Source organism: Dama dama, chromosome 6 (genome assembly GCF_033118175.1).
Source record: "Dama dama isolate Ldn47 chromosome 6, ASM3311817v1, whole genome shotgun sequence".
In the NCBI taxonomy this organism is placed as follows: Eukaryota; Metazoa; Chordata; class Mammalia; order Artiodactyla; family Cervidae; genus Dama; species Dama dama.
Genome location: NC_083686.1, coordinates 8,450,627 through 8,594,037, shown reverse-complemented (window position 1 = coordinate 8,594,037; position 143,411 = coordinate 8,450,627). Strand labels below are relative to the sequence as shown.

Sequence of the window (143,411 nt, the reverse complement as noted above, 5' to 3'; positions counted from 1 at the left end):
GTAAAATCTTTTGACAAAAGATTCTATGAACGTGGCAAATAATATTTATATTCTGTAAATGCTAAAGCCCCCTATGGGGGCTCCCCCCCCACCATTAGTGAAGAACCTCCTGCCAATGCAGAAGATGCAGACTGGACCCCTGGGTGGGGAAGATCCCCAGGAGGAGGAAATGGCAACCCACTCCAGTATTCTTGCCTGGAGAATCCCATGGACAGAGGAGCCTGGTGGGCTACAGTCCTACGAGGTTGCAGAGTCTGACACGACTGAGCGACTAGACAACAACAAATCCCTCTAATCCGTACACTTGCGCTGCTGAAATTCGTCCTTAACTACTTTGATAATGCACAGAACATTGTAATACTCTCCAGAAATTTACACAAAGAAGGATGACTGCCTACTCTCTTTCTGCCAGAATGAGAATGTTTAGGGGCAAAGCCTCCTTAAAGTGAAGAAAAGGGTCAGACCCAATTAAAACTGCAAAGGCAACTTCGAAAGGACGAATGCCATTAGCTCAAACTGGAATGTGGCCAAAACACAGGGTAATACTTCAACTCTTACAAAAAGTGCCAGGGGGATATTTAACAACCACAGGTGGCCAAATGCTTTCTCCTAGGTCTCATCAGAAAAGTCATTTATAGCAATAATATTCACTAAGGTAAAGTAATATTACTTAACAAACTGCATATTCAATTACTGTGTTTAAATTCTGATATTGGTCAGGTATCAGTTGAGACTACTTCTCTATAGGACAATAAACAGAAATGAAATGCTCCTGTCATTAAGTTTAGAAGATAGCAAACAATTGTTATTTAAATCTAGCTTTAGGCTTTCCTTAAGTGAAACACCAGTTATCATTTTGTCCAATAAAGTGAGCCTTGATATATGTGTGTTTTTTCATTTTCTTTCTAGGTTTTAGAAATCTTTAGGAAATCTTATCCAAGATTTTATTCCCCATTATATTGTCTCACTATATGCTTACTTTACATGAAAGTTTATATTTTCCATTATCTCCGTGAGAATGAGCTTGACCAGTTCAATTCATATTATTTGATACACTTTCTTATTTTTTTTAATTTATGTTTCTGTTTTTAATTTGTTTTTAATTGGAGGATAGTTGCTTTAATGTTTTCTTTTAAATCTCTGTGACTTATTTCTTTCAAAATGTGCCACTCTCTCTCCTCTTGGGTTGTAAGAGAAACATTTTGTGAACTGTGATATAAAGGAGATGGAAAATGTGGGCCTGTTAGTGACATAACACATCCATTCTTGAATCCTGCAAAGGATATTATGTGAGCAAATGCACACAGTGAAACCTAAAAAAGGTCCAAAATGCTGAATGCTTGAGAACTCTGCTTTTACCTGCTGTGATTTAAAAGGCTAGAGGCCTCATTTTGAGCCACTAAAATTCAAAGTGACAGAAACCTACAAATTTTTATTGCTGTGCATTTAATAAAATTTACATTTACAAGCTGTCAGTTTGAAATGTTGAATAACTGGTACTTTAGCATTGAGACAAGCAGATTTGGTTGTATTGGGGGTTCATTACTACCTACTTACACGTTCCTTAAATACTCAGAATAATCCTTCAATCTATGACTTTTGATATCTCTTAATTCAACACTGCACAAAAACACCATTGAGTGTGCAGTAAGGTCAACAAAAGGAATTTATTGTGCTCCCATAAAGCAAGGCGTAATTAAGAGCCCCCTTTCTGCTTGTTCAATGTGCTAATACAAGAACATTAGAACCGAGGAACAGGCAGTCGCTAGGTGTCTGCAGCAGCTGCCTAGGTTTTTGGTAATTTACTTACTCAATTATGTCGACTCTCTTAAATCCACAAGGCTGGTGGGTGGTAAGGGAGAGGGATAATAAAAAAACATAGAGTAGGAAACGCCTTTAATGCATGTTTTATGTGCATCTTGGGTAACATTTTTTTGTTTGTTTGCTTTTGAGAACAAGAATTAAAGATTGTAACTTTAGGAAATTCAGCATTGGAATAAAGGTGCATGAGTTTAAGACAACCTCTAAAAATTATGAGATGCCTAATAATCCTATGATTATGTGGTCTGTTCTGAAAAAAAGAATACTAAACCAAATGTTTGACTCAGTATTACAAAAACAGATTATCTAATGGCTTCCAGGGGGGAAATATGAGAAAGGCCATTCATAAAGTTTCTTAATAGTAATAAATTATATACACTTCCTTATTCTCCACATAAATGGAAAGACAAAGGGTAACTCAGAGAGAGAGAAGGACATTCTAATAAAATCTCTTCAAAGTGTTTGTATCAATATGACTCCAATATTCTTTTCAAATGAACACCAGAAAAGTGCTCATTACACTCATAAAATATCTCATTTTTCTTAATATTCAAAGAAGCTTTGAATGACAACCACAAGTCTTAATTTTTGGAATGCATTTGTTTTGTAGGCAAGTCAAAATACAAACTAGAAGAAAAAAGGCCCAATGTGGAAAATTCATCATTAGTCAATGTGAAAAATTAAATTATTGAACAAAATGCAAATTACTGACTTAACCCTGAAAATTAAATTACCTCATTTTAAATTTCGTTTACATTATCTCTATAATTGCAGCATTCATATAAAAGGGCACATTGTCACAAATCTATATAAACGGAGACTTGGAGAAAGAGGTTAAGTAATTTTCTCCAAATACCAAAATTTATGTAGCATTCATCATTCATCATATTCTTTTTAATTTAAGTCCCACAAAATGTCACTGATAAATGATCTCCATTTCACAACTCAAAACTTACAAAAGAATTTATAAATATCAACCTACTAGTTTTGATTGCAAATTAGGCATTTAGACAAGCTGACATAATTAAAAAATAAGAGAGAACATAAGTACCTTATTTATATAATTACCTTTTAGTTGCATTTAAAATCATTTTTATCTTTTGTCCTTTAGAGAAGATGTTTTGTTTTTGGTCTCAAGGGAATTTAAGGAATAAAATATTATATTATACCCAATTAAGTCCTATGCAAGATTATGTTCAATCCTAGAGGTACCTTTCTAAGTTTTCAAAAGCAACTTATTTCTTTTTAGTTGCCAGAAGTAAATTAAATACTTTAGATGGGAGCCTATAAAATTTTGTTTTTAAAATGAAAAGTGAAACCTGAAAATGACTGAGAGGCTACAAAATGACAGAAGACTGTGTAAAAGTCATTTTTTCTCTTTTATTTTCCTTATAATGAAGTCACCCAGTTCCTGGATTTTCACTGTGCTAAGATCACTGAACTAGCCTCAGTCTGAATGATGTACGTTAACAACATTCAACTCAAGCCGATCCCAAGTTAATAAATCCATCCAGAAAGAGCACATCCTGCTCAGAAAAAGGCGGACAGAAGTAATATCTATAACAGAGTAAAATAATTTTACCTCTCAAATGCACTGACAACAGAAAATTTTGTGGCAAGCGTAGCAGTGACATAGCTGAGATAACACAGGCCAGTGACTCATCTAATGCAGTTCAGAGTTTTAAAAGAGAAGCTTTCGCCGTCACTTATCAGCTCAGAGCAAGCTCAGGCCGAATGTAAATACTTACACACCCTTTCTCACACACTGAATTTCAACGTCCGTTTCAATGCGAGACTTATTAGTATAATGAATGCACTGAATATATCAGGTCTGTGTTCATTGACTGGGTGCCTTCAAGATAACTGAGCTCTAAGTAACTAAAATAAGACCAGTATTAATACAATTGTATTTACTAACCCCACGCTACACCCTCCTGTCTGGCATAAGTTTTGGAATTAGAAGTCAGACAGGGCTGAGCAGCAATCTTCAAGAAAATTGCTTTAAATTGGCCTTCATTAGCACTCACAGCACTGAAAAACAAGTCCAAGTATATGCCTCATGGAGGAGAAGCCAGTAGCAATAGCTCCCTATTAAAAAGGCAGCACATTAACCTGCTCAACCAGTGTTCACCACATTCTATAAATATTATTAAATAAAGAATATTCAACCGCAAAATAATTCTGCTGTTTCTAAGTATCGAGACTATTAAAACCAAATTTAAAATTCCAACCTTCAATGGCATGTATGTTCATTCCAGTTTACTTTTTTTTCAATTTAGAGAGTTGGAGTTTGTAATGGAACTTTTCATTTTTCCTTATATAATATTGCTCCTGGGCTATTAAAAAAAAAAAAGCAGTACCACAAGGTAACAAAGAATAAAGAAACTAAAATGTACATAAGAAACTCAAACTTACATAGATACCGAGAGCAAGAAGAAAATATATTTCAAAGAAGAAAAAAAATTCTTCTGTTTCATAATTTTGCTCTGAAAAGTATGCTCTTTCTTGACATCTGCATAGTCAAAGGGAGTTTAATTTCCTTGGTCAACTATCCTTTCTGAAAATCCGGCATTGGCAGACTTGGAAATGGAAGGAATTTTTCCCGGGGATTAATTCGTAGCTCTTCTTAACACTCAAAACGCTGAATATCTTCAGTACACAAGCCAGGGAATTTGGCCCTTGGAGTTGCACTTTTCAGCAAACAAATGTTAAATAAAAATGTTTTCAGCAGAAAGAGGCCACATGAAATCTACCAGACATATGAAACTGTCTGATATGAAAACTGATATACATATTAACTCCCCCAATTCAGCTCCCTCCAGTTTACAGCTTGAAAAAGCTCCAGCATTTCATCCTTTATATCGGCATCTCCATTTCTGAACCTTAGCACTGGTTTTGTTCCAAGACATAACATTTCAAAACAGAACTGTAAAGTAAAACATTTTAGGCCTAGCAAATAAGACCACCTTCTTGAAAGCCAGGTAATTTTTCTCAAAGGCTAAGTTCATAGCCAAATCCACCATTTCAAGTTGAACCATTTAATTTAGTAAACACTTTTTTTTTTTTTAAGTACAAGGTTCTGTGAATTCAAGACTGTTCAGTGAAACATGGTTATTCATGTCAATGGAGGGATGCAGCTTAAAGTAGTGACTAAAATTTGAATCTTACAGTTAGTTGATCCCAGTTCCACCGTTATCTATATAACGATAAAGAAGTTCCTTACACTCGCAAAGGCTCAATCTTCTTATCTCTTAAGTGGGGGTAGTATCATAGATTTTTGTAAGGAGGAAATGAAATAATATTTATAAGATATGAAGCGTGGTGTCTAGTACATGAGAAGCTTTCAAATGATAACAGTTACCTCCACGTTTGATTTGACCCTTTAAAAAATTATATGGAGTAGTTTTAGACAAAAATGACAATGTGTTTTAAAACTATCTATATTCAGTTCAGACCCCAATCATCCTTTATAAACTGCCAATACCCAGCAGATAAAATATGAAAACCTGGACTGTTCATAAAACACTTTCTCACACACACCAAAAAAATACCATATTTTCCCCATCAAAATATCTGACTATCTGTTCCTGTAAATAGGATATAAAAATGACAAACGACATTTTTCACTTTTCTTCAAAGCCATTTGCCATCTTTAAAACAATTGTGGTATTTTCCTTCATGTGACATTTACATGTAAGCCAAATCATATTTTAAATATTTATTTCAAGATTTATCTTGAAGCTGACTTTAAATTTTATTTACATAAGACACAGTCAAGTAGAATCTAAAGTCTTGGTCTTTATCCTAATTCCAGATTCAAACAAGCTACATTTTTGCTAGATTTTTATTTCTTAAAAAAACTAAGAAACAAATGGAGGGAAGGAGATCAAAAAAAAAGAGTGAAGTTATGTATATATTTAACTGATTCATTTTGCAGTACAGCAGAAATGAATGCAACACTATAAAGCAACTATACTCCAATAAAAAATTAAATATATATATGCAATACAGAGATATGTAGTTTTTTCCACAGTTCTGAATACATAAGCAGTGCTTCTCAACAGAGATAATGTAAATTAATTCCATTTATTGCAATACCCAAGACTATTTCTATGCCAATCTACCTTACTAAATAACCCATTTCTAGGAATCTAATGGGCTTCCCCGGTGGCTCAGATGGTAAAGAATCCGCCTGCAATGCGGGAGACCTGGGTTTGATCCCTGGGTTGGGAAGATTCCCTGGACGAGGGCATGGCAAACCCACTCCAGTGTTCTTGCCGGGAGAATCTCCATGGACAGAGGAGCCTGCCGGGCTACAGTCCACGGGGTCGTAAAGACTTGCACATGACTGAGCAACTAAGCACACAGCACAATTATCCTATTAACATTAATTTTCAATTTTATGATTGAGAATAAAGGCATATAGAAGCTCAGCTGAGAGTGACAGGTGGCTCACTGTGCGGAGAGAAGGGGTGAGAATTATTTCAAACTTATTTGCACAAAGGAAGAGGACGGGTACTCTGCTACAGGAGCAGGGCAGCTTCATTTCAGGTTTCATATTTGACAGGTAAACTTGGGAAGACAGCCTAGGTGAACCAATGGCAAAAACCTAAAAACCTCCAATGGACTTATCATGTGGTCTCAGAAAGACAGTGGGTTGAACAAAGGCCCCCAGGCCCAGTTTCATAAGGAGTCAAGGGCTTCCTTCTGTCCTGGGCCAGACACACTATGGAATGAGTCATACAGGCATAGAAATAACAACAAAGCTTACACTTAACCATGCCGTGTTCGCCATTTTTTCTTGTCTCCCTCTATCCATGAAGGTGGGACTCTAGAAGTCAATGTGAGTTCAGGGCATGTGAGCATGTGCAAAGCAAGCCCATACAGCCCAACCAGGCCCATAAAAGCCAGGAAATGAACAAGTTCAAGTTCTCATAGTGTGTTAATGTGCCCACAAATGTACCTACTTTATGCATTTAACAGCTCATGTAGTAATGAAAAACTCCATGTAGAACATAAGCTGCCTGTGCGAGGTGGGGTAATTAATATGCCTATATGTGCTCCTTAATTGTTTCGTTCCCTGTATTTTTGGTTACTGTAACACTCTGCAAACTTTCATATAAATAGTTTATGTTTTATATGGAATTCCATGTAAAAGAACCAAGGGGGGAATGATGAATAAGGAAAAATTCTAATGGTATTCTTGCTAAATTTCATTAGTTCGATAGCCTACATTTTTAAAATTTTCTATAAACTGCCAATATATTGACAAAACTTTCAGTTCTAGCACGGCCACTCAGCCAGCTGATAGTGGGATTAACCAGACAAAAAGAAGGGTTCCAAATCTGTTGGAATGACCATTTTACATTTTCAGTCATGTCTCAGGCAAGCCATCTTTGCAAAAGAGCCAGATATCAAGCTTGACATTTTGAAGTCCAAACATGTTTGAGTTGTCAGTTTGGAAACTGGGGAAGCCTGGGATAAAGAGCTGAATTTTGCAGTTTTCACTATTACTAGTGAGGTCTGGGTTTGGGTTGTTTTTCTAGGAGAACCCAAAGGCCACTGAAGATGTTTTTCCATCAATTTTTCATAAGCATTTAAGCTTAAAGGGAAAAAAAAAAAAAGGTGGCGAGGTGGGAAGACATGGTTTTCTTTGGGGGAAGGAAATTAGAAGTCACCGCAAATAATTCACCTGGATAGGTAAAGGGGAGGAAACACTGTTTGCTTATGAATCTCTGACAACTTCATTGCCTTCGACCCCAGGGAGGCGCAGAGCCTCTCGCTTCATTTCAGACCAGCAAGCAAAGGGCTTTGAGGAGGGAACTGCGGAGGCGGACGTTCGGGGTGTGGGTTCAGCTCAACTCTTCGCCCGCGGCCTCTGCAGGTGGCTCGCCTTGGCTGCAAGGCCGGGCGCAAACCCGACTGCCTGGAAAGCCTGATGTGACCCTCGCCGAAGCGGGCAGGAAGCGACGCCCCTGTTCTCATCGAGTCGGCTACTGCAGGGGCCCAGTTTGCTCCTGTTCCCCAGGTTAGAAAGAAAGAAAGTGAAGTCGCTCAGTCCCGTCCGCCTCTTTGCGACCCCGTGAACTGGAGCCCACCAGGCTCCTCCCTCCATGGATTCTCCAGGCAAGAATACTGGAGTGGGTTGCCATTTCCTTCTCCAGGGGATCTTCCCGACCCAGGGATCGAACCCGAATCTCCCGCATGGCGGGCAGATGCTTTACCCTCTGAGCCTAAACCGGCGCCAAGACCCAAGGTAAGGAAAATTCGACCCCCAACAAGTTCCCCAGCCGCTTGATCACCCTCCCAGTTGGCAAAGGCCACGTCGGTCGCCAGACTGGGTCTGCAAAGATGCTCGTCGAATCGCTTTGAGTTGCCCCCACCCCGCAAAGTCTCAGTGGGGTCCCCAGCCCCGCAGACTCAACCGCACCAAGGCGGCCTGGAGGTACCGAGGATTCCGGGCAGAGGCGGAGCTGCACGCGCACCGCAGCGGGGAGGCCTTGCTGGAGGAACAGGCTTAAACGCAGAGTTCTGGTCCCAGGCCTGACTTCACTGCTGCGCTGTCCCTTCCTCGAGCGCAGGTCTTTGACCGAGGTTCCGAGAACAGGCCGATCCCGCCGAAGCCAGACTTCATCTCCCTCGCCTCTCCGCCCCACAGGGCTGGCGTCTCCCGGTGAGGTCCCTGAACCGCCTATACTGGGGCCACCAAAGGGGTAAAAATACAGATCCTGTCTCCCTCCCCCGCACCCAGTACCCCCCGCCCAGGGTAATGCACTCTCCCCACTGAAGGTTTACGGCTGCTGAAGTTGGAGGCGGGTTGGGCCCGGACACCGATTGCAGCTTTTTTGTTGTATCTTTCTCCAGCTTCTCGACGAGGGGACATCCTCAGGTTTGTTTTAAGACAAGGATCCGCAGCACCAAGAGGCCTGTTGGTACCCAAGGCCCCAGGCGGAAGCCACGGCGGGGCGGGGGGCTCTCTCCGCATCCGGGCGGCGTCGGGTCGGCTCTGCGCTGCTGAGAATTGGGAGACTAAGCCCTCGAGCTCCGAGTCCTGAACCGATTTTCCCCTCCACCTGCAGCCCCCGCCCGGGCCTGGACCGCCCGCGGTCGTGCGAACGCGGCTGTTGCCGGGGTGGGGGAGGAGGGTTGGGGAAGGAGGGACACTGCAGAGAGGACAGAGGCCGGTTACAGCCAGCTTCGCCCTGCAGAGACCCCCGCCAAGGGGGAGGTAGCCCTGGGGAGAGGGGGCCACTGGCTGGCCCGTACCTGAGCCTCTGGGCCAGATGACCTCCGCGAAGGGTCAGCGGCACCTCTCGACCTGACTCCTCCCAAACCACAGCCAGCCGCGCCTGCGGCCCCGACCCCCATTGCATGCCACCCGCGTCCAGCCTCCGCCCCCAGCCCGGTTCCACTGCACTCATGCCCGTCACCCAGGCTCGCCACTCCAGCCGGTTGCCCAGGATCCGATTCTCGGCCTGATTCTTTCTGTCCGCGGCGCCCGGGGAAACGATGGGATTATCGCATCCCCGCTCCAATCTCCCGACCTGAGCGCGCCGCTGGCCTCCAGCACCCCGGACCCGCCCAGGGTTTGGGGGTGGCGGAGTGTGGAAACTGAGTCCGCGGTGAGTCCCGGGGGTAGCCTTTGGATGGGAGTTCTCAAAAAATACTACTAACTCAGCGTTCTCTGCCCTCCAGGCCGAGAGACCTGCCTCACAGACCCTCATGCTCCTCTTGGGAAGGAAGGACTCGGGTAATTGAAGGATGCATCAGGCTAGTAGCCCTCTGACCATCGCCGAGGCCACCTGAACCGCAGGGGAGAAGATCACGACAAAGCGGCCTGGGCTCTGTTCCGGGCCGGGTTTGACTCTGCAATTCTATTTGCATCAACGGTCAGAGGAGAATAACAATGCCTCCTCTTCCCACCAATATTCAGAGAAGCCTACCAACGTCGGCCTCCATTCTGGCCCCCGGCGACGCAGGAAAACGTAGAGAGGCGGCGTGGTTAGGGACCTGAGTCGTCAAGGTTCAAAATCCGAGTTCCATCACTTGGTTAAGTGTTGGACCACAAAGAAACGCAGTACTTTGTACCTCAGTCTTCTTCACTGTAAAATCGAAATGATGACCATTACATCCATCCTTCAAAGAACAGATGTGACATGTTTTAAAGGGCAGAAATAGATAGCTTGTCATGGTGACTAGTCCCCAAGGAAAGCTCAACAAATCATGAGCCGTCCCTCTCATTACCCTTTCAAAATGCAACGTGACGTCCACCGGTCTTGCCAACAACCTTTCCGTAAGGATCAGGGCAAAGGGATGCAGAAGTGAAAAAAAAAAAAAAAAAAAACGCACCGAGGAACGCGCTGCAAGCTGGGCGCTGAGCGGATGCCAACCCTCAGCCCCTGCCTACAGGACCAGAAAGCCCAAAGTGCAGAGGCCTTGCTCGCTCTCCTAGGCCTCGCGGTTCTGCCTATGAGTCAAGGCGATCCCGTAGGGCGCCGAGCACACGGCGCGGACAAGATGCCCCAGAGCTAACCGCCGGCACAGAGGCAGAGCGCACGAGTGGAGCCTTCCCCCGGCGCTTGGCACTGGGGAGCCGGAGCAAGCGCCAAGAGACCCACGTTGCGTCTCTTCTGAAATCTACCCCTAGGACGGCCTTCTACCTGACGGAGACTCCAATAGGAAAGGTCTCCAAGCTTCAGGATGTCCTTAGTGAAATGCACAGAAGTCGCATGACGGGCGGGAGGGCTTTAAAATGCATAGAATAGATCCCAGAAGGTCCTACTTAGGCCGTTTTATTTCAGGCATTTATGATCTGACTTAATAAGGGGTTCCCATTTTTCCAGTACTGCTCGCTAGGCACATCGCCAAGCATTTTACATGCTTTAATTCTAAATCTGCAAAATAGGCGCTGAAGCCTCTGGGCCTTTTAGCATCTTGTTGTAAGTGGTCCACGCGCACACGCGTGCGTGTGTGTGTGTGTGTGTGTGCATGTGTATGTGTTAGTGTGGACTGTTTGCAATCCTGTGAACTGTACCCACCAGGCTCCTCCACCTACGGCATTTCTCAGACAAGAATATTGGAGTGGGTTGCTATCCCCTTCTCCAGAAGTGGTCCATAAGATCTAGTAAGTGATCAGGATTTCGGATCAAGATTGTCTTCTGGAAGAAGAGTTTGTGAACCCCAAGTGAATTCTGCCCTTCTCCTGGCATTTTAGGAAGGACTAAGCAGCAAGTCCCTCTGCTTAATCTGACTTTAATCCGCCCTACCTGCCCGACCCATGGACCTGAGATGAGAACACTAGCTTAGCATTCTGTTCTCTTTGAATGGGCTGAGCAGCAAAGGGCATTTGGTCTCTCTTCCAGCGCATCACAAGTACACATCCAGTCTAAGTCAGAAGCCTGCCCGTTCTGCCAGAACAGCTGTAAGGCAATCTTCCAAAGCCCCTGGACCCTAGAATCCTTCCTATTAGAAAATTCTCTGCTGCTAAGTGAAAATCGCTATCCTCCTTGCAGAGGCGACAGCTTGCTCAATGAGGCTGTGACTGGGGCAAGACCACCCACCTGTGAGTGGTCTTGTCAGCCTGGAGTTCAGATCACCCCTAAACTCCTTGGCCCTGAGCTGAGGGGTCACACCCAGGTACCAGGGTATTCACTAATTACACTGTCTCCCTCTATGCTGGCAGTGTCTGTAAGGCAGTTTATATATCAACAAGGAATAAGAGCTGACAACAATGAATTCTTATTGAGTGTCAGGCAGTGAGATAAATATTTTATACCTATCTTTTAAAACTTATTTTATAAAGAAGAAACTGAGGCACAAATAGATTAAGGCCACCTGCCTAAGTGGCAGAGCTGAAATTGACATCCATCAGTTACCACCATCCAAACTGCCATTCTAGGCAATACTTGAAGCATCTCTTTGCAGATGTCTTTAGGCCCTATTGGTCTGTGATAGCTCTATATATGTTAGTTTGCATGCATGCTAAGTTACTTCCATCATGTCTGACTTTTTGCAATCTCATGGACTGCAGTCTGCTAGGCTCCTCTGTCCATGGGATTCTCCAGGCAAGAATACTGGAGTGGGTTGCCGTGATCTCCTCCAGGGGATCTTCCCAAGCCACGGATCCAGCCCATGTCTCTTATACCTCCTGCATTGCAGGCAGGTTCTTTACCACTAGCGCCACCTGGGAAGTCCATTTATTTGTTTAAATCCAGGCAAAGACCTGAGAATCCTTCCCATGTGAGCCCTGGTGTCTTTGAAAACAGTTAACATATACTGGTAGCTTATTATACACCAGACACCAGAGACTGAGCACTTATGATTGAGTACCAGGCACTATTCTAAGCCATTTACAAGTTTTAACTCATTTAATGCTCAGCAAAACACTATGAGGTAGATTCCACTGCTCCTTCCAATTTACAATTGACCATGCTGATGGGCTTCCCTGATGCCTCAGTGGGTCAAGAATCTGCCTGCAATGCAGGAGATGTGAGTTTGATCCCTAGGTCAGGAAGATCCCTTGGAGGAGGGCATGGCAACCCACTCCAGTATTCTTGCCTGGAAAATCCCATGAACTGGTGGGATACAATCCATAGGATCACAGAGTCAGACACGACTGAAGTGACTAAGCACACACTTACTGATGTGGGGCTTTCCAGGTGGCACTAGTGGTAAAGAACCCACCTGCCAATTCAGGAGACTTAACAGACACGGGTTTGATCCCTTGGTCGGGAAGATTCCCTGGAGTAGGAAATGGAAACCCACTCCAGTGTTCTTGCCTGGAGAATCCCATGGACAGAGGACCCTGGAGGCTACAGTCCATATGGTCGCAGGTCGCAAAGAGTCAGAAGCGACTTAGCATGCACGAATACTGATGTCAGTGTTTTACAGTCAGGAAAATGAAGAGTTGAGTTTGACTCCCAGGTAGTCTGGCCTGTAAATGATTCTGCACTGGATTGGAAAATGGAAGATCCCTTTGCTCAGAGGCATTCGGCTCTCTGCTATCTCTTCCTCCCAGTGAGAGGGGCGTCCTCTCTGAAGGAGTTTCCCTGCTGAGCTAAACCTTTAAGCTGTCCAAGGAAAAGAGGCGCACCACTCCCTTCAGGTTTGGCCTCAGTCTCCAAGTTGGTAAAATGAGCAGGATATGCACCTCCTGTAGGTCTGAGTCTTGCAGATTGTGCCTGGAGCCAGAATGACAGGAAGGCCAAGGTGGTTCTCCTTCGGCCTCTGGGCAGCCACTAGAGGTGAACTGCATCCACAGGCTCTTTGCATACCCTTCCACTTACCAAAAACAAAACAACAAAAAAAGGCAAGATGGCAACTGTGAAAAACTGCGTTGGCCAACCAGACCAGTCTGAATCAGTGCTAATAACACATGATCCACCCTCAGGAGGTTGCTACCAATGGAAAGAATGGGAGAAGAAGTGCCTATAAATAAATAGAATAAACATATGCCCTGAAGGAGGGTGGGATTTTAGTAGCTCAGTTCCGGCAGACTCCTGTCTGTGGAACTTTCCAGATAAGTACACTGGCTTGGGTAGATGGAAGCTGAGTCTCCTGCATAGCAGGCAGATTCTTTACCATCTGAGCCACCAGGGCATCCTGAGACCCTTTCACAAATATCCTTTCGTTTGCACTCTCCGTTGAGAAGCGGGGTGGAGGAGGAATCTGTTGCTCTTTCATGTTTACCAAGGAAGGGAAACTCAGAATTTCTATGGAGGTGACCACTCAGGCTTCCAGCTGACCAAGGGCATGAGCAAGGCTTCCTAGTTTATCCTGATAGCTAACTGCCTTTGACTTCCTTCCGTGGAAGCCTCCAACTTACCTGTATCTTAGAAAAACCTATTCTCAAGACATTTCTTTTTAATCAACAAAGGCGGACATCGAGGTAGGGTGGGTTAGGTGTTGCAGAGAAGACAGTTGCTTTAACATTTACACCCCCACGGCTTCCCTGGGCATCTCCAAAGACGCTGAGATGGAGACATCAATGGACGCTTTGGTAGGGACAGAGCATGGTCCCAACAGACCTTGGATGTGGAGAAAGGGGCCCTGAGGGGTGCAATCCGGGGTGACCCCCCGGAGCGGGGCAGACGCCAGTGGGATGCGCCGCGCTGAGCCGGATGCGCCAGGGCTGGCTCTCTGTCTCCTGGATGACAGGGACCCACACCCAGCGTTCAGACCTCGGTGAGTGATTGCTCTTCTCCAGCTCTCAGTTCCCCGGCTGGGTGCCTGGCCTGGTTGACCCCGCTGGGTCGTGGCTGCTTCTGCGCAAGGAGGTATGCGTTTGGATGTGCAAACCCACGTGGTCGCTGGCCAAGCAGACTTCCCCGGGAGGGTGCCCGGGACTCTCAGCGCTGACACCAACCTCGGCTCAGGGCCCCATAGGGACGACAGAAAACCCTCAGGGGTTCACCGACAGAAAGCCTTCAGGGATTCACCGCTCTCTTGAGGGAAGCTCGCAGCCTCCTTGACTGATCAGGGTGCATGTGCCCCTTGGCACTGGCTGCATTCCCCCACCCGCCACCGTAGGAGTTGGCACCGGGGCTTCTCGGGGCGAGTGGGGCAGGGTCCCTGCGAGGGTCCCCCGTGCCTAGACAGGGGGCCTCCCCTAGCCCCTCAGCCATTTCCAGAGGTAGACATTTTCACCCTCTTCTTATGGAGGATGGGGAATCTGAGGATCTGTGATGAATTTCCAAGGCAGGATTAGTAAATTCTGAGCAGACGCTCCTTGTGCCCCGTGGACCACGGTACTCCTCTAGAACAAAGCGCACAGGCAGCTATTAGACCCCTTAGGCGTGTGTGACTGACAGTCGTCACTGTGAAGCCCTGAGGGGGTTCTCCCTGTTCCCTTCTCTAGCCTCAGGCTGGCACCAGAGTGGGGATTGTGGAAGGCGAAGAGGAAGTGACTCCTGAAGCAGGCTGGAGAGTGCTGGCTCATACGGGGGTTCCCTGCCAGGGCTCCCAGCCTTAAAAGTAAGCAAGACCTGCGCGAGGACATGGGAGTCTTGGCCTCAGCTTTTTGCCGGCTGGCCTCAATTTCGTCACACCTATGGCAGGTGACTGGTCCAGGTGAATTGTGGCACCTTGGTAAGAAGTTCAGAGCAGGGACATTGGGCCTGATTCCATCTCCACCAGCACTGCGATCTTGAGCAACTTACTTAACGTCTCTGTGCCTCAACTGTTTCCTCTGCCCCAGCTCTCATCAATTTCACCTCCCAAGTTTCGCCTCGCCCATGGTTTTGAGGCTTGTAAGTAAAGGGACCAGCCAGGTCTCCCTTTCCATGGCTGCGAAACTCCAGGAATGGTTCTGAGCAAAGCTGAGCCTCCCACGATCAGTCGTGAGATCTTGAGACAACCCTGCCCTCCCCTCTGCCCCCTCTGTGTTCCCGTCTGCAAAATGGGTCCCCGAAAATGCATCAGTCTCCCAGGTCCCTTCCAAGTTCCGGCTTTGTCATTGGCGATTGAGCGTCTCCTGTTGGCGGGAGGGACCAGAAGGCCAAGCCGCCAGCAGAGACCCATCCATCCACCCCTAGGACGACTCCTGCTCCCCCCAACTTTGGGTGCGGCTGAGGGGGTGGGGTGGAAGCACCAACCGCAAGATCTCTGCCACAGCAGGGAGGACTGAGGGGCCCAGAGTTCCCGCTGCCACATATGGTCTGTGGATTTAGGTGTCAAAAACCGGAGAATTAGAAATGGTAATTTTCCGTCATTATGGCTGAAATGCGATCTGTCACAACAACTGGAACATGTCTCCCGGCTAGCGAAAATAATGTTCGTGATTAGGAATCATTACGCATGTCAAGCCGAGTCCATTAAGTTGTAGGGAGAAATTAGCCTTGACGGGCGGAATCGAACTACAAATATACAGGCCTCGCCTTCGGGAGGCTGAGCGAAGGCCCCTGGGAAGAAGCCGGCCAGAGAGAGGTGTTTTCTTAATAGGAAACTGCCCAGAGAATTAAAACCCCTTTCTTCATTCCCTGTGGGACTCCAGCCTCCTCTGCACACCGCCAAGACCCCACCCTAACTGGGATTGGGGCATGTGGATGTCCCAGGCAGTAGCTGGAAGCTTTGAAGTCCTATAGGTCCCCTGGGTGAGTGCCCTGCAAGCTGTGTGACCCTGCCCTAGTCACTTGACCCTCCTGAACTTTGCTCCCTCATCTGTTAAGAAGAGATAATCCCACCCACTTCATGGGATTCTCCTGAGGATGAAATGAGATCAAATACGGCCAGAGCTGAGCAGCAGAAGCCCTTTGGACCTATGTGACCCCTTTTCTCTTTCTGGAGTGCCCTGTCTCTGTTGCTGGGGACCCTGCTCATGGGGGCTGCCATTGTGTGTTCAGAGGGGTTGGGGATCAGGGTTGAGTGACTGGTACTGAGTTCTGGTACTGGTACTGGTTCTTGCCAATCAGGCCCTGAGAAAGGAAGAGAGGGAGGGCTGAACTCACAGCAACTGCTGTGCTTTCTGTACATCTTATCCACCTCTCCCCCCTCACAATATCTAGGAAAAGGGGTGCGGAGTCTTCCACCCTGCTTACAGGGCCTGAGCCAGCCGTCAGCCCACAAGGACCTATGATGTGTCAGGAACCGCACTGTCACCAAGGAGAGGAGCAAAGTGAACGGAGCCTGGATTAAGAAGGCTTCCTCCTCTACAGGCTGTGTCTCAGACCCCTCTGGAGTCAAAAAGGCAATTTACCAACCCCTGATGCTTCCTTTAGGGATTTCCCAGGTGGCTTCTCGGTAAAGAATCTGCCTATCAATGCAGAAGTTGCAGGTTCGATCCCTTGGAAGATACCCCGGAGGCGGAAATGGCAATCCACTCCAGTATTCTTGCCTGGAAAAATCTCATGGACAGAGGAGCCTGGTGGGCTACAGTCCATGCAATCATGAAGAGGTCAAACAGGACTGAGCACAAGCACCTATGTTCGATGTTTCCTTAATAAGGAGTTTGGGGGAAATTATTCCCTTTCTGTGGATGGAAAGGAAAAGGGGAAAGACCAGGGAGAGTCTAGGAAAGCTGGTTCCTGTTCAGCCTCCACCCTCATCACCACTGAGAACTTGCTCTGTGCCAGCACCAACTCCAAGGGCTTTGACTACATTATCTTCTTTTTCTCCCAGCAAACCCAAGTCCCATTGTTCCGATGGGGAAAATGAGAGCCAGAGGTTAGGGGACTCGTCCAAAGGTCTTGCATGAAGTGGGGAAAAAGCAAAAGCCACAGCCAAGGCTGGCCGGGCCGCCAAAACCTTAACACCAGGCTATTTCGACCTGCACAGCCAAGGCCTGCCAACCACCCCGTATCTAGTTCTTTCCTCCTCCGCTACCGAGTGCATAAATTCCGCCTCTCAGAAAGTGAAAGGAGCTAAGCAGCATCAACCATCCAGCCCGGCGACGGACACCGCTTACCCTCCCCCGGCCTCATTTTCCTCCTCTGTCAGTGGGATCCTCATCACCGCGGCTCTGCGGTGGGGAAGGGAACGGAAATGTGGCCAGCGCTGAGTGGTTTTGGAGCCAGACAGTCTAGTTCGAACCCCAGCTCCGCCAGCGAGAGCCGCAGCGTAGGGGTCGATCTCCATCGTCGGGGGAGCAGCCATCGAGCTGCGGGGAGGGATGAATGAAATAATTCACGGAAAGCACTTGAGGACACCGATTAAACGCAAACTGACGCTAAATAAAGCGCAGGTTACCAGCCTGGTGAATGCCCACGCAGGCTTGGAGGGCTCCTGTCGAGGAAAGAGAAGCGGCACGCCACCCCCACCCCCGCCCCAGCTCCTCCGGAAACTTCTTGGCGTCTCCAGCGGGTGATGGGGACCCCGAAGGCGCCCCGGGCTGCGCCTCCCAGGCCCTCCCGAAGGCCTCCCGGGAAGGAGCGTGTGTTTAAAGGAGCGCTCAGAGCTCTCGGCCTGGTGGCCGCACCCGCAAAAAGTCTCAGAGAAGGACTGAAAAGAAGGGCCGAGAATAGAGACCCTCTGATGGAGTCACAAAGGCAGCGACCCGGCCCGACGTCGGGCCGCGCCGAGACCGCGCTTCCAAACACTTGACACGCCAGTGACCTCCCCGGACTAGCCTCCCAAATAACACCCGGCACTCGCCCACACGAAGCCACAGCCCGCTGTATGGTCCTCTTGGCACTTCCATCCCTGTCTCCCACTAGATGGTCAACTCCACCAGGGCGGGGCCTTTTTGCTCGGTTATGCCAGCGCAGAGCAGGCACCTAACAAATACAGCTGAGTATCTGAACAAAGGAATGAACGAGGGGAGGAACAAAACGGAGGGGAAAAAGAAGGTCAGACAGCCGTTCCACAGCAAAGATTTTCCTCATCACCACCACCCCCTCAAAACTCTGTGTTTAGGGCTTCCCTGGAGCTTTCTTTTGAGGTCCTTCCCTGGCTGAGCACCTGGGAAGGTAGGACCCCAGCTGGCCTTCCTGTGTATCTTGCCCCGTCTCCCCCACCTGTTCTGGGGGTGTATTCCCAGGACTGAACCACTGGAAGGCACAACCCTGGCCTCCCACAAACATGGGGTACCAGCATGGTGTGGAAAACAAATTGCCACTAATCAAATAAACAGTACACTATCTTAGGAAAGAATTATTTCTAAAGAAATGCTTCTGTAGGTAAGTTCTTTCACAGAAGGAATCTGCTGGAAAGCAGATTGCTTTTCTGAACCTTAAAAGTCTCCGTGTTGAATTTATTGACAAGCCATAGCTGCAATTTTAAAGGATGCAGGGAACCCCTTATCTCAAAGATTTCCAGTTGGGGTTGACTGTGCCCACTCATTTGGGGATTTTTACAAGCTCTCAACATTCTCTGACTGCCCCTTACCATTGTCATAATTTTTTTTAACGCCAAATGTCCTTTTTTTAACTTTGCAAAACATATTATCAGCTGGGCTATGAACTCTTCCTAGCACCTACTGCCTAGGAAGTACAGGGTTCTTAGATTATTCCATGGCTGCCAAGGGTGGGGTTGGGGGGGCAGTGATGATTCATATTTTCAGCACTGAAGCTTAAGCCGGATCTTCATGAAGGGCCAGGTTCCAAACCCACACTCTGTTCCTGCAGGATTTTTCAGGCGGAAGCTCTCACTGCTTTCCCTTCTTGTTGTTCAGTCGCTAAGTCGTGTCGACTTTTTGCAACCCCCGTGGACTGCAGCAGGCCAGGCTTCCCTGTCCTTCACTATCTCCCAAAGTTTGCTCCCAGGCTTGAAAGTCTGGATTCGGCCTTCTAGCTGAGCGCTTCTAGACTCACCACCGTCTCCGGCTCCTGCGCCTTCTCATGGAACCAGAACAGTCTTGAGACTCAACAGAAGTGGCCCAGAGAATCCGTTCTGGAAACATAAGGTGCAGGACAGCAGGAATCTAAATGCACTGGCTGCTTACCATGTGCCAGGCCCTGAGTTGGGAGGCCAAAGACCTAGGGCAGTCGCTGGAAAGGGCGATCCCAACTAGGAGACTGCCAGCCGTGCAGGAGGCCTGTCACCCCTCTGAGTCTGGAGAAGCCCCTCTGCCGAGTCGCTGAGGGCTCAGTCCTGCCACCTGACTCACCGCAGCCCAAGGGTGTTCGCAGGCGCCCCGCCCAGGTCTCAGTACCCTGCCGGCCAGTGGCCCCTCTCCATTCACAGCGTCTGTCCAATTCCAAAATTGGACCTCCAGCAGCCCTCCCATTTAAAATCGGAGACGGAGAACCATTCAGGGCCATGATTCTCTCGGCCCTTAACTGGTCAGATTGTATGTGCACTTGATGGGCTTTTAAAGAGGATCAAATCTGAGGTTGATGCGCTTTGCGGAGTTTGCTGTCGGCCACGCGGGTTGCCGAAGCGCCGGGAAGAACCTTGAGCCTGAGGCGAAATAACTTGACCCCGGAGGCACGCCGGACTCTCACACTCAGCCTTTCCCCAGGGCCTGCGCCCCCGACCAGCCGGGAGAAAAGAATTGGGCGAAGCTCGGGAAAGCTCCGCTGACTCTATTGATCTGCACGCGCGCGCGCTCCTGTGACCACGCACTCAGAGCCCAAGGTGCGAGTACGATGTGGGCGGGGCAGGGAAGGACTAAACCCGGGATCTCCGTCCTCACTCACGGGTCCTGCCAGTTCGTCCGTCTTGAACGACAGAGAGCGAAAGACTCCGCCCTGGGAGCTTAGCGCCACTGCGGGCCCTTCTTCCTTGGGGTCACGACACCACGGGCCCAAAGTCACTTATCCTCGGGGCCAGGGATACGGCAGGGGGCAGGGGGACGGACTTGGGATTTTTTTAACCGAAACGTGGCGGGGAGCGTTGCTGGGGAAAGGCCTGAAATCGCTTAAGTTGAGACCTAGAAGGACAGCGCTTCACCGCCGGGGGAGGTGTTCCATGAACCCACCTTATCGCTCACCTGCCCTGTGTCCGCGCGCGTCTCTTCTCTACTCTTTCTCACCACCTGTCTCTGCGATTATAGTTTCGTTTCCCACGGTCTGCAGGGGCCAAAGACACGTCGCTCAGCTTCTCCCGGAAAGAGGAGGGACAGCGTCCCGGGGCTCCTTAAGGAGGAGGGATTCCCGGAAGTCAGTCACCCTGGGGACACCGGCAGACCGAGTCCAGGATGCGCCGGCCCGGCTAGCGGGGATACCAGCAGCACCCGAGCAGGGAGGAAGGCCAATCCCCTCAGCACCCTTTGCAAAAACACAGCAGAGACGTGCGAAAGCAGGACCAACCCTCAGACCTGCCGGTCCTTCTAAGCTGTGGGCACAATTCAGGGTCAGCGCTCGGGTCGCTCGAGCTCCCTTGCGCCCTCTGACCCTAGGCAACCCCTGTACCCTCCGATAGGCGCGGTCTCGCTAAGGGCGCTAAGGACCAGTTAGGGACGCCCAAGTCCAGAGTTGGCACTGTGGGCGCCATCCGGCCACCCCCCCCCCCCCCCCCATCAGACCTCAGGTACCCAGAGCGGCAGCACCGGTGCGTAAAAATCCCGACCGCCCAGCTCCGCCACGCCACCGAGGGAGAGGCCTCGGAGCATACAAGGGAAACCATTCAAAAATGTTAATAAGCTTATTAAAATAAGCCGCTTTACTGGCTCTTGTTTTACGGCGTGCCGCCCACCCTTGCTTTTTGGTGGACCACGGCAGAGAAAACACTTGTGCCATTAATTTTTTTTTTCTTAACACGTTGCGTTTTCCATCCAAGGATACGGGACTCGCTGGAGCTCAGCGCGGCCACAGAAGCGGAATGGCCTCAGATCTCCTCCCGCCCAAGCTTGGTGGGTGGGGAGAAGTCCTTGCAGCAGAAAAGGTTGGACTTTTCAAAACAGCTGACCACCCAGACTGGGAGAGCAGATAAAGGAGGCCCAAAGATAATGACCTTGGGGAGGCCTGTAGCCAGCATCTTGAAAGACCCAGAATCTTCAAACCCCCTCCCCGAGGGGGAAAAAACCTTGCTCCCAAAGGGGATGGCAATTATTTACAGTAAAATATAGAAAGACTTTGTCCTTCCTTCTACTTCTAGCTGGGGATGAGTGTAGACCCTAAAGGCTATCCAGAAGCCTGATGGAGCATCTCACAACTTTCTTTTATTTAATTTTTGAAATAGAGATTCAGAGAAAAGAAATAATTTCCTAAGACTCAAGGGAGTGGCAGAGCGGCTTCTCACCTGTGGACTCCAGGCGGGGAGAATCACTTTACGCACCTATGAGGCCACTGAGCACTTCCACCCTCGAGTGAGCAGGCTGGAGAGAGAAGCCCTCACTTTGTGCATCCCACACCTCCAGGACCCGGGTTTCCCTAGGTGCCGGGGCGCGGGTCCAAGTCCTAGGAAGCGCGGCTCAGCCCCAGGCCCCAAACTGTGGCGGCGGGAGGCAGCCGGCCTGGGATGGAGAGGACTCACCGAGAAGCCCCGAGGCCTGGAAATGCCCCTAGGCTGGATCCTCACGCCAGAAACTAGAGCTGCAGTTGCAGAACCAGCAGGGAGGGCTGCAGGCGCTCGCTGGAGACGTGAGGCCTGTGCAGAGACCACGAGCGTTTGGCTCCGAGGGCGCGCTGACGGCCGGGCTGCGGGCCGCGCCCGGCACTGCGGGCGGGGGCGCGGAACTAGAGAACCCCGGCGCCGGTAGGGGGGCGCTTGGGGCAGATCGCCGGCCCCGCGCGGGGGAGTGTATCACGCTCACTCACTCAGACTTGGAGGGAACGTGGAGCCCAGCCCCGAGCTTACCTCTCCAGAGGCTCCGGGGCGACGCCCCTGTTCCCTCAGCTACCGAATGTTCCCTTTGAACTTGACATTCCAGAAGGAACAGAGAGGTGCTGTTCGCCAGTGCCGAGGTGCCGGGTCAGCTCCGGGCCGGTCCGAAGCCACGCTCCTGCCTTTCCCTGCCCGACTCCAAGCCAGAAAACTGCAACGGGAGCTGCCGCGCTTCGGGAGGGGTGCGGGGCCGCGGGATCAGCTGCCCAGTTCTTACGAATTGCTCGAAAATTGGACTTTTTGATGCCTCCTTCCTTCCTAGGAGGCACGACTTCAGATACATCCAACAGGTTCGAAATAAGTTCATCGTTCTCCTTAACCTGGACCCCACACCAGACCACCCGAATTGTAATTTTACGAAAATAAATAATAATTTGAACAATCCAATTTGTGTTGAATAACTTAAATGTGTGACTACAGGAGAAAAAAACTCCTAATTTATTACATGATGTAACCATTTACAGTATAACACATTTTTTTTTTGAAATCCTGTTTTGGCGTTTCTTCATTTCAAAAACATATTTATCAGGAGACTCCAAAACTGGAGGAGGTCCAGGGTCTCTACCCCTCTGTGGGCCCCTTCGCTGAACACACCGCAGAATTCTTGGAACCCTGGGGAGGGTGCAGGAGTTCAAGTAAGATTGTTGCAGATCAGCCAACTCAGCATTGCCCAGAAGTTCATAAAAATATAATAATGGCAACAATAATAGCAGGTCCACACCAGCTGCAGGTGCTTAATGGGTTTCAAAGCGCACACACCCTCTTGTGAGCCAACCACACCCGAGGCCAAACCTGGGGGATGCTGGCTCTGACTGCTGAAGGACAATTCACCCTGCTGCCTCGAATCCTAAAATACGCTTCTGAGCTTTGAATGATGTTGACTTGGCCTCTTTATGGTCTGTGACGTTGGGCAGGTCACTTTCCTCTCTTTGAGCCTCAGCTTCCCCATCTGCAAAACAGGGAGGATGCCCACCCAGCTAAAAGGCGGCCTTGGGGAATTACTAGTGGAGGACAGGATGCAGGAAACACTTATTCAATAATGATGCCCTAGACAAAAGGACTAGAGTTACAGGAATTGTTATTATGATTGTCGCTGCTGGTGGTATTACTGTTTGGCTGATCCTCCCAGCCACTACTCCTGCTTCCTTAGTGGCTTTGGGCGTGGCCTGACTTCTGCACCAGCCTTGCAACACCCTCGGGCGCCTTCATCTGCCCTGCCCACCCTCAGCGCTTTCAAGCATTTGTTGTGTCCTGGGAGCTCCGTGTGGTTTCTGATGAAGCCTGTTAGCAGAGGGAGGCTGGTGGCCTGGCAAGCCTGAAACCCTGCAGTGCCTGCCCAGGCCTGAGCCCCAGCGCGGGTCTGTCTCCCTCCCGTCCTCATCCTTTGACCCCCGGTGCTGCTCCGCCACTGCCCTGGTTTCCAGGAATGTGTGATTCTCCCAGCCTTCCCCAAGGCAGGAGCCTTTCTACAAGGCAAGGTGAACTCCTTGGAAGACCAGATTCCAGCTTTCTTCTGGGGATGAAAGGCGAGTGGAGGCCATTGGGAGTCCTCGCCCCGTGGACAACTGCAGGCCTCGGACGAGGTCCTGCCCCTGTGGGATGCTGGTGTGGCTCTACCACACTCGGCCAGTTTCCTGCTCCCCCAAACACCACTCCTCCTCCGACCCAGCCTCTTGGGGTTCAGGCGCGACTACCGTGACTCTCAGAGACACTCGGTCGTCGCGTTTGAACTCTCCTGATCTTCTCCTGTGCAGTCAGATTCCCCATCCTTTGCTAGAGTGGAGAAGCGGAGATTCGCCGTGGCCTGGGAACCCTTTATTTTCTGAAAGGCAATCCATCCCCAAACTCTGCTGTTTGGAGATACTCTTGGGGGTCTGGGAACCCCGCAAATCAATCAGTCATCTGAGTGAGATGCTGCTTGGGACTGCCATAGTCAACAGGCCCCGGAGTTCAGATTAAACATATATGCACACACTCACCAGTGACATCTGGTAGCCTACCATCCCAAATTTGCAGCCCCGAGCAAGATTTGTAGACTCAGCCTGATCCCTTGGGACTGATTTCAGCACAGGTCACAGCGCGTTCTGCCTGCTTACCCAGCCACAGCTCCCATCTAACTGTGTGGGTTGAACCCAGTGATCTTTTCGCCAGCTCTGAAATTCACTAAAGCCTGAAAGGGATTGAGAAAGGTGAAGACAAAAGGTTCCAGGGACAGCTGCTGTTGACGACCAGGTCCTGGTGAGGCCCAGAGGCTTCGGCCGGGCCCAGGGTCACGGGGAGTGGATGAGGGAAGATCCGATTGGACAGGAAGTAGGGAAGGCGGAAAGCAAGATTGACTTTCTCGCCTTTAAAGAAAGGGCCGGGGTGGAAGTCGAGAAGGAAAAGGAAATAAAGTAATTCTGAAAATCTCCTACAGAAAAGCCGCGTCTGCGGCCTGGGGCCCAGGTAAAGACATCCATCTTGGGTCGTGAAATGCGGTGGGAAATTGTCGGAGGGCGGGCTGGACCCGGAGGCCGCCTCCAGCTCCTGGAATCAGATCTTACGGCCTCGGGCCAACGCCAGTGGTGGGGCAGCTCAGAGTGAAACTGCAACAATTCGGGTCAAACTGAATTGAATCGTTTGAGTCAGGTTTCCCGGGCGACTCGAGCCAGCCCAGTACAACCGGCCCAGGTCGGGAGCCCCCAGCTAGTCGAGGAAGGGAAGGGGGGCGACCCCGCCTGCTTAAGAAACTCCCCAGTCCTCTGGACTCCAAATTCACCAGGACAGAGAACAAACTACAGTCTCAGGACGCGGCCACAAACTACTGAGGTTTTCAGAAGGAGGGGGAAAAACCTCCCCTCCTCCCCCAAGATCTCTGGAGAGCAGAGAGGAGATTTTAGCATTATCGGAAATGTTCTAATTTTATGTAAGGAAAAGGCATTCGGGATTAATGATGCGATTAAAACAGAATTTCAAAAGGTATCAAAAAGAAACCAAATGACCGCAGAAACCCTTTGGAAGGGAGCCGGACTTGGGGGCCAGGGCGAGCCTATGCTGAGGCCGTTTGCTTTTTCCTTGGCGTCTCCCTGTTTCCAGAAGCAGGAATCGTTTTTTGTAAAAACCTTCCTCGCGACTCGCTGGCCCCGCCGGATGAGGGGTGGCAGAAGCCGGGGCGTGTGGGTGCCTAGGTCAGAGGGTCAGAGGCTGGGAAAGACCGTAAGGCAGGGGAGGAGAGCAAGCTGGCCTACCCGCTCCGGGTGAAATTGAAAGTTAGCCTGGCCTGGGTTTCAGCGCTTTCCCAGCTGGGCCGTGGACTGAAGGCCTCGGCGCCTGCAATGTGGCATTAACTCTTCCTGGCTCGCCCTGGACCCAACATGAGGGGCGCATAGCGGTGAGGGGTTGGCACCGGTGAGTCCTTGGCATCTGGAGAGTTATTCTGGGGAACGCTGGCTGGGCGCAGTTCATCTCTAAAATGGGATAATAAATAAGCGTCGCCCTGCCCATCCTCTGCTCCCACGGTGGGCTTTTGTGCACATCAAATGAAGACGTGTCCTTGGGGGAGTGAGTGGGAACATTCTGGAGCAAAGTGCAGCGTCATTGGCACCCAGCAGGGGTCAAAGTGCTGGAGACACCTTTTTAGCTCTTCCTTCACCCCTAATCGGTTCAGAATTCCAGTGAGAGGTTTTGCTAGCCTAGTCTGGAAACAAAATAACACTAGGATCACTTAGAGCAAACTCTCAGAAAATCAAAAGCAGAGAGGATGCGGGCAGGTGGAGGAGTGAACAGGTTAGGGTTGAGTACGGATTGGGGGTGGGCATGGAAATTGGCAGCGGGTTCAGCTCTGGAGAAGGGAATGGCAGCCCACTCCAGTATTCTTTCCTGGAGAATTCCATGGACAGAGGAGCCTGGCAGGCTACAGTCCCTGGGGTGGCCAAGAGTCAGACAGAACTGAGCGGCTTTCATTCAACTCTGGATGCTTCCTAGACTCTGAGACACTAGTGCCCACGGGCAGTGGGGTGGGGGAAGGGGAATCTTAGGCATTTGCTCCGGATTCACTGGGATTCCTCTGTGACTCCTGCAAAGTCCCAGAAATAGCGATTCCCTGAGCGGTGCCGGTTTAAACCCTTCCTGGAGGTGAGGAGCCGGTGGCTTCTGTGATGGGGGGAGGACTCCCGGAGAGGACTGAATGGGAAACTGAGCCCACGTTACCGGTTCCCCCGAAGCCGGACAGAGAGAGGCTCAGAGAATACACCGCGTCCAAGAGGGCATGTTAAACTAAAAGTTTATAAATTAAAAGGGGAAAAAATACAACGAATAGAGCTTCCAAATTTCACAAATCTTTTTAAAGTTAATACTCTAGTTGAGTGCACAGTGCCCTTAAGGAGGCGACAAGCGGCGAGGTTGACAGGGTCACCTGTCTTAGGGACAGGGATGGGAGAACCCGGGTCCGGAGGCAGGAGTCGCGGAGGGCGGAGGGGATATTCACATTGAATACAAAAATAACCGTCATTTGAATACAAACAACTGCAAAGTGCTACAAGTTTTAACCTCCTTAAAAAAGAGAGAGAGAGAGAAAAAAAAAAGAGAGAGAGAGAGGAAGGAAAAGAAAGAGAGTAAAGTTCTGCGAAGGACTCCTGGTTTGCGCGCTCTCCTGGTTCAGGGGCTTCCAGGAGCCCCGGGACTCCGAGAGGGAAGACGCCGGGCCGGGGCTCTGCCCAGAGGCTCCCTTCCGTACATTCAGCCCCCAGTCAGGCGCCCCAACCCGAGCTTCGACAGCGGGGAGGGATGGGGCAGAGAGCCCGCAAACCAAGCACTTCACGGTTCAATGAACCCCTAGCCTGGGGCTCCTTGGGGACTGCCCGGGTTCTGCACCCCTTTGTAACAAATGCGATTTCCAAAAATAATAGATATGTAGATACACATAGATCGGTAGCATGGATACCATGAACTAGTGTGGCCTAGCGCACGAAGCTCCCGGCAGGCCTGACATGCTGGGATTCAGGCTTCCGTGGTCTCCAGGAGCTCTCTCCGCTCTAGGAAACGCCACCCCCAGGCAGACACAACCCAAATTCAACAGTGCGGTGGTAATAAATAGTGTCCGAGGGCTTCCCAGCAGGTGGGGACGCGGGGAAGTCGGGTCCCTAGGCCATAGGATGCCTCTGTTCCAACTAGAAAAAAAGGCGCCCTCGTCTGGGTAGACCCAGTTCCTGCGGCCAGGGCGCACGTCCTGGAGAGAGGAGCCGGGCTGGATTTCATCCTCCACCTGCCGCCCTCCCTCGGCGGGGCGCCCCTGTACCCGGCACAACCCTGCAGGGCCATCGGCGCCCGTCCGGAGCTGGGGCGCTGGGATCCTTCGCGGCCTCACCGCAGGCCGGCTCACTGGGTGCCCGCAGCAGCCGCGCACGTGGAGAGCGCCCAGCCGGGGAGGCAGTAATAAGGGTAATAGTAGGAGGGCTGCAGGGGCAACAGCGAGGGTGGTCGCAGCACCTCTCCGGGCAGGTACTGTCTCTGGTCGTCGCGGACCAGCACCTTCACCGCCACCTTCTTGGCGGCGGGCGCCGAGGCCAGCAGGTCGGCAGCCATCTGCCGGCGCTTGGTCTTGTAGCGACGGTTCTGGAACCAGATCTTCACCTGCGTCTCGGTGAGCTTCAGCGACGCTGCCAGGTCTGCGCGCTCCGGCCCGGATAGGTAGCGCTGATGGTTGAAGCGGCGCTCCAGCTCGAAGACCTGCGCGTGCGAGAAGGCGGCGCGCGAACGCTTCTTGCGCGGCTTAGGCGCCGCGGGTCCCTCCTCCTCCTCCGCGCCGCCCGCCGGCCTGCCGCCGCCGCCGCCGCCACCACCGCTGCAGAGCGTGGGCACGCGTGCGCCTCCAGGGCCAACCCCGTCGTCCTCGGCCCTCGGGCTGCGGTCGCCTGCGGACCCGGTGGGAACAGAGACAAGACATGTCAGCACCGCCGAGGAGTGAGGTCCGGCCTCAACCGCTGGCGTGGGGGCCGGGGGGCGGATATACACTTTGATCCCGCCGGAGTGGTGGGGTGGGCCTGGAAACCGCGGTCCGGGAGGCGAGTCTTCCAACTCTGCCCCAGTCGCTTCCTGCCTCTAGTCTTGTTGTGAGCCGGCAAGGAACTCAGCCGCCGTATCAACCCTGTGCGGCCAAGATCCAGCTCCCTGCCTTCTCTGAGCTCCTCCGGGCGCCTCTCAGCAGATGTGGATAACGGGCCTGAGCGTCCTCCCAAATCTTCTCTGCTCTCAGCCCTAGAACCTCGGGACTCTCTCCGTGGGTTCACCCGCCACCTCCCGCGCGCAATGCGCGCACCTCACATGCATCGCAACAGCACACGCGCGGGCTGCGGCAACAGGGTACTGCCCAGGCCGTGGGTAGGTTTCTCCCTCGCCCTTCGAAAGGGGATAAAAGGAAGGCTGGGGGTTGAGGGGTGTCCCTGCTTCGAATCCTTAGACCCTAATCCGACGCCTGCTCCTGGGGCCCTTCCTTGCTCCCCCTGGCTGCACCCCAGCAGAGGTCCAGCACTCTGGCCTGCAGCGGATACTGTTCGGTCGGAGCCAACATTGAGGCCTACACCGTTCAACCGAAAGGGCAGGCACGGGGGTCTTTCTGACCAGAGGGCGTGCCAGCTCGTGGCTGAGGAGGGCCCTCTCCCTTCTGGGTCTGGGATGACCTAAATCGAGCCCGGCTGCCTTCCGCTGGCTGCGGGGTTACCTCCAGCTCTTGGGTCCTCAGCCCAGCGCAGCTCTCCCTCGCCTGGGGTCTGAGAAAGCTAAATGAACCCTCCTCCCAAAGCTCCGGCTTGGTCGGCTTCCCGCTCACTTGAATGTTATCCCTTGCTACCTGTCTTTGAGCTGCCCGTCCAGGCTCTGGGACCTCGGGCTGGAAGCATCTCTGATCTCTGGGCCTTGGAGAAGGAAATGGCAACCCACTCCAGTATTCTTGCCTGGGAAATCCCATGGACAGAGGAGCCTGGCGGGCTACAGTCCATGAGGTCACAAAGAGTCGGACAGGACTTAAGAGACTAAACAATAACTGCTCTCTGGGCCAGACCCAGGGTACTGGCTCCCCAAGTTCTCCAGGCCCAGGGTACTGGCTCCCCAAGGTCTCCGGGCCGCTCCCTCTTCCCTTTCCTTGATTTTGGGGATTTGGGGACACACTCAGCCGAGGGCACTGGCGATGGGCTCAAGGTTAGGGTGCAGTGGTTCCCTCCCACCCGGTTCTAAAGCACACTGCCCGAGGTCTGAGACTTCACCCCATCCGCCCTCTCTGGGGCTCAGTGGCCGGAAGGTTAGAGCAGCCTGTGCCAGCGCGCAGAGCTAAGGGTCTTGGCCAAAGCAGGGGGCCCAGGGCGCGGGGTGCTCACAGCTCGCCCACTTCTCTCTGCGCGGTTGCCCTCCTCGCCCAGCCCCTCAGCCCGGCCCCCTTTCCCAGCGAAGCCTGGGCCGAACCTGAGACGCTGGCCGACATCTCACTGTCGCTCCGGCCTGCGGCTTCCTCCTCCAGGTCCTTGGCGGCGGGCAGCTCGCAGACCGGCTGGCCGAGGCCCAGGGTCGCCCCTGCACGGCAGGCCCCGCTGGCCCCCGGCGGGTCCGCGCAGCGCCGGCCGCCCTCGTTCTCCTCGCTCAGCGCCGAGTCCGAGTCCCAGCCGCCCGGGCTCTCCGCCGTCCGCCTCGCAGCCGTTCTGGTCCCCGCAGGAGACGCCAGCAGAGAGTCCTCGGCGCCCCCCAGCGCGCCCGCGTCTGTCTCCCCAAAGAGCCGCCAGCAACAGACAGCGGGCGCCGAAGCCACTGCCACCGCTGTGCCCCCGGGTACCGAGCGCCCCTCGGTCGCGGGCAGCCCGCCGCGCTCCTCTTTCTTGTTGAGGATCGCCTGGATGGAGAAGGGCGTCAAGGTGTTGGCGCCGCGCACAGCCATCAGCGCCGCGGGCCGGAGCGGCCGGCCGGGCGGGCGGCTGGGGCGCGCGGGCAGCTCCGAGCTGGATGGAGTGCGCGGGGGCCGCTGCAGCGCGAGTGAGCCCGGCGCGCGCGCGAGGCCCCTGCAGCCCACTCCTGCGCTGCCCAGCAGCCTCCGCCCCCCACGGGCCCCGGATCAGCGTCGACCCTCACCCCCACTTCCGACGCCCACCCCACCCGGAGACCCCCCCTCCCCCCCAATCCAGCGCCAGAAGTTCTCCTTTTCGCAGCTCAGCTGGATTAATCTCCCGTAGGGGCGGGCCGGGGTCTGGCCCTCGGAGGACTTGGGGTGGGGAGGGGAGGATCGGCGAGGCCCCCCTACGCGGCTGCAGTCCCCTCTCCAGCGCCTCCGGGGCGCACGGCCCGAGTCACTTTTTCTTTGCGCCTCTGGTCTCTTCCTTCCCCGCCTGCAGGATTTCGCTCCTTGGATCGTCGTCTCCAAGCCCTGCTGGGCCGGCTCTTCCGGAGCCCACCCCCGGCGGCGGCGGCGGGGCGGCGGCGGCCGCAGGATTCCGAGAGGCGCGGGGCACCTTGTTACCCCCTGTCCAGGTTTTATCTGTTTCTTCTCTCTTTCCTTCCCCAGCGTTCCAGCGTCCACCCCCCCTCCCGCCCGGGTGTCATTCCTCACCGCTGAGTGACAGCCTCAGGCCACGCCCCTTCGGGGGGCGGGCCCGGGCCTTCCCGGCCGCCTATTGGTTGGCTCCTTCTGGGCGACGTTGACTTGAACGGACAAAACTGGGCACGTTGCTCGGAGAAAGTCAGGGTCTGACTTAACCCCTTTTCTCCCAAGTCTGGTCCTCGAAGCATCATCCTCCAGCCGCAGGGACGCTCAGCCACCTAACCCACGGCTTCTTACCTATTCTGGCACTTTTGTGGAACGCGATATTTAGTTGAGTCGGATCTGGGAGGGAAACCCAAGTTAATAATTAAGTTCCTTAAATCGTGCGCGTAGTTTCTGTTCTCTAGGGAGGTTTATAGATTCGAAGAATACATTGCTGCTTCTTTTCCCCTTCCAGTTTCGCGGCTTCCTCACGGCTCATTCTTTTCTCTGAAATAATGAATGGACCAAAAGTCACCCTAGAAATAGTTTTCTTTCCTCACCGGATTGTCTTTAATTTAATTTCTGGAGAGGCATGAAAAAAGAAAAGATGGGACAGATAGAGCTAAAGTCAAGCAAGAAATTGGAGGGCATCTTTGGGAGTTTCTGGAAATTCAGCGATCATTTCCCTGGGCGGTCAATGCTGAATGTACTTGGAGTTTGTACAATTTTACACGACGAAGAAAACTGAAGCTTTCTGTTTGTTCTTGAAATATTCTGCTACTTGTGAGTTGAAAAACATATTTTTGTTTAAAAGACTATCTGGGAGTTACCAAAGTAGAGATCCTGAACTGATGACATTAATGTTCTTTTTGAAAATGAGTAGTGAATTGTTTTATGTAATAGAAGAAGCCAGGCTAAGAAACACAAGTATTGTGGGTATCTCAAAACATTTGTTACTCTATTTTTATTATTAATTTTTAAATAAATACTTTACTCAAGGAACACACTTCATTGCCTTCTATAAATTTTTGCCGGAGGCTTAAAACCAAATACACAATTTGAACCATTAAATAAGCTTAAAGAGATGTGATTTTAATTCAGTGATTTTAATTTAAATTGCTGGGATTGGTATTTGTGGTACTACTAAAACAAACAATATTCTCCCCTGTTAGCTTTCTTTTTTTGTGGTTCTTGTTCTGCACCGCAGGATGAAATCCACACACTGGTAGTTTGCAGGGCCAGTGGAGGGCTTCGCAGCATCTATACTTTCCAGCATTTCAGCCACGTGATGCTCTCTCGCATCCCAAACACGGTCCTGTGGTGTCTGGGGAGGGGTGGGGGGAAGAAAACCTTACATTGGAGAGGTCATTGCCCTTTAATAGTTCTATACGACCGACTACTTCAGTTTTCTGGGAAAGGTGTTTCAATTTGGTGTCCGTCGGCGGCAAGTGTAAGGAACAGGACGCTCTTCAGGCCCGGAAGGGAACAGAACAGAAGGCACACGATGTTTCAAAAGAAAACCATTGTTTCCTTCCTCCCGCTGACCTTGATTTGCCCTTTAAGTTACGCCCCCCTCCCACCACCTTAGACAATTTGTTGTTCCTCTCTGGGGGCGAGTTGAGGAGGAGATGGACAAGAGTCGCCCAGAAGGAGAGAAGCGAGCAGGTGTGAACTGGTGTCGCAGACAGACATCCCTTTGTGGGGTTAGGACTTGATGGGGACGAACACGCAGAGATGCTGAGGGGCTGAGTGACCGAGTGTTAGAGTGAGTTTGGGAGCTATACAAGGACTTGCTTGAATATATAACCACCACTTAGTTCCCCCCTCTCAATGTTTTTTTACAGAACCCCAAATCAAAGTAGAATACACCCCGTGCCACAGGCGTGGGTAGAGATTTTTCAAAGTTTAGAAAGATGTAGTTTGGTGACTTTGAGCTGTCCATTTTTTTGTTTGTTTGTTTGTTTTTTGGTGTGTGCCCGGGGTATAAGAGTCTTCAGGAAGCGCACAGCCAGGGATGGAGGCATCTCGGGCCACTGCGGCGGCCAGTTAACCTTTAGGTCCAGGGAACGGCTGCAAGCAGGGCCGGGAGTGTTGGCGGAGAGGAAGCTCGCGGGTCTGGAACTCCAAGTAGAAGCTGATGGTGGGGTTAGGTGGGAACGAGGAGGCTTTGGGGGCCGGTGAGCGGAGGTGGACGGATGCAGAGAGATGTCCCGGGTACATGCGCTGCAGAATCAAGGCCGGCGAGTGAGGAGGGGTGTGTGGCGAGGGCGCAGCAGGTCCGCGCTTGTCACTGGGCTGGAGATGGGGAGACCAGGGCGCGTCGGCGCGGGCTCACTGGGGCCCCGCTCGCAGCCCAGAGAGGGCGATTTGCTGCGCGCTTGACCGTGAGCTCCGGGGCATCCACGGCTGCCCGACCGCGCCCGAGGTTCGATCAGTTCCGAGCTCCGGCCCGGGCCGACCCCGGGAATCTGCGGAGCCCGGGAGCCCCCGGCGGTCGACCGGGCTTCGGGGAGCCGCTCGGCTCGCTCTGCGCCCTTCCGGGCCCCCTCGCCCAGCTCTGCCTTCGTCTTCTCCCTCTCCTTTCCATCCTCATCCTCCACCACACTGTCTCTTTTGCAGTTTGGTTCCTGCACGCCGCCTGCGTGCCGTACCCTCCAACCCCGAGCCGCCGAAGCGCCGTCGGAGGGTGAGGCTTCCGCGGGCCAGGACACCGCGCGCAGTGAGGGTGGGAGAGCCGCGGGGTCGGCGATGGGGGAGAAACCCAGCTCTCGGGCGGGCGCGCGCTTCCCCGGGCCCGCGTCCGCCGGGATGTTCCCGCGGTGCCCCCGCGCGCCGCGCCCCTGCCGCCCTCCACCTGCGCCCCGGGCAGGATGCGGGGAGACGCGGCAGGCGCGATGGCCAGCGCGGGAGGCTGCCTCGCAGTGGGAGGCCACGCGGGTCTCTCAGACGCCAGTGGCCGTGGCCGGATTCACCTGGTGTCCCTGGGCCAGGGTTTCCAGTCCTTTAACCCGAGGGTTTGTATCGGGTTCTCTTCGAGGCCGACGCTAAGTTGCAGGGGATGACGCGCGGGGAAAGGGCGCCGCGCAGGACTGCCTCGTTGGAGCCAGATCCAGGCAGCCTGCGCCTGGGAATTACCCCCGTCCCCGTCCGCAGGCTCTGGAGGTCACTCCACGCCACCGAGGCACCCTGGGCATCAAGCCACAGGCCACTTGCCGGCCAGCAGACCCTGGCTCCTGGGTCCCTATGTCATCCGCATTCAGGCCCCACAAGGATTTTTCACGCACGTGGTCCAGGTGTATCATCAGACCATCATTCCTCGGGCCGAGGACGTTTCCTATTTAAGCAATTGCTGCCCACAGACAACGTGCCAGGATGGCACCTTATTGTTTAGTTTAATCTACGTTTCCCTGAGGGTGGAAAACATTATTATCCCTGTTTTACAGATGAGGAAACTGAGACTCATGGAGTGAGTTTAAATGACTTCGCCATCACTAAGCAGTTGACTCAAGATCCAGATCGGACTTTGTGATGCCAGCCCAGGTGGGTTTTCTATTCTAACAGCTCTCCCCTCCCCATGACCCTTCACGTTTATTCTCATTAAAGGTTTCCCGTCATCTTGCTTATTTATTTCTGTGCTACATTCATCAGGAAACGAATTTCAAACTTAAGGAAATAAAATAATTTAGGCAGTCAAATCTAGCCATTTTTTCCTGTTTGGTACTTTTGAAAATAGAGAATGCGTGTTCTGTTCTGTCCAACTCTTTGGACCCCCCCAGGCTCCTCTGCCCATGGGATTTCCCAGGTAAGAATACGGGAGTGGGCTGCCATTTCCTTCTCCAGGGCATCTTCCTGACCCAGGGATTGAACCCGGGTCTCTTTCATTGCAGGCAGATCTTGACCATCTGAGCAACCAGAGAAGCCCAAGGCCTGTGGATCGGAACCTAAACCTTGTTATGAAGAAAGAAAGAAACACGCCATTATTATTCTAATCAAACTAGACCATGTGCTGAGGGAGACAGCCAGGTGATGAAAGTTCACTAAGTTCAGAAATATGGGGACCTGACTTTCGCTCGAGGCTTTGAGATGATGCGATACGGCCTCATGAAAGACGTGTTTCCTTTGGAGCTAGTGTTCTTACCTGTAAAAAGCCAGAGTTAAGAAATCACCTCTGTTTTACCAACAAATGTACGCACTCCCGACCCGGCCGGGGTACAGTGGAGGACGAGCGCCATCTAGCGGACACCTCTGATGGATGTGCGGGTACCAATGTAGAGAAGCGTGGTTAAGTAGAGCCAAAAGAAAATGTTGGTTTCATTAACACGGAAAGTTTTTTATGTTTACGCAGTCTCATGTTGTCAGAGATATAATAGCCAAGGTGTTGCATTTTAAAAACTCACCCAAACACCATCTGGCCCCCCACTGAAGACTCACACCCTTCACGGGCAGGGAGAAAAGATGGAGGTGAGGCAGTCGCAGGAAGAACCGGAGACCTCTTGGTCTAACATCTGGATTCTTCTCCGCGGCCTCTCTTGCGAACTGGACCCGAGCACCCGCTGGATGGCGATTTAAGGTACATACAGTCTATGTGATAGACTGGAGTCATAGGCAGGTTTTTCTTTTTTTCCAGAATTTAACTTCTTTATGACACTAATGGGGTGTTTCACTCTAAACATCAGCAAGTTCAGGCATTGCAAACAAGCCCGTCTTGTTTCTCGGATTATTTTTTTTCTTTGGGGTTATCAGACAGTGGATGGGTGATGGTGCTGTTTGGGCGAGGGTTAAGAAGGAGAAGCAGGTGATTGAATAAGCGGGATGCTGCTGTGTACTGTTATTTGTACTGAGTTTGAGAAGCTTGTGAAATACCAAGGAAGCCTTCTGAATGTGTAGTATTTCTGTCTCTAAGAAGCTGTTCTGGGGGCCTTCATGGTATTGTGCTGGGTTCCCCTTACAAAATTTTCCAACCAATTTCCCTTCCTGAAGTTTCTGTCATTCATTTAAGGTTAAACGAATGTTTCCTGAACTCAGCACTGCTCTAGGTGCTGGGGCTCACCACCCCGTAAGGTGCCACCCTTAATAGGCTAACATTTGGGTGGAGAAATACCATCAAGAAAACAATGCCTGCATAAAGCAATGGAGGAAACAGCAGACGTGAAATCAGAGTGATGTGACAGAGGGTGATTTGGGCTATTGCATTTTAAAATCTTTCTTTTCTTTCTTTCCTTTTTTTTTTTTAAACGTATGCTTTTACATAAGCAGAGTCATTAGTTTCAGGTGTATAACATAGTGATTTGGCATTTGTATATACTTCATTTAAAGTGATTATGAAATATTTATTCCCTTTCCTGTACAGTACTTTACATCCTTGTGTCTTATTTATTCTATACCTACTAGTTTGTACCTCTTAACCCCCTTCCCCATCTTGTCCCTTCCCCATCCGTCCCCCCACTGGTAGCCACGGCTTTTTTTCTCTGTATCTGTGAGTCTGTTTCTATTCTGTTATGCTCATTTGTTTATTTTCTAGATTCCACATATAAGTGAAAACATATAGTATCTGTCTTTCTCTATCTGATTTACTTCATTAAGCACAATACTTTCCAGGTTCATCTGTGTTGTTGCAAATGGCAAATTTTCATTCTCTTTTGTGACTGAGTAATATTTGTGTGTTTGTGTGCAAGTGTGTATCACGTTTTCCTTATCCACTCATCTGTTGATGGACACAGATTGCTTACTTAGCTCTTGTAAAAATGCTGCTGTGACCATGTACCTTTTCAAATCAGTCTTTTTATGTTCTTCATTTGTATAGCCAGGAGTGGAATTACTGGGTCATATGGTAACTATTTTTATTGTATTGGCCAAAAAGTTCATTCAGGTTTTTCTATAAGATATTCTGGAAAAGATAGTTATTTGAGGATGTTTCCTGGTTGCCTAGTGGTTAAGATTCTGGGCTTTCACTTGCCAGGGCCCAGGTTCAGTTCCTGGTTGGGAATCTGAGATCCTGCAAGCCAAAATAAAAACTCAGTGTATTTTTAGTTATTTGAGGAGCCTCAACATAACTAATTATTTGTGCGTGGTTGCTCCATTGTGTCCAACTCTTTGCGACCCCCGTGGACTGCGGCAGGTGGAGATCAGTATCTGGTCAAAACAGCACTGTCAGAACGGCTAGCACCAAAAAGACAACAAGTGACAAGTGTTGGCAGGTGTCTGCAGAAAAGGAAACCGTCATACAGGATTGGTGGGAATGTAAACGGGTGTCGCCACTGTGGAAAACAGCATGGATGTTTCTCAAAAAAACAAAAATAGAGTTGCCATATGATCCAGCAGGCCCACTTTGGGACATACACTCAGGCAAAACTATAATTTGAAAAAGATACATGCACCTCAGTGTTCATTGCAACACTATTGATAGTAGAAAGACATGGAAGCAACCTAAATGTCCATTGACAGATGAATGGATAAAGAAGATGTAGTATATATATTGGAGAAGGAAGTGGCAACCCACTCCAGTATTCTTGCCTGGAGAATCCCAGGGATGGAGGAGCCTGGTGGGCTGCTGGTCACACAGAGTCGGACATGACTGCTGCAACTTAGCATGCATGCATTGGAGAAGGAAATGGCAACCCACTCCAGTGTTCTTGTCTGGAGAATCCCAGGGATGGAGGAGCCTGGTGGGCTGCCGTCTATGGGGTCGCACAGAGTCGGACACAACTGAAGCGACTTAGCAGCAGCAGCAGTATGTATATATATATGTATATATATATATATACACACACACACACACATACACAATAGAATATTACTCAGCCATCAAAAAGAATGAAATAATGCCATTTGCAACAACATGGATGTAGCTAGAGATGATTGTACTAGCTGAAGTAACCCAGAAAAAGGCAAATACCATATGATATCACTTATATGTGGAATCTATAATATAGTACAAGTGAACAAATCTACAAAACAGAACAGACTTACAGACATGGTTGCCAGGGGGAAGGTGGGTGGGTGATGGAAGGATTGGGAATTTGGGATTAGCAGATGCAAACTATTATATATGAGATGGATAAACAACAAGGTCCTACTATATAGCACAGAGAACTATATTTCATATCTTTCTTTATTTTATTTCATTTCAACCTATATTTCATTTCATTTCATATGTGATAAACCATAATGGAAAGGAATATAAAAAAGAATGTACACATGTGTATAACTGAATCACTTTTCTGTAAGCAGAAATTAACACAATATTGGAAATCAGCTACACTTGAATAAAAAAATTTTTTTTAAATGCTTCTTTGTTTAATTCACTCAACAAATATGAGGTAAGCTGGTCACAGAGTGGGGCCAGGATGATTCAGGAGACAGAGGGCAGGTATGAAAAGCCATCGCGGCAATGGGTGGGGAAGAAATCAGGGTAGCGATGTGGAGCAGCTGAGCAGGAGTGAGGGTGTATTTGAGGTTCACGTCTGTGACCTTAAAGCGTGACTGGTCAGCGCAGGTGTGTGCGTTTCCCCAGAGAGATCCCCCTGCTCAGGGAAACACACACACACACACACAACCCCAGCGTAGGGTGGGCAGACAGTGGGCTGCTCAGGGTCCAGCATTATGGGACCATTTAACAAGAACAGCCAGGGAGTTGAGGCTGTTGGCAGGAGAGGGTTTAGCATCATGGAACCTAAGCTGAATCAGGGCAAAAATAATGACTCAAGGGGAAGTGATTGATCAATTCAGGATCAGTGGGTTAGAAGTTGGAAAGAGCCCAGCACTTGCTGGAATCTGAGTCTGAGTGTTAGGAACGTGAGTTGGAAGGAGTGGTGGTCAGCGATTTGGGTCAAGTTCCAAGAGGCCCACAGGTTATCACTGAGGTCAAGGGTGATGGCAGAGGCAGTGACTTCTGGAGGTGTCAAGTGACTCCCTGATGTCCCGCTGAAACGTCTCAAAACCTTTGCTCCTGTTCTTCTTGCCTACATACTGTCCTCTTCCTCATTGTTGAGACCCCACTGACCCACCAGGTCTGGCAAGGAAAATGGAAACAAGAAAATGTGCTATTTTGAACACAATACTGTTCTCCACCTGCCTGGCTCAGCGCACACATTCCTGTTGTCCTGAGTCCTTATGGGCGTTTCCCATCCCTACCTGTTGTGACCTGTTCCTTCTCAAAATGACGAAATCCACTATTTTTTTTTTTTTTAAAATATGGCCAAGAATCTGCCGGCAATGCAGGAGACCCAGGTTTGATCCCTGGGTTGGGAGGATCCTCTGGAGGAGGGAATGGCAACCCACTCCAGTATTCTTGTCTGGAGAATCCCACGGACGGAGGAGCCTGGTGGGCTACAGTCCATGGGGTCACAAGAGTCGGACACAGCTGAGTGATTTGCACACACAGATGGTTGATGATCAGTGTTGCGTTAGTTTCAGATATACGGCAGTGATTCAGTTATACACATATCTAGTCTTTTTCAAATGCTTTTCCCATTTAGATTGTTACTTAATATTGAGCACAGAAAGAGTGGAAACCCATTATTTTAGAATGATATGTCTGTGTCCCCACCTTGAGCGCTGTCTTTAATTAAACTGACTCATCTGGGCAAGTTGCCACTCTGTGATGATAAAAAAAAAAAGCTGTAATTCAAAACAGTGACTTTTTTAGAGTAGCATTTCTTAAATTACAACCCTTGGCAACCTCTTTTTACATTTTTGCCCTCTGCATGTATCCATCTATGATCTCTATTTCTTGAGTGTGTGCATGTAAAGTTTACTTTAGTCATGTCCAACTCTTTGCAACCCTAGGGACAGTAGCCCACCAGGCTCCTCTGTCCATGAGGTTCTCCAGGCAAGAATACTGGAGTGGGTTGCCATGCCCTCCTCCAGGGGGTCTTCCCAATCCAGGGACTGAACCCGTCTCTTATTTCTTCTGCATTGGGAGGTGGGTTCTTTACCACTAGTGCCACTTGGGAAGGCTCTATTTATTTAATGTCTTTATTTCAATGAATACTTAAAAAAAAATGACTACTTTCTTTTTTTAATTGAGTACAGTTGATTTACAGTGTTGTGTTAATTTCTGCTATACAGAAAAGTGATTCGGTTATACATATATATGCACTTTTATATTATTTCCATTATGGTTGATCACAGGATATTGAGTATAGATCTTGGTGCTGTAGAGTAGGATCTCGTTGTTTATCCATTCCATATATACTAGTTTGCACCTGCTAACCCCAAACTTCCACTCCATCCTTCCACTACCTCTCCTCCCCCTTGGCAACCACAGGTCTGTCCTGCGAGTCTGATTTTGTAGATAGGTTCTTTTGTGTTCAAATGATGACTTTTTAAACTTTAAAAACAACTCATTTAAAAAAATTAAGTTTGTATAAGTAACAAATAAATAGGTTTATATATAAATATGTACAATCATGGTGCATTGATAATCTCTTACCAAATATAATCTTTCAAAAATATACATATGTAATGCCAAGATTGCCAGGAGAAATATCAGTAACCTCAGATATGCAGATGACACCACCCTTATGGCAGAAAGTGAAGAAGAACTAAAGAGCCTCCTGATGAAAGTGAGAGTTGGACCATAAAGAAAGCTGAGCACTGAAGAATTGATGCTTTTGAACTGTGGTGCTGGAGAAGACTCTTGAGAGTCCCTTGGACTGCAAGGAGATCCAACCAGTCCATCCTAAAGGAAATCAGTCCAGTATATTCATTGGAAGGACTGATGTTGAAGCTGAAACTCCAATACTTTGGCCACCTGATGTGAAGAGCCGACTCATTGGAAAAGAACCTGATGCTGGGAAAGATTGAAGGTGGGAGGAGAAGGGGACGACAGAGGATGAAATGGTTGGATGGCATCACCAACTCAATGGACATGAGTTTGAGCAAGCTCCAGGAGTTGGTGATTGACAGGGAGACCTGGCGTGCTGTGGTCCATGGGGTTGCAAAGAGTCAGACACGACTGAGTGATTGAACTGAACTGAACTGAACGCCAATAAAATGATGTTGGTAAACTAGCTCGATATAATAGGATGCTGAAGGCCTGGGCTTGGCAGTCTGTTATAAGGACAGATGGACAAGAGCTAGAGAGATATTACAGCACACCAGCACCAGCCTGAGACTTTCTCTCTGACATAGTTAGGAAGACTCAAAGGGAACTGACCCAACAGAAATGTGTAGGAAATTTCCCCAAAAGATGTGTGCTAAAATGCTCGTAGCCTCATTTTCTGGTTTCCAAAAACCCAGCAACTCTCCGGTGTTCATCAAGAGGAAGATGAGGGAGGTGTGGTACAGTCACAGCATAGGATGCTACTCAGTCATGAGGATGAGCCACTCCGAGGCTGAAGGCAGCTGTCGGGATGAACCTCGAGAACACTCACCCAGGCATTCCCAGCGCCTGGAATGGGCCTGGGATGGTGGGCTCTTGTTGGTCAGTCGCTAAGTAGTGTCTGACTCTTTGCATCCCCATGGACTGCAGCATGCCAGGCTCCTCTGTCCTTCACTGTCTCCCGGAGTTTGTTCAAACTCACATCCATTGCGTTTGTGATGCTATCTCACCATCTTATCCTCTGCCACCCTCTTCTCCTTTTGACTTCACTCTTTCCCAATATCAGGGTCTTTTCCAATGAGTCGGCTCTTCACATCAGGTGGCCGAAGTATTGGAGTTTCAGCTTCAACATCAGTCCTTCCAATGAATATTTAGGGTTGATCTCCTTTAGGATGGACTGGTTTGATCTCCTTGCAGTCCAAGGGACTCTCAAGAGTCTTCTTCAGCACCACAATTTGAAAGCATTTCTTCGGCACTCAGCCTTCTTTATGGTCCAACTCTTAGCAGATATTTATTGAATGAGCGGTCTCCTTTTATCCTCACACAACCTGAGATCAGAGGGACAGGTATGAGAATTCCCATCTACAGATGAAGGCTCTGAGACGCAGAGAGGCCGAGTGATTTACTCAAGGAGGTGGCCCCTGTGCTGGGATCCCTGCTAAGGCAGCCTGCTTGCCATCCTCCTCACTTCCATAGCTGGTCCCTGAGCCTTTTAACACAAATAACATATTTCAGTTTCTTTTGTTGTTGTTAAATCATCTTCTGAGGCCTAACTTGGAGATGTTTATTTCCATCGTGGGATGTTTTGGACTGGGTTTTGAAGGGGAAAGGCCCAGAAGACTGTGCTTTCAGAGAAAGGGGGTTAGGCTAGGGGGGAGATTTATGTCGAGGCATTACAGCAAGTTCTGTCATTCCGTCTGAGGGAGTGTGGCTGGAAACAGGAAGAGATGAACAGGATCTGGGGGCAGCCCTTGCGCTTAATGGAATGTCGAATGAACAGATGGGCCGGAGCTGTCCTGGCGACTGTCAAACGGAGAAGCTCGAGGAGCAGTCCCTGAGTCCATGCGGGCGAGCCAGGGCTGGGGACGCATGGGGACGTTCAGAAAAGGGCTCTGGGTCCAGTGTCAAACGCCCTCTCTCGAGAGTCCATCCGCATTCAGCTTGGGAGGAGGTAGGAGTCCCGGGGGTGGAGGGTGGGCAGATTTATTGGACTTGAATTTCACTGAAAGGGTAGATTTTCTTTTTAATTTTAAATTAATTTATTTACAAAACTCACAGGAAGAGACTCATAGACTTACGAAAACAAATTGATGGTTACCGAAGGGGAAAGGTGGGGAGGGGAGAAAGGATAAATTAGGAGGTTGGAGTAACATACACACACTCTTAGTTTATATATATATATATATATATATATGCATATATATGCACATGGAGTCTTCTTTTCCTGACCAGGGATCAGATCTGTACCACCTAGAGTGGAACAGTGGAGTTCCAACTATCGGACTACCAGGGAAGTCCTTACACACTCCTATATATAAAAGAGGTCATCAAGGACCTACTTGTAGCACAGGAGACTCTACTTAATATTCTGAAATAACATATCTGGGAAAAGAATCTGAAGAAGAACAGATGGACATATGCCGCGGCTGCTGCAGTTAGTTACTAAGCCGTGTCCGACTCTTGGCGACCCCATGGACTGTAGCCCTTCAGGCTCCTCTGTCCATGGGGTTTTTGTAAGCAGGAATACTGGAGTGGGTTGCCATTCCTTTCTCCAGGGGGTCTTCCTGACCCAGGGATGTGTATATATCTAACTATATCACTTTGCTATACACTTGAAACTAACACAACATTATAAATCAACTATACTCCAATATAAAATAAAAATTAAAAAAGAAAAGAATCTGAAATGACCACTTATATGCCCTTTTAAATTCCAAGAATGTTTACTGGGGAAAGAATCTCTTTGAAGGACCAGAGGACCCCAAAATAACAGGGATGAAATGAGGAACAGTGTTTGAGGTGAAACAGGGACACATGAGCCCAATATAGGGAAAGGCAAATTCTTGATGAATACTTACTTTGGGATGAAACAAATATGTTATTTGACTCTTTCAAGTAAGACTTGTTGAAGACTGACAAATTTGTTTCAGCAAATGAACACAATTTTGAGCCTTGATGATACACTTACTTTGAAAAGATGACATCTGGAAAAAAAAAAAAAAGCAAAGCACAGATTCTGCCAGTGGCCACAGAGGGCACATTTATTAAGAGCTAATGGAGAGGCTGATCCTTCAGGAGATAAAAACTGAGTGAATGAGAACACAGACGGTTTCTGCCGAGAATCTGAAAAGTTAATATAGAGTTTCTACTTTAGAAAGTATGGCATATGAGGTATTTGTCAAGGCTCCACTGCAGCAAAACACCCAGATGTTAGATTAATTACGAACTTGAATTGTATCCTTAAACTGCAGTGCTGAGCTTGCTAGTGAATAAAGAAAATCCACAAGCCAGTTGTTCTTATGTTGAAGCTGAAGAATGTGTAGAAGAGTACCAGTTATTAAGCTATTGTCTCTTTAACTCCAAATCCACCTGCTGAATTTCCCACGGTGATGGTTGAACTGGGACTCTTGCAAACCCCACTTCTCCTTAGCCAGCTGGTTTCTGGCTTCTTTCTGCCAGTTGTGGGTACTCAGCACAGACCAGGAGGCTGAAGCTGGTGACGGGACTTGCTTCCCCGTGTCTGGTCACTCCCGTGAGCCTCCCCCCAGCAGGGGTTCTGCACGCCAGCAGCAGCCGCTGATGGCAGCCACAGTGGCTTCAGTTGCCCATTTTGTCTCCTGCCCTAGGAAGGGCTGTGATGTCCTGTCTCAGGGGCCTCACCCTGACCACACTCCTCAGGGGTCTGCTCATCACCACTGCTTGGCTTCTCCTTCAGTTTCCTGCCAAACTCAATCTTTCTGCTCCCCAAGCTGAGCGGGGACAGTGGTTGCTTTCTGAAGTTACTCTGCATCATATCAGTATTACCCTTTTGCTTTTGAGTTCTCGAACAGGTATTGAAATCAGCTGCCAGTATTAATACTAATAAATAACTGATATGGTTTCCAATAGCTGGACCATGACTTAAACAGGTCTGAAATTATCTCTTGTAACATCATAGGAAGAATCTGGTTTGCATCAGGGCTTCAATCCAGCACTGAGGGGGTGCTTCTGAGAAAGACAGGTGTTCTGAGGTTAAAAATGTTTGTAAATTTGCCAGTGATTGGACTCCAGGCAAACAATAAATGGTGTTGGCTAGTGGGAGAGCTGGTACTTAGGAAAACGCTTTCAGCAGGATGTACCTGGTCTCTCCAGGGCTGCTTAAAGCCACAGCACCGCACACACACAAAACCCTCTGAAATCCATTGATTTACGGGGCGTGGCTCCTGGGAAAACATCACACAAGCTGTGTAACCATCTAGGTAGAGATGCTCCATAACCAACATGGAGTTTTCCTGTGTAAGTGCTGTAGGTGCAGGTATATTTTTAGAGGTTCCACGTGTTGATCTGTGCACATCAGTGTCCCAACGAGAAAGGGACGTATACTAGGCGGTCCTCAATCCCTATGCTTCACTGGTGCTGGACAACTACTTATGTCCTTGAAACTGCTAGTAAAGATCGGTGCTGGCTAAGATCTCTGATGGGTCTGATTTGACAGTTGGTCCTTTGTGTTAGTAGAGAGGCCATTTCTCAGAATACACCGCGGCTTCATCAAAATACAGCAGCAAACAAGCAAGAGGAAGATGTGGGTATGGATCTAGGAGGATCCCAAAGATGAGAGTGCAGGAGGGCATCCCCGGGACAGTGGAGAGAGGAGACCCAGGGCGAGACAGCAGCCAGCCCAGGACGGAGGAGCGACTCAGGCAACTGATAGGCTGGGAGCTGTCTTCAGCCAGATCCTCCCGGCCTCGGAGCATCTTTTACAGTCTAGCAGTGACTGAGAGAGTTTGGCCTGAATTCTTTTTGGAGACTTGGCTGGCCTGGGTCATGGGCTGATATAGCTAGCGCTTGCTTTCTTCTCCGTAATCTAAATGTGGGAGGCAGAAACGTCAAAACTTTTAGGAGGTAGCTAATTGCTCTTGAATCTTAAGATGTAACAAGATCTAATTACAAAATGAAATTTATATTCAATTACATTAAAATTAACCAAAAAGTATCGTAAAGAAAGTGGCAAGATAAACGTGTGTGTGTGTGTGTGTGTGTGTGTGTGTGTGTGTATTTGGCAGAGTGGTATTTGCAACAGGTTTACATGAAGGTTTATTGTACAATACATAAAGACATGGGCTTCCTTGGTGACTCAGTGGTGAAGAATCCACCTACCAAGGCAGGAGACGTAGTTTCAATTCCTGGGTCAGAAAGATCCCCGGGAGAGTCTGGTGGGCTACAGTCTGTGGGATTACAAAGAGTCAGACACAACTTAGTGACTAAACAACAGTGACAACAATATAAAGATATATTCGATATATTTATAACTTTATATAAAACAGTGAATATTTATATTAAATATATAAAGGACTCCTACAAGTCAATAAGAAAAACAAAGAACCAACTGGGAAAATGACATGAACAGGCATATCAGAAAAGAGGAAATAAGGATAGAAAAGAAACACATGAAAAGATGTTCATCCAATGCAATTGGGTGTAAGCAATGCAAATAAAGACCACAATGAGATATTTTATATCCACTCCATGGGCAAAAATCAGGAAGTTCTATCTCACCAAACATCAAGGGAAGGAAACACTGCTGGTAGGAGTACAACATAGTAAAAGCATTTGGGAAACAAACTGGCATTATCTTGTGAAGCTGAAAATATGCTTACTCTAGGAATCAGTTGTCGGACACTGAAGCAGAAAGCTGGGTGTGTCTCAGTGCGGAAAATGGGGACATAAATTAACCCTTTAGCCTTTGAAGGTGACTGAGTGGCCTCTGGTTCACAGGCTAATGGTCACCTCAGGCAGCCCCCAGCCTGCTTTTTCTGCTTTCCTTGTTCAGTTCAGTTCAGTTCAGTTGCTGAGTCGTGTCTGACTCTTTGCGACCCCATGAATGGCAGCACGCCAGGCCTCCCTGTCCATCACCATCTCCTGGAGTCCACCCAAACTCATGTCCATCGAGTCGATGATGCCATCCAACCATCTCATCTTCTGTTGTCCCCTTCTCCTCCTGCCCTCAATCTTCCCCAGCATCAGGGTCTTTTCCAATGAGTCAGCTCTTCGCATCAGGTGGCCAAAGTATTAGAGTTTCAGCTTCAACATCAGTCCTTCCAATGAACACCCAGGACTGATCTCCTTTAGGATGGACTGGTTGGATCTCCTTGCAGTCCAAGGGACTCTCAAGAGTCTTCTCCAACACCATAGTTCAAAAGTATCAATTCTTCAGCGCTCAGCTTTCTTCACCGTCCAACTCTCACATCCATACCTGACCACTGGAAAAACCATAGCCTTGACTAGACGGACCTTTGTTGGCAAAATAATGTCTCTGCTTTTTAATATGCTGTCTAGGTTGGTCATAACTTTCCTTCCAAGGAATAAGCGTCTTTTAATTTCATGGCTGCAATCACCATCTGCAGTGATTTTGGAGCCCAGAAAAAGAAAGTCAGCCACTGTTTCCCCATCTATCTGCCATGAAGTGATGGGACCGGATGCCATGATCTTAGTTTCCTGCTTTCCTTGATGTGACTATAAATGTCATTTTCTATGTGTACAATGATAAGTTTGTGAGGCTCTGCCCACAGAATATCATAGAATATTCACAGAAGCACGGTTCCACCCTGAAGCAATCCAAAGGTCAGTAACAGGCAAATGAACAACTTAGTTTATTGTGATGTACTCTTTCAATGGAATACTATACAGCCTTGAAGATATACTAACTGAAGCTATGCACATTACTATGGATGAATTTCAAAGCACAGCATAGAAGAAAAAAGCAACTCAAAAGACCCTTAAAATAGAATTCTGTCTACATAGTTTAAAAATGTATTCAAAACTTAAAATATTGCTTACAGATGTGTGTGTGTGCACGTGTGTGTGTGTATAGAGAGAGAGTGTAATGTGATAAACTTGTATTCAGAATGGTGGTAACCTTGGAGGCATGCAGGAAGCTGCCAAGGTGTTAGTTAATAATAGTATTGGCCTATGCTTTCAATGTGTTAGGGGCTGCAGCTGCTGTATTAAACTACAAATATACAGATTACAACCTGCTGAACGAGGAGGTGCAGATTACCGCCATGGGGTTAGCAGTAGCTCCCCCGCATTGGAGCTCCCACCCTGGGGAGGTGAAAACCCTTGGGTCACCTTGATCACACGTGTCCTGTGTGACGTCCGGATGGCAGTCCAGCGCCCCACAGTTGTGTTCTGCACGTCTGGCCACCCTTGGGGATGTGGCTCACACTTGCGGCCCCGGTGCTCAGCGAGGGGCAGCGCAGATGTGCATCTTCCCGCCCAGCAGGCCCAGCGGGAAGACGCTGGCTATACAACCATCTCCTTCCCCTGAGAAAAATGCCTCTGTCAGGGTATGGTCAAAAAGGTCTTGTTCTTGATTTGACTGCACAAAAATAGCTCGGCCCCAATCTTAGGAAATGTTAATATGCTCTTGCACGTGGAATGAACAGTGCATAAAAAACAAATGAAAATCCAACCCCTGAGGGGACCTCCCTGGTGATCCAGTGATTGATTCTGTGCTTCCAGTGCAGGGGGCATGGGATCAATCCCTGGTCGGGCAACTAAAAACCCACATGGTGTGTGATGCATGAAGGAAAAAAAGTAACACACACCCACACACACACAAAACATTATTGGGCTGGAATCGCCCCCTGCCCCCTCAGATCGTGTAGGTTTCATCAGCTGTGATGTCTGGGAAACCTCCACAGCCTCGTGGTCCGGCCGTCAGCGAGCTGCTGTGGAGGGAGGAAGGTCTGTCCTCCCCACCATGGGGCTTGGCAGAAAAGAACTCAGACGGGGTTAGAAGACAGGAAGGAGGGCTGTCCCAGCTTGGCTGTCACTGTGAGATCACCAGATGGCCATGATAATGGGCGGCTTTGGCACGCCAGAGCTGGTAGAGTCTAGTCTTCAAGGGGTCCACGTGATGGCGGTCTAGCAGGATCACCCTAAGGAGGCCTGAAGCAGGGCGGGAAGGGCCAGCTTCCGCTGCAGGGGAATTGGCCACGTCACTTTCACCCTGGGACATGCTGCCCCTTAGGGACGCCTTGCCAGATGGCCCCAGCCTCATGCCGGCTCCTCAGATGGGCCACTGTTCAGGTTCTTTACAGAGGAGCAGGGAGGCATGGTCGTGGTCAGTGAGACCAGAGCAACATGGGTCTGCAGTGGTGTGCTGTGCTTCTCGGGGGAAAGCCCTGGCATCTCGGGCTGTGGAGTCGGGGGCTGTCCTGTGTCTTGCAGAACACTCGGCACTTCAGACCTCTTCCCTTCTACAAACGCGGACCAGTGTTGCCAAACATCATGATGCCGAGAACCACTTGCGTGTATCTCTATTGCCCCTCAGGGTAATCGGCCCCCTATGTGGCTGTCAGAACTGCCGGCGCTGAAGTGGCCCAGCTGAGTTCTCTAGCAGACAAGTCCTTATGCAGTGCTGAGGCTTGCTTCAGCTGTGTTAAGGGACCTGCACCCCCTTACACCCCAGCTACGCTGCTCAGAAAGGCTGTGCCCAGGGCGGGCGGGACTAAACTCAGTAACTCGTGGAGAACACCGTGGATAAGCAACTCTGGTGAACCAACCCAGAACCATCGAGTGCAAAGACAGTTCACCTAGGAGTATAGAGTCTTGCAACCTGGTCTGGCTTCTTACCTTTAACTAACTTTAAGACAGACCACTTTAGAATTTTGAGCTTTGGTTAAATTCAAACATATCATGTTCCTTGTCTCCGAAGCCCCTTCCAGATATAACATTCAGTTCTACTGAGAGAGGCCATCGCCAACTCAAGTCTGAATGTGAAAATGGAACAGTATATCTAAGACCAATTATTTAAAGAGATGAAACAGCTTTCACAGGGAGACATTTTAAAATAGGGGAAAAAAAAAGTCTTAACACTCAAGTTTTGGGAAACATTTTATAATTTATATATAAAATCTCAGTAAGAAACAATGTAAAATGACAGAAATATCCACCTTACATTAAGAGTCCAAAAAAAAAAATTCACACACTGAATGTAAATTTTAATTATAAAACAAGAATATGAACAAAACATTTTAAAATAATCTCAATTATTTGCCAACTCATCACATCATTGCTAGAGACAAATTTGATCTTAAGAAAAGTTTAATTTTATGAAAAACTTAAGTTGGACAGTTTGCTCATATGGGAGTTAAAACATGTTTAAAAAAGAATCTGGCAATAAAGCCAGGTTCTATCTTGAAATAATTGTGTATAAAACAACATATAATCCTGAAGCTCGACAGACAGGAGTGACCTAATCTTCAATGCATTTTTCTTCGCTGAAAAAGACACTGTGGGAAGAATATGGGGCAGCACAGAGAGACATGGGTACCGACAGAGGGGTTTCTGCTGCAGGTGACGGATCCAGAACCCCCGACGCCGGAGGGGCTGGTAGTAAAGTCACAGATGCGAGCATCACCTACAAACGAGTTACATTCTTAAAAAACAGAGTCACAACTGTGAAAGGAAACGCAATGGAGACCCTTTCTTGAGCTAACCTACTTTACCCGGATACATGCGAGAAGCGTCTGCATTTCCTGCCAGATGAGATTCAGATAGTTAGGGGGAGGCAGAGTCCTAAAACATCTCTACTGATGACTGCATAGCATTTAAAACCCCCTTTTTTATTAAAAAAAAAAACAATAATAAAATAAAATAAACAGATATATAGTAAAGTTCACAGATAAGTTTTCTCTGTAAAATAAATAAAGTGTTCATTGATTAGCATCATACATAGAGTAAAATACAACCTATTTTTACATGTTTATATACTGTACACAGATTACCAGTGGGCAGCCTGGTGTCTGATGGGCTGGAAGGGTTTGCATGAGTGACGTGTCACATCGGGAAATCCCAATTTCGAATGTTAAAATATACAACTACTTTGTTTTGAGTTCAGATACAAAGTAAACTTATTTTCCTTTATCTGAAATTAATGTACATAATACCTCTATGAACAATAGTTTATAAAGCTGTTTAGAACGTAACAAGAAAAAGCTTGCACCTAGGTACTTGGCGCACATGCACAGCCTTCCCCCGGTTAAACGCTGCAGCTCGTGGCCCCGTGGCCCCTGCAGACCGGCCGGGGTGGCCACGGTCCCATTACCGCTTTGCCTTCTTCACCGGGGCCTCCTCCACCCTCTGCTGGCCTCTGGTGCGCGCCCCGGGGGGGCTGGCTTCTCTCTTGCGCTTGGCAGAAGGGGAGAGCTGTGCCTTTGATCTGCAGGAAACAGAGGTCAAGGCTGTGGTTAGGACTCGTCGAAAAGGACCTGCTTCAAATAATTTGGGAGTCCTTCAAACACTGGAAGGTTTTTGAACTTGAGAGCCAAGAAGAGGAAAGCTGGATAAGGGCTACAAGGGAAAAGGGGGCCCTGGAAGAGCCTGTGCTGACCGGCTGTCTACCGACAGCCTCGTTCCTAACAGGCCATGAGGAGGAGTAGGAAGCCCCAGCCGAGGTTCTGGGTGGGTGTTGACCTTGGTCAAGTCCACGTTCTTCTCTAGCTCCTAGTTCTGGTATCTATACAGTAGAGACATCAACAGCTGGTCCCGCGTTGAAACAATTGTGAACGCAGCAGGATGGCATGATCTGAGCACACGCACACCTGTGCTCACAGGATGCTCCCAGAGGAGAGCTGACAGTCTTGGAGACGGTGCAGGAACTCGAGAAGAGCTCTCCATCCAGTCTCCCGGCCAGCAGCCCAGCCCAGCCCTGCTCTCCGTCCTGCCCACAGAATGACTTGTCGGAAACGTCAAGTTAATCGCGTCCACGTCACCATCTTGTTTATCTCCGTCCTCAGGCTCTCTGACGCCTTCAGCACAGAATTGTCCACGGCACACAGAGCCCCTTACCACCTGCCCGCGACACCCGCCCGCACTGCAGTCCCGACAAAGCAGCCTCGTTTCCAAACTCGCAGTGTGCTTTCACACTGTCTCCTTTGGCACCTAATATTTTTTGGCTTCCCCGTGACTCAGCAGTGAAGAATCCGCCTGCAGTACAGGAGACACAGGTTCGATCCCTGGGTGGGGAAGATCCCCTGGGGGAGGGCATGGCAACCCACTCCAGTATTCCTGCCTGGAGAATCCCATGGACAGCGGGGCCTGGCGGGCTACAGTCCATGGGGTCGCAGCGTTGGACAGGACAGAAGCAACTGAGCACGCACGCAATTTCTAAAAATAACCCACACCTCCGATCTGGCAAACTGCACTCTGGAGCCTCAGTTCAAAAACAAGTCCTTCTGGGGAACTCCTTCTCATCACAGAGCAACCTGCCCTTCGGGAAGCCCGCAGACAGCACTTTGTGACTCCACCACTGCCCTTCTGGTTGTTCGTTTGTCCACTGGGGTTTTTCAAATGGCAGGTTACAGCCATTATTTTAAAACAATGTATTAATGGAACACAATAGAAAATACCATTGATGTCACGTCTATTCAGTTTGGGCATGAAAATTTTGTTTCAGTGACAGAGGCAGTATTGCAAAAGACATTTTTCCTGTGAGCCGCCTGCTGTCAAGAGAGTTTGAAAACCAGCTACACACGGTCCCCCTAGTTAAGACAGGATGTTTCTCCAGGGCAGCTGTGGAGGTTATTCATTTTCCTCTCTCTGGGGCCTAGTACAAAGCCCGATCTGTGTACACGAGCAATAAATGTTATACCAAAGAATAAAGACACTTGGATAACTAAAATGACAGGAACTGGAGAAATGGGACTTCACTGATGTGAAGACCTGTCTGCTCACTGTTCCTTTGACAGCAGAGGTAAATACGCTCAAACTGAGTCAGATAAAGCTGAGTCAGATATTGTTGAATACGATGCAGTTTTAACACAGTATTATCTATGCATGTGTTGAGAATGGCTAAAAGGCAGTTGCTTGTCAATATCCCGTTTCAAGCCGTGTCCAGGGAGAGCCATCAGCCAGAGTGACCGGCTGTTTACCCAGCAGTGGGTGTGCGGCAGCACAGTGCTGACGCCACGCAGCGGAGAACAGAAGCTTGGTGCAGGCGCTTCTGCCCGGGGCGTGAACCTGGCCAGGCAGGCCCTTTCTTCCCGCCCAGAGGGCGGCCTGTGCCAGCGGCCCTGGCAGCACCCAGGAGCTCGTCAGCAATGCAGACTCAGGTCTTGCCCCAACACTACAGAACCGGAGCCTGCGTCTCAGCAGGAGCCTCTGTGACTGGCCTGCACATTTGAGTTTGAGAAATAACGAACCAGACCTTTGTGAGATTCTTCTCCTCAAATACACAATAAGGATAAATACTGTGTCTTACTTACTGAGGAATAAGAGGAAAGAATCCATGTGAAAGGTGCCTGGCACTCCAGTTTGCTTCCCTTTCCGTCATGGGGGAATAACTGCGTGCGTGCACACACACACACACACACACACACACACGTATGCTGTGAAGACCTAATGTGATTCGAGACACCTAAACAGCCTTTGTATACTGGGAAGTCTTATTTTTTGATGCTATCATGTACAGAAGGTAAGTCAAGTCCCTGACCTCAAGGAAGAAGCTTATAGACCAGGGAGGAAGACAAAACGAACATCCCCAAAGCAACAGCACATGCCTCTGCCCACCGCGCAGACTGGGCCGGAAGGCAGAGGACGGGGACGCGGACGGGCGGAAGCAGGCAGGCGGTGTGTGTGCAGGACGGAAGGACGTGGTGAGGGGGCGCTGGTGGTGAGGGTGCTCCTCGGGAAAGAACTGGCACAACCTGCGGGACGCGGGGAGGTGACTCGGGCAGCATGAAGGTGCCCGCGGGCCCATGGCTGTGCCTCTGGCGGGGGCCCTCCTGCTACCCCATCGCCTCTCCAGGGTTCTGCGCAAAAGAGAGCCGACTCTGGGCTCCGCGCGACCAGGCTGCACTGCTGTAACCCAGCACCCAGAGCCGGGCGCACCTGGGGAGCAACAAGCCGTGTCTTTGGTCCTGGGGGGCAGGAGCTGACGGTAAGGAGCCCAGGGTAAAGCCGGCAGGAGCGCTGGGAGGCCTGGCGAGGTCACCGAGACTCCCTCTGGGAGTCCTGCCCGCTCTGTCTACAGTAGGTTTCCACTTGGGAAGCTGAGGACCCCCAAAGACGACTGTGTGGCAAGACAAGACTTGTACAGAAACTGAGGGAGAGAGTCTCAGTGCGCCACAAAATGTCTTGGGGTAAAAATGACTTGAAGTGTCAGCAGGGACTCTCCTTCCTAATGGGGGAAAATTTACTAATGCCTTCACTGGTTGATACTTGTCCTTTTGCTAATCTTTGGTGATATCTAGTAGAAACCATTCCTGGGCTCCCAGGTTTGGACGCTGCGCGTGTAGACAGTGCTCCATGCTGCTTTCTGAAACAGATGACAGAAGCCCTGGGCGATGGCAGCACTGAACGCCCTGGCCCCCGAGACTAGAAAGGGCAAGGATCCTTGCAGACAGGGCAGAGGAGGGGACGAAAAGCAGGAAAATGCCTGGTTCTCCGGGTCTTGGCTGATGAGCAGAGCTTCGTGTCTCCCAAGACTAACTCTGCTTCCCTGACTCCGGCTTTGCTTTCAAGGAGTGGGATAGTTCACCAGGATTTAGAGAAAGATGAACTCGTGATAAACAGAAAATATGCTGGCTGGTGAAGTAAGATCCCCAATGCCCACCGGAGTAGAATGCGGGCCAAGATGGAGGAAAGCACGGCGCGAAGGCCCGGTAACCGGGTGTAAGCGTGTGGCCCACACAGGCAGCAGGTGAGAGGGGCGCCTCACGGGACGGGACGGGCTGAGCTGGTGCGCAAACCAGGCGGAGGGGGCCCAGCAGGCTGGGTGCAGACTGGGCTCGGTCTCTAGGAAACAAGGCGGACAGTCCTCTTCTGGATCCCTCAGCGCATACTTGGCATCAACAGTTGCTTCTTAAACAGAAGAGTCACTAGGTAAACGGATGAGAACAAACAGGATGATGAGGGGCCAACGCAAGAGGAGACCTGGAAGCTGCCCCCCGGTGTTCAGGCGAAGGTTGTACACGAGGCTCTGAGAGCAGATGCTGCGGAAGAAAATCTTTCCCACCCGAGGTCACACGCAGAAGCAGAAAGACCCTTCCAAAATGGCCGGGGCACCGTAATCGAAACCCTGACAGGCCAGCTAAGTACGGAACCACCAAGACCCCACACGACCCTGAGAACCTGGGAGATGATACAGGCGCCACTGCCCGAGAACCAAACCATCAACACCAAGGAATCTAAAGAGAAAAAAACCCACGTGCAGACCACAGGCTCCTGCAGTGCATCGAGGAGAAGCATCGATAATCCAGGTGATTACAGAACTGTAAGCTAAATACAACTTACTTTTGAAGAATGGATTTGAAAAGGCACACGTCTCAGCTACTGCAGATGCTCCTTGAAGGTGCCTTGGCGGCCCGCGGCGCGTCCTGCGTCGGGCCCCACTCCACTGGGTGACCTCCCCGTGACGCACAAGAGGGCACGGTGGTGCTGGGGCGTCTGTGCTGGACGCGCCCCACCCTCGGTGCACTGTGAGGGGCACTTCTCGGTCAGCAGGTATCTCGGGTCTGTGATTTCTAATTATCCGAGCTGGTTATCCCCACCTGGAGAACCTTTCCTGTAGCCCTGTGAGCTCCTAACGTCTTTTGGCTCTAAAAATCTGACCAGGCCACTAAATCAGGGCACAGAGCTAATGATTTACAAGTTTAGAGGAACTAGAAATAGGCTGATTTTAAGTCTTTACAAAGACACATCAGAACTACAGTGGCAGATGTTAATAAGCGATATTCTTGAAATCAATATTCCTCAACTTTTTAATCTTGGATAATGAAATTATAGAAGATGGTACTAAGATTAACAGCTTGTGAATCACATTAAAAATGGAAAATATTTATGCTTCAGAAGTTATAAAACTGTAAAGTGATGCAACATTTCTCAAAATGTGCTGTGGGAGAGGAGTATCGGTCAATGCCATCAGGTATAATGACACAGGGTGGGGGGCTGGGCAAAGTAAAACTGACAAAGTTGGACAGGTTTCCTTCCCCAGGACCACGACAAGTGCATTACAGTGGACACTGTGGCTCAGAAGGAGAGGGAACTCACGGGCATTCCCCAGACTCACGAGAGCCCCGGCCCTCTTTTCTCCAGAGGCTTCTGGCCACGTGAGGGCTTGGGAGCACGCCCCATGGGAAACGCAGGACGTCCCAGCTGTGAGTGGAGAATGGGGGCACTCGGGTGGCCTCCTGTGGCGGACCTGTGATACGGCGCTGGGAGGGGCCCCTGACGACGGGGACGGTCCGAGCCTTCTCCCTTACCACAGCTAAGCATGCCGCGCACATGGATCATACTGTACACGTCCGGTTTCCACCGACTGCTCAGCACAGTCTCTGCAATCTAATCGTACCTGATAAATATTCATAAAGGAACCGAATAGGTTCCACCAAACAGGCTTCAAAGCCTGGCAATGATTCTAAAGGGCTCCTGGAAAATGGTTTAAGAGGGAGAATGGGCTTTCCCGGGGGAACTGAGATGTCAGAGGGCTTGGAGCACGTGCTCTCTCTCTGTGGCACGAGTGAGGCAAAGAGGAGAGCACCCATGTAGCCCTCGCTGTGGTCCGACGGAAAGCCGGGGGAAGGTTCTGGAAGCCCCCGTGGCCCCGTTACCTCTGAGCCTCCGATCTGGTGCTGGACCTTGTGGTGGCTCCGGACGGCTCCTCGTCTTCCTCCTCCTCCTCCTCCTCCTCAGACTCCTGGTCTTTCTTGTCCTCAGTCGCTTCAGAAACTGATTTCTGACGTTTGCGTTCCGGCTCTGAGGATTCTGTTCAGACAGAAGGGTAACATCTGGACTGTACAATTCCCAAAGACACTTCCAGAGGACAGAGTCACAGAGTTTAGAACAAAGGATATTAGGGACTTGGAGGCAGAAGAAGTGGTTTTCCACTTCCTTTTTGTTTCAGCACTTGCAATTCACAACTGTTTAACTTAATCTCAAACACATTTGGGATAGTTTACTTAGGCGGTTCACAGCCAGCATTTGCAAAAAATTCACATGTGCTCAGAAAAGCATCTGGAATGTGCCATTTCTGACACAGGATTACAGTCATTTCACACATATTTATGTAGCATTAATACTAGCTGGACCCCACTGGATTTTTCCTCATCCAAAGAAAAAGTCTTAAAAAGGTGGCTCTGACATGGTAAGAACCTGCCAGGAACATACCAGCATCATCTGACAGAGTGAGCGAACGCTTGGGCTTTCTTCCTCTCCGACGCACACTTGCCACAGATTTTTCTTCACTATCATCCTAGAAGAAATAAAGTTAAAGTGAAAAGGGTGGTCACTTGAGCATTTACTAAGTTTTATTTCTAAAGGACATGTCTTGATCAGAAAATTAACACTTACATTGCTTCCACTTCGTTCTTGAAGGTTAGGTGTTTCTTTATTGGCTTCATCTTTAAGAAAAGAAAGATTTCTACATTAATATTTTATTACTGTCAAATTAAATTTCAACAGTTTGTTGTCTGTGAATGTACCTAATTAGTGTTAATTAAGGTACCATTACACAATTCATCATTGTTTTTTTGTATCAGCCAAACAAAGATTGAGATGGAATACCTAAGCAGAGTACACATCAGAATGAAAGTCAGGACACGAAAGTTTGCCTCTCAGACCTGGCATGAATAAGCTATGTGATCCAGGCCAACTACTTAAATTCCTCGAGCCTTGATTTTTTATCAGTGAGAAGGAGTTTGGTTAGAATACCTTCATGGTCTTTCTCTTTCAGCTCAAATATCTGAACTTGGAAAGGGAGGAGCAAACAGGTATCTAGGGAGCCCCAGAGAAGCAGCAGGAACTGCAGTTCAGGATTACAGACTTCACTCAAATCGTAACGTAGCTCTCTAAATAGTTTTTCCAGAGTCATGTACAGATGTAAGTTGGACCATTAAGAAGGCTGGGTGCCAAAGAATTGATGCTTTTGAACTGTGGTGTTGGAGAAGACTCTTGAGAGTCCCTTGGACTGCAAGGAGATCCAACCAGTTAATCCTAAAGGAAATCAATCCTGAATATTCATTAGAAGGACTGATGCTGAGGCTGAAACTCCAATACTTTGGCCACCTGATGTGAAGAGCTGACTCTATGAAAAAGACCCTGATGCTGGGAAAGACTGAGGGGATGAGGAGAAGGGGACCGCAGAGGATGAGACGGTTGGATGGCATCACTGACTCAATGGACATGAGCTTGAACCACCTCTGGCAAATAGTGAAGGACAGGGAAGTTGGAGCGCTGCAGTATGTGGGGTTACAAAGAGTCAGACAGGACTCAGGGACTGAACAACAAGAACAAACAGTACAAGCACCATCTGACAGGGAGGAAAAGAGGCTTGAGCAACTTGGTTAAGTGCGTTGTTCAGAGTTCCATAACCAGTACATGGGGTGGGAACTGGATTCTTAGGACTCACATACTTCCATGATGGGATCTAGAAAACTATATTGGATGAGTCTATTTTAGGTTGTGTATACCTATTCTTTATTTGTTTCCTGTAGACGTTACCATTTTCTGAGATTGTATCTTGGTAAGAAAAGTGAAATTTACTTCAGTGCACTGTTAGAAGCCAAAATTATGAACATGTTGATTAGATAACTCAACAACCCAGAGGTGAACTTATCCGTAATGAAGACTGTGTAGCTGCCCTTTCTGAAAGTCTACTAGCGTAGATGCCAGAGTTAAAAACCAAGAAAAAGGCCCACAAAGAATCCATTCTTAAACTGGTCATTGTTACGCAGATTCAGAAAACTACTGCTGAACAACAGCATTAAAACATAATCATGTAGCTTAAAATAAGAGTCACGTAGCCTTAAAATAGGGCATTTGAGTTATGGAGATTTTTCGCTGTGTGGATTTAAAACATACAATTATGGATAAAACAATGGTTAAAAACAAAACATTCTTTTTTTTTGTTAAAAATAAAACTTTAACTTTCAAAGAGATAAGAAAAAGTAAAGTATGATCATAAGATCCCACACATAGTTAAATGTGGAAAAATTATCAAATTATACATTTGCTTTTATCTTGCTGATCAGAATATATATTTCTTGATATTACCATGCTATTTATTTGAGCCAAAATAGCTGTCATATTCTTTTTTTTTTTTTTTGCCTAATCAACATTTAAAAGCCCACCAATGGCTCTTTTTGCTTTTATGTAAAAAGAAAAATTTAAACCATGAAATTAAATATACACATGGTAAAAATTCTGGAAAATGCAGGCACTAGTGAAAACATGAAATCTTCCTATTATCTCACCAAGGTGGCTCAGATGGTAAAGAATCCGCCTGCAATGTGTGAGACCTGGGTTCAATCCCTGGGTTGGAAAGATCCCCTAGAGGAGGGCATGGCAACCCACTCCAGTATTCTTGCCTGGAGAATCCCATGGACAGAGGAGCCTTGCAGGCTACAGTCCACGGGGTCACAAACAGTCAGACACGACTGAGCGATTAAGCACAGCACAGAGTTAATCATTATCAACATTTTAGAACATTTTTTTCTCCTTGGAATGAGGACAAAAATACCTAATTGAAACAATTTTATCTCTTGCATCCTAGCTCTGTAAGCAGTACCAGCTGCTTTCAAAATTCTTCTGCTGAAAACAACAGGCTCTTGGGCTGAATTCTTATCTTCCTGATAAAAGTTCTGAGTCCCCAGGTTAATCTGTTTTTCCCTTAAACAAGTCCAGGAAAGTAGGGTCTGGACGTGGCCGTTCCGCCCCCCTCCTCTCTGAGGCTTCCTGGACTGACAAAGACAAGAATGACTCAGATCACAGGAAAAACCAGCAACTAGAATCTCTCATGGCTACAAGGGCAGCTGCTTTTACCAAGGAAGCCACTCACTTCATTGAGAAGCAAGGACATCCTAAACCCCCCCAACCTGTGGTTTCCCCCGGCCCACCCCCCTTCCTTAGACCACACACAGAGCAATGCTTTCAGGTACACACCCGTGTGCATGACTTTCAGCTTGCCGCCAGGTGGAGATTGTTCTACCTAAGTTTAAACAAAGAAAAAAAAGTGAAGTCACTGGTGTGTCATCACCACATAGGAAGTCAATCAACAATGTGAAGAAGGGTGAGGACCTCTGTTTATTATGCAGGCAGAATATCTAACTTACTTCCTGCAGTGGATTAAATACACCCAGCAAATATGGATGTTTACGAATCTGAACGCACGGGTCTTTCCACGAGGATTAGGGCTGCCACACACCTCTTCCCCAGTCATGCTCCCGCTGCTGTGAGCACTGGAGGTGACAGGGGCCTGCTGTTCACATCCCCCAACCTGGCAAACCATCCTCTGTGTGCTGGTACAGGCACTCACACTTTTACATGTGGCTCTTTGGTTTAGTTGTCTTTTAAGAATTCCAGTGAGATAATGATTTCTTCATATCCAAGGAAATGGGAGTCTGGAGAGGGTCATGTGACTGGCCCTGGGTCAGAGTCTGGGAGCAAGTCAGTGGAGACAGGTCTGTTCTCTTAATAATGCTCTCACTGAAACTCATGCAATGAAGTCTTGGTGCAATGATTTTGTTGGGTACACACTTCAGAGTCAAAGATAAAGAATGGTAAAAAAAAAAATCAAATATTACTACAGACTTTCCTGCACTGAAATTAGTGTCCATTCCAATAAAAAAGGAACCCCATTGAAAGTAGTAAAACAGACACTTTAGGAGGGTTCCATAAAGAAGCTGTTATCTAAAAATCATATAAAACAGCTATTTTCTATGTTTTAATCAAGGATGACAAGAAGATAAGTCCCTAGATAATTTTTATATAGCCGATCTGACAGGTGAGGATAGAGTCAGACTAAATTACAATGAATATAATTGTTTATATGGAGTTATTAGTAATTAAAATATTATCTGAATGGTTATTTGATGTTCTATTTTAAAAAGTTTCTTTAAAGCTTTACAAATACTTAAAAAAAAAAAAAGCTAGTTGAAAATACTAATACTGCAGTGTATACTCTTTCAGGTCAAGAGCAGCCAGTGGAAGAGTTCTCATCTTTTGCAATTACTTACAGTGACAAGGCCAGCATCTGTTTTGCAGTCATCTTCTGAAAAACAGGAAATAAAAATCTCACTTAGAAAATAAGTTTGAAAATTTCTTGTGTGTGAACTGAAAACACACCAAATACCTACTTGTTTTTAATGATGTTTCTACAGGGTGTTTACGAGGTCTTCCTCTTTTCCTTTTAATAATTACCGGCTGATCTTCCTAAGGGGGAAAGGGAAAAAAAAAAAGGGAATAGAAAAGTTCTATCAACTATTACACAAATAGTTTGCTTTCTCAGAATGGAATTTAGAGTTCCCTCCCAAGAGGGTTCAAATTCCAGCTTTGTCTCTTAAAAAAACACGTGACCTTGGGGTGAGTGGTTCGTCTTTCTTGGCGCAGTCACCTCAGCTGAGGAACACTGGTAGCTGCATTATGAATTCCCGGAGCCCTGAGGACTATGAGGTAAAGAGGTAATGGGAGTGCTCCGTGTCAGCTTTTACTTCTGTAATAAATATGCACGTCCACTTTGTGGCGATTTACTCCTGGTCACTTGTGATCAATGCCATCCCTTACAAAAAATAAAGGAGGCCAACGAAGACAAAGAGAACTACTTAAAAACTGTATCAAGACAGGCAAACTTTGTGAGGGCTATCTAGAGGATCTGGCTGGGGTACAGCTTGTCTCTTGATTTATGGGCCTGCGTCTCAGGTCACTGCGACTCTGGGTCCCACTGGGTTCTCTGCAAATCCCAAGGGGCCAGGAGCGGCAGAACTGGAGGTCTGCCTCTCCTGCAGCCTCTCAGGAGCCCCTGACCTCGCCCCGTCAGGCTGGTCCCGGCTGGCACTTGCGGCCGGCGCTCTGCACAGCCTGCCGCTGCTCCCGTTTCGTCCCGCAGGACCCCCGGGCTCGGCTGCCCCGTTCTCCGTGCTGAGCTGGAGCCTGGCTTGAATGTGCTAAGCTTCCCGGTCAGGAAGGCACGTGGACACTGAGGTACAGATCTGGGCTGATCCCATGGGGCTGACAGGAGGAGGTCTCATACAAATGTTGGGAGAAAATGAAGACACAGAGGACAAAATACATCAAAATGACACTGATAAAGTGCTCTGTGTGAAATGCTACCCGCTGCACTAAAAAAAGAGCTACTTCAAAAGCATTTAAGAACGACCTTGCGTAAGAGCACACAGATGCTCTGTTTTTAGTACTTGAAGAAACCTGAACAGACAAATATGAAAAACATCTCACCTCCTGAGATTTTACGGTGTCATCGTCATTCTGCTCTGTTTTTTCACCGGCAGCTTCACTGCTGCTGGATTCATCTGCAGAAAGAGCAGAGCGCGTGACCGCCGGGCCCACACTCAGCCTCAGTGCCAGGACGCCCACCAAGGTGACCTAGTCATCCGCAGGCACAGACCGCGTTGCCGGGCGGACACGCTGACGTTGTAAGCCAGAGTCAGGTGAGCCAACGAGCAGCCCACTTCGCGCAGAGCGGGACCTCGATTAAAAGCGATCTCCAAGCCCTGTATCTCCAAGCCCTGTTACACTCAGCACGATGCACTGTGCTGTATGAGGGGGGAGAAAGACCAGCAAACCGCAGTTTCAGCTGGCGAAGCCTGGTGAGAGAGGTGCTGACTGCTTTGAAGGATTAGTCTCTCTCAACAGTTTAACTGAGGAGATGTCTTACTCACCTTTCTCTTCCATGGCCCTCGAAGCAGTGATGTCTGTCTTAGAACTTGCTTTAGATAACTCTTCCAAATCCCCAGAGCTCTCTTCCTATGGAGAAGTTGAACAAGAAAAGAAGCTCCCTTCTTATACCCATTTCCATATAATTACTTCAAAACTAATCCCTAGCCTGTTTGTTGGACGTTTTTTTTTAAAAAGTAACTCTTTTGCTGCTTGGCAGACTATACAAAAAGATTCAAATTCTGAAGGCAGAAAAACACAAGATAAGGTTATAAAGCAACAAGGCCATTATTTTTCCTCCTGCAAAATAGAAACTGGTCCTTTCGCTGACCCTGGACTTTACAAGAGAAACTCCAAAGAAAGAACTTAAAGGAATTTCCAAGAGATATTTTTTCATTGCTGGTGGAGGGGAGGGACCAGAGGAAAGGGATAAAGGAGAAGGAGCCAAAGAGAACTTCTGGTGTCCAACTGGGCTGATTTAGAGAAATGGTCTATCAATGGTTATATTATCTGCCCTTAGTTTGCAAAAAAGTTTTGAGCATGAAATAACCAGTTGTTTACACTATAGTATTAGTATACAAAAAATTATACAAACTAAATTTAAAATCAGAGGACTGTTTTATATATGGAATTTTTAAATAAAAATAATTAAGTCAGAATATATTTAAATTTACCATTAAAAATCGTACATGAAGTTAAAAGGAAAGTGAAAGTCGCTCAAGTCGTGTCCGACTCTTTGCGACCCCGTGGACTATAGCCCACCAGGCTCCTCCATCCATGGAATTCTCCAGGCAAGAATACTGAAGTGGGTTGCCATTCCCTTCTCCAAGGGATCTTCCCAACCCAGGGATCGAACTCAGGTCTCCCGCATTGCAGGCGGGTCCTTTATCGTCTGAGCCACAAGGGAAGCCCTACATGAAGTTAAAGAAAAACTTAAAAGCTACCCTTTAATCTGCCTCGCTCCAAATTAAGAAGTATTGTCCCAAGATTTTTGTCCTCAACAGGGCAGGGGAAGGGGTGGGCTTTTGAAAACCTGTTTCTTTCCTTGGCCATGACCAACTGAAATTCATGACAATGTATGACTTCACCTCTTCGGTTGTTAAAATTCTTTTACTACTTTTTATTTAGTATATCAGTTACTGGGGGGAAAAAGGAGAGTATAAACTGGCTTCTGTGGGCTGGTAGTCAGCTGTATATATTTTTGGAAGCTGACTTAATACTTTTGGTACAAGCTGGAAAAAACTAGATTAGGGAAAGAAAGAGAAAGAGAAGATAGTGGCAGACTGGAATAGTCAGTAAGTATTGAGTCTCAGGAACGTTAAGAGTATCTGTGAAGAGGAGAAACCTGGCCTAGAACAAAAGACAGAGTAAGAACAGAAATAAATATTTGTGTGTTACTTCCGCAAGGCACAAGATGAAAACAAGACCACAGGAGAAAAGGGCAATGAGTGAGGCCTCATCCTTGGACAGTCTATGTTTTAGGGGCTGGAGGTATGGTAAAGAGAGGCCTATGTATTAAAATTTTTAAATTGCATGTATCACTGTATTTCACTGTTCTGATATAAGTATATCTGTAACAAAGCTTATTATACTTGGGAACAAAGGACCTGGACGTCTAAAGAAGTCAAGAATACCACTGAACAAAAACCTAAGCAATGATTATATATAAACTGTCATAATAATACAATCTTGCAGTTTATGATTATAAAGTATAACATTTTTCTTTGATAGAGTCTAAAAACTATACACCTTTTACAATAAATACACAAAATACATATACACAGTGATGTAAACAGGCTTCCCCTAAAACTTAAATTAAAATATGTGGAAAAAATACCTTTCTGTCTTGTGGCTCAGTTCCGGAACACTGCCTCTGTGCTGTTTCTATTTTGGAATCCAGGACATCTGGGGTATCGTCTGTAAATCAGTTTAAACAGAATCACAAAGGAATAAAAGCTAAATGAAAAATGAAATGCATAGTTCTATTTTAAGACAGTTTGAGACTTCTTTCTTAGGCTTATGATACAGTGAAGCCAAACTTATTCTAAATGTATTTATAATGTCATGTGACATTGAGTACTGAGCACTGGCCTTGGTCTTAGCAAAGCCAAAAAATAAAAAATCTACAAATGCTTAAATGACTCCAACAAAACAGGAGGTTCTGTGGAGAGGGCTTAGGGCATAGAATTTCTAGACATACTTTTTAACTTCCTGAACAACTTACCATCTAAGTGGTCTGGCTTAGTGATGAAGACCATGATCTTGGGAATCAGATTTACTTAGTGGAGAAAAAGTCACAATTTCTCAAAATCTTAATTTCTTTATTTATAAAATGGCAATAATATCTGACTCACATAGTTATTGGGAATGTGTATAAAGTACTGGAGATAGTACCCAGCTTTGGTATGAACTCAATAATTACAAAATATGTTCCCAACCAAAAAAGTAAAGTATGTAACTATCCATTGTTTCTCACATATTATTTAATATGTATTTACTGAGTTTGCATTTTGTGTCAGGTATTAAACTATAAAAGTCTCTGCACTGTCCAAAATCGGAGCCACTAGCCACAATGGCTCCTAAAATTTAAATTAATACAATTCAAATACAATTAAAAATTCAGCCTTTCATTCACACTGACTACATTCAAGTGCTCAATAGTCATGTGCCTTGTAGCTACTAGTAAACAAAACAAATACGGAACATTTCCACCTCTGAGCAAGTTCTATGGGCTGGCATTGTTACAGACTGAGAGAAAATCAACAGTATGAAGCACAGAAGTGTTATTATTACATGCATATTCCTAGAGTGCTTCACTAGTTCTGTGAGGCCTCTGTTTATGACATAAAATAAGGAACTCAGTGGCACCTGGGGCCCAGGTGACAGAGGGAACCTGGGTTTTTATGATATCCAGGGGCTGGGTCTTCGCCAGGAACAATCTAGCTTCTAGTTCAAGTCCAGAAAAGACCCTGGAGGAGTCAGGCTGGTCTGGAAACACATGAGACTCAAGAGTTGTAGACGATTACTACCCTCAAGAATTTTCTATGCTATTGGCCCACTATTTCGATGTGGAAATAATATGATTTTCAGAGATGTTTAAAACAGGAACATGTATATTCTAGATACCCAGTTCATCTTCGGAAGAGAGGTACTCCTTCTTCCTTTTTCTTTTAGGTATGTGCCTTTCTTCCTCTTCAACCTGGAATTAAGAGCGACTGTAGTAAAGGCAGGGGAACCTGGATCCAATTCTGCTTCAATGGGCGCACACTGTATTAGTTTCTAGTCCTTGAGACAAATTTTTAAAAAATCGAGAATGATACTTCTGTCATCTAGATTCAGACTAGACTCATTTCGTAAGCTTGAGTCTTTTTTTTTGTTTGTTTGTTTTTAAAGACTGGAATATAATAAACTCATAAAAAATATCCAAATCTATTTCTGATTTCATAATGTATTTCAACAATCTAAAATATGTTAAAAATATTCTCATTTTACCACCTTTGAAGTCAATCTAGTTTTGTAATTGATGGCATGTCATAAATTAACTGGCAGCATTTTTCTGCTCTCTTGGTGACCCATTAAAAGGCTGATGAAAGGCAGCATATGAGAAAACAGTACAGACATGTCCAAATAATTCTACAACCTGCTAAATTACCTAATCTTACAAAAGCATAAACAAGTAACAGATATAGAGAACTCGTAATACCTATTAACACATTTAATTTCTCATTTATACAGAGAGCTAAAAGCCCTGGTGTACAGGAGAAAGCACTATTCATAAAACATGGAAGTACTTGGGTTTCCTACCAAAACCCACCTCTTTAGGATTTGCTTCAACACCGCGACATCTTAAGGCTTCTGTGTTGTCTTTTCCACCATTGGATATCTCTGAGTAAGAAATACAAAAGAAAAAAGAAAAAACAAACCCCCTTAAGTATACACTCCAATACTTACTTTAGGCACATGTGCGGAATGGGAAAGGAAAAGAGGAAGGGACTTGACAAGTGATTGTGGTGTGATCCTTACACAACTATGTCAGGTTAAGTTCCACGATTTCCATTTCTAGCATGCGTGAGCGGGGCTCAGTGGCAGGCTCCCTGGCATTTACCCGGCAGACTTCACGGCCACTCCCCCAGCCCCTGAGCAGCAGAGCATGAGCGCGTGTCCAAGGGACACGGCACCGCACGCACAGCCGCTCTCTCTGGCACTCACGGACAAGTCACACTTGCACACTAACCGTCCTCTAACAGAAGGGGCGATACAAATAAAAATAACTGTACAGGGGATTAAGACCTCTTCCCCATTCCTGAAACAGGGAATGAACATCAGTAGGAATTAGTACAACTCTGTAGTTTGTTCTGAGACCAGAATTGGCCCTCTGGAGCTGGCCGTCTTTACAGGTGGCGTGGAATAAGGCCTGACTCCTGGAACAAGCACATAAACGTGACGTCCCTGGTCTGCTACCACACGAAGGCTGCTTGTCAGAAGGCAACACAGTTAACTACGCAGCACAGACCCTCTCCTATAAGACAAACCACAGGGGACTATACATTTTGTATTCACAATGGATAAACCCTTTGTGAGGTTCCTGCCAAACTCTAGTTGTTATTTAAGGCAAGGGACCATTTATAAGCTACATGACCTTGAGGGAGCCAGTGGCCTGCTCCCCATGTCTGTTTCTTCAACTACAGATGTGATGCTGTGAATGCTCACTTTACTGGATTATATGAGTTACATGATTAAGAATTTGCCAAGTAATTATAATTAGCACAGGGCCTGCCACATAAAAGGCACTAGACAAATGACAATTACAATTAATATTAAAATTATACTATGAAATTCATTAACTTACCTTCTTTGCTATAAAATTTCCCATGAACTTCAGTTGTTTCTGAGCCTGCATTTTCGACCTAAACACACAATAGAAAAGGCTATTTATGGATATTCTCACAAAAATCTTGAATATCTAGAAAATAATATGGCTGTTTGTGAGAACACTTAAAGGGACTGAAGAACGTGTTCTTTTAAATTTCACCCAGAATTTCAAGAGCAGAGGACACTTTCTTTTTGAAGAAGTTTCAGTTTAACAAATTAGCATCCTACTATGTTTATTCTCCTTGTCTTTAAAGCAGTTATGGTAAAAGAGTAAGAAATAAAGAGAGAAAAAACTTTGGAAATTCTCTTTCCATCCAATGATCCGTCATGATTTTCTTTTTTAAAAAATGTTGAGGGATTCTGTCAATCTGTTATAATGTTTCCCTCAGGTAAACTTTGTCCATTTTACTGTTTTTTTAAACTGAGGGAAAGTCTCCAGATATCCCTCATGTCTGCTCAGTCACTTCGGTCGTGTCCGACTCTTTGCAACCCCACAGACTGTGCCCACCAGGCTCCTCTGTCCATGGGATTCTCCAGGCAAGGACACTAGAGTGGGCTGCCATTCCCTTCTCCAGGGATCTTCCCCATCCAGGGATTGAACCCGAGTTTCTTATGTCTCCTGCACTGGCAGGTGAGTTCTTCACCACACTAAAGCCACCTGGGAAGCCCCCAGAATATCCTACAACATTCTAAACCCCAGCCATAGAATTTCCTACTTGGAAAGGAGGACAGACGTGCTCAGATAGGGAGAAGGCAGCTGCTGCAGCACACAGTGGGGCAGCCCTGGAGATGCAGCCACACTGCGATTCCTTTGAGCTCTTCGAGGGTAAACCCCAACAGAACCAAGTGGGGCTTGTCTCTCCCTTTCCCTCAGCAGACTGGGTTGAGGGCCCAGATACAGCCTGGGATGTCTCAACACGGGGAGGTAAGCCCCCCAGCACCACGGGTGTTTGGTGAGAAGCAGGGCTCTTCTGAGTCTCCTAGTGACACTGGAAAGAATGTGACTATCTGTGATTTACAAGCATTTTACAAAATGTGCACTCCTCTATGCATTAAGAAAGACCAAAAAAAAAAAAATTCCTTCAAGGACAAAAGGGATTATGAGAGCCACAGCTAGGAAAAAAATATGTATCCATGGCAATTACAGTTTAGTACATTCACAAACACTTTCTAAAGATATACAGTGAAGTTCTTAAAGTTGGTCTGGTCTACAGCACTGGGATAATTTAAAACACCACAGTCCAATTTGCAGGCCTATTATAGCAATAAAAAATAGAAAGTTCCCAATTCTTCAAAGAATTTCATTAAGATTACCAGGGGAGCTCCCAAGTCCGAGGGATCTGGATCTATTTCCTTGGTTCTGCCTCATGATATTTCCTTCTTCTATTTCCTCGGTTTTGTCTCATGATATTTCCTTCTTCTGTTTCCTTGGTTCTCTCTCATGATATTGGCCTAAAGAGCCACTAGAACACAGAGCTGCTGAATTCAGAGTGACTCCTTTTTTTCTGAGATAAGCAACTAAATTTCCTGACACCACTGGATAAAGTTGAACATGAAATTAAAGATGTGAGTAGGCTGAATTTCAATGGAGAGCACACTACAAATGGCCTCACCTCCTAAAGAAACGCAGGGCCAGCCCCTCCCAAAAATGTAATCACTTTCAAAACCCCAAATCAGAACAATCCCAAGTGATAACAACAAAATCCAAACAATTACGGTGGCTTACATTTGGTGATTCAATCGCCAGCGAAGGCTCCCTCTGCAGTTCAACTGTTCAAAGACAAAAATGAGAAATGAGGAAGCTGAAAGCTGGTTCTGAACTACAGAAACAGATCGAGAGCTTTTAGTTAAGTGAGACTGTGTCGCTAAGGGGCCCAGCTGCCTTTGTGAATTATAACTTCTGGGCCAATTATTTTCTATCAATACCATCTATGTTCTGTCACACAACCAGAACAACGACAAAAATAACGTTCCCTGTTTTTAGAGTAATGGCAGCGATCCATTAGATCACTACAGTGATTTAACCATGTTGGCGATCTGAGGCTTGGAAGGAAGGTGGGGAAGGTCTCCACTGTAACTGTTAAGTGACAGGGTAACGCTGGTTCATTTAAAAATAATCCCATCAAATGAAGAGTTAGATCTTATCCCCTAGAACAGCAAAGGTCTATTTATATTCTTTGGAAGACTGAAGTACAAGGCCTACTGTTTCTACTCAACAATGACAGAACACACATTTTTCTTTTAAACAACTTCCTTTTACGTAAGTAGATCTCTTATTGAACTGTACCTAAACACAGTCTGAAATATAACTCTGGGAACAAAGAACTTTAGAATCCAAAAATGTTACCTTCTTGACAATTAACAAATGGGATGTTAATTATGTGTACTCTAACACATACACAGGAATTTTAACTAATATCATCTATCCAAGTTTTGGGAAGATTAGTCATTGTCAGGGTTTTAACATGTCAGGACAAGTGGCTTACCAGGTCTTGGGGTGGTCTTCCAGGAACCCCTGGTATTTCTGCTTATAAGGTTCCTGTGGTCACATACTTCAAAGGCTGCCCTTTCAGATGGTTTGCCTTGGAAGATCCCCACCCTGACAGCCCCAGATAGCCCGGACTGAGGATTTATACATACACACCACTGCTCACACACTGCCTCTCTTGTTGCCTGGTGCACCGAATACACACCTACTTGTTCTTCAATATTTGTCTCCAAATGAGGGGGGATATCAAGTGCTTGAAATGAAAATTTAAATGTATATGTTCTTTGACCTCTCAGTTCACTTTTTCAAAAACACTAGGGGAAGTACATGGTTACACATATATTGAAGCTCACTGCAAGCGTTATTTATAACAGTAAAACCCAGAAACACTGGGGGGCACTAAAAGACCTAACAACAGGTGGGACCATGCGTTACAGACCACTATTAAAACAAATGAAGTTGATCTGTATACACTGACAATGAAGGATGCCCACAAGACATGGCTGAGTTTAAAAAAAAATTATAGAAAATGTAATAACTCAGGCACCTAAACTGAAATAGAAGTCTCAGGATTTCGGCCATGAATGACAGCACACGGTATCTTCCTAGAGGCCAAGAATGGGAAAGCGACTGCTTCTGCTGGGGATTAAGAGAGAAGGTAAGAAACTGGGCCTTCGAAAGATGTCTTTGCTCCTGGATCATGCTTTGCCTGAACTTCTCAGTGTTTTGAATGCTATGGACTGGATGCTTGTGTCCCCCTCATACTGAATATACTGCCACCCATCCCCTATATTAAACACGTCATCCCCAGGGTGACGGTGGTATAGTGAGGGTCTCTGGCGGGTGGTCAGATTTACATGAGGTCATGTGTAAAGTGGTCCGGAGACCGAAGTGTTTGAGAACTGCTGTCCTAACCCTGTCTGAGGCTGAGACTCTACCCTTCACACCTTTAGCGGACGCTGAAGACTGGCGCAGAGAGAGACAGCAGAGGCTCTGCAAGCGGGGAGGAGCTTCAGTGACGCAGCAACGGCCAGAGCCCAGGGGTCAAGAGCGTGAAGTTAAAAGAAGTGGGCACACGGGCACAGACTGGCCTTTTGGAAATGAGCTGTGATGGTGCCTGGAAGGACAGGGAGGGCCACAGAGACATACTTGTGGGTGAGAGCAAGGGTCTGCTCCAAAGTAGCTCGTTTGGCCACAATTATTCGGAGACATCAGATTTAAACAACAACCTTATGTGATTTTGACTGAGGTTAACACTTGATGAAGAAAAAGTGTAAGTTAAAAATGAAATAGCAAAAAGTTTTCTCTAACCTATGTTAAAAAATGAGAGGTAAATCCATATAGCCTATCAATGTTTTATTACGAATTAGCTATAAATTTTAAGTGGTAATAAAAGATAAACCCACACGTAAGGAAAAAATAATGTGAACAACCACTAAAAGGAGTTTACCTGTTCCACTCAGCTTTCTCCCACTTGGACTTCCTGGTGGTGCTGAAACGTCATGATTTTTCTCTTCCCCTGATGGCACAAATACCTAAAAAGTCCAAGGCACCGTAAGAAGGTAAATGAGGTTTTTGAAATAAGAAGTTAATTCACCTCAAGTGAGTTAAACAAAGCACTCAGCATCCTGTCAACCTTTAGGAACAAAAAGGTAAAAGTAATCTCGTATTTCATCCATCAATGGCTCTCCTACTGCGCTAAAGTGAAATGCTGAGTACAGCACACAAGTCCTTTCTGATCTGGTCCCACTTCTTTAAGAGGCTTGAAGTCTCAGCGCAGCTCAGCCCTGGAACTACTGCAATGCTCAGGACTCACGACTGGCTCTTCCCTTTCTGTGTCCTCGGGTACACTCCCACCCTATTTGCAAAAGTCCACTCCAACGTCCTCCTGCAAGCCGTCTCCCCCCCACCCACTGGCCCTGCTGTGAGGCGAGGCGCCTCTGCCCTGCGCGCACAGCCCCCATGTTTACCACTATCTTGTCATGTGGCCTCTGAGGTGCCAGGAGATCAGGCGGGAAGGGGCATGGAGACTAAACTGTGTAAAGCACACAGGCTGTAGCAGAAGAACAAGAGAAGCTCCTCCCAAAGTAGATTTTATTCTAAATGCAATGAGGAGTCACTGGAAATTTCAAGCAGAGCAATGACATGACCTGATTTATGCTTTTCAAGCTAACTCTCAGGGCTGGGTGAAGACTGGAGGAGGGGCTGGAGAGGAAGCAGAATGGGGACACTACCTACCCGGGCTGAGGCTTAGACGGGGTAGGAGCCGTAGAAACAGAAATAGGTGGATTCAAGTTACATTTTGGGAATGGAGACGATAAGAACCAGCAATAGATGAAATGTGGGGTGACTGAGGGTGACCCTTGGGTTTCTGGTCTGAGTGGATGGATTGATGATGGTGCTATCAGCTGAGACTACTGAGGCTCTGAACTCTTCCCTCACGAGACGTGACGGTAACAGAACTGAAATAGCTTCAGTGCAGTGAGAGCGGGGGCTGCACCCTGCTCGTACATACATCTACATACGGTGAGAAGGAACGGGCACCACTGACCGTTCAGCCTAACTCAAGAATCAGCCATACCTCAGGTTCCAAGTTGGTTTTCGGTCCCAGTCCCCCCAGAGCATTCGATGGAGACTCTTCGCTGCCTAAAGAAATGCAAACCATTCAATCAGTTTAAGAATTTGCTTGCAAAATACATCTTGAGTCAAAAGGTAACAGAACGTTGTCTAGTTACTATCTAGAGATGCCATGCCCTCTTCCATCCTGTTTTAGTTTGCTGTCAGTAGAAAACAACAAAGGGGAATATGTCTGAAAATTCTCAGATAAAAGGCAAAGGGTCATTCACTCATTTTGGGGGGTGCTCAGCCCTCACATTTGGGGGGATGGAATGTGTGTAAAAATGTTTCCTGCTGCTATGATGGCTGCCCACAAAGAATGATACGCTACAATTTGCGAGGACGTCTTATTTCCAAGTATTTTTCTATAGATATCTGTATCAAGCTTGTCCCTAAAAGAAAACATTCAAGGCCACTGAGATACATTCCTAATAAAGACAGTGATTTGTGAACACATTCATTTTACTTGCTTTGTGCTGACACAGAAAAGTTGGACATAAAAGTTAAAAACTGTGAAGCAGATAAAAAGGGAACAGGATTTTCTCTACTAGACTCAAACCTGTCCCTTTCTTTCCTTCCCTCCTCTGTCCTGCGAATTGTTCCTCTCACCTGCCCACATGGAAGCCTCCCAAGAAAACCCTTACTTTCTCCAGGAGGCTGTGGGCTTTTCCTTGCTAAAAGTCCTTCTATTCCTGCTCCTTCAAAGGGAAGGAGAGGCAGGAGGCAAGAGGAATAACAGACTGTAGCAATGGCTGAATCAGAGAAACTTTCAGAGCATTCAACTCACCCTAAGTTAAAGTCAACAAATAAATTTAAAGTCATTTATTTCAACCCTTGGAACATCTCAGTGTCTCCGAAGTCCCCATAAGGAACAGGCCTCAGCCTCCGAGTAGCACTTAGATGGTATTTCAGCTTAAAAGCGCAGCTTGCTCCCATTTACACAGAGTGGAGAGGAAGACAGCATTCCCTGCTTGCTTCCTGTCCAGCCCACGTACCCACTCTGAGTTCTCACAGCATCCTGTTAAGCCTGTCCTAAGCACCCGTCACGGTGCTGTATCACAGCCTAAACACAATATGTGGCTGGATTCACAAGCATCTTCCCATCATTTCTGAATCCACAGTGGTACCTGGTATTATGTGTCTGAAGTGGGTGACTAAGTGGTTAATCAATGACTGAGCTCCAAGCTTACACCTTTGAAAAGTACCAAGTTTCCAACAAGACTGGCACTCTCTGAAATCTAGCACAAGAGAACACGATTCTTTTCTTCTTCAAATACTAAGCCAGAAACTAGTCCATTTACACAAACAATAAACGCTGCTAAATAAAACATAATTAGAAGCAGCCAGCTAGACTGAACTGACACACACGTGGAATCTGTAATAAGTCACATGAGGGCTGGAACGGGGTTGTTATGTGCTACTGTCCCCTTCTCACACAACAGAAAGCTGAGGCTCAGATGTACTTTTTTTCCTAAGAGGCATCCGAGTACTGTGCAAGTTATTTAAACTCTCCGAACTTTCATTTGTAAAATGAGGATGATTAAAAAAAAAAATCTCATTTCATACACTGCTGTAAGGCGCCTTCATTTTGACTGATAAGAAACCTGAAGGTCAAAGATGTTTAGTAACTTACAACAGTCCTACAGACGACACTTGTCCAGCCGATGAGACAGCTGGCAGCCTCCTCACTGCTCATGTCGCACATGAGCAGTGGGTCTAAGACTAACCGTTTAAACATAATTTAGAGAAGCCTGACCCTCAAGTTGGATGACAGTGATTTTGCTACATTCTAGAACCAAAACCTCCATGGTGGCTCAGACAGTAAAGCGTCTGCCTACAACGTGGGAGCCCCGGGTTCAATCCCTGGGTCAGGAAGATTTCCTGGAGAAGGAAATGGCAACCCACTCTAGTGTTCTTGCCTGGAAAATCCCATGGATGGAGGAGCCTGGTAGGCTACAGTCCATGGGTCCCAAAGACTTGGACACTGCTGAGCAACTTCACTTTCACTTTCAGAACCAAAACCATCTTAAATGTCCTGTACACACAATTATCTTTATAAAACACGAAAAATTGTACTTAAAGAGTCTCACCTAGGTCACGCAAATTTTCTTCAGAAGAAACAGTGACTTGAAGACCTTGCTGGCAGGACTTGGTCACGCTGTTACCTTCTGTTTTCTCAGCGAACGCTGGGACAGTGCACTGGCCACGGTGGTCACTCTTGCTGGTCAAGTTCTGCTCCTGCTTAGAGGCTGAGAGCGCTACACCATAGGCGGTGGGGAGGGCTGCTGTGTGGGAAGGAGCCGGTTCTGACCCCTGGCCATTAACACATTCCACGGTGGTGGTTTTCAAGTCGCCCTCAGGCCCCCGCGGGTCATCAGCTTTTTTAGCACCGGGACTGACTGCTGTCAAGCACACACTGACGGAGGTGCCCTCGGGCACCTGCTCTGGTCCTTGCGGGTCGACAGGTGAGTCCCCGCTCCCCCCTGCTGGACACCTCGCTGGCGTGCTGCCCCCTGCTGTCCCCGCCTCAGGCCTTTCATCTTCTCTCTGAACTCTGTCTGCACAGTCCTTGCCAAGCCCCTTGCTCTCCAACACCCGCCTGACACCTGCAGAGAGCATGCTGACCAATGCCGGGTCATGCCCTTCCCCAGTGCCCCCTGCCACCACGGGGCCCACTTCTTCTCCCCCTGTGGAGGGCCCAGGACACTGACACGTGTCCTCGGCCATTAGGCTGGACAAGGGGGCCTGAGGAGGGCTCCTCTTCGTGGCTGACGGGGCATCCTTTCCTTTGGGGCTGCCTGCACTCGGATGAACCTCTTCTTGCCGGTCGAGACCGGCGGGGGCCAGCAGGCATTCGGCCGTGCTGGTGGAGATGATGGCGGCGTCGCTCACGTCCTCCGGGCCCACGACGGCGGGCGGCTCCTCCTCCTGCGGGAGGGCGCCCGCCATGACCGCCTCACAGCCTTCCGAGGTGCTGGTGGAAATCATGGCCGCGTCGCTCGTCTCTTCCGCCGGCGTGACCGAGGCCCGGGCGTCCTCTCGAGCGAGCGCACTGGACACCGGGCCCTCGCAGTCCTCTCCGGAGCTTGTGGAGATGATGGCGCTGCCGTCCTTCTCCTCCAGGACGGGTGGCTCATGCTCCCGTTCCGTAGCCACACCACAAACACAGGCCTCGCAATCTTCCGCGATGCTGGTGGAAATGAGGGCACATTCGTCCTTCTCCTCCTTGCTGGTTGAAGCGAGGGGGCTCTTGGCTTGCGCGGGCGCGCTGGGCGTGGGCCCCTCGAAGTCGTCGGCACTCACGGGGGCCAGCCCTTTGGCTCGGTCTTCCGTGGCTGCCACCGGCTGCGGACTCTGGGCGCCGTGGAGGGCTGCCGCGCTGGAAATGGGCACTTCGAACTCCTCCCCGATGCTCGTGGAAATCATGGCACACTCGTCTTTCTCCTCGTTCCTCGCAGCTGTGAGCTGGCTCCCGTCACCCGACGCCGCGCTGGGCATGGGGGCCTCGAATTCCTCCACGTTCGCTCTGGGGCCTTCCGCGCCCTCTTCAGGCCTTGGGGCGCTTGAACGGCCCGCCCGCATGTCTACCACGGTGCTCAGCTGCGGGGTGCGATCGCCTGTCGTGCTGGTGGAGATCACCACGCCCTTCCCTTCACCTGAGCCCCCAGCCACCCCGGCCTGGTTGGCGATACTGTCACTGGCTGTGGCGGCCACGAGGCCGTCGCAGTCTTCGTTTTCCACGGAGGTGATGACACCCTCGTCTTCTCTTTCGCCCGGCGATGTGTGAGGCGGCGCGTGTTCTGGGACAGCTGCGGACACGAGGGCCTCGCAGCGGCCCCCCACCAGGCCGGTGGAGGGCGTGGTGTCGTCGGCTTTCTCCTTTCTGCTGAGCTCACTGTCCCTGCGGTCTGGAGCCGCGCTGGTCATGGGCCCCTGGCGACCCTCGGGAGCGGGCGCCGCCACACCCTCCGCTGCAACCCCGCTGCTGACGCTGCTCTCCACGACCCCTCTGGCGCTGGAGCAGATCTCGGCGTCTTTAGCGTCCTTCTCCGCGCCACTCACGCTGTCCACGGTACTCTCGTTCGCGTGCGGGACGGTGCCGCCGGCCTCGGCATCCACGAGGCCCGCCGCAGGGCCGAGCTGCCTGTCCACTCCTGCACTCTCGCAGACCGACCCCCCTTCGCTCTCCTCCTCCATCCCTGTGCACGTGGACGCGTGCCCGACCTCGTTCCCCCGGCCCGTGCTGGTCACCACGCCCTCCCCTTCGTCTTCGTCCTCCTTGGCGCCCGTGCTGGTCACCACGCCCTCGTCGTCGCCGGGGCCGGCAGCCACCACCGGCGCATCAGTGGGGTCTTTGGCTACTGTGCTGTCCATGGCACTCTCTTCGTTTTCTTCGGATTCGGAACTCAGGGCAAAGCCTTCGCCGCTCTCCTCTGAACCTGTGCAGCTCGCCAGGCCCTCCGCATCCTCCTCAGTGATCCCGGTGCTGGTGACGGCACTCTCACCCTCGGGGCCGTCTGTCACAGAAGCGCTTTCCTCTTGGGCAGCGCTGGCTGCCGCGGGCGTGGGGGTGTCTACTGGGCCCCCGGGGGCCCCCGTCACCCTGCGCTGCTCCTGTAGCCCCACGCCAGCCGCGGAGCACAAGACGCCGCCGTCTCTTCTCCCCCCTGCCCCTGTGCACGTCACCGTCCCCTCGCTTTCCTTCTTGGGACCTGCTCTCCGCGGGCTTCTCTGGAATCCATCCAACTCTTCGTTGCTCAGGGACCCCTCCCTGATGTCCATCCCGGCGCTTGTTACTGCCCCGTCGCTCTCAACCTCACTGATAAACGTGACCGTTCCTTCCACGAGGTCGGAGTCTCCACCTGAAGACCCATCGCACTTGCCCTCAGAGCCCGCGCTGGTCACAGCGTCGTCCTTCTCCTCGGAGGCTACGCTCCTGGCGTCAGCCCCGGTGGTCCCCACGGGGGCCGTCTCAGGTTCTGTCTTTCTTTCTTCAGGCTCGGCCACGGCGCATTCCCCACTTTCTCCTTCTTTGGTGCTTGTGAGGAACGTTTCGCTTTCTGCAAATCCTTCTGTGACAACACCCCCACCTTCCTCTGCCGCGGCAAAGACAGTGCCTTCTCTGGCTTCCGCCCCGACATGAAGAGGGTGGTTTTCGGAGCACATGCCTGTCGTGAGGCCTTCGTCCGCCTCGATGCTTGTGCAAGGCACGGCCACCCCACCCTCCACCATCTCTGCAGATGTGGTTGTGGCCGTCCCCGCCTTCACCGGGTTTAGGGGAACACTGCTGTCCTTCCCTTCAGTGCTGCTGGCGATGGAAGCCTTTTCTCTACCAGGCCTGGCTGTCGGTGTCTCAGCTTTCCCGCTCCTTTGATGTAGAACAGAGGACACGGCGTTGCTTCCGGCACTGGTGTCCACCTCACTGTGTCCGTGCCTTCTGTCAGCATCGGCTGGTGTGTTTTTGGCTTCACCTGGGCCTCTGCTCTGCTCAAGTCCAAGAGGATCTGAGTTCATGCCTACCACCTGATCAACAGCAGCACCAGCCTTGTCACCATTTTCCACAGAAGCCCTAACTGTATGCTTCGAATTTGAGTCCCTTCCTTTCCCATCTGCATCCATCAAGCCACCTTCCTTGTCAGCATCCTCATTTCCCACCGTCCTGTCTGCTGACTCACTGCCCACAGGCGTGTCTGCTTTCCCTTGCCTGCTGTGCGGCACGAAGGCCTGGGCAACCTCCGGAATGCGTCCTCTGCTCTCCACGCTGGCTTCTGCTGGTGTATCTACCATGGAAACTGCATCGCCTTCTCTGCTGTCACTTGTCCTAGGGACTTCTGATTCCCCAACAGTCCAGCTTTGCCTAGGGATTTCAGAGTGGTGGCCGAGCAAGGTGCTGGCTGTGGCACCTTCTGACCCAGTTCCTTTGTCAACTACAGGAGGCACCCCTGAATCGTGAGACTGTTTCTGAGGCCCAGCAGCCATGGGGCCTAAGGATGGGGCGGGATCTGCCTTTGTGGAATGTTTAAGAGTGGCGTCTCCTGGAGCAAGGCGTTCTTCAGTGGGCTTGGTGGTGGTTTTCAAATTCTTCTGTGCCCTGTCACTTTCTGACGGGGCATGGGGTAACAAACAGTGACTCGTTTCAGAGTCTACATTCATTTCGTGAGTTCCTCGTTGAGTGGACTCCTTCTCCCCAGAGTTAAGTTTGGACACGGAGCTTTGGAGATGCATTTTCTTGGTCAGGGTGCTTCTATGGTCAGCGTGCTTTTCAGAATTACCAACAGCTCCTGTTCCACGTCCTGATCTACAGGCCGGAGACGCTGTTTTTGAGTCCCCCGTGGGAGTCTGTAACTCCTCCTTCAGGACTGCAGTGGTAGTTTTTTGTTTCATAACATTTTCTGAGTCAAGGTCTTGCTGAGAGCTATTGCTGCCATCTTGGGTTTTGCGGACCTCTGCTACATTTTCCGTGGCTGGCTCGGGATCAATTTCCATTGGCTCTTGTTCAGGTATCAGGGCAGGATCACTTTTTTTTGGTCTCTGAAGGGAGGAACTACTGGGAGCGCCCGAAGGGTTTGCTGCTGGTTTTTCTTCTCCTTTAGCCATCTCTTGGGATACGCTGCCTCTTCGATTTTCACACAACCTTCTACTTAACTTCTTCTCTACGACCGAACCACTTCCTCTGGGCTTCTCGTGACTGCCGTCACCTTCTTTTCCATCCTTGTCCTCTGTTTTGCTGTCTTCCTTCTTTTTCGCGTCCTTACTACCGTGCTTTAAGCTCCTGCTTTTGTGCCCGTCTGACAGCCTTCTCTCGAGTCTGGTGGCGCCTGACTCTTTGTCACCCTTGCACCTCTCCTTTGCTGGCGGCAACTTCGCTCTGTGACCAGACTCTCTCTGCACATTATGTGCTGAAGGGGCCGCACTCTCTGACGTGGGGTCCACACCGCTCTCCTCAGAAGGTCTGTCTTCAACCCTGGACTTGCGCTGTCTCTCTGGGTCACCTTCTTCAGTGTTCTTCTCCTTCTCTGGTTTTGGAGTGGTTGCCAGTTTTGTGGTATTTTCCTGTGATTCTGTTTCAGATGCTTTCAACTGTTTGCCTTGGCTTCTGGACTTAGTCTTCAACACAAGTTTCTCTTCCAACAAGCTCTTGGTTCTTCGCCTCTCCTTGTGAACCACCTCTTCTGGTTTGGAATTACTATCTGCGTTAGTCGAGTCATTATCACATTTATCCTCGGAGTAACTTTCGCTTCTTCTCTGTACTGTGCTTCCATGTTGCCTGGAGCTCAGAGAGTCCTTCTGAATTTTAGAATCACTTGATCTTCTTGATTTGTGCTCTGCTTTCGTTTTGTCAGCTGACCCGTGCCTCTCTTTCTTATTTTCTTTACGAACGTTCTCGTCGGTTTTTATGATATACTCAGAAACTGGTTTACCATCTTTGCCCAAAACTGACAATTTCCTTTCATTCCGGTGTTTACTTCTCCGTTCAGCTTTATCATCTGACGCAAGTTTTGTTTGCTGACTTGTCTTCTGAACGTTCTCATCTTTCAGGCCTCTCTCAGAAGAGTGGAGCTCAGCCTCGTCACCTGCTTTATGTGCACTGTCACCTTTGTACTTGTGTTTTGTAGACGGTTTGTCTTCTGACAGAGTTTTCTCTTTTTCAGGCTTTTCCTTGGAGGACTTTGCCTCTTTCTTAGGCAGGCTTTTTAAATGTGGTGTTTCTGAATCATCTTTCTTTAGATGCTTTTCGTTTTTGAGCGTGCTTTTCTGTTTCTGGGGCTCTTCTGTGCCACTTTCTAAGCGTTCCACTGGCCTTTTTCCATCCCTTGTGTCAGTCTCTTCCTGCACCCCTTCCACCACAACAGGGGTAGAAGTCCGTCTCTTGTGTTCCCTTTCTATTTTGGATTCGTTTTTGTTTTCATCAGCTGGGTGCAAAGACTCTGAAAGTCTCCGGGCAGGTTTACTTGGTTCACTCTTTGCATGAACATGCTTCAAATCCTTGGAAGAAGATGCTTTTTCCTTTTCACAATGCTGTAAGAAAATAAAAGTTAAAATATGAGACCTACTAAGATTAGTTTTTATATTCAAATCTAAAATTTGGGTGCATTTAGTATGTTGCCTGTTGTAACATGCTTGTTGTTGTTGTTGAAGTTCTTAAGCCACGCGACTCTTTGTGACCCCACTGACTGTAGCCTGCCAGGCTCCCCCGTCCATGGGATTTCCCAGGCAAGAATACTGGAGTGGTGTGCCATTTCCTTCTCCAGGCAGTCTTCCTGACCCAGGTATCGAACCTGCGTCTCCTGAATTGGCAGGTGAATTCTTTACCACATGCTACACCTTACTTATTTCACCTCTGCCAGCAGCTGGTAGGTATTATTAACTTATTTCTATGCATCAGGAACCTGAAACTCAGGAAGGTTCAATAATGAGACACCCAGCAATGAGTTCAGATAATTTCATTCCAGGTCTAATACTCTTCCCACTATAATAGCAGCATCTTTATAAGGAGTAGTTCTTTCTCCTGAGGTGCATCCAGGCATTTGAAGGCCTTCTCAGACTTTAAATTAATAAAGCCCACTAATGCCCAGTGGTCACTAATAAACAGAAGCTGAAAGAATGTCATTAGTTCTTTTTAGTCCAAAAGCTTAATACCTAATGAAGGCAATTAAAAATTTTACAATGAAATAAAGGTATCTTACATTTTAATTTAGAAATGTAAATTATCTATGGGAACTTCATGAATTTAGGTTACCAGTAAGACAGTTTATTTAGGAAGCTTCAAATGCACATAGAAACTCATGGTAACTAATAGTAATCATATACATCAGATGTACATGTTCATATCCAAGGGAAGATACCAATAGACCAAAGCAGCCAAACCTTCCTCCTGACCCACAGTCTGGTGCTGACTGGACTGATGTTAATGACCAACAACACTTTATAATAAGGACTCATGAACTAGCTATAATTATTCTTATTTAAACAATGGGCTGAAATCCTCAGAAAGCCCTTTGTGTTTCTGGGTCAGTTTATCACTGCACCTTTTTTACACTTTAACATGAAGATTAATACACTATTACTATAGGGACTGGGACATAGCAAGATCTTAAAAAAATACTTTAAAATTAAATTCCACAAATAAAGAACTAACAGGGATGCCATCAACCTAATTTTACAATAAGTTCTAACCAATTAATGTGAATACAATCTTATGAGATCATTTTTCACAGGAATTTCTCATAAAATAAAGTTAAATATTAAAAATATAACATTAGAATATCAGGATATACTATATGACTCTAATTTCTACATAAAGGCATTAAGAATATTTACCAGCTATGAATAATTAATTACTAAATTATTACTGCTTCCCTTAGAAGTGTTAAGATATTCAATAGTTCAGCTATAGAATTATAAATATGGAAGTGTATAGAAAGATAAAAACCCAGTGAAAACAAAAGTTTATCACAGTAAAACAAAAGGGAGAAGAAATGTACTTACTGAACATTTTGAGGGTATTTTTATCTACATAGTTTTACTATTTAAAATGATCACATCTTAGAAAACAGTCTAAGTGCTCAACTATAAGGAAATGCTTAAATTATGGTATATTCATTCAATGCAAGCTATATAACCATCAGATATAATAATTAGGAAGCTACAGCATGAAATGAGCATGGGGGAATGTTAAAAACACTATGCAAGATTACATTTGCTCTACAAAATTATGAACATATGTGGGTGAGAAATGGAAAAGAATGATAATTTGTTAGCAGAGGGATTTTAGCTTTTTCCTCCTTTTCTTTTTCATTATTATTCCTGGCTATTTTATTATTGTCAATTTAAGAAACAAGAGGTGGGGGAATTGGGGAAAGAGAGAAGAGGAGAAAAGTAGCTATTATCCAGATAAAAGATCACATGAATCAACTTGCCAAAATGAAGAATTTAGGCCATAATAGGATGGGGGAGCTGGAATGCGATAGACTTTCTATTCAAGGTAGAAAAAAAATCAGACTGTATTCTAAGTTTTACTACAAAGAACTGAATGGCTAATATCTAACAGAAGAGCATTTAAAATGGGGTTTTACTAATTAAGACATACCTCACTTGTTTTGAGTGTTTCTCTGGAATCTTCTTCAGGTTGCTGTTTCTTTTTAGCATTCTCATCAATGTTCCTAGGTAGGGCAAAACGTGAAGTAAGAACTTTGGACCAAAAAACGTGATTTAAATTTCTCAGCAAGATTTAAAAACAAGCTGAGCTTTTCTTTACTATAAAACACTTAACTGGTACCTAGAGACTCGTGCACTTCAAATTAAGTCCTATTCTTGGTTGACAGTGAAGAGCTAAATCCCGAATGTGAAGTGGACCACTCTTGGTCCTACAGGGAAGTATTCTTGAAACAAAAATTTGTGATCTGTCACTTGAAGATGCATATGATATGGGCTCCAATTTCACTTTGGAAGTCTTATCTTCTGAATAAACAGAGCAGTTCTACTTATTCAGATCGAGAAGGCGGAAGTCTGTAAGGAAATGAGAGCCACCTCCTCTGACCGAGTTCTGCAGATTATTGACTCAGCTAAAATTACTGATTTAGTTACCTTCAAGTCTAAAATAAACTTACAGAACTGCACGTTGCTGGTACAGCAATGCTATAGCCCATGCCTACACAGCCACCCTTAGTCTCTTCAGCTTTGTGATTCTTACAGAATTAACCGTGATCATGTGGTGCTAAAAACCATGTTTGGCTTGGAACTCTGGTTTATGGGAAGGAGCATGAGACACTACTGAAGTGTGTGGGCAGGCTAGAGAACGGAGGCAGCCACCATCAGTAAGAGGCGACTGAATGTCCGGAACAGGAATGGCTCCTGAGTGCTGCCAGAGGTCTACACACTCTCTGAGACTCTAGGGACAACTGTGTGCTTATGCACATGCATTTCTCTGGGCAAAGAGTCCAATGGTTCCATTAGATTATCAAATAAAGTCTGCCCCCACCCCCACAAAAGAAAGAGATTAGTACACACTATTTTGAAATATCACAGATATTAATACAATGAATTAATACTGAAAAGGAAATCCTAAAAGGCATTTCATAAACATGGAATAATTTGCACGTTCTAGGTCTGGCTCTTTACTGTCATTTTCAATGCCTCTCTTCTGAAAGCATGCCGAGAGAATGTTATAATGGGAGTGTGGCCAAATAAATACGTACCTGGAATCCTTTTTCCTCCTTTTGCTTAAGGCTACCTTTTTCTCTAAAACTTTCCGCTCTTTAAGGACTTCTTTAATTCGGGGGGCTTTGGGCTCCAAACCTTTTGTAGATGGTTCTTCTAAGTCCACACTGCTTTTGCCTGAGGAAGAAGCAATCAACAAACTATGTTTCAGAACACAATTTTTATCAGTGCAATCTTTATTCTTCATTAAGATTTTCTAATCACTGTAAAAATGAAAAATGGCTTCAATAGCTCTAAGTTGTATTGGAATAAAAATATTTCATGTAGATGGAGAAGTCTTATATTTTTTATTTTAAGTGTTCATATATGTACACGTGTGTATTTTACATCAAACAAGATCAGTGTCCAGAGGAAGTTCAATTTTGTCCAGTGAAATATTCCAGATAAATGTTTGACATTTTAGTTAAAGTACAGATGAATTCCATTAATATTACTGCAAGACTTGAGGACTCACAAGTGAACAATACATTTTCTAGTGATGATTCATTCCATAATCACTGGAAAATAAACTGCTATGATGTGAGTTGTATAATCTGGTATGTGATAGAATGTTTAACTTAGATATAGAAATATAATAAACAAGTGACTAAAGACATCAGATTAAAAAGGAAATCTTCCACATCTTAAAATACATAGTTTAAAAAATCTACAATTTTTATCACTTTATTTTATAATCATATCTCATAAGCTATCTTAATATCTAGAAGTCAGTGGAGTATGTAAGTACATGGTTTAAAATATTAAAAGTTAAGATCTCTTATACCTTGACTTTTAGCTTTTGAATACTTTGTCTTTTCTGCTTTCTGTTTTCGTTTTTCTTCAAGTTTTTCTCTATTAATTTGCCTTCTTAAAAGTCTCTCTTCTTTTTCTTTAGCCTAAAACCACAAAATATTCATAATTATGCTGACAGATTCTCAAGTAAGAGCAAAAACCCTGAAAAAAAATATGCTTGCCCTTCAGATGTTCTCACAAATTAATGGGCTCTGCAAAAGTGCATACATACCACTATAAACACGTCTATGTGTGTGTGCATGTGTTTCAAAAGAGACAGAAGGTGACATTTTTCCCTTACTAATTTTCAGAATGCCATCAATTTAAAGATATTATTTGGGGAAATGGTGGTTTAATAAACTGTTATTACAATTAACAGGCTAGGTATAAAAATATCTATGAGCATAATTTTCTGATTTTCTCAAAGAAAGCTGAAATGCAGATTCAAGTGACAGGATGGTCCTACAATAAATGTTACTTGCTGGCTATACTCTCAGGACCCAGGGTTTGGATGTGGGACTTCCTGTAGTTGTATTTTAAACCAGGGAGGATCCAGTCATTGTGTTACTCTACCATCTCCTTCCTGCCCAGAACTCAAAGCCTCCAAGTGTCAAACACCCTAAGCACGAGCATAACTCCTGATCAACTAACCTCTTAAGAGAGAAGCCACCATTAACATTTTGGTGCACTTCCTTCAAATCATTGTTTATGGAGTAGTATTTCCTCATTCTTTGATGCACAACTTTTCATATTTTCATGTTTCTGAAATTGTAAGCCAACTTATTAAAACTGATGTATACATACAATGAGGTAGCAATTTCTCTAAAAAGCTGTTAATAATTCAGTGGTATATCTTAGAAGTACTATCAAATGCAGGAAATATGTGGACGACTGCGCTTCTCACTTAATAATATGTTAACGGCTGATGCCATCTCTCTTTATGGCTGTATCCATACTCAGGTCAAACATTTCCATACTGTGAAACACTGAGGGTGTTACCAGTTTTTCACCAATCATGATGATATGAACAGCTCCATCACACATTTTTATCTATTCTGCCTAGTTAAATGACAAGGTTCCTGAAGGTGGAACCTATAAGTCACCGTTTCGAATGCTCACCAGTAGCCTGTGAACAGACTAGTCAAGTATGCCAACCTGATTTAATCAGTTAACATAACAAGAGCTCAAATCTGACTTACGATAGACTGCCGCCGTTGTTCCACAGTAAGTTCGTCATCAGAATCACTATAATACTTTGAGTAAAGATATGGTTTGTGAACATAGGCATGCCGCACATTTTTTGCTTTTCCTTCACTGGGATCACTGGTTTGAGTTTTTGTTTTGTTTTGCTTGTTCTTCTCTTCATCTGGAAGAAAGCCAGTAGAAAGAAGAGCATTTCTGTCAATCAGCAATTAACATCAATATCAAGTGGCAAAAGTTGCATCGAAGTAGTTTAAGGGTATTTGTAGGTCCAATGGGAGAAATATCAGTATATGAAAATTCAGAAATTTTTAAAGGCTATAATACATAGCTTTATTTATTTAAACTCTTTTTTGGTTTCTTTCTTTGGCTGTGCCACATGGCATGCAGAACTTCTCAGGGCAGGGATCAAACTCATGCCCCCTGAACTGGAAGCACAGAGTCTTAACCAATGGACCACCAGGAATGTCCTCCTGATTTACATACTGTTTCTTTCTTTTAGCTTCTCACATATCAAAAAGAAAAATTAGACTTTAAGAGTTATTTATGATCCCTTGACAAATAGTTAATCATCATTTGTATGTCAACAGACTTGGCATGAATACTTTACCAGTATTAAGTTGAACAAACTCCCTTCAAGCCACACTTTAAACTTGAAATTTTAATGACCATTTATGATCTTTCACTTATGGAAGAGGCAAGAATCAATAACTGGACCTACAGCAAGTATATACTAAAACCCCTCTACCCTAGGAAGGAAGAAAAGTTCCCCATGACACAGCAAGAAGCAATGAAGTGGTATTAAGTATTGCTCAGTACTCTCAAAAGAACAATCTTCTTAGGTTTTGGATCCCATACACAGAAAATCTAGCCCTGTCCAGGAAAAACCTTGAAAAGACCCAATAAAGCATCTAGAAGTAAGATTTCTGTTTGGTCAGAGAAAGTGGAGTATTCACAGGATAAGAGCATTCTTTCTCCATCAGTACTCAGAAATGACCTCATGAGGATAATTATGAAGAGTGAGACGTGTTCCCTTGCATTTTGGAGGCTGCTAATCCAGTTTTTGAAATGGATACTAAGAAAATAATGAAAAATGGGAGAGACTGAAAAATATTAATACATCTACAGCATTAAAATTTTCTACATTTTTTTTTGCCTATGATTTTCTCTACAGATATTCTATCCAAGTATGTGCCAAGCTGCTTCAGGCATGCCTGACTCTGTGCGACCCCCAAGGACTGTAGCCCACCAGGCTCCTCTGTCCACGGGATTCTCCAGGCAGGAATACTGGAGAGGGTTGTCATGCCTTCCTCCAGGGGATCTTCCTGATCCAAGGATTGAACCTGCATCTTGCATCTCCTGCATTGGCAGGTGGGTTCAATCCAAGACCCAGTGGCAAATTTACTAGATGATATCCGCAGGCAACTGCAAATAACATTCAACATTTTTGACTTTTCAAAAAATCATAAACAATATTTAACCACATGTTAAAGAGAAACATAAGGTATTAGTTAGAGGCCCGGATGCAGGTTTGAAATGGTGCTGTGCTCACTAGCTACGTGACTCCTGGTGACTATGTGATTCCTGGTGACAGACTATATAGCCTCTTGCCTCTTCCCTTGGCTGATTTTAATGTGTTCCTCAGCTGTAAGAAACCAAAACCATGAATTTAATAGCTTTCAACAAGTCCTTCTAGTGGACTACCAAACCTGAGGGTGGTCTTGGGGATCTGAATTTGCAATGGGTGTCAGAGTGAGGGCAGTCTTGCTGACTGTGCCCCTCCAAACACTACCGAAACATGGCATGTTCAAGCATGATCTCATCCAACTCTTGTAACAATCCTAGGGAGTGGAGCTAAGAGATGGAGAACCTAGGCTTGTTGAAGTTTAGTAACTTACCAAGCTTGCTCAGATAGACAATCTTGGAGCTGGGACTCAGAAATAAATCTTCCAACTAAAAGTCCCAAGCTCCTGCCACGGCGCCACACTGTCTTTCACGACACAGCCATCTGAATATACAAATACTGCTCAACAGGAAGCTTCACAGAGGCTTTATTAAGTAAAATGCTTTACCATCTGATGTAATCTCTCCTTCTTCCATGCTCTCAGACATCACAATCTCCTCCTCAGTGTCTTCTTCAAAAGATGAAAGGTCACTGGTGTGGACGGAGCTAACTGTGATGTCTGTAAGTCCATCCACATCAGAATCTATCAAAGAGAAATCTACAAGACAATGAAACATAGAAAATAAATCGTCTTGTGGTAAGAACAGAAACAGCACCCAATTCCTAAATTACATTAACATTTTTCTGCTTTAACTGCTCAAAGAACTTCAACTTCAGAAATAATCTCTCACCATTAGTAACCAATATCAAATAAGGTAGAGCTGTTTTCAGAAGACAAAAAGGCAAGGTTATCCTATAAAATTAATAAAACTGACGTGAATGATATACAAAAAGCAAATATTAAGTAACTGAAATATTCACTATCTACTATTTTAAAGATTAGCATATATGACTATTAGTTTTCTTGGAATAATGTATGTGAATAAATTATGGGTTAAATTATAAGGTTTAGAGTGTCTCTGTTCATTTGCATTGTGAATTGGTACATGAGAATGGAAAGGAAATATACAAATGCTTAATGCTCATCTTTTAGCAAAGAGAATATGAGTCTTCAGGCTTTAAAAACACAAGTAGCAAATATATTTATAAAACTTTGAAGGCAAATTTGATGTGACCCCAGTGGACACTCATCGTTCTTTAAACTGTTGTAGACTTTCCCAAGTTTTTACCTTCTTTTGTTCCTTCGCCGGTTTTAGGTTTACTATTGGTTTTTTCTGAAGGAAGTTTTGAACATTCTACTTCTTTATCCTTTGCTTGTTTTTCATCTTTTACTCTTTGTACATCTTCGCTCCTTTTTGAGTGATCGATTTTCTTTTCAGTCTTTTCCTTCTTCTCTTTCTTTCTTTCTGCCTTTTCATTGCTGTCTGGCTTCTTTTCACCTTTATCTGCTGATTTGCTTTTTTGGTCACCAGTTTCTTGTTGAGCATCCTTATTTAGCAGAACTGAACTAGTACTTTCTCTTGTGTGATTTTTCATTTCTTCAGTTGGACAAGGGGGATCACTAAGTTCTTCAGAGCCAGGGGCAGCTTCCTGCCCTTCCCCTGAAGAGTCAGGTGGAGATTTTTCTTTATCAGCGGTGTCCTCTGAAGTCCTCTCTTTCTCAGCACTAGTGTCAGTGCTTGGCTGAGATGGGGGTTTTTTGGACATTCTCTCACTGGTCTTGGCATTTGACGTCTCTGTCGAAGCCCTGGCAGCACTAGCTTCTTGGTTGAGAGAAGTGATGGTTTCCAGGATGGACATGGCATCACTGGCCACGTTCGCACTGGGTCCGGGGGTGGGGACACCTTGGAGGGAAAGACACGTTTTAGAATAAATTTGTGCAGAAGGTAAAGCCCTCTGCAAACTCAAGGCCACCTGTCACTGTCAGTTTTATGTGACACACACATTTTTAGACTTTCAGGTACTAGTGCTAAGACTTAACACACTCTAAATTCTCTACCTCCGTAATACAGAATCTTAGGCACCATGCAAATGTGAGAACAGTCTAGTTCCCAGAAAAAGAATATGTTCTCTAATTATTGTAATTATTGCCTCTACTGAAACACACACACACACCCATCCACTACATTATTAAAATGACCATTATTTAAAAAACAGAAAAAAACTGTTACGCTAGTTGAAGAATCTGGGTGATAATTAAAATAACTACAATTTCATGAGAATGGCCGAAAAGAGAAATATTTTAAAGAACTAAATACCCCTAACTTGGTAATCAGCGCAAGAAGAGAAGCAAAGGAACTGCCCAGGAATAAAAGCAATGCACCCTGCGTGATGGTGGAAGAGTCCGGCTTCTCGTCGTCCGGGGCGGTGCTGCCACCCGCGTCCTCCTTGTGATTGAGCGTGGCCAGAAACTCATGCACGGCTTTCTCCACCTGAGGTCTGAATGTGTGGTTGATCTTTGGATCCACAACCTGAGAAATAATTCGGTCAATACCAGACTCCAACATTCCTGATCTGAAACACAGGATAATTAACAGAAAAGTGGAAAAAAAAAACAGAAATTAATGTAGTATTAAACAAACTCCTTTTAAGTAAAGCTGTATCAATTACATATATGTTCTTTTTTTTTTTTTTTTTTTTTTACATATATGTTCTTAAACTGCCTCCTTTCCATCCTTCTTGGATTACAAGAAGAATACACAACAGGAAATAAGTTTCACACTATAGCAGCATTTAACATAGCATACTGCAAAAAAAAAAAAAAAAAATACATAAAATATGTCACATCTACACTGTGTCACTAGTGGAAATACTAAAGCAGACAGAACAAAAGCAAAACAAAATACCTTTAGAGCTAGACGTTATCTAAAGGCCAGGCTTGTAGGTGATGCTTACCTCAGTCCTGCCCATGGCAGACAGGAATAAATGACCACTAAAGCTGAATTCTGTGTACAAAATAAATCTATGGATTCTACAACTTTAAAAAAACAAACAGAAAGAGGTAAGTCTCTTACAAGTATTAGTGTGTCCACAAAAACTGAAGAATACACACACAGTGCAATTTCTCCAAAACACCAAAAAAGAAAAAAAAAAAAAAAAAAGGAAAAAACTTTAGAAGAACAAAAACAAAGCTTAAAACTTTTAGCCTTCTTATTATCTTCTTGCTTTAAAGACGAAATGATTTATTCATTCAACAATTACGTTCTTAGTGTCTTAAACACAACAGGCACCATACTAGCTCCTGAGCCACTGCAAATAAGACCTGGTCTCTATTTTGGCTGGGGAGAGAGACACAGAATACCACATGACAGGCACTAGGACATACAATACACTATGAGAAAAGAATATTATCATTATTAGCCATCCCTGAGATGATTTGTGAATGCTTTACAAAGGAGAAGACATTTAACTCGAGTCCTGATTCCAGAGAAGAGAAAGGAAGAAAGTGTTCAAAGAACTATCACACTTAAGAGACAGAGGCGCAAAAGGGCCAACAAAGTCTGAAGCATGAAAACCACAGAGGCCTCTGAACAAAATAGGAGGACACGCATTTCTGTGAAGAATCGCACTTCAAGCTTGTTTCTTTCTAACAGAGAAGTGAGGAGTCACAGTTCCCTGGACAGTGTTGGGAGAGCAGGTTCGAGGCCTCCAGCCGTCCCTGCACAGGGCTGAGGCGGCTGTCTTTACGCCCTGCAGGGCTTTGTCTGAGTGCTGGGCTGCCTGGAGTGGAGGATGGATGCGATTCGCCTTTCCTGAGGCACCGTGCAGCCCTGGGATACCACAATTCCGTTTATGTGGGCCACAGAGAAAGATGAGACGCCACTGCCCAAAGTAGGTAACCTGCTTTCTAAAGTTCTAAGATTCTTAAAAAAAAAAAGCTAATCCTCCGAACACCGTTATATCTTAGAGGTGTCTTTAAAATGTAGCAGGTGGAAAAGAAGTGAGGACAAGCAATCTGAAAAATGTTTTAAGGTGCAAACACGAAAAAGGCACAAAATAAAAAATAAAACACACCCTTCAAATGACTGCTTCAGTCTCTTTCCCTGATGCCTACGTTCTGGGCCCCCGTGTACTTATGTTCTCTCTCACCCAGAGGTCCACCCCAATCTTGAAAACGGAGGCCCGCGCTAACAACCACACTGCTCCTCGTGGGCTCATTTCAGTGACGTGTGGGTGCAGCCGGGGCTGGCTCACCAGAGGAGGGGAGAAGTCATAGCTCCAGGTTCAAGGGCAAAGCCAAAATGCCAGCAGCCGGCACTGTCTTCGTGAAGGCTACTTCCCTGTCTTTCCTTAAAACACCGCACAGTTCAGGTCATCATTTCTGAGCTCCCTTGCATTTTAAGGTTCTGTTGTACAAATGAATGCATAAACAGAAGAAATATTTTTTTATCTATTGAGCTGGCAGATTGGTTATTGAACCATGCAAAATTGCAGATATTAAACTATCTTGTCTTATGAAAATGGCAACTGTAAACAGTTCAATATGAGTCAACTGAGTATTTCTCAAAGTATATGCAAGAAAACTGTCCAAAATTGTGTTTATAGGTGCAAATACATTCCTATACCATTAGTAGTTGTCGTTGTTTAGTCATTAAATTGTGTCTGACGCTGTTGCGATCCCACGAACTGTAGCTGCCAGGCTCCTCTGTCATGGGATTTCCTGGGCAGAATACTGAAGTGGGGTGCCATTTCCTTCTCAAGGGGATCTTCCTGACCCAGGGATCAGACCCACATCTCCTGCACTGGCCGGCAGATCCTTAAACACTGAGCCACGAGGGAGGCCCTACACCATCAGGTAGACACAGCTAAAAGTTACTCTTTCTTTAGAGTAACTTAAAAATGTTATCTAAGAGACTTAAGTTTACTAATGCAATTTAAACGAGAGAACAGTTCAATTAAAAATAAGTAAAGTAGCTAGAAGAAAGTGTACAGATGTCGCGGTAAGAGCAATGCCTAAACTACCCAAGAGATGACAATTCGCCCGCTCTAGTCCACAGAGGAGGGTCCCCGTCACCCACAGGCACACTGCTCTAGTGTTAACTGCCGACAGTCACAAGCGCCCCCTGCTGCAGTGTCTGGCAATCCCTCACCAAACAAGGTTCTGTGAAAACGTCACTATGTTGGTACAACAATTTTAAGCGCTTGATTTTACATGGGCAAGATTGAGTTTAGCTCTCTTTAAAGAGAACAGTGACTGCTTCCTGGCTTTAAAGGTTTTGCCTGCTAAGAAGTCAATTTCAAGAAATGTGCCTTCCAGTCAGTCTCTTTAACATATGAAGAAAAAGACAAAAAGAATCTAAGACCATTCCCTCCCCAAACATGCTTTTAAAACAATGTTATTCTTTGTAAAAAGGGAGGCAGCTATGCACACTGTTGAGGGCTGGTGCTCTGAAAGCCTGGATAGTGTTTGTAAGCCTCCGCCCCCCCCCCCCCCCCCCCCCCCCCCCCCCCGCAGCCTACCCCTGGCCCCCGACCGACCCCTAGCCTCCGACTTCACCCCTAGCGCCCTACCCCCTTTTTTGGTTACTGTTCTCTTGAAGGCCTGCTGCCCAACCGGAAAGGCCTTGACTTCTCCCCAGAAGCAATCAGATGCAGCCCTCTAATGGCATCTTGTGATCTCACCTGGACTCTTTCACAGGTTCCTGAATATCTTTTAAAATGTAGACAATAAACCTACTGTCCAATTTCCCTCTTCTCTTCTCTCATTTACTAGGACACGCAGTCTGAGCCCCAGGTTCCTGGTTTCTAGGATTACCTGTGGCTAAGTGGGTCTTTGAATCAGAGTGTAAAGTCTTATTTGTGGGGCTTCCTGTGGGTGAATTATCAAGGGAGCAACACACTAGGTAGGTTTCCAAGGTCCCTGTGGGCCAAGAGAGAACTGAGGGGCAACAGCTATAAAGTGTGCTTCCCCGGCGGCTCAGACGGTGAAGATCTGCCTGCAATGCAGGAGATCTGGGTTTGATCCTTGGGTTGGGAAGATCCCTTGGAGGAGGGCATGGCAACCCACTCCAGTATTCTCGCCTAGAGAATCCCCATGGACAGAGGAGCCTGGCGGGCTCTAATCCATGAGGTTGCAAAGAGTCAGACACGACTGAGTGACTAAGCACAGAGCTATAAATCAGATTTGTTTAGCTGTTTAAAAAGCCACATTTCGTCCCAGTAGGTGAACTTGAACATAAATATTTGTCAAGGCAGGAAGACTAAAAAGCACTTTTAAAATAATGCAGTCAGCTTTTCTGGGGTGTGAGGCAGGGAGAGACGGTTCAAGTCTTCTTACCTTGGTGAATACTTATATTCATGAACAATATTGTAAATCTGCTCTTTGGGGGAACAAATATGATCTTTCTAGGTCCATCTAAACATTGCAGCTTTTCTCACTCTCTTTGTGTTTGCCAAGAAACGGACTCTAACAGGTCCAAATGTACCACCACTCCCTTTTTGGTTATATCATCACTAAAACCCACAAGCAAAATCACAGGAAAATTAAAACACACACACACACACACACACACACACACCCAGGAAAGTCCCTGGTGGTCCAGGGGTTAGGACTCAGCACTTTCACTGCTAGGGTCAGGTTCAATCGCTGACAGGGGAACTAAGATTTTACAAGCCACACTTGGCCAGAAAAAAAAAAAAAGCAAGCAGTTATATTAGAACATAGAAGACACAGTCTCAAATCAGGAGAAAGCGTTTCAATTTCAGTCATCTTTAACGTCTTTATTTGTAAACCAGGAATAATAAAGCCTGGTTTCAGGGTCAAAAAAGTAAGTGTGAACGTAACTGCATAGGACACACTGACCAATCTGGTGTTTGCCATCATTCACATCACATCACATCTAGAGGGCTTTTTACTGAAGTCACATAGTCACTCCTTCAATATTTCCAAAGGTCTATAGGAACAATCAGACTGTCAAATTTATGAGGGAAATTGAAGAGATTTAGAGTCTACTCTACAATTACACTGTATCATTGTAAGAAGTAGCCACACCAGACCTGACAAAATTATCACAAGGTGAACAAACTTCCACAAATGTCTCCGCTTTCAGGCAAGGCACACTGTGACATTCTTAAGCCTTCCTAGGAACTCTTGCAAATCTGAAACTTACTTGAGCACTTGCTGTCGAATATTGTTTCTAAGCTGGTTCTTGTTGAGGTGGGGACTCCATGTATGAGTTGCCAAGTGGTTTGCAACAAAGTTGTCAACACGCTGTCTCAGATTCTGATAGGCAGGCTAGAGAGAAAGAAAAAGATATCAATGTTAAAAACCTCACTGTTACATAATATCAACACTAATATCCATAAGTCCCAGGAATCTGAGTATCTTTAGCAGTGTTAACATTTCTTACAGCATCAATTTGGCAACAAAGTTTCATGGTTTGACAACCTTGTGTTATGCTCCTGCTTCAGAATAATACAAGACTCATTCAAATACCATTTATCTAAAACAAAATGTTTATAGATGAATACAAAGACAGATATACCTATTTATGGACAAGGGACTAGAAGATAAGATACCAAGATGTGTGACTGTTAGATGATTTGGAGCCAAGAAATGGAGAAGAGCAGACAGGAAGTGAGCCTTCATTGGGAATAGGGCATCCCAGTTGGACCTTCAAAGTTTCACAGCAGAGCTGGGAGTAGGAAAGGCGGGCCGCACAGGTACACCCAGCAATGTAAGAGCAGGTGGATGAGAAAACAGGGAGTCAGGAGCATTGGGGAGCCCCCACACCATTAAATCCAATTTTGTTGGAGGATAGAAAACAAAAACAGAGAAATGAGGTTGGAAACATAACTTGGAACCAGGGTTTGGAAGAATTTGAGGACCATATACGAAGCCTGGAATTATTGGGAGAGAGAATGGGAACCCACAGCACATATGAGCAGTGTGATATGTGATAGCTGACCTGATATTCTTATGGTGAGAGAGTAAACAGACTAAAAATATTCACAGGAAAGCATGCAATAAGTAGAAGAATGGAAATGTGTACTGGAGTGGCAAAAATGGGCTGAAAGGCATGGATCCAAGAGAAATTATGAAGGGACAACCGCTGGAACTAGGTGTTACATTAGATGTAAGGCACTGGTTCCTAACTGGAAGCAATTTTGCGTCCCCCCACTCCACACCCACCCAGGTGACCTCTGGGAATGCCTGGAGACATCTCTGATAGTCACTGCTGAGGGGAGTTGCTAGTGGCATCCTAGTGGGCACAGGACAGTCCCCCCCCTACAAAGGACTATCCAGCCCAAAATATCAGCTGTGCTAAAGCTGAGCACTACTGATACGCAGGAAGCAGGAGAGACGACACACGTTAACAGGCCGTTTCTACACTGCCTGGAAGGGCTGTCTGACTGCATGCTTCCTTCCTACAAGCTGTCCCCGCCACGCATGCTCTTTACATCTTTTATGTGACTTTTTTTTTTTTTAATGTGACTTTTAATGTAGATGAGTCTGAGTATTCCCGAATGATTTTAAGCAAAACTGTACAACCTCCGTTTCTGCTGTTTGCTCCCTTACCCTTCAAAGTTTATGCTCTAGTCCTAAGTTCTCATGATTTTAATCGTGTACACCTACCACTCCTTCTCCCTGCCCAGCTGGCAAACTTCTCACCTTCACAGCCTACCTAACCCGTAAAGTCATCCTGACACCCCAGGTAGGCATCCATGGCCCTTCTCCCACGTACCAACTGTCTCCGATACACACTATCATTCAAGTAATTCTTGTGCTGTATTCTATTTTAGGGAGTGGGGGTGCAATATTTATCTCTTTATTGAAGTGTAAGTCTTCTCTCACTCTTTTAAACTTTGTTTCCACACACCTTTTCACACTGCTGGGCAGATAAGCAACTAAAAAGTAGTTATCAGATGAGATGACTGGGTTGTGGAGATGAGAAAGATTTTATCCCTCTATGACACCCCTCCACCCCTTCCAGTTACCAGAATTTCGCTAATACCTATATTCTATCCTCTATTCTATACCTATATTTAACTGGGAAAGATTGAAGGCAAAAGGAGAAGGGGGTGGCAGAGGATGAGATGGTTAGATAGCATCATCGACTCAATGGACACGAATTTGAGCAAACTCTGGGAGATAGCAGAGGACAGGGAAGCCTGGTGTGCTGCAGTCCATGGGGTTGCAAAGAGTTGAACACGACTTAGTGAATGAACAACAAATATTACATCCGACCAAAACTAGTCTTGTGATTATTTCTCATGCTCCTCTCCATTTATCCAAAATTCATGTGAATGAGAATTAATTTTCTCCCTGATGATTCTAAAACAATTATTCTTCCCAATATTTCCAAACCTCAGCAACACCAGGCTCAAATGTCACAATGTATTTAGCACTCTACTTGCCCATAAAACAACCTTCAATTTGAACTATTAAAGTTAAATCTCTTGGTTTCTAAGTTCTTGTTTAGGTAAAAAAGCCTAGTGACTACAATAATATTTGGGCCTCCATTACTCTTCTGGGAAGAGCTATCTCTTTTTCCAGTGCTCCTGGCCAAAAGCCTTCACATCATAGAGGCTCCTCCTCCTCCTCCACGCCTCACCCGAACCAGCAGCAAGTCCCCCGGCATTAGCCTCAGAACAGCCGGAGCCGAGCCCCTCCCACCCCTCCACGGCTACCGCTCCTGCCCGGAGCGTTCTGGTCGCCTGCCCAGGTTACAGCTGCGGACCGCCCGCACCTAGTCCACTCCTGCTGTCTGAAGTCTGCTTCCACAGCGCAGCCAGTGCCGATCTTCTAAAGCTGGGGGGACCATGTCGTTACTGTCCAAACCACATCAAGGCTAAAGTAAAGGGGGTACTGTAAATGACTCCATGAGGCCAAGCCATCAAAGATGGAAGTCAGATCACGTCCCGCTTCTGCTCTCACACCTGCCAGTGGCTTCTCAGCTCCAGGGAGCGCCAAACTTACCAGGGCTTGGGCAGCTCTCTAAAGCGAGGGTGGCAGGGGGCTCCAACCTCAGCTCCGAGCCCTTTCTCCCTCAGCAGGCTCTGCCACAGGCCTTCTGCACTTGCTGTGCTCCCCAGTTGGCATGCTCAGCCCCCCGCCGCTGGACAGCTCCTTCAGCGATGGCTCAAATGTCATCTCGTCCAATCTTCCCTGGACAACTTATGCAAAACACACCACCAACCCTTTCCACCCTCATCCTGCTTTCTCTCTCCCACAGAACCTCTCACGAGTGATACACTTTCTCTCATGGGCTTCAAGTTCAAATCAGCAGGGACTTTCTGTTCACTGCTGTGTCCCTGGTACCTAGAACAATGCCTGGTGTATAATAAGTATTTGTTGGGTGAATAAACTTACATTATTTCTGTCTCTGATTTTTCTTTTAAATCTGAAAAGAAATAGACAATAATTATGGTGACCAGGAGCTACTTCCAGCTGAGAAAGTATCCAAAAATTGGCCTCTAAGACCTGGAGTGAAAGGGGCCATATTCACTTGGTCAGAGAGCACCCTGCCAAGTCTCGAGAGGTGGGCCTGTCTTGATTTTTCCTCCTCACTTTCTACTCAGTGCACAGGGGCTGGAATGGCTTTGAAACCTGGCTCCTGGGATCTGGAGGCCAGAGCAGAGGAGCCCCAGCATGAGCTGGATCTTGGGCTGCGTGCTAATGTCAACATGCGCACTTGTCCTAGTTCTCGTTAGATTGTCAAACCAATTGTGCTTCCTTCTTTCCCCCCAAGAAATGTTTTAGGACTCTACTTTGAGAGGTTCTGGCAGGAATATTACAGGCACAACAATAATATTCAGAGGGAATGTGGATGCAGAAAAAGTTGAGCCTTAAATACTGTAGCTCCCCACCCCCCAACTGCTGGTGTATATGAATTTTCATTCATACACAATGATGACACACGGATCTGTAGGTTTCTAAGGACAGCAAAGTGAAATCTCTACTTGCCAAATTTAAAAAAAAAACAACAACAGCTTTACTTATTGACAGTTGGGTAACATTTACTTCCCCATGTCCTATGGGAAAAAAGAAAAGGATGGAAGGAAGGGAGAGGGAGGAAGAAAGCCAACTGGCATCATTTTCAAACAGGCAGTTGTGCATATTCCCTAAAATGAAGTGAGAAAACTACATACTACCTACATAGATAAATATCCCCAAGAAAATTGAATTTCATGTGGTCCAGAAACTCCAACACCCCCAAAAGGCACATTCTATTTCTGGTCTACAAGGTGGGCCAGAGTTCTTAAAAGGGAAGATGTCCCCAGACTGTCAGAAAGGTTTCCCTAGAGGCGATAAGGGAATGGTGTGTGCTTCACCTCAAAGCCCTTTCCTCAAACAAACACGCTTCTTTAGAAGAGCTGAACATGCTATGTGAAAACCCTGACCCCATCGAAACTCTGAACCAATGAACCAAACCAGATCTAAGTTTAAAAAAAAAAAAAAATTTTCCCCCAACTGGTTCCAACCAAAGCTTCCTGCTTCACTTGCTTCTAGACCTACTGGGTTTCCATCCATCTACTGAATGCACCTTCCCGTTTTCTCTACTCAGCATTTGCAGAACCACCCAAGATGCCCCGCTCCTGCGAATCCCCCTTTCACTTTGACACTTGGTAAAAACTCCCTTTCCCTTCCCAGCCCCGCTATTTTTATACAGGGAACCTTTCCCCTATACCCCTTACTCTTCCCAACTCACTCTTCTGTCCAGTCCTTCTTCCACTTCAGTATCTGCCGTCACCCCTCCTCCGTCCTTTCCCCCGTTCCCTCTACCCCTCCCCTCTGACCCCTCCTCCTTTCTCACTTTAGAGACGTGACTTGGCCTGAGGGATTAAATCAGAGTCCCTGGGGGAAACAAAAGCCCCAACCCCCGTACCCCACCTTTCCATCGACCAGCTCTGCGCCCCTCACCAAGTCCAGCATTGCAAACACTGAAAACAATTCGATTCATTACCACTTAGCGCTTTCTCCGAAGGACAAAGACCTGACCCTTACCAGCAATCTTCAAGAAAGGAGACAAAAATCACTTGGGACGCAAAGTAAACCCGGGGTGGGGGGCGGTGAGTGGAAATCAGAGATGAAAGCGCCGTTAGCCTTAGTGCAGACGAGTCTCCAAAAGAACAGTAACTCGGTGTGGCTCACCCCTATATTCCCAGCACCTAAGCAGTGCCTGGCACGTAGGAGATGCTTAACGCTAGTCTGTTAAAGCAACGAAAGGCTGAGCGAATGAATGAACACGGCGAGCCCCACAGCGCCGGGCACGAATCGGCCCCTCGGAGAGGCAGCGTCTGCGCGGGGAACTCCGGGGTGGGCGGGCGGCGCGCTCCAGAGCGGCCCCGGGACTGGGGACGCCGAGGCGGCCGCCGGCCCACCGACCGATGGCGGGCCACCGACGGCCTGCCCGGCAAGGTGGCGGCCCGTGGGGTCGTCCCCGGTCCCCGCGCGCCCGCAGCTCCCGCGCGCGCCCCGCACCTTGGTGTCCACGTCGGCCAGGCAGTCCCGGCGGAACTGGTCGAAGAGCCCCTGGCTCTTGAGGTGGTTCACGATCATGGCCACGAGCTGCGGGTCCCCGGCGCCGGCGCCCGCACCCCCGGCCCCGCCCGCGCCCGAGCCAGCCCCGGGGCCGGGCGGCGGCGGCGGCGGCTGCGGCTGCGGCGGGGGAGGCGGCGGCGCGGGAGGAGGCGGCTGCGGCTGCGGGTTGGTGGCCATGGCGGCCTGGGCCCGGGGAGGAGCGCAGTGAGCCCCGGGCGGGCGGCGCTCCTGGGCGGCGGTGGCTGCACCGGTCCCGCCGCCTGAGGGAAGCCAACGGGATGTTGTTACGGAACCAGCGGATCCAGAGCGACCCCGGAAGTGAAAGGGAACTACGAGGGGCGGGAGGAGGAAGGAGGAAGGAGAAAAAAAAAAAGCGGTGACAAAGGCCACAGAGGCGCGTCTACGGCGGCCGCGAGGGGCCAGTTCCGGTTTTCGCGGAGCACGGGCGCCCTCGCGAGGCTGGGCTAGGTGGGAGGCGGCGGCCTGAAACCCGGCTGCGCCGGCAGCGAGCGGCGGGCGGTCATAGGGGGCCTGGGTTTGGAGTCCTGGGCAGTCGGGCGTTCGACTGGCGCAACACCCCGGGGCCCGAGGGCCGGCTGAGCGGCGGCACGCGGGGCCGGGCCGGCCGGGGCCGGGGAGCGAAACGTAGGCCGGGTTCGAGCCGCGATGGCGTTTAGGCCTGACGCTCTTGTTCCTGTTTCCCAGAGCGGTTGAGATCCGTAGATATTCCCGTGCAAACGCGTGGGTAGAACTGCTTACTCTTAACTCTCCCAGACTTCCTCGTTCTCAGTCTGTGATCTCTCTGCTGCCCGCCCCATCCCTTTTTTCCCTGGAGCATCCTCCGTTGCGTCTGTGGCCAGGAATCGGATCCTTCCAGCGCCTCCTTGCTACGCGGGAAGACAGGACTCCCCCCCCCCCCCCCCCCCCCCCCCCCAACGCCGGCTTTCAGCTTTCAGGGTGTTGCTTTTGATTAGTTTGATCATTTGGTAATGCTTATAAAAAACGCTTGCTAGGTGCTAGGCGTGGCATTTAGTTTAGATGCATGAATTCTTCCAGTGTTCGGAACAGCGCTAAACTAGCACTCAGTTCAGTTCAGTTGCTCAGTCGTGTCCGACTCTTTGCGACCCCATGAACGGCAGCACGCTAGGCCTCCCTGTCCATCACCAACTCCCGGAGTTTACGCAAACTCATATCCATCAAGTCGGTGATACTGTCCAGCCATCTCATCCACTGTCGTCCCCTTCTCCTCCCACCTTCAATCTTTCCCAGCATCAGGCTCTTTTCAAATGAGTCGAAGTGAAAGTGAAGTCGCTCAGTCATGTCCAATTCTTTGCGACCCCATGGACTGTAGCCTACCACGCTCCTCTGTCCATGGGATTTTCCAGGCAAGAGTACTGGAGTGGGTTGCCATTTCCTTCTCATCAGGTGGCCAAAGTATTGGAGTTGCAGCTTCAGCATCAGTCTTTCCAGTGAACACCCAGGACTGATCTTTAGGATAGACTGGTTGCATCTCCTTGCAGTCCATGGGACTCTCAAGAGTCTTCTCCAACACCACAGTTCAAAAGCATCAATTCTTCAGTGCTCAGCTTTCTTTATAGTCCAACTCACATCCATGTATGACTACTGGAAAAACCATCGCCTCAATGGACCTTTGTTGACAAAGTAATGTCTCTGCTTTTTAATATGCTATGTTGGTCATAAACTTTCCTTCCAAGGAGTAAGTGTCTTAACAATTTCATGGCTGCAGACACCATTTGCAGTGATTTTGGAGACCCCCAAAGTAAACTAGCTCTAAACTAGCACTAAACTACTATCACTCATTTGCACATCAGGAAACTGAGATCCAAGAAAGATTAATAGTCCAAGGTTACATAGCAAACCAACTGATTCTGGACTGAGTCTTTTAATCTTTAAAATAATTATTAGTATATGATTGATGGCAGAAGGAGAAGGGGACGACAGAGGATGAGATGGTTGGCTGGCATCACTGACTCAATGGACATGGGTTTGGATGAACTCCAGGAGTTGGTGATGGACAGGGAGGCCTGGCGTGCTGTGGTTCATGGGGTCGCAAAGAGTCAGACACGACTGAGCGACTGAACTGAAGGCAAAGTGAATATTGCACATGTTTATAATTAGTTGATAAAATGTTTAGGTTATGGGAAAGTACATCTTTTGGTGAAATGGATGTTGTTGCTTTTTAAAACCCATAAATCTGTGGATGAATATGTCTTACTGCTAGAATGGGAAGGACTGAGCAAAAGTTTTCTTCATTATTTCTAGTTTCTATAGCTGTGTGACCTGAGAAATTGAGTTCATATAAACATGTAATGTACCTGGAAACAAAGTTTTATTATAGTGATATCACTCAGTTCTTGATCTCAAAAAATTAGATTTGATGATCTTTGTGAAATTTTTCAGTTAGGCTCCGTTTCAGTTTTGCTGAAAGTCAAGACTTGAAAACCACCCACCTTGCCAAAGGGTTTACCTAGTCCATATTTTTCCATTTTTTAAGTTTCTGGAAAATATACCAGATAGGGTTTATCAAGACATCAAATGACTGGAGCAAGCAGTTAAAAAAGAAAAACAAAAAACAAAAAATGACATGAAGTGACTATGAATTGGACATTTTCAAAAAATGAGATGTATGTGCCTTGTTTAACCTGATAATACTCAAACTGGGAAATATCTAAACATGGCTCATTTGCATAAGTAGTTCTGGATAAAATGCTTTTTTTTTGGTTACAGGTGGTTCAGTTTTGTTTTTGACAGAACTTTGCAGCTAATGAAACAGCTCATTAAAGTTGAAACTGTCAAATACAGGAAATATTTGTTATTATAACCTAATTAACAGCCATTTTCATCATCAGACTAGCCAGATCAGCCCTCTTGGATTTACTTTCTGTCAGAAACAGTTTGGCTTCATTGTTTCAATTCAAATGAAGTGTTCATTTTGAGGAGTATAATGAAGACTTGTTGTTGTTTAATGGCTAAGTCTGTCTGACTCTTGTAACCCCATGGACTGTAGCCAGCCAGTCTCCTGTGTCCATGGGATTCTTCGGGCAAGAATACAGGGGTGGGTTGCCATTCTCTTTTCCAGATCTCCCTGACCCAGGGATCAAACCCATATCTCCTGCTTAGCAGGCCAATTCTTTACCCCTGAGCTACCAGGGAAGCCCATACAGTGTATAGAAAATCCTAAATATTCTAAAACATAATGAAGTGAGAATTAACTATAGTTTAAATAGATAATTCACATTTGATATTATAAAATGTATGTTAGCTATCTCATTGAATAACTCACACATACTGGATACAGTGTAACTTTGAACAATTTTTTCAGCCTTGGAAAACATTCTAGTTACATTGGAAAGAATCAGGGTCACTGACTGTCCTGCTTTAGCTGTTCCAGCCTGGTCTTGTTTCCACCTGAAGACAGGTGGTATGGATGAGTACTGTGAATACATGAGGTGGAAATGGGGTGACATGTAACTCTTAAAAAAAAGAAAAATAAAAAGCTGTTTTAAGTGATCATCATTTCTTACCAACGCCCTTGTTGTTTTGTTCTCTACTCTTACAATTTCTTTAGAAACAGTAATATAATTTTTGATAATAGTGGGGGTATATGACCTCTTGGCGAGGTCTTCAGAATAATTTGCCATTGCTCTCCTACCCCACTGTTTGTATGTCTGAATTCAGAGCATCTCAACTAGAATCAAATAGTTTATCTCTGAGTATGACTAAGCTTTCATTTGGTTTCCCACGTCGGATGCTCAGGTGACAGTTAAACAGATTTTGCAAACACTTTGGGAAAGAGAGGAACCATGGTGGGTTATCGGGCAGTCCTCTGTATCCTTGGACACCAGACGGCTGCCAATTATCCAACTCCTGTGGTTCCTTCTCTTTTTTACAGTTCAGCTGGTCCCACTACACCCCCCTGCCCAATCCCCCAAACCCTGTTTCTAGGGGCTAATCCTGTGAAAGTCAGACATCGCTTACAGTGGTGATCTCCTAACCCCCTGGAGTCTACCTACTTATCAGGCAGAGTGGCTTGTTCCCTTGCCCTCACATCCCCAGGCTCCACTCCCAACTTTGCCCCAGGCCTTGCCTTCCATGGTCAAAAGGCCAATGAATACCATTTCCTAAATGACTTTCCATCAGCTCAAAGTTCAGTTGAAATCTTGAAAGTTTGAGAACTTTCACCTGATCTAGGATGAGCCTCCCAGTGCCGTGGGACAAACAGTGGTCATGAAACATCTCTCAAATATTGGTCAAATTTCGGGCCATGGAGAGAGCTTGTGAAATGGGCTATTTCCTGCCATATCAGTAAACAAGAATGTCACAGTTGTCAGCGAGTGCAGCCATTCAGTGTGGGCCCAAAGGGAACTGAGGAAGGAGAAGAATATCTGCTATGTAACAGTCACCACGCTGTGGCCACTCCCTGTGGTGAGCCCTGAGGAAAGGAAACTCAGGATATGAAGACAGGATACTGGTCCCAGACAGGTGAGGTACACATGAAAGGAATGATTTCCATGAGCCCAGACTCTTGTATTTACACATACAGAGAAAAGCACTAAACTCCTTAACTTGAGATACCTGGTTTTCCTTAATTAACAAGAATCTTTTGATGTTCAGACTAACTGCCCCTCATTGCAAACTTCCATATAAGCTGTCTCCTCCCCCTGCCTCCTTGGAACAGTTCTCTCAGGGTCAATTGAGATGCTATTTTCCGGGCTTGAAGTCCTAAAAATTCCCACCAAATGAAGACGTAACTCTCAGCTTCTAGGCTGTGACTACTTTTTAAGGCAACACTTTTTTCAGTGATAACAAAACATATTTTAAGGGGGGATTCAAAACACTCCCATTGATGGTTTCTGTAAGAGGAAGCAGAGAGGATAATATGTGTATCATTAATATTTGTCTTTCCAGGGTGAACCCTGTGGTCACAGCTAATCTCTTATTTCCATTGCAGTATACAATAATCAGTGAAGGTGGAGTGACATTAATAGTTAGGAACAGCATTATAAAGTGTTAATTTAAGAGGGGAATTGGTTTTTTTTTTTCCCCCCTGAAAGAACTTGAAGGAATTGTCATGATTTGTGAAACAGGAGGGAAGGGGGCAGGGCACAACCTTTAAAAGAATGACATAGCCATAGGACTTGAAAAATCTGGGTTAGAGGGAATTCTCTTGTCCAGCAGTTAAGAATCCATACTGCAGTGAAGGGGGCACATTGATCCCTGGTCAGGGAACTAGGATCCCACATACTGTGGAACAACTGGATCCCTCTGCCACACCTGGAGAGTCCATGTACCTGCAATGAAAGATTGGGCATGATGCAATGAGGATCCTGTGTGCTGCAACTAAGACTTCATCAAGCAAAAAAAAAATAAATAAATAAAATAAAATTGGTTAGAACCAATCAGGTCCAGGATGGTGGACTATTCACCTTCCAGTGGACCATGAGCCTCATCAAATGCCCATTGTGAAATGTTAACATAAGCTAAGTAACACATCCACCAGTGCCAGGACAGTTCTGAGACTAACAACAAAATGCCCCAAAGTGGATGGTGGCCCAATCTTTGCCTATTCCTCCAAATAATTGGAATAACCCACTCATTAGCCAATGAAATCATCTAGCCTGTAAAAACTAGCCACACCATATTTTGAGGCTGCTCTTACCTTCTGAGATGGCCCACGCTTTGTTTGCGGAGTGTGTGTGTGTGTGTGTGTGTGTGTGTGTGTGTGTATTTGTGCTCAGTCATTTCTGATTCTTTGCGACCCTGTGGACTGTAGCCCTCCAGGCTCCTTTGTCCATGAAATTTTTAAGGCAAGAATACTGGAGTGGGTTGCCATTTCCTCCTCCAGGGGATCTTTCTGACCCAGGGATTGAACTCGCGTCTCCTGTGTCTCCTGCATCTGACAGGTGGACTCTTTACCACTCACACCACCTGGGAAGTCTGTGGAGTGTGTGCCTCTCTAAATAAATCCCCTTCTTACCTATCATGTTGTCTCTGACTGAATCCTTTCTGTGACAAGACATCAGGAACCTCAAATTCACCAGGAACACTTGGAGGTGAGAGGGGCACAAGGGGATGGCAGGGTGGCGAGGAGGAAGGACAGTTTGGGACATCATTCAGCAGAAGTTGGAAACCTCCTCATTCCCCACCAGGCTAGGAGTGGCCAAGAGTACCTGGATGAGCTGCAGGATTAAAGAGGGCAACTGAATTCTAGCAGGTGGGAAGATAGGAGATGGGTTTGGGACAGCAAGATAGCAATAATGATAACAGAGAAGGAGGACTGGATTACAGAAACCTCTGGGACTTTGGAGCAGGAAATCCAGAGGAGCAGAAAATTTGTGATTCGGGGGTAGGGTGTGAGTGATTTGGGGGAAGAGGGGGAGAGAAGTTTTCTGGTGAAATGGGACATACTAATCACCTTAGTTATTCATACTAAGAGAGTGGTGTGGGAGAGTCCTGTGTGAGTCGTCAGGAAGGTCAGCAGTGGCCCTCAAACTTTCAGTTCAGTCGTGTCCGACTCTTTGTGACTCCATAGACTGTAGCACGCCAGGCTTCCCTGTCCATCACCAACTCCCGGAGCTTACTCAAACTTATATCCGTCAAGTCAATGATGCCATCCAACCATCTCATCCTCTGTCGTCACCTTCTCCTCCTGCCTTCAATCTTTCCCAACATCAGGCTCTTTTCAAATGAGTCAGTTCTTCACATCAGGTGGCCAAGGTATTGGAGTTTCAGCTTCAGCATCAGTCCTTCCAATGAACATTCAGGACTGATTTCCTTTAGGATGGACTGGTTTGATCTCCCTGCAGTCCAACGGACTCTCAAGAATTTTCTCCAACACCACAGTTCAAACTTTAGTGAGCATTAATGACTCTCTGGGAGGACTTTTACAACTGCTGCCCCCACCCTCAGAACCTCACTTTTGATAGGTGTAGGCCAGGACCTATTGTTCAGTTGCTAAGTCAAGTCCCCACAGACTGCAGCACGCCAGGCTTCCCTGTCCTTCATTCTCTCTTGGAGTTTGCTCAGATACATGTCCATTGGGTTGGTGATGCCATCCAACCATTTTATCCTCTGCTGCCCCCTTCTTTTTTTGCCTTCAATCTTTGCCAGCATCAGGGTCTATTCCAATGAGTCGGCTCTTCGCATCAGGCAGTCAAAGTATTGGAGTTCAGCTTCAGCAATGGTGCTTGCAGTGAATACTCAGTGTTGACTTCCTTAAAAATTGACTGGTTTGACCTCTTCAAGAGTTAACAAATGCCCATGGATCACCATTTGAAAAACAAGGGACTAGACTAACTATGTCCCACAGGCCTTTATCTGTTTTACCCGTTTTTATAAATAAAGTTTTATTTAAACCCCAATCAGTTTGCTCCCCCCCCACACCCCTACCCTCATTGTCTATGTCTGCTTTTGCTCCAAGGCCAGGGCTGAGACAAAGATTGCATGGCTTGCAACACTGAGAAGATTTACCATCTGGCCTGTTACTGCCAACCCCTGGAATAAAAGGAGGCAGCAAAGGTGTGATTGTGACCCTTCAGAGTTGGGAAGCCTGTATTCAAGAACTTCTGCCTGTCACTAGATAACAAGTTGCTTCTCTGAACGATGAAGATAATGCCTAGTTCACAGGGCTGTTGTAACGGCCAAACCAACTCACACAAATGACAATGTGACATATATCATTTTGTCAAAGGACAGCTTGTCATATGCTGCCCAGATGAAATGGATTATTAAGAATGAGTGGAGAGACTTCCCTGGTGGGCCAGTGGCTAAAATCCCAATGCAGGGAGCCCAGGTTTGATATTTGGCCAGGGGACTAGATCCCACCTGCTGCAACTAAGATCCCGCACAGCCAATTAGATACTAAATAAATAAATGAAAAGAACAGGTGGAATTTGGACAAAGAGAGGGGAAATTCTGCATGCTGAGGAAGGAGCAGGTTAAAGGAATGTGTCCGAGTTTGCCTTTTTCAAACGGTACTGTGTGCACAAGATGTGCTCAATAAACACTCATTGAGTTAGCATCATATATTTATTTCATTTTTGTCAGAAATGTTCTGTGAGTCAGTGCTCAGTTGCTCAGTTGTGTCTGACTCTTTGAGACCCTATGAACTGTAGCCTGCCAGACTCCTCTGTTCAGGGGATTTTCCAGGCAGGAATACTGCAGTGGGTTGCCATTTTCTCCTTCAGGGGATCTTTTCGACCCAGGGATGGAATCGGTATCTCCTGGGTCTTCTATATTGAAAGGCGGATTCTTTACTGCTGGCCACCAGGGATGTAGCCCATCAAGTATCTAAACTGTCTGTGAATGTACAGGCAGATTTGCTACAGCGTGAAGAAACTGCTTCTAGCTTTGGGGGAGGGGGTAAGGCAGGTATGTGCACGCGCGGGCTCAGTCGCTCAGTCGTGTCTGACTCTTTTCGACTTCAAGGACCATGGCCAACCAGGCTCCTCTGTCCATGGGATTCTTCAGGCAAGAGTACTGGAGTGGGTTGCCATTATCTTCTCCATGGCAGGTATACTTAGACAAAATTCTTAAAATACGAATTTCCTCATCAAGGTTTGGGAAACTCTGAAGGCCATTCGTAGTCCCCTTACATGACTGTTGGTCTTTTTTGTCACATTTTTATTCCATGTTTTCTTAGTTTTAATATGTTTTTGTTTTCAGAAGAGGCTACTCCTTTTATGCAAGTAACATTACTTTTTTCATATTACTTTGCTTTCAAGATTTAAATTTCTAGCCGCTATAGCAACAAAATATATAAAAGTAAGATTTATTATGAAGTTAAGCAGCCGTTGTCTATTAAAGTTACTGAATTGCTAGCTGTTTTGGCAACTGGAATGGCAGTTAATCAAATGGCTTGAAATAAAAGGTACTCCTTTACATGCTTATAAAAATGGAAAGGAATTTTGCATTTAGAAGAGTTAGTCTTCAATATTATTGTTTTAATTTTAAAAATAGCCTTAAGGGGTCTGTGTGTGCATTTCATGAAGATTCTAAATAATAGTTGGCTCCCTGAAAACTGAAAGTCACACCTCCTGGAATGAAATTAGAAAAAAGTAGAAATGAAATAAGATCTGTAGAAACGATGTAATATTATCTGAATCACCTAATTCCAATCCAGGCCTTCTGGGTAGAAATTCTGAGAGGAATGAGAAAACAGTGATTATAACCAAGAAATTGTAAACCTAAGTAATGAAAGCATTCTACCTCTGAATAAAGAAACGTTTCAGAGGGGAAATGGCTAGAAAATCATCTATGAAAGTGACGGATCGAAAATGTCTAGAACTGACCTTGTTTCTACAGAAAGCATGCCGTTGCTAAAGGGTACTCACCATTGAGGTCATCTAATCCATTCCTCTTCTGACTCTGTGATCATTAGACAACCTCTGAGTCAAATTCAGCTTTATATTTAACTTTGCCTCTAGGAAGAAAAAGTGCTGATCAGCAAATAGAGGAAGCGTTTCCCTTGGGGCTTATAACACTCAGGAATGATTCCTTTAAAATTTATTTTTAATTGGAAGATAGTTGCTTTACAATGCTGTGTTGGTTTCTGCCATTCAACAAGATGAGTCAGCCATAAGTGCGCATATATCCCCTCCCTCTCAAACCTCCCTCTTAGCTGCCCCATCCCACCTCTCTCGGTGGTCCCAGAGCACCAGGTTGAGTGCCCTGTGTTATAAACATAGCAGGGGTCTGTTTTACACACAGGAATGTTTCAATTCTACTCTCTAAATTTGTCCCACCCTCTCCTCCCCTTGCTGTGCCCCAAGGCTGTTCTCTATGTCTCTGTCTCTCTTCCTGCTCTATAAACAAGGTTCATCAGTACCATCTTTCTAGATTCCATATGTGTGTGTTAATACAAGCATTTTTTTTTCTCTTTCTGACTTACTTCACTCTGTATAACAGGCTCTAGGCTCATCCACCTCAGTTCAACTGACTCATATCTGTTCCTTTCTTTGGCTGAGTAATAATCCATTGTATATGTGAACTACAACTTCTTTATCCATTCATCTGTTGACCCATGATTGATTTTTATGCATAAAGCTCTAAGGGCTGAGTTAATAGTGAAACTACGTGGGATTCAGGTCCATTCTTCATGAACTGATAGCCACCTTCTGACCCTGCAGGACGGAAGACAGGACCCCACCCTGTGGTGAACAAATTGAGGTGTTGCTGAGGAACCGTTCCTGATGGGTCTGTCTCAGGTAACCTCAAATTTTCTTGGTTACATTTTAAATTTAAACTCCACAGGTTCCTTGTAGAAAATGAGGGCAACACAGTTTATTGACAACAGCTAATCATCTAGAAATAAACCCTTGATATAAGCTGCATCAATTAGAAAGTCAACTAAAAAAAGATGCACAACATTGAGAGTGTGAGTTAAATTTTTTGGGGGGCAAAATGAGGACTGCAGCCAGAAGACAGCCCCTCAGATAGGTCTGAGAGATTGTTCCAAAGAGGTAGAGGGGGAAGGTCAAAATAGTGATTTTGGCAAAGGGGGCATTCATGCAATCAAACACTTATCGTACAAAAGGTTTTCTGCTAGCCACAAGGAGCTGGTGTCACCATGAAGGGATTTAGTGCTTTTCTAGACCAGTGAACATGCAAGGATTGTGATCAGGAAATGAGTTTCTGAAAAGATCTAACTATCTAAAGACCTGTTCCACCAGTTTTCCTGGAGCAGGTGTCCCACTCTCCACGCTGAACTCCCTTCAGGGCGTGTCGAAGGTCAACAGCACAGCGTTCAATCTCTGTAAGAGGCAGATGGCAAGTGCCCTTGGCAAGTGCCAATTTGTAGTTGACGAGAACTATGCCTGGGGTTTTTGAAGTCTCCCTCTCTGGTGGCCACATCATAAGCAGATTTCTGGAGCTGTCAACCTCCAGGTCCTTGCCATGTGGATAGAGCCAGTCTGCAGAAGAAAAAAAAAAAAATCTGACAACCCGCAGAGCAAAGTATGGGTTATTGCTTGAGGCACTCTCTTGATCTCTTGATGCACCGTCCTCCTGAAGAGGAAAAGTTAAAATTGTACACAACCTCCTGCTCCTTCTGCCTTTGTAACTCAGCTTGCTCCTCGTAAAGTCTGGATCACGTAGGTCACGTAGTCTCAGAAAGTGGGAATTCATAATACTCTGAACTGGAGTTTATCTCACTCACCCTTGTCCTGCTCGTTGCAATCGCCCAGCCCCTGCAAACCCACAACCCTGCTTAATCATGCCTGTCCATGTATAAAAACTCTGGAACCCCTTTGTTCAGGGCTCAGAGCTTGGAGTGTTAACTCCTCTGGGCCCGCCGGCGTAATAGACCTGAGTTCTCCAGCTCTCCGAGCGTGGTGCTCAGTTTCTCGAGGACTGGTTTCTGCATCACTCCACTTGTTCCCGAGGCCCAGCTGTACTGTTCTCATCCATCGTTTGATTATGTGAAACAAATACCACAAATTCAAAGTCCCGTTGCTTAACATGGAACACACCTTGTTGCGGTGATAAGGAGGGACCCAAATGGAAAGGGATTGTGAAAAATGATGGCACATGCTTGGAAGCATTTGTCATCGTGTGCCCCCTTGGTGCACTTCCCACGTGGCTCAGTGGTAAAGAATATGCCTGCCAATGCAGGAGGGGCAAGAGATGTGGGTTCAATCCCTGGGTCAGGAAGATCCCCTGGAGAGGGAAATGGCAGCCCACTGCAGTGGTCTTGCCTGGGAAAGTCCCATGGACAGAGGAGCCTGGCAAGTACAGTCTATGGGGTGGCAAAGAGTCAGACACGACTGAACACGCACACCCCCTTGGTAAACTGAGCCTCAGCTTGACCCTTACTACTAGTCCATGCTGGCCTACATCAAAACATCAATACAAATCTGATATTTTTCAAGCCAGATGGGTTCGCTTGTTTTCACATTCACGTCTCGTTACACCAGGGAGACCATGGATTGGGTGGGGACAACTCTTTAAAGTGTTGCCAAATGCCAAGTTCATGTGCCCAACGTAAGATGAGGCCAGACAAATGGAAACATCAGACTGTGGAGCAGAGAAAGGTTTACTGCAAGGGCCAAGCAAGAAGGATGAGTGGCTTGTGTTCAAAAAACCTAAACTCGGTGGGAGGGGGGATCGGGATTGGGAATACATGTAAATCCATGGCTGATTCATATCAATGTATGACAAAACCCACTGGAAAAAAAATATATATATAATAATTTTAAAAAAAATAGAATATTAAAAAAAAAAAAAACAAAAAAAAACCTAAACTCCCTGATGGTTTTCAGGAAAGACCTTTATAGGCAAAATATGGGGTCAGGGGCTTCCCTGGTTGTCCTGCCAATGCAGGGGACGTGGGTTTGATCCCTGGTCCAGGACGATCCCACATGCCATGGAGCAACTAAGCCGGTGTACCACAAGTGCTGGGCCCGCGAGCTGCAACTACTGAAGCCCCTGCGCCTAGAGCCCATGCTCTGCAACAAGAGAAGCCACTGCTATGAGAAGCCCACACACCGCAGCTAGAGGAAGCCCTGGCACATCAGTGAAGACCCAGCACAGCCCATAAATAAATAAATGGAAATGTAGTTTAAAAGACTTTCTTCTGATTGGCTGGTGCTGAGGTTAACAGGGCGTCGTTCCAGGAATCGGGCTTAGCCTATAGCCTACATCCTCCATTTGCAGTCGGGGGGCCTTAGTTCCTGCAAAAGAACTCAAGGGTATATTTTATGTATATTCCTTGGGGAGGAACCAGGACCCAGCTTTATTGCTGCACCATTGTTTCTTGACTGCTCCTCCATTGTTTCGGCATTCTGCCTTGTCCCTAGTTGGTTACTGTTTGAATCTGCCCTTTGGAACTCAGGGAAGGTCTAGGAGGCTGAGACCTTTTCCTACAAAAAAGAAAGAGAATGCAGAAAGACTTTTGTACCTGAGAGAGCCCCCTCAGAGTCCTCCTTGATTTCAAAAGTGGGAGCTTTCTTACTAGAAAGATCTGACTCAAGAATGATGTCCACGACTTCCCTGATGGTCCAGTGGTTAAGAATCTGCCTTGCAAGGCAAGGGATGCAGGTTTGACTCCTGGTGAGGGAATCCTGCGTGCCGTGGGGTGAAGCCAGAAAAAGAAAAACAGGAAGGGTGAGGGAAGAAGCTTGTGTTTGCAGGCATGATGAGGAAGGGATAGAACCTGGGGCATATGGAGCCACAGCTGGGTTTGCATGCCAGCTTTGCTGTTTTCTCGCTTTAGGACTCTGGACAAATCCATCAGCTTCTCTGTGCCTTGTTTTCTTATTTGTAAAACAGGAAGAGTAATAGACATGCTGTAGGGCTTTGGGGAAGACTGATTGAGATCATTCGTTCATTCACCGCAAGGAGATCCAACCAGTCCAACCTAAAGGAAATCAGTCCTGAATATTCATTGGAAGGACTAATGCTGAAGTTGAAACTCCAATACTTTGGCCACCTGATGGGAAGAGCTGACTCATTGGAAAAGACCCTGATGCTGGGAAAGATTGAGGGCAGAAGGAGAAGGGGATGACAGAGGATGAGATGGTTGTATGGCATCACTGACTCAATGGACATGAGTTTGAGTAGGGTCCAGGAGTTGGTGATGGACAGGGAAGCCTGGCGTGCTTCAGTCCATGGGGTCGCAAAGAGTCGGAGACTACTGAGCGACTGAACTGAACTGAATTCATTCCTTAACCAGATATTCAAAGGGACAGCGCTCTTGAAGCCATGTGATTTCCCAATAACTTTCAAATCAGATATTGCTCTTCCAAAACTTTAGTTGAGTGGTGTTTAAGTCACTTTTGGTTTCTCCTCCAAAGAAAGTCTTTGAATTAGCTTCTCTTTCTAAAAATCTTTCCCACTGGCAACAAGCTTGGGCTCCTACTATGTGCCAGGAAATGTTCTGGGCATGGGAGAGGATGCAGGTGAGCTGGATAGATGAAACCTTGCCATCAGCTCTTCCATTGTAGTGGAATTAGGTGATCAACAAACAAGTGCATGAATAACATATCAAACAAAGATAAGTATTCTGACTAAGATGAACTGGGGGATACAGTGGAGGTTGACTAGACAGCTGCTCACAGGTTAGGGAAGGTCATTCTGAGCTCTGAATGTCACAGTGAAGCCAGCCACGAGGAAATAAGGAGTAACTGGTGCAGGGAGAACAGCTAATGCTGGAGTCCTGGGGCAGGAATCAGCCTGATGCATTTGAGGAACAGAAATGTGGTCACTGGAGCTGGAGGATATTGGGAGAGAGTAATAGCAGATGGAATCAGATCACATGGGGCTTTGACCACAAGGAGAGGAAATATGTCTTGTCTTAAGTGCAACAAAAAGCCTGTGGAAAATTTTGAACTGGCAGATAACATGATTTCATCAGGGATGTAATATGTTCACCACTGGTCCTGGCACTGTGAGTGTGTTAGCTGCTGTTACCATTTTATTTAATCCTCACACCACCCTATGTGATGGTCACTGTGAAAGGAAATCCTTCCAAACCTGATCAGGGGCAGAACTTTGTGGGCTGGTGTGATTTTCAGCCTCTTTGGGAAAGATCTAGGATTCCTAATAGAGCTCCGGACTATTTTTCTGATGGACTTGAAAGAAATTTAGTTTCCTTCTGGGAAGTAAGACTGACTCCACTCCGCTCTTGCTGTTTAGGTGGGCCCAGTAACCCTTGATCAGATACTCAAAGGTGCAGGGCTTTTTAAGTCACATGACTTCCTAATATACCTCAGACCGGACATTCCTCTTCTAAAACTTTAGTTGAGTGGTGTTTAAGTCACTTTAGTTTCTCCCCCAAAGAAAAATCTTTGAATTAGGTTTTTTTTTTTTTAAAAAGTCTTTCCTGTTGGCAACAAGCTTGAAATGAAATGTGGATAAAAGTTTACACTCAGCTCATCCCCAAAACTGCTTTGACAGTATCATTAATATCACCATTCCACAGACAAGGAAACTGAGCCTTAGAAATGTTAAGTAACTTGGCCAATGCCACAGATTTCCACCCAAATGTTATGCATTTAAGCACTCCACTGTGCTCCCCACAAGGAAGACCAAACTCCACTTAAGCAATTCTGAACCTGAAGGGCTATCTGGTTCCCAGGCATCATACTTTCTTTTATTTTAATTCCATTGCTATCTGTTTTATTTTACATTAATGTTAAAGGTATTCTGTGACTCTTTGCGACCTCTCTATTCCCCCAAGATATATATATGTAGTTTATCTCCACTCCCACTCTGCTCTGCTTTTTGATTAAGTTTTAATTTGCTCTTTTTCTTTTTTTGACTGTTCCATGTGGCATGTGGGATCTTGGTTCCCTAACCGGGGATCGAACCCCTGACCCCTGCAGTGGAAGCATGGAGTCTTAACCACTGGACCACCAGAGAAGTCCAAATTTGTTCTTTCACTAATTGAACCCAATGCTAACTAGAATGGAAACTTTTCTCCTGTTTGTCAAGATTCACAGAATCTGTTTTTCTGGTTTAGAAAGTCTCTTATTTGAATCTTCTGTGCATCCAAGCCCAGAGGTGTAAATCATTAGTGTCTATGATTTATGCCAAACATACAACCAGACTGTATGTCTGCCAAGTTGAAGTAAACAGTGCACTAGACCTGGAGAGAAAAATCCTGAATGAGATCACTGAAGGATGCTAAAACCCTCCAGATCGTTTTGGACTGGAGGATGGGGGAAGTCCCGACGTCTAACCAAGGAGCCTCATTCTCTTAGAATGAAATTGATTCCATGGATGTACTGGAACCAGTTTAAATAAGCTCACGTTAAATTTTCAGGAAATTTGTGGAGTAGTTGATGCCAAGTTGGTAGCTTGAAATTGGCCACAGAGGGAGTATTTATACCAGGGAAATTGGCAAAGGCCACAAATCAGGGCTTTCATACCCCATAGAGCCAGTTTTTAAACACTCAACAGTACCTCACTGCAAGTGCCCTTTGGGCTCCTGCTTTTTCCTGCCTAGTTATAGAACAAGGGGCTGTGGAGAAACAGTGGGACAGTTTCCGGGACAGGTTTGTGCTGCCATCTGCTCTCCTGCCTGCATTTCTCCTCCTCATACACACTGTCAAGAGGGCTGTAGTCAAACAGACCCCTAGCAGAAATGCAGTTCCCTGTTATTTCCCCTCGGCTGAATCCCAGATCTCTTACTATTTGCTCTGTGACTTGGGCTGGTCAGTTATCCACAACTCTGGACCCTTTTCCTCATTGCGATAACAAGGATAATATCTCAGCCTCAGAGTGTGCAAGTTATACGTGATGGACAAGGGTATTGAGGAAAGGCTCTGCTTAGAACTTGGTGCATTCTAAGCCTCCAATAAGCAATGTTGCTGCTGCTGCTGCTAAGTCGCTTCAGTCGTGTCCGACTCTGTGTGACCCCATAGATGGCAGCCCACCAGGCTCCTCTGTCCCTGGGATTCTCCGGGCAAGAATACTGGAGTGGGTTGCCATTTCCTTCTCCAATGCATGCATGCATGCTAAGTCACTTCGGTCGTGTCCGACTCTGTGCAACCCTATGGACAGCAGCCCACCAGGCTCCTCCATCCACAGGATTCTCTAGGCAAGAATACTGGAGTGGGTTGCCATTTCCTTCTCCCCAATAAACAATAGCTCTAATTCAAAGAATGTTATTATTTACTAGGTATTCACAGACACTCAGAGGTCTCCTGCCCTCTTTGCTGTTATCGTGGTTGTTCAGTTGTTCAGTCGAGTCTGACTCTTTGCAACCCCATGGACTGCAGCACCCCAGGCTCCTATATCTTCCCCCCATCTCCTGGAGCTTGCTCAAATTCATGTCCATTGAGTCGGTGATGCCATCCAGCCATCTCATCCTCTGTCGCCCCCTTCTCCTCCTACCCTCAATCTTTTCCAGCATCAGGGTCTTTTCCCTAGAGTCGGCCCACGTACGGGAGCTTCAGCTTGTAGAGTCTAGGCCTCACATCTCTGGTCCAGAGCCCTGAACCAGCCTGGCTTGCACCAACTCCCCCCACAAGGTGGCGCTCTCCTCCTGCCTGTGCTAGATAAGGCGGGGAGCCCCTCAGAGCTGTGAATCTCTTGCCATCCAAGTTGCACCAGCCGCACGCATTCTCCTTTTCATTCAGTCCCTGCCTCCCAGTGATGCCTCAAGTGCGTCGAGCTTGACAAGCTTCTTGGCTAGAAAGAAGTGGGAGAGAGAAAGCTCTTTTGAAACATGTTGATTTAGCCTGGATGGCTTTTCATCGACATAAAGAAGAAATTTTGTGACTCTGTGCAAAATCTTTTGACTCACTGCAAGGGTGTTTTTCACTGGTAAGAAGCTGAGCCTTTGGGGGGATTCTTTCTTTCTTTCTTTCTTTTTTTTGGCTGTGCTGGGTCTTTGCTGCGGCACACGGCTTTTCTCTTCACTGCTGCACATTGCCGAAGCAGGCTTTAGTCTAGATGAGGTGAGCAGAGGCTCCTCTCCAGTTGTGGTGTGTGGCTTCTTATTGTGGGGCAGGCTCGGGGGCTCCAGCGTCCGGGCTCAGGAGTTGGGGCGCACGGGGTGAGTTGCTCCACGGCATGTGGGATCTTCCCAGACCAGGGATTGAACCAGTGTGCCCTGCATTGCAAGGCAGATTCTTAACCCCGGACCACCAGGGAAGCCCAGGGATTCTTTCTGTTCTCTTTTCTCTGTCTTGGTTCCTTTTTCCTCATTCTCCAGGACCCTCAAGGCAACCTGATAGAGTAAAACCAATATGGTGTCCGCAATCAGACAGACTTAGATTTGACATATGTTTCTGAGGCTTATCAGTTCAGTGACCTTGGGCTACTTATTTGAGCGTCTAACCTCAGCTTCCTCATCCACAAAATGGGGATATCTATCTATCTTATCTACTATCTATCTATTTTAGCTCTCTCTCTCTGTCTTTCTGTCATCTGTCTGTCTTGGGCTAGTCCTGTACTTCACAACCTCCAACACATTAGATTCACCTACAGAACTTCTCAAAAATAGTTGCTTCCTTGGCTCTAATCCAAAAGACCTATTCACCTGGGCTGTTTTAGAACTTCCCGGGGGATTCTATGTGCAGAGAGGGTTCAGGAGGGCCGAGATCCTATTATGAAGCCTCTCTAAGCCTCAGCGGGCTCACATGCTCAGAACCTGCAAGTCCCAGACCTCAACAGCTCACACAAATGCAAAATGAGTCTCTTGACCAACAGCCCCTTTGCACATGCCGTCCTTTGCCTGTTCAGATTAGCAGGCAGTGCAGTCTCGTTGACATCCACCATTTGTCTTCAGTGGTCTTTCCTGGGAAGCCTAAGAACCTTTGTCATTGCTCTTCAGGTGAGAAGAGCAATACTTAGGATCCTTAGCCCCTACTGAAGCTGGGCAGAACCTGTAGTCAGGAGAAATGTCAGCTCTTGCTGTGGTTCCGCAGAGAACAGTGGGTGATGCTCCTTCTCCTGGGCTACCCTTGGTCAAGGATACTCTTCTCTCCAGTTGGCCTGAGTGGCTGGGGATGTGGCCAATCAGAGGCCTGCTCTTTGATTTCATATCAAAAACAACCACAAGGCCCAGCCCATCACCCAAGAGCAGTATCATGAATTGAACAGCATCCACTCACTGCCCGGAACACGCTGCTCCGTCAGCCTTTGCCCGGTTGCCTGGTCCATACTCCTGCCTCTTGATGAATTTCCTCTTGGAGGTCCTTCTTTTTCTTTCCACCATCTGGCCGCAGGTAGGTCCACCTGTGTCAGACATGTTCTAATAAATACAAGAAGTAGATAAATAGTGACTCCTTTCTCCCAGAAGTCTCCTTGGCCCACTGTATAGGTTCACATATGTAAACAGTCCATGAGAAAGGATTCATTATTGATTTGCTTACCAGCCTCTTTTAAACTCAGGCCCTTTCCAAGTCCATCTCTACAAAAAAAAAGTCCCCTTCCCCAAACCTGCGGGTAGGAATGCACTTAACTTTGCACATGTGTAACTCAAGGGGGCTTCTTTTTTTTTTTTTTTTACATGTTTTAAAATATTTTCAACTATTATCTTTAATAGAGTATCATGCTTTATTTTTTCCCCCCATTTATTTTTATAAGTTGGAGGCTAATTACTTTACAATATTGTAGTGGTTTTTACCATACATTGACATGAGTCAGCCATGGATTTACATGTATTCCTCATCCCGATCCCCCCTCCCACCTCCCTCCCCACCCCACCTCAAGGGGAATTCTGAAATGATTGTTTCCAAGATAAAGGACAACTTGCCTCAAAAATGAGTTCAGATTTTCACCCTGGAGCACATAAAGTAACCAAGATGGTAGTTTTCTTTTCTTTTTTTTACTATTTATTTATTTCTGGCTGTGCGGGCTTTTTCTCTAGTTGTGGCGAGCGGGCTCAGTCCTTAGTGGTGGTGAATGGGATTCACATTGCGGTATCATCTCTCGTTATGGAGCCCAGGCTCCAGGGCCCTGTGGGCTCAGTAGCTGTGGCTCATGGGCTTAGTTACTCTGTGGCACGTGGGATCTTCCCGGATCAGGGATCAAACCCGTGTCTCCTGAGTTGGCAGATGGATTCTTTACCCCTGAGCCACCAGGGAAGCCCCAAGATAGTGGTCTTCTTAGTTCTGGCTAATTTTAGGATGTAGGCTCCTCTGGGCAGCCCATGATGTGTACAGGTAGTCGATATGAATGGCAGGCTCACAGGGTGGCTGAGACTGACAAGTGAGATGAAATGTAGAAAGAGCAATTAGTAACGGATTACTGCTACCCCTGTTTCTGTTACGCTCATCAGCATGTAATCAGAGTTGCCCCTTAACGGCGGGTACCCCAGGACCAAGTTGTCCCCACGCTTCTTCCTGCCTTCCTATAGTAGTCAGTGTAGGGACCCACAGCCCTGACCAATACAACTTAGGGGTCCCAGGTTCTCAACCCCATCGCCAGTAAGATTATTTCAGTAATAGAGCCTGTCCTCTTAAATGCAGAGCTGTGGGCCCAAGTGTTACTTGCTGTCTTTCCCTCCTACTGTAAGAATTCAAGAAAGCAACTTTTGGTCAGAAGGTCTTTGGGTTGGTTTTTGAGCTTTCCTTCTCCTCCAAATAGACCCAAATGCCTGCAAGGGGTTAGGATAAAATTGGTGAAGGCCTGGTTTGAGCCATGTTATCCAACAAGGCAAACCCAATGCCCTAAATATGGAAGCTCCCCTGATATCAGGCTTCTCTGATAGCTCAGTTGATAAAGAATCCGCCTGCAATGCAGGACAGCCCAGTTCGATTCCTGGGTCGGGAAGATCCCCTGGAGAAAGGATAGGCTACCCACTCCAGTATTCTTGGGCTTCCCTTGTAGCTCAGCTGGGAAAAAATATGCCTGCAATGTGGGAGACCTGGGTTTGATCCCTGGGTTGGGAAGATCCCCTGGAGAAGGGAAAGGCTACCCATTCCAGTATGCTGGCCTGGAGAATTCCATGGACTGTATAGTCAGTCCATGGGGTTGCAAAGAGTCGGACATGACTGAACGACTTTCACTTTAAAATATGGACGCTATCCGGTACTTTCCTGACCTTTTAGGAGAATATAGTCCTGGATGTTGAGTCTCACGTGGTTCCTTGGGTCTGCTTCCATTTCTCAGGAATCTGCAAGTGAGGAGGCTTGTAATGAGCTCCCCTAAACCTACAACAGTTCTCCTGCTTGGAAGGCTAGACATTTCTACCCCAGGGTTCTAGTGCCTGCTGACATTTTAAGAAATGTGTGCATGTCTCTCAATGGAAGGTCGATTTGGGGGTCTTGCTGCAGTTGCTTGCTATGACTAACGTGGGACTGGTCCTGCCTCTCTTGTGGATGGTCATGAGACATATTCTGGAAATGGTTCTGACTTGGCTCAGTGGTTGACTGGATGAAGCAGGAAGGCAGAGGAAGTTCAGGTGGATAAGTTTCCTCTAGAATAAGTATTAGCCAACTATAGCCCAAGCGGAGCAACTGGTAAAGAATCCGCCCGTCAATTCAGGAGATGCGGGTTTGATTCCAGGGTCAGGAAGATACCCTGGAGTAGGAAATAGCCCACTCCAGTATTCTTGTCTAGAAAATCCCATGGACAGAAGAGTCTGGTGGGCTACAGTCCACGGGGTCCCAAAGAGTTGGATGCGACTGAGTATGCACATGCAACTATAGGAAACAGGTCAAATCTAGCCTGCTGCCAATTTCTGTTTTTACCTTTTTATTCTGAAATAAGCTAAGACTTAACGGCCACCTATTTTGTAAACGAAGTCTTGTTGGAACATTACCACACTTATTTGTTTACAGACTGTCTATGGATGCTTTCCTGATATTGCAGAATCGAGTCATCTCAACAAACAATGTAGGACATGGAAAGCCTAAAGCCTGTGACATCTGGCTCTTTGCACAAAAAGCTTGATGATCTCTGTGCTGGAGTCAAAGATGCTTCTCACAGAACTGCCTCGAATTTCCTCCTTGCTGCCACCCAAAGTCCTCAAGATCCCTGTTGAATCAGAGAACTCTAGAATAGGCAGGGGGCAGCCAATGCAATTTCTCCTCTGAGACTAGAATCTCCCAAGGATATCTTCTCAAGAGATCCTGTGGGGATCAGACACACCATTGCCTGAAGGGGTTAACTCCCCCTCTTTGGGAAGTTGTGGCGGTTGGAAAATGATTCCTTATATTGATCTAAAATCTGGAGGAAAGAAAAGTTGTTGAAGCTGTATTATTTATGATGCCATCTGCTGCTTTGGAGGAGGAAGGAAGACTATTTTCAGCAGGATGGGCTGCGATGCCTGTCTTATGTGGAGTGGTCTGATGGGTGTGGAGGAGATGTGTGGAAGCTCGGGTGCTCTGAGCGGTAAAAGATGCTGGCTGCTTCTATTAATAGAGAGAAGGACCCAGAGAAGGGATGCTGGAGGGGCATGGCTGCACAGTGGCGGGTCCTCCTGGTTCTTCACTGCAAAGACTTCTGTTTTGTCAGAGGACAGCTCTGTTTTCCCACTTCTGGTCTCTGGTGAGATACACAAAACCAGCAGGAAAGCAGACCAAACTGAAAGCAAGAGAACAAGCAGGACTGCAGAGAGTGGGCTGCTGCTCTTCATGGGATTACTGAAGGCGATCTGCTCCATTAGTGGAGTACCGAATGGGTCCCTGGTTGAAAAAGCAAATCTGCAGAATTAGCAGCCAATAAATTGTTAGTCTTGTGCACTGTCGGTTCTGTCTTGCTGCTTTTAAACCATCTGACCTCACTTATTTTTACTTTTTGACACGAGATCTTTTTTTTTATATTCTCTTTTTAACTCACTCCTAACGATATAACACACGTCCTTTTCTGCATTCTGGATTCTGGACAATTCATCCACAGTTGTCTATTTTCTGATGTGAGACATGGATTGCATGTCCCAGTTGATGAAGCATGGTGTGCTATGGTGGACAGGCCTTGGGTGTTACATGGACAGACCTGGGTTTGAACCTAGTGTAGCCACTGCAGATCTGTGGATTGGTATTCCTTGGCTAAATAAGTTTGGTTCTTAATCTCTTTGATTACTCAACAAGAATTATGGTTCTTCCATGTAGGATTTTAAGAAGTACTATTAAAAAAACAGATCAGAGACTTCCCTGGTGGTCCACTTCCAATGCAGGAGGCATGGATTTGATCCCTGGTGGGGGAACTAAGATCCCACATACCTGTGGTCAAAAACAAAAACAAACAACACATAATAATAAAGTGTTGCTTAAAAAAAATGAAACAAAACACCTGGTTGAGCATGTTCAGCTTTAGATGCTGTAATAACTAAATATTGATTCTTTTTCTGTGTTTTACAAGCTCAACCAGTCTTTGTACAAGATGCTCCAGACAAGGCAAAGATGAATGTGATGCAGGTCAGGATAGCAACTAGGCTTTATTTCATACGCCAGCTCTCATGGAGAGTGCTGCTTCAGGGAGAGCTGTGTGGAGATGGATTTTAAGGGTCAGTAGGAAGAGTGTCATAGTTGATTAGCCATGTCCTTGGGCTCAGGAGGGGGCAGAGGGGGACACGAACGTCGCTGACACAAGCCCTGCTCTGGGGAAGTCAGAGCTAATGGAGTGTGAAATTCCTGGAGAAGCGTTAAGAGCAGTGCTACCACTTCTACATATGTTATGTCTGGAACCCTCTCGTGAATTATTATTCTCATTTTACACATGAGGACATGGAGGCTCAGACAGGCTGGGTAATTTTCTTACAATGTAGAAAATGCTGGCAATGAGATCTGAACTCAAATCTGTTTGACCTCAGTGGCTTTTGTTTGCAGCTACTAACTTTTTAAACCGGGGTGTTCAAATTGAACTTCTTTTTGAAAAGTGAGGTCAACTTTGGATATGTTAAGATTTGCCAAAGTGTGATCATCTTGTGTCCAGTTTGATGAATTTTGATTACACCTGGATCATTTAAATACCCCAGTGAAACCATCAGTTAGTATATTTGGCTCTGTCTGGTCTTAGTTGTGACATTTGGGATCTTTTGCATTGGTGCACTGAAAAATTTATTGTATATCAAAAGTGAGTAAGAAGGACTTATTTTTATATATGAAATGGTGTTGCAGTCTAGGTTGAGAGAACCTTTTCAACAAGAAGAATGTTTTGTAGGATAGACAGGGCATGAAGCCTATTCTTCATTGAACAGGATTATCCGAAGCATCGTTTAGGATGTCTGCTCAACCCTGAAATGCCTTTCTGCATCCTCTCATCATAGTGCCAACTAGTCTTGTAAATTTCCACAATATCCTTGAGGATGGTATCACTCCCACGAGAATCACGGTTCTAACTTGACTCCCTCATTTTACAGATGAGCAAATCACTTTCTTGAAAAAGGAGGAACTTCTTCCCAATTCTCACAGGGACTTAGAGATTAATTGTGAATCGCAATCTCCTGACTCTTCAGTCTAAATCAGGAATCCATCCATCCACAGCAGGTGCAACTGGAGCTTCGAGTCAAACAGATTTGGGTTCAAATTCTGGCTCTGCTTTTAGGCAAATGGCTTTCATCTTTCTGAGCCTCTGTTTCATCTTTTGCAAAAATTTGGATTAAAAATAGCATTTCCCTTAGAGACTTGCTATGAGGATTCAGCAGGATTATTTCTATACATTCCTGGCACATAGTGAGATCTCAATATATAGTAGCTATTATTTGTTGTTGTTCAGTTGCTAACTCATGTCCAACTCTCTGTAACCCCATAGGCTGTAGCCCACCAGGCTCCTCTGTCTGTGGGATTCTCCAGGCAAGAATACTGGAGTGGGTTGCCATTTCCTTCTCCAGGGGTTTTTCTTGGATCAGGGATCAAACAAACCTATGTCTTCTGCATTGACAGGCAGATTCTTTATTACTGAGAAATCAGGGAAGCCCAGTAGATAGTATATTACCCCTTTAAAGCTCATTTATCTAAGGGCCCGCAGAAGATGGTGTATCGTATTCTGGGAGAATTTCTCCATTTGAACTTTCCTCTGCAGAGAAACATTTGTCTTTATCCTTTGTTTCCAAAGCTTCAAATCGTCCTTTTCCAGAGCAAAGCATCCTTCTAATCCCCTCCCACCACAGCTGTCCTAGAGCACAGTTAAGGACAAAGTATCTTGGCCTCAGTACCTCAGAGCATTCTGACAACTTAGCCCCTTACTTAAAGAGTGAAAGAAAGAACGTTGGAGCTGCAGCTGTTGTGAAAAGAATGAAGAAAGAGGAAATTTTGTGCCAGATACATGGTGAATGGTCGAGTTTTCTCATTTTACCAACACCCCATGAGGCGGGAATTGTTTATTATCACCTCCACTTTCAGTCAGCTCAGTTGCTCAGTCATGTCCGACTCTTTGCGACCCCATGGATTGCAGCACGCCAGGCTTCCCTGTCCATCACTAACTCCCAGAGCTTGCTCAAACCCATGTCTATTGAGTTGGTGATGCCATCCAACCATCTCATCCTCTGTCGTCCCTTTTCCACTTTACACCTGAGAAAATGAAGACTTGAGTTGTGAGGGCCCTTTACTGAAGTCACACAGAGACAAGACGGAATCAGGTTTGCTGGATGTTCTCTTGGTGCAGATGCTTTCAAAAGCAGATCCTGAAATAAAGATTTGGGTGCAAACATTTTCTTTAGGGGAGGTTTTTGTGATTGACTTATTGCCTCTCAACTCTGATGCACCCTTCAATATGTGGGGGAAGAGCCCCTGGAGAGGGAAGTAGCAACCCACTCCAGTATTCTTGCCTGGAAAATTCCATGGATGGAGGAGCCTGGTAGGCTACAGTCCATGGGATCGCAAAGAGTTGGACATGACTGAGCAACTTCACTGCTGATAAAGGAATTTCTTTTAAGTATTTCTCCTTTAATAGGAACATGTTGCTGAGCTTTCTCAGACAAAGAGGCTGCAGGGTGCTGCTGGAGGGGGAGGGTCTCTGCCATTTCTATGCCGTATGGGACTCAGTTATGGGTGCGGGGGCATTCAGCGGAACCTGCCCATGGGTCAAAATGTGGTCCTTCCATAATTTTGCAGCCTCGGTGTGTGGATAACCTTTGTGCAACACCCTCGGTCTGGATACCAGAGTCAGAAGCACAGCTCACGTGCTCTGAAGGACTCCTGTCCCCGCTGACCCACACTCCACATCCCCACAAATCAGGTGGTGCTTGACTGCTCCCCCAAAGGGCTCTGGAGGCTGGTTTCTTGCTTGAAGCCCCTCCAGACCAGCTCCAGCCTAGCCAGAGCCACAGACTTCTCTACTATCCTGTGGGCTGAGTCACACCTTTTCCAAAGACTCCTGAATGTCCCCCATCTTTGCCTGTGGGTGCTCAGCCTAAGCCACAGAGTGCCTTATACAGTTATTCTTTATCACAGCTAATGGTTCTTTGTGTTACACTTTCTCTGGTTAAGTCACTGTGTATTCTGTCTCCTGATTGGACCCAGCCTGTTATAGAAAGTGATCGCTGGAAGAAGGTGAAAGAGTAGGGAAGGGAAAAAAGCCAATAAGGAAAGTATTAATGAGTGGATCACTATTATCGGTACTTGGGACACAATCACACTTGTGTGCTTTGAGACTCTAAATACCCCAGCAAGAGGCAAGAGGACTGGATATTTATATACCAATTCCTGTCCCTCATTGATTGAGGGTTGCTTTTGGGAACGTTAATTCCCTGGCACTTTGGTCCCGCCCTGCATTCCTGGACTTCCCAAGGCCTGTTTTACTTGTGTAGTTAGAAAAACCCCTCAGGTAGAGAGAAACAGGTCCTTGATGGTAATATACCTGTGAGCATGGGAATTCCTGTGATGCTACAGGTGACCTCTAGGGTGGACCAAGGGGATGGGGGCAGCCATGATGTAGCTACTACACACTTGTTGTGCTGGCTGGGTGGCAGATGAATGGCTCAGACTGATTCAGGGTGAAGTTTCTGGAAAAGTCCAGTTGTAGAAGATCAGATGCTTTCCTGACTGGTATAATTTAATTGTATGGTCAGTGTTTGCTCTGGATAATTGGGTTTTCCTTTGACAGTCTCACTGGCTTGCTAGCTGCCTTGGAAGACATTGCTTTCTAACTGTTTCGAATACAAAAGCCAGACCTGGCTTCCCTCAAGAGCTGGCAGCCTTGCCATTTTCAGGAGGTGCTGGTGGTTGTGGCATCCAAGAGCAAAAATGCAGTGGTGTTTGTATTTTCCATTTTGCCCTTTACAAGAACATTTCAGCTGAAGTGGAAGGCTTTTTTTCCCCCCCTTCACCATGGGTGTTTTAATAGAATTCTTGGTGACATTAAGCCCTTTTAATTCTGAGCACCAGCTTCTAAAGTTCAGTGACGACGGAGCTCTGTTCAGCTGTGGAATGTAATGGATCCCAAGGTGAGAGATTTTAATCACCAGGAGGACCAGAGTAAAAATAAAGCCAGGAGGCAAGGTTATTACAAAAGGCCACGGACAGTGTTTGTCTCTGGGAAACTGTGGGCTGAAGGAGGTTACTTTTATATTAAAAATTTTAAACCGTTCACATTTTGCAAGAAGGTAATCAATGTAGAGGGCTTCAAAACTGGCAATGTGTTCTTTCTACATGTAAAATAGTCAGTGAAGAAAAAAAACAAGGAAACTTACTGTCCTGAAATGAAAAGATCTCTGAGACAAGTGACAAAAGCAGGAAAATACTGAGTAGTTAATTACTGCAAGAGAAAGAAAGAGGAAAAAATTATACAGTCACGTTTGCTTGTATTTATGTGAAAATCTAATAAAAGTATCTAGGTATGGTTCAGGAGGGCAAAAACAAAGTGAATTTTTTTCAGTTTATAACTTTTATATCATTTTCTTTTAAAAATCACATCAAAGTATTTTCTGTCCAGATAAATGAAACCAAAGCCCAGTGAAGAACACGATCGTTGGAGAACATGTCTCTGTTCTTTGATCATTTGTACAATATTTGAAGGTAGCTTTGGATGGGAAAATGCATTCCACAAAGTCAAATATCTGTGCATCAGTTCAGTTCAGTTCAGTCGCTCAGTCATGTCCAACTCTTTGCGACCCCAAGAACCGTAGCACGCCAGGCCTCCCTGTCCATCACCAACTCCTGGAGCCTACTCAAACTCATGTCCATTGCATCAGTGATGCCATCCAACCATCTCATCCTCTGTCGTCCCCTTCTCCTCCTGCCTTCAATCTTTCCCAGCATCAGGGTCTTTTCAAATGAGTCAGTTCTTTGCATCAGGTGGCCAAAGTATTGGAGTTTCAGCTTCAGCATCAGTCCTTCCAATGAGTATTCAGGACTGATTTCCTTTAGGACGGACTGGTTTGATCTCCTTGCAGTCCAAGGGACTCTCAAGAGTCTTCTCCAACACCACAGTTCAAAAGCATCAATTCTTCGGTGCTCAGCTTTCTTTATAGTCCAAATCTCACATCCATACATGGCTACTGGAAAAACCTTAGCTTTGACTAGATGGATCTTTGTTGGTAAAGTAATGTCTCAGCTTTTTAATATGCTGTCTAGGTTGGTCATAGTGATTCCGTTGCAAATATTGTGGGCGTATGTGTTTTTACTTGATCATGCAAATTTTTTTTGTATCTATGCTGCTATTTACCACACAGGCAGCAGGGGGCAGTGTTTCCCTGTTTTCCTTTGTGCTTTCCCCATCTCTGCAGCCTCAAAGGCAAAACCAACCAAGATTTATCTAATTCAAATCTATGATAAAATGTACCACATTTTCTAGGTTTGTGTTGTTACTCTCTAAGCCCCCAAATCTTTTGGGGACTTGAAGCTTCCAACAGGCTGCGTAATGATTATTCAAAAGGGGCTGGTGATTGGGTCTGCTGGGGTGTTTTTTCTTCCATCTTCTCTCTCTCCCCTTTTGTCATTCCACTCAGCTCCCATCCATCACTTTCCATAATCAAGTCATAGAAAAAGACCCTTAGATTATGAAAATCCACAGCCTTCTATCTCTCCCTTTCTTTTACTTTGCAGATAGGACTAGGAATTTGGAAGGCAAAACAAACAAACAAATAAAAAGGGAGAATTTTGGACCTCCATAAATAGTGCTAACGTTGTGGGGGGAAAAAGAAAGCTAAAAGTCTAAGCCCTGGCTGAGTGGTTACCTGTCTGCCTGGCTGGGAGCGTTCCTGGGGTGAGTTCTCACATTCACTACAACGAGGGTGTGTCATTAGCCATTTTGAAAAGGAGATGAAAGCTTGTAGGTGATGGACCTGCCCAAATTCATGTGGCTGCAAACAGACAGAATTGGGAGGCAGACTGCATCCAAAGCTGGGAAATTTACATGTTTTTTTCCCCTGCAGCATCCTCAGCAGACGGAAGGTGTTGTAGCCACGCGTTCCGGGAAACAAACTCACTCAGAAGGACCACGCAGATAGTGGAGTGCAGTTTATTACACGGGCGGGCCCAAGGCAGAGTCTCCTCTCAGCCAAGGACCCCGAGCAGTTTTTGTGAAAACCTTATATACCCTGAGTGTACATGCTCAAACCCACCTCCCCAAATTCTCTGAAGCTAGTCTGAACAAAGGAAAAGAAAGATACAATCAAAGTTAACCCGGGATTCACATGCCTTAAGCCTAGGTAGTTAACAGTGGACAATTATCAGAAGGCCTGTGGTCATACCCCAATAAGCATAATAGAATGAATGATTCTATTCAGTTACACAGATAATTATGGTATTCTTTTAGGCAACAGAGAGTCTACGTACGAGCCCTGGGGCTCTTCCTTCTGGGCGCCTGGTTTTCCTGTTGTTGTGTCGTTCCCATAGATACTGGGCATAGAGCTCAAAGTCCACATCCGGCCCGAGATGGAGTCCTGCTTTCAAGATGGAGTCTGTTCTGTTTGCTTCTTCAAAGGCAGTGCTGGCCCTTCGACTCTCTCTCTGGCCCGCGTCCTCCCCAGGGCTCTGTGCTCGACTCTGACACGAGCGTGCACCATCCCTTCCATAGTGTCTGGAAGGAGACAAAAGGGAGCAGGGGAAACCTCAGGAGCTCCCCTGTGTTCAGTGGACGCTGGTCTTTCTTGGACCCGGGCAGAGGTTCCCTCAGCAAAGCCAGCAACACTGGATGGCCCAAGGCCAGGGATTCCTTGAGCTGTGTGATGCTGTGGACTTGGAGAAGTCCCGTGTTGAGGAACACCAGCTCCCCCGGAGACTGGTGGCCCTTGCCAATGCCGAGTGGGACAAGGAGAAGGTCTCCACGGGGGTAAGCATGGCTTTGGCAGGTTTTTTATTTTTATTTTCTTATTGTTTTGGCATGCTGCTGTGACATTTGCAGGTGTGACAACCGGAAGTGGTTAACTACTTGATTACCCCAAGCACAGGTCAAGCCCTGGGGCTCCTGGAGCCTGAGGACTGATAAAGTTAACCCCTGTGACACCACCTGTTCCCTCACCATCTGTCAATCAGAGAACTGTGCACGGTCTGATCAGTTACTCTGCAACCCTCTTTCCTCACCCGGCTTTTGGAAATGCTTTGCTGAACACCTTCAGGGACCTCGAGGCTTTCTCCTTGCTCGGCCCTGCAATAAAGCATTCTCGGCTCTGAACTCCGATGTTGCAGTTTGTTTGGCCTCACTGTGAGTCGGGCACACGGACTTGTTTAACACGGGTTCTAAGTGCTCCTGCTTTCTCATCCCAATTTCCTGGCAAATGCCCGCAGATGAAGCTGATGGTGAAGATGCAGAGATGGACAGTTTGGAGCAGTTGTTGCTGCTGTTCAGTCGTTCAGTCGTGTCCAACTCTGCGGCCCCATGGGCTGCAGCAAGCCAGGCCTCCCTGGCCTTCACTGTCTCCCAGAGTTTGCTCAAACTCACGTCCGTTGATTGAGTCAGCATTGGATGGACTGATTACAACAGCAAACAAAGGGTGGGGTGAAGACATTTCACCCACAGTGAAGGTCTTTGGAATAGTCTTGGGTGGCGTCCATCGCCTGTTTGAGTAACACCAACTCTCCTGGAGACTTGTGACCAGTGCTAAGTAGGATAAGCAGAAGGCCTCCTTGGGGTTAAGCGTGGCTTCTGTATGTTTATTTAATTTTTTTGGCCTCCCTGCTGTTGCATGCGGGATCTTAGTTCCCTGACCGGGGATTGAACCTGCGCCCCCTACAGTGGACACGTGGAGTCTTAAGCACTGGACAGCCGGGGAATTCCCCACTTTCCCATGTTTTAACACTTGCTGTGTTGCCGTTTCAACAGAGAGGAGCAACCAGTGAAGGAGTCTTTTGGGCCTAGAAAAGAGAACAACAGTCTCAAGGGCCCCTTGCTGAATCATCTAACTTCGGAGAAAACAAAGCATAACTTTAGTTCCATCCTGATGCTCCAGGCCAGCTGCATCTATCTGGGACTTATCTCCCCCTGTCCGGAAACCTACCACCCCCTACACCCACCCAGAAGACTTATCACCCCCTGCCCAACTACAAGTGTCATCTCAACAAAAGAATACTCAAAATATCCCACTTGATTGACGTTTCCCTTATCGCTTCCACAAACCTCCCTACAAGTATGAAGCCTCCCTGATCCCTTTCGGCCCTCAGCCTGGTCATTAGGCCGACTGTCGCCCCTCCTTGCCTGAATAAAGGTAACCTACTTCTGTTGAGGTCGTCTTTCCTTTTCTGCCTCGCCGGAACTGTACCTTACAACCAGCAGCCTGAGGTCCTTGTGGGGACAACAGCACGCAGCCAGAATATTTTTAGGTTGCCTTCTTAGTTATAATTCTGTTTATGGCAAATGATTATGATCTTCTGTTTACAGAAGTGGAACGTCTCCTTTGCAATGCATTTTGATTAAAAAGTTAACCTAAAAATAGTTGAACCCATAATAGGGTACCTGGCATGAAAGTGTAGCAAAAATGATGAAATGGCTTGAAAATGAAATATGGAGATGTGGTACAGATTATTTCTAAAGTGTCTTCGATCTTAGTCAACCGATGACTTTGCACCATTAGAGAACCATGGGGAAATCAGAATTGGGCAATTTCAGAACAGAAAGGGATAATCTAACCCAGTTTTCTTGTTTTATAGTTGACGAGAAGGAGGCTCAGAGGGACGTGACTGGCTCAGGGTCACCCGGTGATCTGTTGGCTGATAATCTGTGTGCGGGGTGTGTGTGTGTGTAGGGTTGGGGGACGGCTGGATGATAGTCTAGACAAAGGGCTGCTTTAAGTAACTCAGGTTGTATTGGCACCAGGTCGGAAAAGAGGGCAGAGGAGGGGAAGGCAAACTTTGAACAAAACGAAAACCGCTAGATAACAAGGAGGAAAATCCTTAACATCTCCGTTTTTTCAAATTGCTGCAGAAGCAGCAGCAACAAGACCTGGCTGGTTTCCCCTCAGGAGACGCAGCAGTAGATTTTTTTTTTTTTTGCTGCGGAATGTGGCTTTAAACGCAATAGGTCAGCACTAAGCTTGAACAAAATGTGATGACTGATTAGGAAGTGAACGGTAAGTCACGGCCGGCGAGTCCGGATTACGATATTGCTTACCAACACGCTCCCCCTCCTCACCCCCCTGCCCCGGAACCAACAAAACTGCAGCTTGCAGGAGGAGAAATTGAGCCCAGAGGTCCTTGTCCTGGGGACACGGTAATTCTCGCTACGACAGTCATCTGTGAGGAAATCCGGTGTTGCAGGAGAACAGACGCAAGCGAGCTGCGGGTGGGCGTCATGGTCCCTGCTCCCTCCTCACTGCGACTCCTGCTTTCCCGCAGATGCGTTGAGAGGATTAAAGAGGGATGTAGTCAAGGATTAAAGACAGCGCCTCCTCGTGGATGGGGCTGGGAAGCGCAGGGCATGGCCCAGAAAAGGCGTTGAGCATATATTCACTCCGAATGTTCCAGAAGGCTGGATCAACTGGCCTTGCACGGTGCCTGGCCTAGAGCCAGCCTGCTCCTCACCCACATTCCCATGTGGACAAATCACTCTATTTTTTTTCTCTGTCACTATTTCTTCATGCCTCAGTGTTTAGATAAGGCACTGTGTCCTATAAATATGTGCTTGTGATATGAGTGATGAGTTGAAGGAACGTGGTGGTTGCCATTTCACCGATTCACTCACTAAAATCGTTTATTCATTAAGCACTTAGAGGGAGGATAACTCAGGCCCCTCCTTGTCGATTAAGATCTAACTGGGGACTTCCCTGGTAGTCCAGTGGTTAAGAAGCCACTTGCCAATAAGGGGACACAGGGTCCATTCCTGGTCAGGGAAGACCCCACATGCTACAACTAAGGGGCAACTAAGCCTGTGCCCCACAACTACTGAAGCCTGTGGGCCCTCGAGCCAATAGCCTGCAGCAAGAGGCCACTGCCACGAGAGGCCTGAACACTGCAGCAAGAATTAGCCCCTGCTCGAGGCAACTAGAGAAAGCCTGTGTGCAGCAAAGAAGACCCAGGACAGGCAAAAATATAAACTAAATTAAATTAAAAAAAGATCTAGTGGGGAAGCCAGATAACAATTCTGTAAATAAGTAGGTTACCAAAATAATGCTTTCTAGAATATCACATGTGCTAGCAGACGCTGGTGGTAAAGAGCCTGCCTGCAATGCAGGAGACCCGGCTTTGATCCCTGAGTTGGGAAGATCCCCTAGAGAAGGGAATGGCAACCCCCTCCAGTATTCTTGCCTGGGAAATCCCATGGACAGAGGAGCCTGGTGGGCTACAGTCCATGTGGTCACAAAGAGTCAGACACGACTGAGCGACTAACACTGTGTGAATGTGTTTCTGAATAAAGGCAGACTGAGGTCCACATAGGTTAAGTAACTTGTCCCTATCGCCTGTCAGCAAACACTGGGGCTGCCATTTGAATGCAGACCATGTGGTCTTGGGGTTTATCTCTTCATCCATAGTGCAGGCGCTTAACTGCCTCATGGCTGGGTCCCCAGTGCCTTGGTGTGTGTTGTGGGCAGTGAATAGACTTCTGCAACCTGTCTCTGACAACACTTAAGAGTTTGTGCCATTTTTCATTGCATTACCATCCAAAGCCATTTCAGCCTTGGGACCTCAGCACTGTGAGCCTGTGGGCTCCCCGCCCCCCTCCCCCTATCCCCCGTCTGCCCCCCTGCCCCCCCTTCCTGGCCCCTCCCCCATGCCCCCCAAGGTCTCCCTCTCCAAGTCCCCCCCACCCCGCCGTGGTTCTCCTCTAGAACCCATTAACCCCTTTTTTCCCTCAAGAGGTACTGGGGGATGAAGTTTTTTTCCTTTTCTTGCCTTAGGGGTATGTGTTTCTTGGAGGGTAGGCTCTCATTTCTATGAATACAGTTGGATTTGAAATTCAAGTTGTAAAGGTTTCCTGTTTTGTATTTTGCCAAATGTTCATACATAAAGCTCTTTCCTAAGGACACAAAGTCTTGGCCATCCCCCATCTCTGCGCCAAGCTGCAGCTTTACGTGCACTTTGCTTCACTGCGAAAAGAATTTGTGTGGGGGGGGCCCTGTGCTTAGCGACAGGGAGAAGGCCGGTTGAGGGAGATTCAGGTTCTGTTTCCAGGTCACTGGGAAGTGACAGAGGAGGGACAAATGATGCTTAGTGGAAGGTTTCGTCAAGGAGGTGGAATTGTGGCCAATCTTTGAAAGATGTTTGGGTTTTGGTAGATGAAGGAGAAAGGCAAGTGCATGCATCTGATAAGGGGTTAAGCCACAAAATATATAAGGAACTCAAACAACCTCCCTGATAGCTCAGCGGATAAAAATCCACCTGCATTGCAGGAGACACAGGAGACTCAGCTTTGATCCCTGGGTCAGGAAGTTCCACTGGAATAGGAAGTGGCAACCCACTCCAGTATTCTTGCCTAGAAAATCCCATGGACAGAGGAGCCTGGCAGGCTATAGTCCAAAGGGATGCAAAGAGTCAGACATGACTGAATGACTCAGCATGAACGCAAACAACTCAGCAGCAGAGAAGCACATAACCTGGTTAAAAAATGGGTGAAGGATGTGGATAAACATTTCTCCAGAGAAGACATATGAATGGCCAACAAGTATTTGGAAAGGTGCTCAGCATGACTAGTCATTGCTGCTGCCACTAAGTCGCTTCAGTCGTGTCCAACTCTGTGCAACCCCGTAGATGGCAGCCCACCAGGCTCCACCGTCCCTGGGATTCTCCGGGCAAGAACACTGGAGTGGGTTTCCATTTCCTTCTCCAATGCATGCAAGTGAAAAGTGAAAGTGAAGTCACTCAGTCGTGTCTCTTAGCGACCCCAGGGACTGCAGCCTACCAGGCTCCTCCACCCACGGGATTTTCCAAGCAAGAGTACTGGAATGGGTTGCCATTGCCTTCTCCGACTAGTCATTAGGGAAATACAAACCAAACCATAATGAGCTATCACCTTCACACCTGTTACAATGGCCTTATCAAAAAGACAAGAGATAACAGGTGCTGGCAAGGATGTGGAGAAAAGGGAGCCTGCTGCACTGTTAGTGGGAATGTAAATTGGTATAGTTCCTCTGGAAAACACTATGGAGATTTCTCAAAAAATTAAACATAGAAAGAAAAAGAATCTGAGTTTAATTAAGAGTTAGAAGAAACTTTGTTATATGGATGAAAAACACAGTCTTAATCCTTAGCTTAGTGTTCTTTTAATATAGAAGATAAGGGCTAATTAGGCAACCAACTCCAGTTTGTTTCATATTATTTAAGATAAACACATGCAATACACAATCTCATGAAATAAAACAAAAGAGAAATATTAAAAGAATACCTATAGGTTAATAGAAGCATTGGGGCATCCCTGGTAGCTCAGAGGGTAAAGAATCTGCCTGCAACAGGGGAGACGTGGGTTCAATTCCTGGGTTGGGAAGATCCCCTGGAGAAGGAAATGGGAACCCATTCCAGTATTCTTGCCTGGAGAATTCCATGAACAGAGGTCCCTGCTGGGCTAGAGTCCATGGGATTGCCAAGAGTCAGACATGACTGAGTGACTAGCATTTTCACTTTCAAACAATATATAAAATTTCCTTTTGGTGAACATAATGATTGTCTGAATTGAATATTGCAATGTGATTACAAAAAAAATAGAACTACCATATATAATTCAGCAATCTCATTTCTAGGTTGATATATTAAAAGAAAATGAAATCAGTATCTTGAGTAAATACCTGTACCTCCATGTTCATTGTAGTGCAATAGTCAAGATAGGGAAATAATCTAAGTGTTTGTTGATTGATGAATGGATAAAGAAAATGTGAGATATATATATACATATATATATATATATATATATCACATATCATTGTGTGTGTATGTATATAATATGCATATATATTCATGTATAAAAGCAAGAGAGTTCCAGAAAAATATCTACTGTTTTATTGACTACAGAAACCTTTGACTGTGTGGATCACAACAAACTATGGAAAATTCTTCAAGAGATAAGAATACCAGACCATCTGACATGCCTCCTGAGAAATGTGTATGCAGGTCAAGAAGCAACAGTTAGAACTGGACATGCAACCACAGGTTGGTTCCAAATTGGCAAAGGAGTACGTCAAGGCTGTATATTGTCACTCTGCCTATTTAACTTATATGCAAAGTACATCATGAGAAACACTGGGTTGGATGAAGCACAAGCTGGAATCAAGATTGCCAGGAGAAATATCAATAATCTCAGATATGCAGATGACACCACCCTTATGGCAGAAAGTGAAGAGAAACTAAAGAGCCTCTTTATTTAAGTGAAAGAGGAGAGTGAAAAAGTTGGCTTAAAACTCAACATTCAGAAAACTAAGACCATGGCATCTGGTCCCATCACTTCATGGCAAATAGATGGGGAAACAGTGGAAACAGTGAAAGGCTTTATTTTCTTGGGCTCCAAAATCACTGCAGATGGTGACTGCAGTCATGAAATTGAAAGATGCTTGCTCTTTGGAAGAAAAGCTGTGCCCAACCTAGACAGCATATTAAAAAGCAGAGACATTACTTTGCCTATAGAAATCCATCTAGTCAAAGCTGTGGTTTTTCCAGTAGTCATGTATGGATGTGAGAGTTGGACTATAAAGAAAGCTGAGCACCAAAGAATTGATGCTTTTGAACTGTGGTGTTGGAGAAGACTCTTGAGAGTCCCTTGGACTGCAAAGAGATCCAACCAGTCCATCCTAAAGGAAATCAGTCCGAATATTCACTGAGAGGACTGATGCTGAAGCTGAAACTCTAATACCTTGGCCACCTGATGCAAAGAACTGACTCCTTTGAAAAGACCCTGATGCTGGGCAAGATTGAAGGAGTAAGGAGAAGGGGACGACAGAGGATGAGATGGATGGATGGCATCACTGACTCGATGGACATGAGTTTGAGCAAGCTCCGGGAGTTGGTGATGGACAGGGAGGCCTGCCGTGCTGCAGTCCATGGGGTCGCAAAGAGTTGGACACAAATGAGTGACTCAACTGAACTGATACATTTTCATCTTACATATGTATACACATGCATTGGAATATTATTCAATTTTAAACAAGAAAGAAATCTTGCCATTAGTGATAATACGGATGAATCCGGAGAACATTATGCTAAGTGAATAAGCCAGTCACAGAAAGACAAATAGTACATGATCTCACTAATATGTGGAAACTAAAACTGTCAAATTTATAGAGGCAGAGAATAAAATGGGTTGGTTGGTTTTTGGGAGGAAAAGAGGGGATGCCACTCAAAGGATCCAAAGTGTCAGTTATGCAGGATAAATTCTGGAGACCTAATGTACAGTATAAATCCCTGATGGTTCAGTTGGTAAAGAATCCACCTGCAATGCGGGAGATGCAGGTTCAGTCCCTGGGTGGGGAAGATCCCCTGGAGGAAGAAAGGGTAGCTCACCCCAGTATTCTTGTCTGGAAAATCCCATGGACAGAGGAGCTTGGCAGCCTGTGGTCCGTGGGGCCACAAAGAGTCTGGACATGACTGAGCAACTAAACTACCACCCTCACAATGTACAGGATGGTGTCTCTAGTTAATGGCTTGGTTTTGTATATGTGACATTTTCTAAGAGAATAAATCCTAAGTATTCTCATCACATGCGCTAAAGAGCAACTGAGTGAGGATAATTGGCTTGACTGCGAGAATCACTTCACAGTGTATACATATATCAACACATCACATTGTACACTTTAAATATATGCAATTGAAAAAATTTAACTTCAATAAAGGTAGATGGGAAAAAACGCCAAAATACCTTAGACTGAGTGGCTTAAACAATAGAAATTTATTTTCTCACCATTCTGGAGGCTGAATATTCAAGATGAAAGTGTGGCCTGTTTGGTTGGTTTGTGGACACCCGTCTTCTCTCTATGTTCTCATATAGTCTTTTCTCTGTGTGCCTGCATCCTCTGTGTCTCTTCATGCCTCCAAATTTCCTCTTCTTTTAAGGACCATGGTCAGATTGGTTGGGGGTCCATGCAAGAGACTTGTTTTAACTTAATCACTTCCTTAAAGGCCCTTTCTCCAAATACAGTCTCATACTACAGTCCTGGGGGGCATGTGAGTGCTTCAGCGTATGACTTTGCAAGAGACACCATGCAGTTCATCACATAGACATCAAGCTAGATTTTTCCCCCTATCTTGAACCCTGCTGAAGCTTTTATTTTTTATCTTAAACTTAAAAAACATTTTTAAAAAATTTTATATTGGAGCATAGTTGACAAATATTTTAGTATCCATGATAATTCGATGACTAGTCTTACCACCCTGTCTGGCCACATGCAACAAGACTGTCTTCATAATGGGTATATTTGAGGCATGGCCAAGGACCTGCTGTACCTTGCTGTCAGTTCCTCCTGGTTATGTGTGGAAGAATAGCATCATCAGGGCATCAGGGAAAGGTCTCCATAAAGATGGAGAGCTTGAGAGCATGAGCAAGTTTTCATTGTTTCCAGAGAGACATTTCTTAAAATTTCACTTTTAATTGGAGGATGATTGCTTTACAGTATTGTGTTGGCTTCTGTCATACAACAGCCTGAATCAGCTGGTAAGTACACATATGTCCCCTCACTCTTGAATCTCCCCCACTCACTCTTTACTCCATAGCAGCCCTCTAGATTGTCACAGAGTATTACTCAGCCATAAAAAGGAATGCATTTGAGTCGGTTCTGGTGAGATGGATGAACCTACAGCCTGTTATACAGAGTAAAGTCAGTCGGATACACATTTTGCTCTTGGGGCTGGGGGGGGAGTGGCAGATTTGGGAGAGGCCAGGTCAGCTGTATAGATTGGGTTGAATAATGGGAGAGGCATCCTGAGCTAAGGAAGAGACAAGGATGGTTATTTTTTTTAGAGCTGCCAAGCTTTTTGTTTACTTTGTGATGGCTACAGATAATATGTGCTCAGTTGTGTCCAACTCTTTTGCGACCCCATGGACTGTAGCCCACCAGGTTCCTCTCTCCATGGGATTTCCTAGGCAAGAATACTGGAGTGGGTTGCCATTTCCTTCTCCAGGGGATCTTCCCGACCCAGGAATTGAACCCCAGTCTCCTGCATTGGCAGGCAGATTCTTTACCATTGAGCCACCTGGGAAGCCTACATTTTATTATTCTGTCACTAAGTCTAGTCTCACTCTTTGCAGCCCCATGGACTGCAGCGTGACAGTCTCCTCTGTCTTTCACTATCTCTCAGAGTTTGCTCAAATTCATGTCCATTGAGTGAAAAGTGAAAGTGAAAGTCTCTCAGTTGTGTCTGACTCTTTGTGACCCCATGGACTATACAGTTCTTGGAATTCTCCAGGCCAGAATACTGGAGTGGATAGCCTTTTCTGTCTCCAGGGAATCTTCCCAACCTAGGGATCAAACCCAGGCCTCCTGCATTGCAGGCAGATTCTTTACCAGCTAAGCCACAAGGGAAGCCCTAGAATACTGGAGTGGGTGGCCTATCTCTTTTCCAGGGTATCTTCCCAACCCAGGAATTGAACCCAAGTCTCCTGCATTGTAGGTGGATTCTTTACCAACTGAGCTGTGACGGAAGCCAATTGAGTGGGTGATGCTATTTAACCATCTCATCCTCTGTCGTCCCCGTCTCCTCCGGCCCTCAGTCTTTCCCAGCGTCAGGATCTTTGCCAATGAGTCAACGCTTCGCATCAGGAGGCCATAGTTTTGGAGCCTCAGCCTCAATCCTTGCAGTGAATAGTAGGAGTTGATTTCCTTTAGAATTGACTGGTTTGATCTTCTTGTAGTCCAAGGGAATCAAGAGTCTTCTCCAACACCACAATTTGAAAGCATCGATTCCTTGGTGCTCAGCCTTCTTTATGGTTCAACACTTACATCTGTACATGACTACTGGAAAAACCCTAGCTTCGCATATGTGGAATGAAGCCTAACCCTAAATCCTGCCCACCATATGCAGCTCACTGAGCAAACTCAGCTACTCTTTTTTCCCCAGGTTGAGTTCTTATTTTCATCCTTAATTGTCCTTTTTGCCATCTTTGTTGGCCTGGGAGACAGGGAGCCCATGGTAGGTTTTCTTTTTTTTTTCAATTATTTATTTGAGAACATTTAATTTTTAAATTTATATTATTTTGTTTTCATCAACAGGAAATAATTTCTTGTAGGGTTGACTTGTTGACAGCTTAGTCCCTCAGTTTTGGTCTGAGGAAGTTTATCTCTTTCATTTTTGTCTGTGCAACTCTAGGTCATCAGTCCATTGTTTTGGCTTGTATTGCCACTGATGTTGTTATTCTTGTTATAAGCCACTCATTTTCCCTAATGATAGATTATGTCTTATTCTAAATTACATGCATGTGTGTGCGAGACAGAAAGAAATGGCTGAAAAGTTTCTGAAGTATTGACAAATGTCAAAACCTATGTTGAAAAGGCTCAGAGGACACAAGCATGTGGAAAAATTATTTATTTTGGCCATGCCTTGTGGCTTGTGGGGTCTTAGTTCCCCAACCAAGGATTGAGCCTTGGCCATGAAAGCACCAAGTCCTAACCACTGGACTGCCAAAGACTGCCAAGGAATTCTTTGGGCTGGCTTTATTCCTGAGCGTGAAGAACAGGTTACTTGTTCTCAAGTGCAATTCCATGGAAGGAACCTAGCAGAACCTGGCAGGCTACAGTCCATGGGATCACAGAGTCGGACTTGACTGAGAGACTCTTTCCTTTTGGTCTCCCCAGATGTCGCAGTGGTAAAGAATCTGCCTGCCAATGCAGGAGATGCAAGAGACCCAGGTTCAATCCCTGGGTTGGGAAGATCTCCTGGAGGAGGAAAAGCAACCCACTTCCATATTCTTGACTGGAAAATTCCATGGACAGAGGAGCCTGGTGGGTTACAGTCATTGGGGTCACAAAGAGTCGGACTGCAGGCATTGCAATATCCTAGCAGTTGACTGAAGCTCAGGGATGCAAAATGAATATCAATCATGTTGTGGGGTTGAATTGTGTCTCCTCAAAAAGGCCGTGGAAGTCTTAACCCTGGTACCTGTGAATGTGACTTTATTTGAAAATAGGATGGTTGCAGATGAATTTAGTTAAGGTGAGGCCATACTGAGAGGCTTCCCTGGTGGCTCAGATGGTAAAGAATCTGCCTGCAATGCTGGAGACCTGGGTTTGATCCCTGAGTTGGGAAGATCCCCTGGAGCAAGAAATGGCAACCCCATTCCAGTATTCTTGCCTGGAGAATTCCAAGGCAGAGGAGCCTGGTGGGCTACAGTCCGTGGGATCAAAAGAGTTTGATGCGAGTAAGCGACTAACACACCCTGAGTTAGGGTAGCCCTACATCCAATGATCCATGCCCTTAGAGGAAGACCATATGGAGACACAGAGAGACACAGAGGGAAAAGATGGTTATATGAAGATGGAGGCAGAGACAGGAGTGATGCTTCTGCAAGCCAAGGAATGCCGGCAGTGCCAGAAGCCAGGAGAGAGGCACGGGACGGACTCTGCTCCATAGCCTGCCAAGGAACCAGCCTTACAGACCTTCTGATTGTGAGCTTCTCGCCTCCAGGACCATGAGACAGTACATTTCTGTCATGTAAAGCTGCTGGGTTTGTGGAACTCTGTTAAGACAGCCCTAGAATGCTATCGTAGGAGTGAAGGGAGAAACATTCATGAAAATAACTGCTTTGGAGGATAGTAAGTGTGACTCAGAGAAAATGTGAGGTGCAGGATGTGTCTGGGGACTTGGAGGAAAGAACAAGTTTCAAGGAGGCTGAGGATTATGGTTTCAGGACCTCCATACAAATGGGTAGATAATGAGAAACAAAAGAAACTAATAACAAAAGGTGGTAGATGTGATATTTGAGTCACCCAGACTTGGGATGGGGTTTAATACTGATACATGCGGAAATGAAAGATATAAACTATTGTGTGTCTGTGCCCAGTTGATTCGGTCATGTCCAACTCTTTGTGACCCCATAGACTGTAGCCCGCCAGGCTCTTCTGTCCTTGGGATTTTTCCAGCAGGAAATGGAGTGGGTTGCCATTTCCTTCTGCAATAACCTATTGTGTCAGGACATAATTTGTATTAAAAACAAAAAAACAGGGGACTTCCCTGGTGGTCCAGTGGTTAAGTCTCTATGCTTTCCATGTGGGAAACTCGGATTCAATCCCTGCTCAGGGAACTAAGATCCCAATGCTTCACAAGCACACCCCCCAAAAATTCTTAAAAATAAAAAAAGACAGACATACTTATGGAAATCTTAGGGCCTAAGAGGGAAAACAGGCCAACAGAGCATCGGATAAGGAGATAAGTAAAGAAGCATGGAAGTTCTGTCTTTAAAGGTGTCATAAGAGCCTTGTGAATTTTCAAGTACAGTGGCTGGATGTCTTTCTCGCCTAGGTCATGAAGTTGCTCAGAACCAGGATATCTGCGGATATCTGCCACAAGCTTTATTTGGCTGAAAATGGAAAAGCTCGATCCATTCTTGTCTTGCTTTACTGATCATTTCATCTGACATGGCCAGCGACTAAAGAATTTCCACTCTGGTTTTAATAATGAGTTGCTACCTGGGCTTCCCTAATATCTCAGTTGGTAAAGAATCTGCCTGCAATGCAGGACACCCTGGTTTGATTCCTGGGTCAGGAAGATCTGCTGGAGAAGGGATAGGCTAACCACACCAATACTCTTGGGCTTCCCTTGTGGCTCAGCTGGTAAAGAATCTACCTGCAATACAGGAGACCTGGGTTTGATCCCTGGGTTGGGAAGATCCCTGGAGAAGGGAAAGGCTATCCATTCCAGTATTCTGGCCTGGAGAATTCCAAGAACTGTATAGTTCATGGGGTCACAAAGAGTCGGACACAACTGATCAACTTTCACTTTTCTCTTGGTTAGGGTAGTAGAAATGATAGAATCTTAAGACAAAGTCAGATGCAGTTTCTCTTTTAGGGGTGACCATGGCCTCATAGAGTTTATGAGCTCCAACGAGAAGGAGAAAAACAAACTTGGTCAGAATTGTACCCTAGACTTTGGGCACAATTATTTATTTATTTATTTTAATTGAATCATTGATTTACAATGTAGTATTAGTTTCAGATGTAGAGCAAAGTGATTCTGTTACACATACGAGAATATGCATGCATATTCTTTATTAGATTCTTTTCTCTATAGGTTATTATGAAATACTGAGTATAGTTCCCTGTGCTATTCAGTAGGTCCTTATTATTTATCTATTTTATATATAGTACTGTGTATATGTTATTCCCAATATATACTTCTTAATTTATCCCTCCTTCCCAAGATTTTCTTCAATGATTTTTTTTTTTTTTTTTCGGCTGTGCTACCCAGGAGATTCCAGTTTTCCAACCAGGGATTGAACAAGCTCTATGGCAGTGAAAGAACTGAATCCAAACTGCTAGACCGTCAACGAACTCCCCCTAACCTAATTCCCACTGCAAAAAGATTTTTTAAAAAATTTTAAAAAATCCTTTAGTTCTTATTGGGGGAATAATGCAAAATTTCTTGTTTGTTTTTTTTTTTTTTCCTTCTTCCCCTTCCTTTCCTTTTCACAATTAGCACCATGTACTTCTGTCTTTTAAGTGACTTTAAGGGCTATTGAGAATCCCATGGACAGAGGAGCCTGGCAGGCGACAGTCCATGGGGGTCCCAAAGAGTTGGAGGTGACTGAGTGACTAACACTTTAAGAGGTGTTACATTTTAATCTTTAGAAGTTGGAACTAGCCAGTCCTAGAGTTTGGGGAGGCTGGAATTGGTGTTCAGCAGGTAGTCAGACAGCCTCATCACAAAGCTCCCATGCATGGCTGCATCCAGGCAGCTGGCACATCCCAGATATTCTGGAAGGAGGACTAGTCATTATGTGTCAGCAGGGCAGTCTGTTGGTTGTGCTTTTCACCTGCTGCTATTCATACGTGTTAAACAGAAATGGCAGCTTGTTTTGTTTCATTGTTATTAATTTAGATTGCTGTACCCTACTAGATGAACCTTACACTGTTTTGTTGGCGTCTTGTGGGGAATGAAAATATTTGCATCCCTTGTGTTTTAAAGCTATAATTCTCTATTAACTGTATATTACGATGTATATTACTATGAATTTTAATGTGAACTAGCCTGTTATGGTTAAAGCAGGGGTATACATCATCTTTATCACCTGCAAATGTTGTACAGAATACAGTTTAGTGCTAACAATAGAGTCAGTCTGGTTAGTCTGAATCATGGTCTCACGCAAGCTTCTTGCTTCGTGCTGTGTGCTAAGTCGCTTTAGTTGTGTCCGACTCTTTTCAACCCTGTGGACTGTAACCCGCCTGCCTCCTTTGTCCACGGGTTTCTCTAGGCAAGAATACTGGAGTGGGTAGCCATTTCCTTATTCCAGGGGATCTTCCTGACCCAGGGATCAAACCTGGGTCTCCCACACTGAGGGCAGATTCTTTACCGCTTGAGTCACCAGGGGCCACAATAACAAGAATACACCCATTTATTTTCCAAACGGTGGTAACGTGAGATCAAGGCCAAATGAATGGTCTCTATCCATTTGCAAACAATTTTTCTTCTCACTTTTTTGTGGGCATCTGGAGGGGCTATGTTTGGAAAGTGTGAAAGTGTTAGTTGCTCATTTGTGTCAGCCTCTTTGCGACCCCATGGATTGTAGCCCATCAGGCTCCTCTGTCCATGGGATTTTCCAGGCAAGAATACTGGAATGGGTGGCCATTCCTTTACTCCAAGGGATCTTTCTGAC

General features: G+C 46.6%; 2 protein-coding genes and 1 long non-coding RNA gene across 5 annotated transcripts; 1 reads left to right on the top strand and 2 right to left on the bottom strand.

Moving 5' to 3' along the window:
• Positions 1-26,303: 26,303 nt before the first annotated feature.
• NKX3-2 (NK3 homeobox 2) lies at positions 26,304-29,920 on the bottom strand. Its single transcript, XM_061145156.1, has 2 exons — positions 29,455-29,920; positions 26,304-27,911 (listed from the first exon to the last, which is right to left on the bottom strand). Exons 1-2 carry the CDS (start codon positions 29,918-29,920, stop codon positions 27,376-27,378), a joined length of 1,002 nt encoding a protein of 333 aa, XP_061001139.1. The 3' UTR covers positions 26,304-27,375.
• Positions 29,921-32,135: 2,215 nt separating this feature from the next.
• LOC133058457 (uncharacterized) lies at positions 32,136-34,591 on the top strand. The gene is made up of 4 exons (XR_009693337.1): positions 32,136-32,164; positions 33,119-33,185; positions 33,943-34,039; positions 34,387-34,591. It is a non-coding gene; the product is annotated as an uncharacterized LOC133058457 (long non-coding RNA).
• Positions 34,592-48,916: 14,325 nt separating this feature from the next.
• Positions 48,917-99,083, bottom strand: BOD1L1 (biorientation of chromosomes in cell division 1 like 1). Of its 3 annotated transcripts, XM_061145501.1 has the most exons (26): positions 98,847-99,083; positions 93,532-93,656; positions 88,746-88,936; positions 87,652-88,266; positions 86,931-87,080; positions 84,858-85,024; positions 83,651-83,762; positions 82,866-83,004; positions 81,758-81,830; positions 73,758-79,686; positions 71,633-71,697; positions 70,502-70,586; positions 68,290-68,333; positions 66,541-66,598; positions 65,506-65,576; positions 64,818-64,890; positions 63,529-63,608; positions 61,697-61,781; positions 61,254-61,327; positions 60,158-60,233; positions 60,038-60,072; positions 58,965-59,010; positions 56,376-56,425; positions 56,193-56,277; positions 55,637-55,790; positions 48,917-50,247 (listed from the first exon to the last, which is right to left on the bottom strand). In XM_061145501.1, the coding sequence occupies exons 1-26, from the start codon at positions 99,081-99,083 to the stop codon at positions 50,130-50,132; spliced, it is 8,937 nt and encodes a 2,978-aa protein (XP_061001484.1). In that variant the 3' UTR covers positions 48,917-50,129. The 3 variants fall into 3 exon arrangements, with proteins under 3 accessions (XP_061001484.1, XP_061001485.1, XP_061001487.1); XM_061145502.1 differs by lacking the exon at positions 98,847-99,083 and having other exon boundaries at positions 48,918-50,247; positions 88,746-88,893; positions 93,532-93,658; XM_061145504.1 differs by lacking the exons at positions 48,917-50,247; positions 55,637-55,790; positions 56,193-56,277; ... (4 more) ...; positions 61,254-61,327; positions 64,818-64,890 and having other exon boundaries at positions 61,698-61,781.
• Between the last annotated feature and the right edge of the window lie 44,328 nt (positions 99,084-143,411).

Excerpts from the sequence above, each read along its gene's own strand:
- NKX3-2 (XM_061145156.1), bottom strand. The coding sequence starts at position 29,920 with ATGGCTGTGCGCGGCGCCAACACCTTGACGCCCTTCTCCATCCAGGCG. Across the intron at positions 27,912-29,454 it reads GATGTCGGCCAGCGTCTCAG|GCGACCGCAGCCCGAGGGCC; the intron begins GTTCGGCCCAGG and ends CCGGGTCCGCAG.
- BOD1L1 (XM_061145501.1), bottom strand. The coding sequence starts at position 99,083 with ATGGCCACCAACCCGCAGCCGCAGCCGCCTCCTCCCGCGCCGCCGCCT. Across the intron at positions 65,577-66,540 it reads GAAATTTTATAGCAAAGAAG|AGATATCCAATGGTGGAAAA; the intron begins GTAAGTTAATGA and ends TTTCTTACTCAG. Across the intron at positions 56,278-56,375 it reads AAGAACGAAGTGGAAGCAAT|GATGATAGTGAAGAAAAATC; the intron begins GTAAGTGTTAAT and ends TATTTCTTCTAG.